At 36.7% G+C, this 144,179-nt stretch overlaps 2 protein-coding genes across 2 annotated transcripts; both read right to left on the bottom strand.

Annotated features, from left to right (window-relative positions):
• Positions 1-51,693: 51,693 nt before the first annotated feature.
• EPYC (epiphycan) lies at positions 51,694-74,208 on the bottom strand. Its single transcript, XM_061454826.1, has 6 exons — positions 74,041-74,208; positions 59,503-59,656; positions 56,713-56,871; positions 55,009-55,211; positions 53,399-53,494; positions 51,694-51,864 (listed from the first exon to the last, which is right to left on the bottom strand). The coding sequence occupies exons 1-6, from the start codon at positions 74,206-74,208 to the stop codon at positions 51,694-51,696; spliced, it is 951 nt and encodes a 316-aa protein (XP_061310810.1).
• A 23,502-nt stretch (positions 74,209-97,710) lies between these two features.
• LOC133269855 (keratocan) lies at positions 97,711-127,045 on the bottom strand. Its single transcript, XM_061454517.1, has 5 exons — positions 126,712-127,045; positions 122,899-123,795; positions 117,421-117,571; positions 102,642-103,534; positions 97,711-97,916 (listed from the first exon to the last, which is right to left on the bottom strand). Exons 2-5 carry the CDS (start codon positions 123,773-123,775, stop codon positions 97,744-97,746), a joined length of 2,094 nt encoding a protein of 697 aa, XP_061310501.1. The 5' UTR covers positions 123,776-123,795; positions 126,712-127,045; the 3' UTR covers positions 97,711-97,743.
• Positions 127,046-144,179: the final 17,134 nt, after the last annotated feature.

Genomic DNA, 144,179 nt, shown 5'->3' with positions numbered 1-144,179 from the left:
TCCAGTTTGTCAGTTCAAATGCAAAATCTTGCAGTACTGAGTGCGAGCAGTGGGATGTCTGCTGCAGACATGAGCTCTACTGGCAGAGCCTGTATTGAGCATGCATGCTGTGTGCTGCTCTCTCTGTATGACTCACGTGTGGATGAAAAATCAGGCACCCCCTCAGCATTTATAAAACCCTTAAAATACACCTATAGCATAAAATACAGCACTATCTTAAGTGAAATCTCTGGTCTCTCAAATCGTTATTTCAAAGGAGATGCAGATGACTGCCTCCTGAAGTCTTAAAATAGTCCTGGTCAAGTCACAAAAGGGTTCTGTGGTTAGTCTCTTCCTTCCATGGCTGAAGCATAACTCAGCCTATGAATGTCAAGGGGAATATAAGGTATAATTATTGCAGAAAGACAATAACAATGGTGATATAAAAGCTTTAAATACTCACGGTGCCTTTCTTACATGTCTGCAGCTGCCACCTACTCTTTCAAGATGAACACAATTCTGAAGTGCAGCTCATAGTGGCTTAGTAAAAATTGAGATTTTGGGAAAGTCTGTGTCACAGGCACTGTTAATAAGTTCAATTTTGAACTAACACTTTGCTTTTTTTAATCATTCTAATGACATTTTAAACTTTTTGTTCTTTAAAACAGTTTGACGACTGTTTCCTGAGTGTTTCTGAAAGACCCTGAGCTAATTAGGGTCCAAAAAAAGTACATTCTAAGGATTTTTATCTTTAACTAGATTTGTAGATTCTCCCTCATTACTCCTTCCAGATTTGTAATGGTTCATGACATTAATTTTGATTCCCTTGGGTTTTTTCTTCTTATACATTCTAATATTTGCTTAGCTTGTACAAATAGCTCTGATATTTGCCTTGAAAATTCCTCATCCTAAATGAAAATGGCCTGCTGATTCTTTATTTCAAATTAAAAGCTTTCAAAGGAATTATGACCTGGGCTAGGAAAAGCCACACAGTTAATGGAAGAATAACACCAAACCTTTCCAGAGGTGAGAGAAAATTGTGTATGTTTTGAGCTTTTATTGATCTGTAGTTTAGATGTCTTTGTAGCGCTTTCTGCTTTGAAGAAAGAGCTACAAGCAGGCATGTAGTGGAAATGAGTCTGTCACTGAATTTTCTGAGCATATTAAACCAGGAAGGACTGGAACACAGGAGAAAGCCTGCCTCTGTAAGACATTCAGGAGAATCTGCTTGACAAAGCTGTTTTTTGTTTTTATTTTTATCTTGTAAGCACAAAGAATTAGACTATTATGTGCTCCTCTGAATCTCTTGACCTTTTGGGGCTTAGCATCTATATGTGATAACTTCACTTACTCTGTTTATTTTCCTTTTTTGGGACACAAGATCACATGTTCCTTTCAGGCTCTAATTTCTCAGAAATATGTTTCAACTGTGTATTTGTATATGGTATGCATATGTATATGCTGCAGCAACAGCAATAATTCAGAAGACAAAGTTGTATAAACAAAAAGACCAAGATGATGGGAACATCGTAACTCTAAAAATAGTTTGCTTCGATTTTTTTTTTTTTTTTTTCCTTTGTGGTCAGTTGAAATTTGAGCTGGATTTATAGTCTGATCTGGCTGACATTCCAGGGCCCTGAGGGCATGACCAGCCCGGAATGACCCTGCCCAGCACTCCCCAGGAGCCTACAGCCCTCTCAGTCCCCACACATTACCATTCAACCAAGAGACATCACACTAACACAAGGAAGAAATGCAACCAGTTACAAGGGTCATGCAATCAATGCTTTACTGTAAACACTTTTTTTATCACGAACACTTGTTGATGATCTTTCTGCTTGACTGATTTCCATCCCTTTGTATTATCACCCAAACTGACTCTGATAAATGACAGATAGATAGAAGCAAAAAGTGTAATGTTATAAGAGAAGATATTATCTCATACTGAAAATGCAAATTTTTATGAACTGGCGATCAGAAAAATAAATATTTGGATTTGTTTATTTTACATAATGAGTCGATTAAAGTGTTCTTTATGGTTCTGCAGACAGGGAAGGAGGGGAGATAAAAAATGACACGAGAAGAGATTTATGTGAGGCAATTATTTCTAAAATAGCCATGGCTGAAATGGAGCAACAAGAAGACAGGCTAGTTTTACAGAAAAGAAAATGAAGACAACCCAAAAATTAACCAGGGGGCTTCAGTGTCTGCCAGAGCTTAAGAGCTTTGTTATTTCATCTTGGGCTAAGCTGCTGCTTTCCACTGTAAAATAACGTTTCTGTTATTGTGCTTTGCTTAAAGGTGTCTGCATTGTTTGTCAAAAACCTCACTGGGGAGCCTTTGTCGATCATTCAGGAGGCTGCTGTTTGGCTCCCTTTCCCACAGCACACATGATTTTTTAAGCTTATTGAATCTGAGTGAAGTCCAAGCACTGAGTTTATCTTTGGGCTTTTAAATATGGTGTCTTGAAGGTCCTCTGTTTAACATGAGTCTTGAGGACTAGGAATTTCTAATCTGACTGCTAAGGTCCTAGGACTAATGTCCCTTTTCTAGACATATAGCCTGAGGACGCTTATTTTCCAGAAGTCCAGACAAGTTATTATTATAATTTTCAATATGCCTCTTCAAGGATACAGCATATTTGAAGCTCATGAAAGCCAAGGGTCTCAACAATTTCAGCTCTTTTCCCAATTACAGCCAGAACAAAAATACAGACCAGAAAAAAATACAGACCAGAAAAAACTACCCTGCTCTTCTTTTTTTTCATCTCTATGTGTCTTCTATGGGGCTTTGTCAAGAGGTCTGAGATATACAGGATCATCCTCCTTAGCTGTCTCTTGCTTTTCATTTATTTCCCATTCTTGTCATCAATGTGGCCTTCTGGTCTCTCTGAAGTGGCAAGTGAAACCTGCTTCCTTTTTGAGATGATCCTTATCAACAGCTGATCAAAGTGTATAATTGCTTAATCTTGACTGGCTCCATCTTTTCCACATAAACTCTATAGCCTTTGCAGAGCTATTAAAATATGAATGAATCTCATCTGATTCTCACTTATCCATAAGCAATAAACATGCTAGCCTATTATTTACCTCTGCTTCATGCCCAGAATGATCATCCTGGGAAAGGTGTTAAACATCTGAGGACAAATAACAAACAGAGCAAGACTGGGAAGAGAAATTTCAAGGTTATAGTAAAAAGTTAATTCAGTATACTGTATGACACATTATATTGTACAGAAAAATAAAAATCCTCCTTTTCTCTCCATGCATTGTGAAAGTGAAAAGAAAATAAAGCAATTCTATGGTGGTCAAGGTTACTGCTTGATTAATGATAATGATTAATGAAACTGTGAGTTGAAGCTTATTGGGTTAGCAAATATTTAATATAACATCAGTAAAGTTAACAAACATAAGAAAGACCTGAGAAAGGACCAAGAGAGAAACATCCTAATTCAGGCTGCAGTCACACTTGAATTAACTACTAATCTTAACTGGAATGCCCCGGTGCTGTTGCAGCCCAAGTGTCTGAAGGGATCAGCTACCTACACAGTGATTGTCAGCCAAGGAAAGTTCATTTCTCCCTTTGGAGAGAGTATTTCTTTCTGGCCCTTCAAAAATATAGCTGGATAAGAACTTTTATTGTGAAATTTGGGGAAAGCAACATTATTCAAGGCACCCAGTAGGTCTCAAGCGGCTCCCATCTTGCAAGGGGGTAAAAAGTATGCCTCCTTCTTTGGGTATGAAAGCAAGAGTAACAACACAGAGTCATTTGCCAGACTTAGTAATTGCTATGAAGGAGAACTGGGGTACAAAGTTCCCTTAGGGATTCAGGAACCCCTCACTCTGAGTCACCTAAAATGTGTACGAGGTGTTATAGACATATGTTGTGATCACAAATTGAGTGAAATCCAGCTGCTACGAGAGAAAGAGGAAAGGTGGGCAATAGAAAGAAGTTGCTTACATGCAGTTTTACTATGGCTTGTCAAAAATAAAGTCCCAGAAGTGCTGCTTTGAACAATCACTTTGAAGGGATCTTCATAGGATTATGATTGTTACAGCAGTCTAAATATGAATAGTAGTTTACTGAGAAATATATATGAGGTAGTTTGCTTCAAAGTATAACCTCAACAAGAATAAATATAGGAAGGCAAGAGGAACGAATTTACTATCAGTTCTCCAGCAGTACATTATGCCTAGCTGTCAACAGAGCATGTTTTACAGAGCTCCTGAAGAAAAGCACTGAGGCTGAAAAAAAAATTAATTCTGGATGAGAATGACATGCTAGAATGAGATTCAGCATATTTTCCCTTGTGACCTGAAATGTACTTGCATGTTAACCCTATTGCAGTCTTTTATCCACTTTTAATTAACTGATTTTTGGCAGTGGTCTATTTCATCTCTTCGCAACATCCTGCTTCCCCAAGTAAAGACCTGGCTAATAATCACAAGAATAATTTTCTAAATTTAACTCTTATTTTTTAAGTAATTACTATAAAAGAGGGGGTTGGAGATAGATTTTTAGGGCAAATACAGAGGGAAAGAGAAAGAAACATCTAAACTTTCTGGAGGATAAAAGCCGTTTCGAGCTTGAGAGGGAGACAGTGATTAAAAGAACTGTCACAGAAGTCGCCTGCAGTCAAGGGGTTTAGGAATGTGGGTGTAGCTGACACAGCACAGATCCTTAGAAAGAAGGCAAGATGAAGATTTATCCAGAAGCAGCCTGGTACAGAGCTGCAAAGAAACATTTTGGCAAGGACTATGGAAAACCAGAATGTATTTAGAGAATTTCTTAATTTCAGTTTTTAATAGTGAAATTTGCATGCACCACATATATATACAGAAAAAAAAGTCTATCCTCTTTGAAATTAAAATTAGTCACTCCTTTGCATGAAAAGTTGCAGAGTTTTCAAATGAACTCCTAAACTTTCTACTTTTTTTTTTTTTATCCACTAGTTTCTGAAACAATACACTGAAAGAAAGGAGAGAAAAAAATTTGCATGTCATCTGCTGCTTTCATTCATTTTTTATCATCATATTTAACGATACATAGGACTGTATCTAAGCTATCCCAGCCATAAAAACATTGTTACAAATATCCGAAATGACAGGCACCCTCCTGGAAAAGGTCTTGTTCCTTTAGGGAAAAATACAGCTTAAGAGTGACTTTAATTGAGGTTAATTGGAGCTCTTGACATTCAGCATTCTGCAATCCTAAATAAGAACATAGAGGTCTAAGAACTGGCATTTAGTTTTGAAAACTTTTGCTTTCAACTGTACAGTTTTTTCTTATTTTTTTTAATAGGAAATTTTGTGACAATGTCCTACTACGTCTTTGGCATAGGTTTGTTAGCGTACAGTACGGCATCTCTTTCACACACAGCTACATATGAAAGAATAACAGAGACTAGAAACTTATTAATGTATTTGTTTTGCAGAAAAATGCAGTTTTATGCAAAAAATAATGGAAATTAACAGGTCTGTGAATTATTTTTTTATGACAGAAGCCAATCTGGAGACTAAATAATACTTTGTTTTTCTTTCCTGATCAAGCAATGACTCAGGAAAGGCATGCTTCTCAGAATTTTTCTGGTTGGCTTTGACGGTGATAATTTTAGCTCTCCAGTCTTGTAAAGCATCATCAAAGGTAGTAGGAGGAATTATTTCCAATTGAATATCCATAAAACAGTAGCCACTGGTGTTGTACTGTATGTATTCTAGGTTGTCCTGTATTTATTAAAAGTTAAAGATTCCATTATACTTCTTACCTGAAATGCCTAAGGAGGAATGTAAGAATGTGCATGATATAGGATAATGACAGTTACAAAGCTAATTCCTCTATTATATGAAAGTAGCTTCCAATAAAATTAGAGCCTCTCACAAGTGCCTAGGTGAGGACATTCAGAGAAAAGTTTGTTGCAACAAAACTTTAAGTGAAAAAAACAAAAGGGACCAGGTTTTGTGTTTCTTCAGTACAAGCTATTTGGAGAATTCACCTGTAGCACTGTCATGATACCATACCATTGAATTCCAGAACAAAACACAGCAAATCTGTAAGAAACGCCTGTATCTGCACGTAAGAATTTCAATATACTAGAAACCGATGCTCTGGAAGTTGCGTTTGGGATAGTTTCTCATTAGAAAAATAAATAATTCCACAATCCCACAAATGTGCTCTAACTTTCAGTGGATTTTTTTATGAATTGGCTTATTTTTTTTGTAGTTAATCCAGCCAAGACTGCAGCTATGGTTTCAGTCTAATCATCCTTAACTAGCCATTAGAAATTAAAATTTAAACATGACTAGTTTACACAGAAACTGTGTGCTGCCCAAGTATCCTTATATTTATTTTCTTCAAGACAGGGAAGCCCATCAACATTTATAATAAGCTAGTGCTGCCACCTATAGCAAGAGAGACCTTGCCTTTTAGCTTATGTCGAGCACAGTGCAAATTGAGTTATATTAGGAAGAAAAGAACATATAGAATTACAAAAGGGAAGTAGAAGGTGGATGATGGTTCACTGAAAACTGTAAATTAAATCTATGTGCAACAAGAATAATTATTTCTGTAAGTTCCTCTTCCCCAATACATTTCCTAGCACTGTGACAAAAGTAATCATTGGCAAAGTTATATAAAGCACATTCCTCAAAACAGCCTTTTTTAAATCTCCTGGTATGCAATCTGATCATGATTATAATGTCAAAAATACCCTTAAAATTGAGCTAAAACTTACTTTTTTTTTAACTTCAAATTTCAGATGTACTCCTGTAATTTATCTGGATCTGAGTTCAGAAAACTAATGTTTTCCAAGTTTCATATTTTATTTACAGAAAAGTTACTTCTGCCATGGGCAGTTGTTCAAATTGCCAGGCAGCTAGTAGATTTAAAGTATATTTGGAAAATCGACTTTGTCCCTCAATTCATTCCGTAGTGTCACCAACCCCTGGATATCCTAAGTTTCTGAGACACAGGACAGTTTTATTAATAATTTTTTGAACAAGCTGACAGGTAATCAGTCATCAAAAACAATTGCCAACTAGTAAAACACACTGTTGTATTGAATTCTCCCATGCTTCTGTGAGCTTCAGATGTTTTAGTGATTCTTTAAACGATATGTTAATACAGACAGTCCTTATTTCTTCAGTGGTGGCAGGGATGTTATGTATATTAGTAGGTCTGAATTGCACACTGGAAATGCCAAACCCCTAACAAAAAAACAAACAAACAAAACCAAAACCAAAACCAAAGGGTTTTTTTGTTTTTAAAATCTGTAAGCAAAATGCTTCAGTAAAATTACAGGATGGAAGTTATCTTGGCATAAACCTAACTACCATCCTGAGCAATGAGACACGACATAGTCTCTTACTGTGTGTTTTTTGTATCTTATCATGGTGCCACAACTTATTGGTTGAACATTTCCTTCAGATATTTGGCTTCTCACCACACAAAGAAACATAAGAGGGATGAAAGCTCCTATTAATACCACAGTACCTCTAGTCAATAACAGTGAGAAGATTAAGATATAGCACTTAGTATGGAAGAAACATAATAGGAAACAGAGTCTGGAACTGAAAAGAATCAGTCTTAAATGCAGTAAGGCTATGTTTATGCTTTACAGGCAAGATGAAAATTACTTGAGCGGCATGACATTATTCTAAAGCCCACAATACTTTTTATAAAATGTTAACTCAATGATATAATTTATGGTTTTTCTAATAAATAACATTAAAATGCCCATAAAATATACAGGTTATTAATGAGTACTAACTGATTATTATGTACGTATATTTTATGGTAAAGATTTGTTTATAGAGTTGGAATGATTCACTATAGTTTATATGTAATTATTTATGAATCAAAAATTAACAATGTTCCCTGTTCCAATGCTTAGGCTTATTTTAAAAATCAGGACTCTTACAACTAAAGTAAAGGGAATAATGATTGTTATTAACAGTAGTAATAATGATAGTGCTACCATTTTATGCATATTAACTTTTCTTTATATTTGCATGAAAAGAAAAATAACAAGAACAGATTGTTTAGACCAATCGTTAAATCTCTACAATTTCAAGTCATTAAAAACAAGTTAGACAAACATCTGTTAACCATGATCCTATCTTGAAGAAAAGAATAGACTCAATAACATTGCTAGGTTTTCTATAGCTTTAGTTTGTGATTCCAGAAAACTACCTGCAGCAATATTACCTTGATGCTTTCCTCTCTGCTTATCTGCCTCTGCCCTTTGTTTCTCCTTCCCGTTCCTTAACCCTGGTTAGTCTGTGCAACTATTGGTGTGAATATACTCTGACCAAATACAGAAACCTATAACAAAAACAAGTCTTAAAAAACAAAGGTATTACTTAAAAGCAACTGCATTTTAAACTGCTATTGCTATTGAATACTTTGTCAAAATGACGGCCTTAGCTTCTGCGGTACTGTGTTGTTTTGAATAATTTTCTAGGAGCACAGGAAGTCTTAATTTCTGCAAGGCATTCCGAGCCATCATATACTCCGAGAACAAGGTTCACATAGAGCTATTTACGCTGTAAACAGCATGGTTAGTAACAACAAAATCCAGCTTATATCCAGCTCATAAAATAGAAACAACAGCTTATGAAACATTTGTCCAAAGAACATTTATTATATACTTATTCTTGCAAATTGAAAAGATAAGCAAAATGAAACAGCAGGTCTTGTTCAACAAGGAATTTAATCAGAAGTTTAATTTAAAGCATATGAGCAATTCCAAAATCAAAGCACCTGCTTGTATGCATAAGGATTTTGTTGAATCTCCTGCAGTAGTGGGAATGAAGTAAGTGAAGGATGCCATAGCAACAGTAATTCAGAAAGCACTTTCTGAGGAAGGGGGAATTCATAGCAGTTTTCCATATTTAATGGAGGTCTCTATGTTTATTTTGAAAATGCAATTTGCAAGAAATTTAATAAGTCTTTTAATTAGGGTATTCATGCATAGTGTTCCCCAACAGTTCTGAATTCTTAGTGTGGAAACAGCAGGTCATAATCATTTCATTGACTTTATGCATTAGTTATAAAGCCAGAAAATAAAGAAGTTTTCTTCTGAGTAAGTGAGCAAGGTGCAACAGCTGACCAGTAACTGCCATATTAATAGGTTTTTAAGTGTCAAGCTTGCATCAGTTATAAGAAGTGATAGCACAGAATATTCCCTGGAAATCTGGAAGACCTGGGAAGACATGATGCACAGTGTATCTCTTAATGAGTAAATGAAAGAGCACTGTGCCTATATATCATTACTATAGCTTTGTATATATTTGTGTGGGAATAGAAAGATGCATTCTTATTGAAGTCAGTAACAAACACATTTCCTTTGCTGTCCTTCAGCAAAAGCACACAAGCATAAAAACATCATCTTTGATCTTTGTGATCATTGTAATGGTGACCCATTACAAATGATAGAAGTGGAGAGGGATGGGAAACTACAGTCCATCCATGTGTAAGTGTCTCAGATAGGATATCTTCTATCTGTTCTTGTACACTGACTGTTGAAGAAGACTAAATCACCACCTAAAATGGCTACTTAAAAACATATGCTTAAATTTTAGGCCTAAGAGAAACATGCAGACAACATATTTGGACACTGTTTTGCTCATTGCTTAGCTTTTAAATGGTAGTTTTGTACATGTGCAGACACATATATTGACCTCACAGGGACCTTTGTGCACAAGTGAAAGTTCACTGTTAACTTTCATTTCAGCAGGTACACAAAAGTATTGGAAACAATATGTTTTGATGGTATTTATTTCTTATATGTATATGCAGGTAGATTTGTGCTCAGATGGGCTATTGACTAGACAAATATGATCAAATTTATTAATAATTAAGCAATAAAGACCATGAGGCAAAACTTTATCTTCAATAACAAAGAAATAACAATTCACCTGTGTAAAATGAGATGCTAATTATCTGTGAACATCTGAATGTATCAAAGACATGAATAACAACACCAGCACTTTTCACTACATTAATGGGAGAAAGATGTCACAATGTCTGTATTTTTGTTCCTTTATTCACTTCAGCCAATGTGTTATTTTCAAGATCTTTCTATTTTAACTTGCAGCAGTTGCCCACACAGTTAAAGAAGAAATACAGGTGGAAAGGTGTTAATTTACTAATAATGAGAAGTGAAGTTCTGATCAGTATTACATTCTGGTGAAATTAACACTGAAATAGTAGACAATATGATAAAATTAATATCATGGCATCATATTGCAGGGAAAGATTTTTTTTTTTAAAAAAGGAAAAAAAAAAAGAAAAAAAGAAAAAAGAAGAAAAGCTACATTTAGCTGAGTTAAACCCAGACCTGCAGAGATTTGTGGCCCTGCTTCCCTTCTAACATGCAAGAGTCCTTTGAGTATCCATGTGAGCTGAGTAAGCATATGAGTAGCTATTCATTGCTTCAGAGCCTTAAAAAGTGCCTTTATTGAATATTTACAAGTGCTGTTCACACCTGAGGAGGACTGGAACCACTTAAGTCTTCAAAATATGTCTCAAATGCTGTATAGAACAAGGCAGGATTTTACTAGGGAAGAGCTGGAATTTAGCTTTTTTACTGTATTAGTGTCAGACAATGATTTACCCCATTTTTCACAAAAGGGGTATTACCATGGCATTTCCATTTCCACTGGGGCTCAATATTCATTTAAAGCCTCCTCCACTAGCACCATGTACAAAAGCTTAGTCTACTACAATTTTGAAACTGCACTAGATACATCTTAAAATGAAGCAGAAACTCCAAAGCAATTAAATGTAATACTAATTTGACAAGTTCTCCGTCACACTGAAATTGATGAGTGACTTGGGAAAATACCTTCTTATATGTATTACCATGGGTGTTGTCTTGCAAAACACTTTATTTTAAGAACCGTTGCAGTGGGCAGCAGTTTTTCTTTCATGAAGGGCTTTCACTCTGTATGAATATGTGGGATGTCTGTGTCTCTTATGGTCTTTTATCCTTGCCAAACAGGGTTTGATGGTGCTTATATGAAGTTGTAACATGGAGTCTGCTGGAACTTTTGGAGTCCAGTCAGAAACTGCTCAAACCAGCTTTGGTGTTGTGCAAAGGATGTGGTAGGTATTTGCAGAATTAGCATCTCTGTGGTGAGATCATTGCTATTTTTAAATAAAGTCATTTTTCTCAATAGAATCTTAATTTGGAAACTGACTCAAATTACAGCTCCTGTGTGGAACCCAATAATCTATACTTAAGTCTTAAAACAACACAGACAATTGAGAATGCGCGTGGTCCAGCAAAACTTATTTTTGACAATTGGATAATTGCAGTCTGTCTTCACTGAACAACATACACTTGAGAGTTGAAAGGATAGCCACACATATATATATAAATCTCAAACAAGAATATTTAAGGAGGAAGTTTTATTAAAAATAAGTGTAAAATTCCTTTCATGATTTCCTCACTGTCATCCAGACTTGGAAAAAGATTATGAAAATAATTAAGATTAAACATCTATTCACAAGAATATTTTTTTTTTAATAGTGAATTAAAATTTAATGCATTTAAGGGACCTCTCCATTAAATCTAATAGGAGTCTTTACTTAGTTCATTGTGCGTCTGACCTGCAACATCTTATTTGGCCCTACCTACCAACAGTTACCCAAATGAGACATATAAACTAAGCATACTGTCCATAACTCCATATCTAGTCAAAGAAGAAACCCCTTCATTTTCTGCAAACTGATATTCTCCTTCCATTCACTTTATAATGACTATTCCAGTACATTAGGCAGATCAATTAGGTGTATAAAGTTAGATGAGATGAAAAAGAGTGTATGAAAATAATTTCAGCCAAAGAACTCTTTCACGTTTTCTCTTTTTTTCTCTTCTGATTCTCCCTGCTCCACCAATTACTCCAAAATGTCAGAAAAATGCTTAAATAATGGGTAAGTTAAACTTTAAGACTGACAATAGAATTATCACACTAATCAAAACCAATACTGTTGATTCAAATTTTTCTGATATTTATTCCACATGGTTAAGGGAACATATTCAAATTTCTCTGTGTATCAAACCAGAAATAACAACAAATTTTTTTTCTTCTGAAAAGGAAAAATATGAGACTGCCATGGTTTAGTGTCTTGTAAATTCCTTTTTGCAAATGTGGCTTTACATTTTCACATCAACAGAGAGTGAAAACAAAATATGAATTATTCATATATATACACATATAATGTACATATATAATATGCACATATAATATACACACATATATATAATATATACATTATTTTTATCAGACGTCTCCAGCTGGACATTGAGCCATTGACCACAACTCTTTGCGTGCAGCCATCCATCCAGTTCTTTATCCACTGAGTGGTCCATATATCAAATTGATGGCTCTCCAATCTAGAGACAAGGATGTCGTGTGGGACAGTGTTGAACGGTTTGCACCAGTCCAGGTAGATGACATCAACTGCTCTACCCCTGTCCATCACTTCTGTAGCCCCATCATAGAAGGGCACCAAATTGGTCAGGCAGGATTTCCCCTTAGTGAAGCCATGATGGCTGTCACCAAGCACCTTGTTGATTTTCATGTGCCTTAGCATGCCATCCAGGAGAATCTGCTCCAAGATTTTGCCAGGCACAGAGGTGAGCCTGACTGGTCTGTAATTCCCCGGGTCATCCATTTTCCCCTTCTTGAAAATGGGGGTTGTATTTCCCCTTTTTCCAGTCGTCAGGAGCTTCACCTGACTGCCATGATTTCTCAAATATGAGGGACAGTGGCTTAGCAAATTCATTCACCAGCTCCTTCAGGACCCGCAGATAGATTTTATCAGGTCTCATGGACTTGTGTACGTTCAGGTTCTTAAGATGGTCTCAAACCAGATCCTCTCCTAAAGTGGGCTCATGGTCTTCATTCTCACAGTCCCTGCGTCTGCCTTCCAGTACTTGTTTAGTGCTTCAACATCAAAATACAGTTTAAGCACTCATGCAGCTATTTGTCCCTAGTCACTTATTTTTTACACATGGTTTAATCTAGGTAGACATATTTTCAATACATCAGCTTCAGAAAAGAACAAGTTTCACAGCTGATGCATTGGTATCTTTTCTGTCAAGCAGATGTGATTCCATAAACCTACCCTGATCCTCTAGTCAGACAAGGAATTGATTTTTCTTTTTAAAAGCAGCCTTAGATGTTGCGGCTTAAGGGTAAAAGTGTCGGAATTATGATATCTTCAGTGTGCGTTTCTCAAGTATTTCAGAACAGGTATGAAATATATGTACAATTCTCCAAAGGTAAGGATGTACATGAAGAATGTTTTCTAAATGAGAGTACAATTGTCTTCTATGAAACATCTTAAAACAGTGTCTCGGTGCACACTTTTGTATTAAAAAATGAGTGACATCTTCCTTGCTCAGGAAAAAAACATAATAAAAAGCCACATAATGGTGCATTAGTTGGTTGTTAGTATTGTCCTTGGATGTGTCTTCAGTAACTTGTGCACATCTGAGTTGTTGCCACAAACACATCACAAAATGGCTTCAAATTCCTAGGCAATGTGTTTTCCTTCTTTTTCTTTACAAAATTTTGATAAGTTTATGGAGAAGTATTAACAGTCATTCCCAATAGAAGTAAGGATAAGTGGAAGAAAGGTTACTGTGGTGATTCATCTCAACACAGAGTGGAAGGAAGACACCTAACTAACTGTAATACAGCAGACTGGTCACTGGGAAGGTTTGAAATGCGAGGATTAGTCTGAAAAAAAAATAATCTATTTTGAAATTCAACCAGAAACACTGCACATTAAACACTGATAAAATTATGGCCAGAAGTTATCCATAATAGATTTTGTCAAAAACCTGCATATTGTTTCATCAGCCAACGGAGCTGTATATCATCTATGAAATAATTCTTTCAGAAATAATTTAGAGCACAGAGAAGTACAATTGGTGACAGCAAACATTAGTTAAATTAGCATTGTTCTTGGTTGATACTCTGTAGCTAGATTCTTAATAGACAGATAATTCATATGAGGTCATTTTCTATATTACTAGGATTAGTCCTTGAAATGTCACTAACTAGCAAGTAGTATTTAAAGCAATCTTGTCTAAAGCTGTATTTTTTATTTTTTTTTTCTGCAGATGTTTTTAGAACATTTCAGCGAAGCTGAGAGGATTATTGTGGTCATAGATTTTAGCTTGAGAAAAAGGAGAGAAAAATAAAAGCAACGTTTAACCAGAAAGGGGATGTATTTATACTAATACATGTTTCTTGAATAAAAACTGATCTCACTGGTCTTGTTGCCTGAAAAAAAAAAGCCAATATTTTGTCAGTCAAACTTCTTACTCTACTCCTGCCTCCCTCTGGTATGCAGTATATTCACCTTTTAGTAAACACCGTGTTCATCCCATCTGTATGCCCCAGCAAAGCCAGTTCTTTCAGAGAGAAATGATTCCTCCATTTCCTTTCAGCAAGGTGAAGAAAAGGGGTATGAAAACAGCACCTACATCCACTCATTTGTCAATGCTTAGATGACTACAAAAATGAACATGTCTAGAAAACGGTCCCAATGTATTATCTTCTTCTGGATAAAATCAAGTCAGTGTCCTCAAAACAATTTGTTAAAGGGCTTTTTCTGCTACAGTTTCATGGATACAAATTTCTCTCTTTCAGACTTTGCAAATAGAGATGTTAAAAGCTATGATTTTTGAATGACCTGGAGGTACCAGAAATCCTGCAATATTTTTTTTCATTATGAAAGGAAATGACAATTTACTTCCAATTTGCAGTGGAATGAAGTGACTAGATTCTTTACAACTAACAAGCATGGAGGAAAAACTGCAAGTGCAACTTGTTCAATATCTGAGAAAATCAGGCTACAACTGACTATGCCAAGCTGATATTATAATGTGCATATGCACAGGGGAAAAAAAAGAGCTTCATCTACCTTATTGATAAATTCAAAGTAAAATGTAAGCTTATTCATATGGGGTATCTCTCACAGTTTTCACTAGAAACAGACAGAGGAGATGGGCACTTTAGAAGCCAAAAGATGCTCCTGATACCAAGAAGAGAATAGAGAAAGGTGCTTGACATTAATGGATGAAGGCAAAACATTGTGAAAAAGAAGTACAAAAATAGATTGTGTTAATGTCAGCATAGATTTAGATAAAGATAGTACAATGAATAAACTTAAGAACTGAGATTGAGGTATTTGAACCGCATATAGAATGAACGAAAAAATAAAAAAAAATCACAGGAGAGTGGGATGGAATTCTAATGGTAAGGATAAAAAGAAAGAGTAGATTCTGAGATAAATGGAGATGACAAAGTAAAAATATATGTAGAGAACCTAGACATAAAGAAAATAAGGCAGAGGTGGTAAGGGATATTTTTGTTGTTGATATAATAAAAAGATGGCTGACACTAAGATGAGGAATGATTATTTTAGAAGACAGGTTTAAAAAAAAAAACAAACTTGTAAATGTTTCTTATTGTCTCATTTTTTGAGAGGAAAAAAACAAAACCAAAATAATTTTCTAAAATAAGAGTCATTGATTCTTCTTTTAAAAGGCCATAAATAACAACCTCATGCATTGTTAGAACTATATCTTGCACCATGACTAGGACGGTACATTTTCCAGAGTACATTTTGTAAAAAAACTCTGAAACAATCAACCAAAAAGGAATACCACAGACTGTTTAGAAAATGCTGTGGAACTGACTCAAATATGTTTGTGTCAAATTATAAAACCTGTCTTTTGTGGATTAAAACATTTGACACATGGGGCCAAAGGCCATCGAGCGTCTTGTCCCTTCTGTGACAAAATATTTTGTGCACAAAAAAAACCACTGAATTTTAGTGAATTCAAGCAGGGAAGCTAACTGCTGCTAGAAAAGAAGGGATGGATCTGGGAGATTTCTTCATAAACCTCAGAGAAAAGAGTGACAGGAACTACTTTAAAACAGCTTTTTCTTAATAAAGAGAACAAAGAGAACAAGCAATAGTCTAGATTAAAAAAGCATTCTTCTTGCTTCTTGCTTCTGGGCCTATGAATGCTGACCAAATCCAAAACTTGCATGAGCGAAGTCCAGGTACTGCATTAAAGGTGGGTCTTCCCTGATACTTACACTTCTGTCTTTGGTGAGAAACTCCTTTGTTAAATGTCCCCTTTAGACATATTGTGCCCAAACGGTTAAACCTGAAACCCACAGGTAGACAAACACTAACAGCATTAGTACAAGTTTATGTGCAGCTTATCTCAAGCCTGAAGGTCTGATCTCGGATGGCAAGAAAGCAAGCACGGTGTGACAGACCTGAAACCAGCATTTCCAGATTCTCCAAAACATAGCTCTCACTTTTGCGCATTTTGTGCACAAATAACCTTTCCACCCAGGTGAGTCTTTCTATCTAGACAGTGAGAAACAGTTTCTTTGGTGTGTGTATGGACAGCTCTCTGCATCATCTCCTAGTAGATGAGGCATCCAGTGTACAATTTGTGTGTCAGATGTTGCCTGCTCCTTCACTGGTGAAGGCTGTGAACATGCTGATCATCCGGGAATGGGTGTGTGGGGCGTGTGATTATATGGAAAACCTTTTTGTTTTGTAGTAAATCCAATGGTAAGGTTAAAGAGAAATAGATTCCTAATATATCTTAGTTTCATCTCTTTATATCCCTTCTCCAAAAGGATCTGTGGTGCCTTCGTATCTTCCTGAACCCTCTAATGTTTCCCTGCTTCATCCACTCACTACCCAGTGATACAGAATCCACAGTCCATTGTTTCTCAAATTATATTTTCCCTGATCCTCTGTATCCTATTAAGCTTTTGTTATGTGGGTTTGCTTGTTTTCTGCTTTGCTAGGAGATGTCAGGATTCAAGGGGAAGGGATGGATGCAGGGCAGAAAGTTGCTGTATAAGCTGTTGCCATGTCCCAGGGCAGTGAATCTTGGTAAGAGCAGGGGAGACGGAGGGCAAAGTTGCTGATCAGGGGTTGCAAGGAAGGAACCCACCACTGTGAAAATCTCACTCCTGACACTGAGGCAAGAACTGCTGTTCTAGCCCATTTCCACCTGCTTGTCAGGGGCCCTTTCTTGCATACTTAGGCTTCTGGCAGAAATGTTTTATTCAGAGTGCCTATGACTTTTCTGCTTTCTAATGGACTGTTAAGATCCTAAGACCTACAGTCCCTGGCCCATAGGGTCTCTCCAAGTAACCACATCTGTACTAACTCAAAGCACCTTATTGACCCTATTCCTTGTATCCTTATCCTCTGTGAACCCCTTCCTTCCCCCCTCTCCCCAGCTCAATGCTAGACACTAAGTACACCTGGATCCACTTGTCACAGCTCTCTGCTGTCTTGCAAAAGACTTTCATGTTTAGAAAGAAAATAGCTATAAGCAAAAGTTAACACTTAATGGGAGCACATCTGCTGCTGAATAGAAATGGGTCATCAAAAGTGTTCATACAAAAGCATAACTGCTCCCCAAAAAAGCCAACACAGCCCATAACTTGTAAGGAGATGTACAAGGGAAAGGCTGAGGGTGGTTGTACAATCCTGGCTCAGAACTTTGAAAATCATGAGCTAGAAAAGAGCTGAAAGGTCAACATGGGGTAAAGATGAGAGAACAGACTTGGTGCAATGTGTGTGTCTTCTTCAGGCAGCTTAAATACAGGAGCAGGCACAACATCTTAACTGATTTGATTTTATAGTGTAGCTAAATGCTGAGAACACACTCACTGACTTATCTTTTGAGGGTGCTGGTGAAGTTTTTTGTTTCATTTCTAAATCACAGTGATGGAATATCCCTGTTAACACTATTCAGATGTTTCATGAACTCTTCACACCTGAAACACTCATGATGGATTACCAGCTGGCATTTCCATTTCTCAGTTTGTTTGGCTCACGGGGTTGCCGGGGTAGAGCAGTTGATGTCATCTACCTGGACCTGTGCAAAGAATTTGACACTGCCCCGCATGACATCCTAGTCTCTAAATTGGAGAGACATCAATTTGAAAGGTGGACCACACGGTGGATAAAGAACTGGCTGGATGGCCACATGCCAAGATTTGTGGTCAGTGGCTCAATGTCCAGCTGGAGACCAGTAACGAGTGGTGTCCCTCAGGGATTGGTGCTGGGACCGGTCTTGTTCAACATCTTTGCTGCTGACATGGACAGTGGGATTGAGTGCGCCCTCAGCAAGTTTGCCGATGACACCAAGCTGTGTGGTTCAGTTGATACGCTGGAGGGAAGGAATGCCATCCAGAGGGACCTCGACACGCTTGTGAGGTGGGCTGATGGCAACCTCATGAAGTTTAACCATGCCAAGTGCAAGGTCCTACACCTGGGTCAGAGCAATCCCAGGCACAGCTACAGGCTGGGCAGAGAAGAGATTCAGAGCAGCCCTGCGGAGAAGGGGTTGGGGGTGTTGGCCGATGCGAAAATGAACATGAGCCGGCTTAAGTGTGCGTTCATATTCCAGAAAGCCAACCTTATCCTGGGCTGCATTAAAAGGAGCTTGACCAGCAGGTCAAAGGAGGTGATCCTGCCCCTCTGCTCTGCTCTCATGAGATCTCACTTGGAGTATTGTGTTCAGTTCTGGTGTCCTTAACATAAAAAGGACATGGAACTGTTGGAACAAGTCAAGAGGAGGGCCACGAGGATGATCAGGGGAATGGAGCACCTCCCGTATGAAGACAGGCTGAGGAAATGGGGGCTGTTCAGCCTGGAGAAGAGAAGGCTGCATGGAGACCTCATAGCAGCCTTCCAGTAACTGAAGGGGGCCTATAGGGATGCTGGGGAGGGACTCTTCATTAGGGACTGTAGTGATAGGACAAGGGGTAATGGGTTCAGACTTTAATAGGGGAAGTTCAGGTGAGACATAAATGAGAAGTTCTTTACTGTAAGGGTGGTGAGGCACTGGAATGGGTTGCCCAAGGAAGCTGTGAATGCTTCATCCCTGGAGGTGTTCAAGCCAAGGCTGGACAGAGCCTTGGGTGAGATGGTTTAGTGGGAGGTGTCCCTGCCCATGGCAGGGGGGTTGGAACTAGATGATCTTAAGGTCCTTTCCAACCCTAAGTATTCTATGATTCTATGATTCTGTGGTGCTGATACTTTATTAATTGTTGTTAATATTATTAATATTAATAATAATAAAGCAAGTTTCTGCTACAGGAATGAAATCTTGTAATCAAAAAATCTCTAAAAGAATAACTAATGAATTCAGCTGATGACTGAGAGTATGTGAGCTATAGATGTGTCAAAGGATTAAGAGGAAGGCAACGGTGCTTGACTTTCCCTATTCATTCAGTGACAGATGTTAGATTCAAGGATGAAGAGGGGTTTTAGAAATAAGCATTAATTTATTCATTCTGCAGTCTCCCGCAGTGAAAAGCTACAGTAGTGACAGTGTTCACCCACACTGAACAGCTTAGAAAAGGCAATTTATGATTTAAAAAAAAAGCTGATTGTTCTGTTAACATGGAAACCTTTCATAGCACAGTAAAGGAAAAAATCATCTACCGCCGGGGTCTTACTGGCTGCACAATATGACACATTCGATAGCACATTACCACGAGTTTTATTTATTTCAACTTGAAGGTTGTGATGCCGATTTTTGTCAGAACTGCAAGCCTAGAACTCATACTGACCGTTTTCAGAGAGCTGATTCTGGCCCAATATATGAGAATCGTCTATAAATAAAACTTGCATTTCTTGGCAAAGAGGTACATTTTATCCTGAATGTATACATTACATCTAGATGAATGACCCTTCCACCTCTTCAGTCTTTTCCTGGAATTAAAGCTGCCATGGGAGGTGTTACCAATAAAATTACATCAGTGCAAATCAGTGCAAAGTTTATTATAGCTCCTTCACACTCCCAGGTCTCTGCAGAGCCAAGGAAGGACTGTCACATGGCTTTAGCATTCAATATCTCCTTCCCTTTGTATATTGTGGATTATCAAATTTCATCATCCACTGTGCCATCATAAACTTTTATGATGGGGGGAAGGGGGTGCAGGCAGAAGGGTGCATTTTAAAGGAACATTTTTAAACAGATGAACAAATGATTGCAGAGAGAAGGGTCTTAAAATCTTACCTCTTAGCATTTGGAGGAACCTTTCATTTGCTGGCCAGCCTTGCCTTCACCCTCATCTGAAGACCGCCCCAGGACAGTGGCATCAGGGAGGCTGTGGTGTTGTGGGCTGGCAGGCCTGGGATCAGAGGAGCTCCAGGGCTTGGCACATGAGATGTGTGAGAGACCACGTGGCCTCCAATTCAGCTCTGAGCCATGAACAGACAGGGATATCTGCTGCTTCCAGCAGTCAGGGGAAATCTACAATTATTGATCTGTTTAGACCATTTCACTACCTATAATCTATGACACAGGTGATAAAGATAGACAACTGCAGTCTCCTCTGCTCTGCCTTCCCATCTCTTCTCTGTCTTCTTTCACTACTCATGAATGTGTAGTGATGCTCCACTGGGGATCTGCCTAATTGGGCAGGATTGTCCTAAAAAAAATAATCTGCTGGGGTGATGTGAATGTGTTCCCAAAGCAAATGCTTCCTGTTTGTATTAAAAAAATTAAAATCCTTTCTTTCCTGGGATCATCAAAATCAAGCACTTGATTCTTCACTGTAGGAAAATGCCCATATTAAAGTGCACCATTCTGAGTATTATTTCTTACAGAAAATCCAAGCAATGTTACTTTATATACCTGATTATTTTTTTCCATTATTCTAGGAGGGCATATACAATGGCTATCTATTGTTAACTACCTAGATTTATCTTTCAACAAAAAAAAATCTGTCATTTGCTCCGTAGTTTTATGCACCCCTTATTCCACCATTTGCTCTTTAACTTTATATATTCATTAAAGGTCTGCAAAACACACTATCAAAATGTCAAGCACCTTGCAGCTCTGATTCATGTCTGCTCAGCATTCAGGAATTACTTTAGCAAACCTTCTGCGAACTTTTAATTGCAGCTGGTACAAACTTCTTGCTGTCCTTGCCTGTCTACAAACATCTTTTCATACTGTCCTGTGATGCATTTGAAAGCTGAATCTTTTCTTTCTATAGAAAACCAACACTGTTCTTTCCATTTCCTGATTGGCAGAAGGTGCTGTAGGTGTCCTAGAGGATCAATTAGAAACTATTTTATTTGTGTGACTAAAGAAAGATAATCTGAGTTTTTCTCCACTGAAAAAAAAAAAACAAACCACAACCAAAAACAAAAAAACAACCAACACAAACCGTAATTTATCTCAGTCCTCCTTTCTGTGTTAACTAGAGCTATGAGCTAGGAGACTTTTATCTTCCATGGCTGGCCTCAATACTCAAGCAACAGAGCATCACCAAGTGTTCATAAATATGTTACATACAAGCATTAGTATACATGTGCAAAATCTCATGTCTCTCATCACTTAGCATGGCTTTTTCTTTTAAACATCAATGAATCCCATCAGCTACATCCATCTTTTGTGAGGAAAAAGTCCTTTGCTGTCCAGCCTTGGTCCATCCAGATCTCCTTGCTACAACACCACTGAATAGCAGAAACTCAAAATGTGTGTTTGTCTCAGGTAGGTAACTATGTCACCATACCCCAAACTCCATTTTTGGACACCCCATGACTCTCAGACCTCTTATATACAAAGTATTAACATAGCGATGGGTTTCATATATCCCTATATATTCTCAAGTATTTGGGCTTCATATATCCCCATATATTCTCAAGTATTTAACTCTCTCAGGCCATGACTGTGACTGCAATACACTTGCAGGCATGAGTCCTCAGAGGTAATGTTTCATCTGCGGAGATCTAATAGGTTATTGGATCCAAATGTCATTCCATCCTTTTACTACTGCTTAGCCACCACATATCACAGGCTGACATGTTATCTCAAATCACCAAGAAGTTTATTTGATGTTGATATACCAGTCTATGAATTATGGTAGTTAAGAAAGGACCTTCTGCCCTTTTGCTTCCAGGAAACACAGAGCAGAAAGCTAAGGGGGCAAGGAAGGGTGATGGTTTAAACTGACACAGCATGAATCTATGAAGGTGGTGTCTCAGTCTTCAGTTTCAAACTTTATCCAGTGGGCTTATTAGTAGGGTTACATCCCATAAATTTATACTGCCTCAAATCCTGCTTCTTCCTTCTTCATATTTCTCTGCTTTACAATATACATTTCTGTTCCTTTCATAATTTAAAAAATCTTCTGCAATGTGTCTAAAATCCGCCTTAGCATTTTTCCATTTGAGTTTGAGTGCTGCCTGTGACCTGAGCACATGCTCGGACATGTCTATTATTTCACAATGAAAGCTAACCTTTGCTGGTTTAGCATTTGTAAACATATGCATGTCTATTTCAGGCTGAATTTACTGCAAGGATAATGTGTAAAATTTGTCCCCAGTGAAACTAAATGGAGGCTTGGTCACTGATTTCAGTGAGCCAGAGTTTCACCATTAACTTCATTAATTTCACTCAGAAATAAAAAGAGAACATTTATTAATGTGGTCTTTCCAGCCCCTTACCTGAAGTCTGTTTCTTAAATCAGTTTAATCCAGCTACCTAACATGGAAATACTTTCTTTAAGGATTCAATGGCCAATACTTTTTATTGATGATCAGTCTTAATGACTCAGCATTGATACTGCTTTCTGACCAATAATACTACTACTGCCCTTGAAAGAACTGACTAAAGGATATAAGGTCAAACACATCACAAGTTAGCTTTTCTAATGATTTTTTAACAGCACAACTGATCAACAACGTCTTAAGGAGTGAACAAGACATCTGTGAGCATGTCTATTCACGGCAAATTAGGAAATCACAGAGGCTCATGAGACACATATGGAACTTGTGATAGAGCATAAACATCCCTGAGTTAAGCAGCCACCCAGAAAATATAAATGAAGTGTTTAATTATTCTCTGCTGTAAGCAAGTAGTTTATTAGGAATAGCTGTTCAAGAACTCTAGCCTAGTCAAAAAGGGAGGAGCTGGTCTGCCAGAAGAGACTTCTGTGGTACACATTGAGGAAAACTTTAGAAACAGATACTGTCAGCCATTGAAAATAAAAAAAAAACACCAAAAACCAAAAACGTGGAAAGCAAAGCTTCTTCAGATGTAACACAGGGTTTCCATGATGAAATCTGTAGCAGAAAGTGCAGCAGAGGACATTAAAGTCTCTGAGAAAAGTAAGTGGCTTCCATACAGAGAAGCAGCAAAAAGATGTATAAATAACTGCTTGTCGTGTATACTGATACTACAAACTCCAGAGTTACAATTAAATATCAAAGATTATGACAGGTGGGATGTCTGTTCTGTCAGAAGTGGCTTATACTGATCTTAGCTGTGTCTGATGATCAGTCCTCTTGTGTCAAAAAAAGCTCCTCTGTTTTGGAGTTATTATCTTTCAACACTATAGCATTCTTTTCCCCCTCCACCTCCATGATTTCCAGAATCATAGAATCATAGAATAGTTAGGGTTAGAAAAGACCTTAAGATCATCTAGTTCCAAACCCCCTGCCATGGGCAGGGACACCTCACCCTAGACCATATTGCCCAAGGCTCTGTCCAACCTGGCATTGTATACCTCCAGGGATGGAGCATTCACAACTTCTCTGGTCAACCCATTCCAGAGCCTCACCACCCTCACAGTAAAGAACTTCTTATTTGTGTCTCACCTGAACTTCCCCTGTTAAAGTTTGAAGCCATTACCCCTTGTCCTATCACTGCAGTCCTTAATGAAGACCCCCTGTCCAGTATCCTTATAGGCCCTCTTCAGATACTGGAAGGCTGCTATGAAGTCTCCAAGCAGCTTCTTTTCTCCAGGCTGAACAGCCCCAGCTTTCTCAGCCTAACTTCATACGGGAGGTCCTCCAGTCCCCTGATCATCCTCATGGCCCTCCTTTGTACTTGTTCCAACAGTTCCATGTCCTTGCTATGTTGAGTACACCAGAGCTGCGCACAATACTTCAATAGGTTTAAATACTGATATGCTGAAGGACTCACATGCTAATTGAAAGGAAATAAGGACCATGAGAAAGGAAAGTGTGCAAGGAGCTCCTCTCATAAAAGAACAGTAAAGGAAACACACACAGCTTTCCCAGCTGGAAGAGAAATAGAATGCCTCGAGTCTGTAAAATCAGGAGGAGAAGAGAAAAGACATTGTGTCTGTGAAGCTAATATTCAAGGTGCTTTGAGAAGCTGTGAAGAGTGACCTCTAATAAATAATTTACTGGAAAATAGCACATAGGACTGCTCCTGTACTGGAAAATATTCTTCAGAAATGTAAATAATTTTCTATTTCACAACAGTACTGAGTATGCCTGTTGTTGTTTCTCAAATGAAGTGGGAATACAGAGACTGAGGTCTTTCTTCTTGTTAGTCTGCAAGAAGAAATTTAAATCTAAGGACCATGAGACCTAATCAAAATAAAAACTTCTCTGCAGTCAAGACTTCTAATTTACAAAGATCTCCTCACATTTAGAGTGTTTGATGTGAAATCCAAGCCTTGGTAGCTCTCCAATTTGAGTCGTGTTTCAGACACATGCACTAAGCAGAATACACATGCATTTTTCCGAGAGGAAGTGAACTGCAAATAGAACTTTATGAATAAAAGCCTCAAATGTCCTTCCTACTAAATTTTCCTTTTGCATTTCAGGTTTTAAACTGAAACTGATTTTTTTTCCTTCTCCAAAGTGTTGTATTTTCTTCAAAGCTAGCTTCAGATATTAGAAAGAATGTTCCTGCAGACATTTAAAAATATCACCCTGATTAACTCGGTCCTTTTGATTCCTTTTTTGATTGCCTACAGGTACATGACCCATTCCAATTAACTATTACAGATGATAAAAATAATCTTATTAGTTAGGCACCACAGCTGCCATGGTACCCTCATTTACACTACAAGAAAGTCATGCAAAAATTAGGAACTTTAGAGAAGCTATAAGTATACACAAATTATTGGAAATATGAGATAAAGTCCCACTTGTAAAAAATTCTCTTTTATAGATAAATCAAATAATGGCTGAGCACCATGACCTCCTGGAGAGGAGCTCAGAATATGGAAAGGGGATGTTCTACCTTACATCACAGCTGTCAGCAAAAAAAGTCTGAAAAAAAAAAAAACACTCTGCTGCTAAAGTCAGCCAAATAAGATAGTTTTTGAATAACCATGTGTTGTCTAAGTGTATTTAAAGGCTCCTGTGTTATTTCTGCCATTAGTAGAAAAAATTAAAAGGCCAGGCACCTGTTTGTATGTGATTTCTACAAACTGTGTGTGATTCTACAAATTTCTACAAAACACATTTTTTTAATTCAGAAGTAAATTTATCAGACATTAAACTATAGTTCTTTATGTATTTCCAAGCAATTTGGGAAATAGCTTGCAAAAAGAGGGATTCTATTTCCTCCATTAGAGAGGGGTGAAACTGAAAGATTTGTCAGGCAGCATGATGCATTTTCAGAGAAGATTACTCTATTTCAGGATCATTAAAAAAAGAAATGGACTATGGAAAACTTCAGAAATGGCATAACTTTTTTTGTTGTTAGAATGAGTCAGTTCTAAAGAGCTTCCATTTACAAATTGAAAATGTGGGAGAAAAGTTGAAGAAAAGGTTTAAAAGGTGTCAAGTACTATGGAAAATAAGAGAAATCCTTTCAGTTTGATTACATAACATTTGAAAAACCACTGCCACCGAATAGAAGTATCAACTATTCTTAAAGCTTTTTGTGCAGCATTAAAAAATGAGTTAGAAAGCCAGGGTAATGCTTCTGACTCGGGGATAGTCTCTGTGTGTGAGAAAGAGCTCCCTCAGTGACACTGAAGAATTGCTGCCTGTACACTGGAAGTAGATACCTGTTTAAAATGCATGGGGTCATAGAATCATAGAAAGGTTTGGGTTGGAAAGGACCTTAAGATCATCTAGTTCCAACCCTTCTGCCATGGGGAGGGACTCCTCACATTAGACCATGTTGCCCAAGGCTCTGTCCAACCTGGCCTTGATCACTGCCAGGGATGGAGTGTTTACCACTTCTCTGGGCAACCTGTTCCAGTGTCTCACTACCTTCACAGTAAAGAACTTCCTTTTCAAAGTTCTTAGCTATTCACTTTGCCTTCCCTGTATATCTAAGTTGAAAATGCCTCCTCTTGTTTGGTTTATAGGAAGTAGAAGTCTATGTATTAAGCAAACTATTGGTTCTGTTTTAACTTAATTTCCTTTTTCTAATCACAAAACATACCAACAAAAAACCCACAAGGATAAGATCCATTGTTCTCTAAGGAAAACTGCTTGATATTTGTGGCATTTAAACCCCATTCTTAAATGTAGTCAGGGCATGTGAGAAGAAATGTCTCTCAGTCAAAGAAATAAGGTGTCACAGAAACGTTGATTGTAAAGGACACACAGGGATGCTCATAATCTCACACAGTGTGTCTTAAGTTGCTGACCATCAGATTTTGCGCTGGTAAGAAATGATGACTCCTAAATAGGAGTCTGTGTCAGATGTGTTTTGTGACTAAGAGGAGGTTTAAAGCAGTGAATTCTGACTTGTGTGCAGGGACAGTGAAGGAGGCAGTTCTGTGGCTGCGGGCTAAAAGTGATTGCACTGGTGGTGTAATTTTGAAAATGGTACATGGGAACCTTCAAACTTCTTGGACAAGAATGAGTGCTGTGACTGCTGAACCACCTTAGGTAAATACCTCTCTTGCCTGACAGGCTTAAAAGTTCAATTGATTGTTGTGACCTCTAAAAGAGGAATATGTAGATGCTTTACGTATTTAATTACATTGAAGCAGTGCTGATACTTGTCTTCATATGTCTCCTTCTGATGACCATCCTAACTCCCTTGCCTTGGCACTCCTGAAAATGCACTTGTTTTTAGTAAGCTCTTCATATCACAGCTGAATGTATTAGATTCTAAGGAAAAAGAATGGCATTAAAATAGCCCATTGTTCTGCAAGTTTTTATAGCATATATAATATCACATTAAGCATTGTCAATAGTATTTTTTGTGGTTTGATAATAAAAGTAGTTTCCTGACTTTTTCTGTGTTAACAGTCATTCATCAGTCTCAGCACCATGAAAACATCCAGTCTGTATGTAGAATATATCTCTTCTATTTATTTTTTTAGCAGCTTTTTAGAATTTTTCTCTTTAATAAAACTATATGAACCTTGTTGCAGAAAAAGAGCTATTTAGATGGACATTTTTACAGCTCTTTCATTGTTTATTAAGCCTTCCTTGCAGGCACATGTTTTATTTGGTATTTTGCTAAAATTCAAAAGCATTTTGCCAAAGAAAAATGGATATTTTTTTATCATTATAAATGTATAGTCCAAGTTGAAGTCCTTGCTATTGTTTTGGTTGGTATTTCAAGCTGCACTGGGTAGTACAGTGGTAGTTGATATTTTATGCTTTAATGTAGGCAGGAACAGTAACAAAAAACTATGGCACAATATCACATAAATTATCTGTAAAGATATTTCAGATCTCCCTGAAGATGCAGTGGAACTAATGAGCTACTAATATTCACTGTTTTTCTAAGGTATGTGTTTAAAGCCGTATCAGTCTCATAGATCAATACTTTAGAGTAACATGAAAAAAGAGGAAAGTATTTTAATTATGAGACCAAAAAGTCAATTGCTTCTCTGTCAGGCTTGAGCTATATCAGGAAGATCGATTGAGATGCTCCAAAATGTTGACAGAATATCTTTAAACAGAAGTCAAAGCCAAAATAAAACACTAAAGTAACTAGAGTTTGAAATGGGAAGATGACAAAGTCACTACTGATTGTCATTCTAAAGTAGAGGAAACACTTTTCAGCTTCATTTATGTTTGGGCTTTCATCCATAGATGTACTTTTTAGTGTCTGCTCAGCTGGACTCATTCAGCTATGTTATTCAGTAAATGAAAATAGCTATATCTCCATAACAGCAAATTAAAAAAAAAAAACCCTACAGACTAAATTAATTTAGAATTTAGTTTGTATTTGTGATATAGGAGGAAATAAGATTCCGTTTGTAGACTACGGCACCTCATCAGGAATCTTTAACTAGACTTTCAGACCTATATCAAGCAAAGTGTGTAGGGTGCCGTTGTACTGGAGACATCTACGTTATGCTGAGAGTTTAGATAACAGTGTGAGCATAAAATTTAGTTGTCTTAAACTTTCACTTAAATTCTAGGCATGCTTTTTCACTTAGATTATTAATCTTGAAGATGAAAACATTGTTTGAGAGGCAAAAAGCATCAGGTTCATTGAAGGAAGGCTAAATAAAAGGTTGTGTGAAATTCTTGTGTTGATCTGTGTGAGTCTGAAATTAATAATTTTTGACTGTCATGAGACTTTTGTACTTCAGTTTCTTCTGTGACCAAAAAAAAAAAAAGAAGAAAACTACCAGGAGAACACTGTGGGAGACAGTGCTTTACTTAAATGCTTAAGTATAAATAGACAATGTCCACAGCCTTTCCCTCGTCAACCAGGCAGGACTAATCTCCATGCTGCTAAACCCTCTTACCTTCTAAGTAGACCATTCTTGCAACTGTCTAATGAGAATAGTATTCAGCCCATGCTAACCCTTGAATAGCACCCAGGAAGTCCTTGGAGCAGTACTAGCTGACTTGGGGGAAATCACCACAGCACCTATTCTAGCAATTTAGCTTTACAAACTCATTAATTTGTGGCCTGGGAATATAATTTTGTACTTTAGTTTATTATTATAGATACAGCTTATATGTTTCTCTAGCGACATATTTATAGCAACATACAAAATCATGAGTATTCTTATGCTGTGGTTGAAGATATGTATTTAAATACAACAAAACAAGCACACCAATAAATCTTTCTGATACTTTTTAAATAAAAAGAGCAAGACTGGGACTCAGTCTAGATGTACGAGATTAAATATTCTGCAAGAATGCTGTAGTTGAGGTTTAAAGCTGCAGAGAGACCATAACTGCCAGGAGAGTAGGAAGAAAGGGAGGAATCAGAGTTTTGAAGGAAAAATCTTGGAAAATATCCAATGTTCGTTTACTTCAGCAAAGTCATAATAAGACTGATATAATCCAGTTTTCTCCATAGTCTCAAACTGATGAGGAGTTACTAAGATGTGGGTCACTTTGAACTGAATTTTCTTTTTAAAATATCCAGTAATTTCAGGAATTTAATGTATAACAATTTTCACATTGATTATTTTCTGCTCTTTCACATGTCCTCATTGGATTGTTTTGGATTGCTTTTTAAATGTCTTTTAACAGTTTATTTCCCATGTTGTACTTATTTGGAAGGACAACAGACTTATTGATGTCTATTTTTGTTCTCCCGAACTGAAGTAATCGAAACTTGGTGCACTTTCAGTTTGTGTGTGTTGGGTAGATAGCCGTCAACATTACCTACCTGGATTTTCTGTTCCTCTCCTGCATCTTTTAAGTGTAACTATTTTTCCTATTTGCACATTTACAGAAATTTGAGCAAGGTCTGAATGTTCAGAGGAGAAAATGTCTTTCACAGAGTCAGGGTAACAGAATGGTTGAGGTTGAAAGGAGCCCCTGGAGAATATCATGTCCATTCCCCCTTGCTCAGCTGGTAACCTAAAGCCAGTTGCTCAGGAGCATGTCTAGATGGCTTTTAAGCCATCTCTCCAATGTGAGAGCTTCCATTATCTTCCTGGACAGCCTGTGACAGTGTTACTGTTACAGTAAAAAAGGGTTTCTTGATGCCCAAACCTGTGTTTCAAGTTTGTGCCTACTATATCTGATCCTTTCACTGGGCACCACTGAAAAGAGTCTGGCTGCATCCTCTTCGCACCTGTCCTTGAGGTTTTATATACACTGATGAGATTCCTCCTGAACTTTCTCTCCAGGCTGAATACTCCTAGCTGTCTCAGCCTTTCCTCATACTTGAGGTGCTCTAGTCCCTTAATTGTCCTTACAAACCTTTGTTGAAGTCTATCCAGTACATCCATGTCTGTCTTGCACTGATGAACCCAGAACAGGACACAGTACTAACGGGCTGGCCTCTCAGTACTTAATAAAGGCAAAGGATCCTTTCCCTTGACCTGCTGGCAATACTTTGTCCAATGCGGCCTGGGATACAATTTGTGTCTTTGCCACAAGGAGATATCACTGGCTCACATGAACCTTGTGTCCGCCAGGAACTCCAGCTCCTTTACTGCCAAGCTACTTTCTTGTTGTGTGACTCCCACCACATAGCACATGGGATGGTTCTTACCTAAGTGCAAGAATTTGCACTTCCTTTTGTTTCTGAGGTTTCTGGAAACCCATTATTTCAGCCTATCAAGGTCCCTCTAGACGGTAGTACAGCCCTCTGGCATGTCAGCCACTCCTTCCAGTTTGGTGTTGGTTGCAAACTTGCTGAGTGTACACTCATCATCCAGATCATTAATGAAGAGTTAAACAGATATGGATATAGTATTGACACTTGGGGTACACCATTAGACACTGGCCTCCAACTAGATTTTTCACCAATGTTCACCACCCTCTGGGGCTAGCCATTCAACCAGTTTTCAGTCTACCTGCCTGCCTGCCTGCTCGTTCGCCCATGACTTCCCCTTGGTGATGCCATGCTGAGTACTTCTGATGATTTTCCATTCTTAACATGCCTGGAAGTAGTTTCCAGAATTACCTTCCCAGGGATCAAAGTGAGGCTGACCAGCCTGTAGTTCAGTAATTATCAGCCAGCTGCCTCAATAATTGTGGGTGTATCCCATCAGGGCCCATGGACTATGTATGTCCAGTTTGCTTAAGTATTCCCTGATCTTCTTCCACCAGCGGTACAGCTTTCTTCCTCTAACCTTTCTCCCTGGTCGTTGGAACCTTGGATTCTTGAAGGCTAGTCTTACTAGTAAAGTCTGAAGAAAGTATTTCCATTTTTCCATGTCCTGAGTTCAGTGTAACCCCCATCTCACTGAGCAATGAGCCCACATTTCCTCTAGTCTTCCTTTCGTCTCCTGTGTTTTGTAGGCTTCTTAATTCCAAACACTAAAGGCTTCATTTATAGGGTCCTGTGCACTATCATAAATCTCATCTAGGAAATGGTTACAATGCAAGAATATATCTGGAGATAGTGCTATTCACAGCTGTCTCTGAATACAAAAGCCCAACACATGACAAACTATCCTATAACATAGCCCTGGAGTCCTGTTTCTTGCTTTGTGACTGCAAGTGCCAGATACTGCTACATCAGGGTCATGATAACCTGCACAAAGAGATATTGAGGTGGTGCAACTGCTTATATGTCTTGCTGTCTGAGTGCCTGGGCAGCCTGACAGATCTGTGGAAACTGGGGGAGTTTTGTCAAACCTCAACATAAACAAATCCCAGTTTGACCATCCTGGTATCTCTCTACTGTGAGACTCAACACCATCATGGGTAGGGGGAGGCTTAGTGGAGGAACAGACTAGCAGGCTTGGAGCAGGTCCTGGACATGTCTGCCACAGGGGTGCTTCCTTGTCTACCATAGCTCAGGGAAGGCTGTTGGCTGGGGCTGTAGTTCGGAGAGATTACCCACAACCTATTGCTCGTCCTGGATATCTACAGTATTATAAACAGAGTGGCTGATGAACAGTGCAGGCTTGAAAAGAATAGCAGGAGAATCAGTGCATTTGGTGTGACATTGGTTACTAATAACTTGAAAGCAGAAATATCCATAAAATCCAAGTCCTCAGGTGAAATAAATAGTTATGATGGCATTGACTTGATTGGTCATGACAGTTTGTATTAGCTAAGAATATCCCTGATATACATGTTGGTAATGTGCATTGCACCACTTGCGAAAATCATTTGCTAGAGCAAGATGTCATTTTTCACATAATGTACAACACAGTTTTCTTTTTAAAGTAATGAAAAAGTAAATTAAATTGCATGGAGCAGAATGGAACAGAGACTTTAAATTAGCAGGAAAATAATTCTTAATAGCTCTGTAAACACAAAGAGTAGTTCCAGTTCACAAAATATCTATCAATCATGCTAATGTTGCCCATTAATCTGGCAAATATTTAAAAGGCAAAAAAAAATGGCCTTTGCCCGAATTAGTTCTTTAGTTTTGTCTTTATGAAAAAAAAGAAAAAGCTTATGTTCCAACAGTTACAAGTCATGGTATTTATTAGGTGAAAATTGTTTGATTTATTTTTAAGCCCCTCAGTATCATTAAGATAGAAACTATGCAGTCAACTTTCAGTGACTATTACTTGTATTTCTTTTAAAACAAATTATTCATTTAATGATGTGATCTTAAAATTTATAATCAGAGAGTTTTAATTTTCTGACAGTTTATACTGAAGAACAAGTTATATGTAGAAAATGACGGTCAGATTGTTTCCTTATAAATTTTTTTTTTTTTTCCTTTTTATTCTTCAGTCCCAAGCATACTTCCAAAAGAAAGCAGAAAATGTGGTCAGGGATTTTCTTTAGTGATTTTCACTGGGCTTTGCCACTTGGCTCTGGATTTCAGGAAAAAAGTATTACCTGGTTTAGCTACCATCTCTGGAAGAAAATATTGATTTTTCATGAAATCATAAGTTTTTAGTGCTGGAACCTAACAAAATAATGATTTATCTTGCTTTTATTGTGCACTAAGATATTCACTAGAGTGTAAGGACATGTTTTAACATTGATTTAATATTCTACCTCCAAATCCTCCTGTTCTTAGTTCCTTAAAATTATAGAATTTATTTACTTTTCTTGTAAAGCATGAGTGAAAAAATATTGTAAAAAGAGTTGTAAGGTTTGCAAAACCTGTTAAACTATGGGTCTCTTAAGACTGAACTTCAAATTCATTCTATTTGTGAGTTTAAAGAGTTTCATGAACTGATTTTAAGGAGTAAAGTTATTGGTATTAAAATTAGCTACTGAGTTGAAGGTCAGGCTAATTGAATTGCCTGAGAACGATGAAATTTCTTTTCCTTGAGAGAAAAGTATATAATGTGACAACTAAAATGCCTAAAAATTGCCCTTGTCTCTAAATTATGCATAGTTTCTCCTTATTTCCATGATGCAGTCCTCATCCTCTCTGCTGTAACACCCCAAAAATTACATCTTTACGTTCCATGATCTTATCCTGCTCTGGTGCAATGTCATCAAAGTGGAAAAAGGATGAATAAAATTGATTTTGCAAAAAAGTACATTGTAACACAAACAGATAAGGAATCCATACTAATATGAAGTTTGACCATTTAACTCTTCAAAACTGAACTATACAAAAAGTTTTGAAACAAAATGGGCTATTAGTATTATTATTAATAGTAGTTGTTGATATCTGACACACAAGGTGAAGATTTCATTTCTGTTTCAGAAAAAGTAAAGCCAATTTTGGCCATTAGGATCTCAGCATTTTCTGGAATCTCTGAGATAGTACGTTAGAATTCTTTCCAGAAAATCCTTGCTTTCTGGAAATAAGGATTTTATTATAATTATACCTTACCAGATTTTTGAAGAAAGGACAAGTTAAGTCTTAGGGCTTTTCCACCATTACAGGAAATACGCAGCAAGGAAACTTCTAGGATTTCTGCTTTTTGTTTGGTTTTGATTTTTTTAAACAAACAAACATGCATTCTTGTTAAGACTAAATCCACATTTTGAGAATACCTGATATTTTGTAACAGTTTCAACATTTGCCTTTATTGCAGAAGAGTTTGTGAGACATACTCTTGGGAGTACAGAGAGGTGTGAGTATGAGCATACCTGGCACATCTACACAGGAGTCTCAGTTTTACCATACTAATAGCAGCATGTTCAAAGTGTAGTACAGATGGTCCCCAGCCTATACTGGCCAGACCTCTAATCATCTGCCCTCAAAGTGATCTTCTCAAAGCTGTGTCCAACAGGATATTCACAGGGGTGAAAGTCGGTAGCGTACTCCTGAGTCTCTTTCGAAAAAAAAAAGGATTTTGGAGCAGCCTAATGTCAACAACAAAGAACAATAAGATCAATATAGAACTGGGATCTATGCTTGGGAGTGTACCAGGTTTTCATCCACCTTTAGAAAGCTCAGGGACATTATAGATATTGCCTTATTTTCAGGTGGTTCAGCACATCTTTGAGTTTTAGCTTGGAGTCAAATGCTCTTTGCAGAACTTCTTTTTTTCGAGGTAGGAATACAGACAAAGATCTTGCCGTATGTAGATTTGTGTTTACTTCACAAATAATCTTGCTCTGCAGAAAATTATATACATCTATGTAGTAAATACACTTAGATTTGCAACAAATATTTTGATTTTTATTTTAAATGCACATTTGAATCACAGTCTGCTGACTTAACACATGAAGAACAAAATGTCTGTGGCATAGCACTCCACTAACCTTTCTCTGAAACATCATGTGCTCATTTTCACGTTCTCCACAAAAAAACTGTCAAAATAGAAATTTTAGCAGTGCTCCAGGGAGTCATCTTTCATCCTGGAACAAACACATATGAACACCTGCTCTTCCATGTTGGAAAAGTCTCAGAGACAAGAAAAGAGGCTCTCATGTGAATCCAAGGATTACTCAGCAATGCCTGCTGCTGTCTTGAGCAAACATATTAGTCTTTTGCTTAAAACAGATGCAGGTCATGTTCCCTGGGCCAACAAGCGCAGACAAGACTCTTGAATTGCCATCTGTGCTTGAACTGTCACTAAAGAGCAGACAAGGGTGTTCCAGCCTTTCAAAGGAAATGCTGACTGGTAGGAACATGTGCCGAGTTAGAAGGCCCTCCAGTCACAGGGCTTTCTTCAGTTTTGCCTTCTGTTTGATTGCTTTCTTAACTCATTATTTGGCCAAGATAACCATCTTAATCAGTATAGAAGTTTATTTAAAAGATTAAATGCTAACAAAAAATAAATCCCCTTGAAGATTTTTTTTTTAAATGTATTCCAGCAATTATGTAATTTCTGAACATGTCTGTTCTGATTAGCCATCTTCTTGTTAGAGAAATGCTGTTTTCTAAAGCATGATTTAACAAAGCAAGTGTTTAGGGATGTAAAAATGTACAAGAAGTACTTTCAAGCTACTTTATTTTAATATATTATCTGAGACAATTCACACCAGAGTGTGTTTTCAGGAAAAATGTACTGCCAAAATCATTTAGTTTGCCAGTGGGATTTTTACTCCTCTTTTCTACACTAGATGTACTTCTGTAGACTAAAAGTAGACTTTACCCTACCAAAATCCATCTCTTTTCTGAATCTCTCCTACATATGCACTAATTCATGCAGTTCCCTCTACTTTATTGCCCATCACCGAAGAAAGGATGTAATTTCACAAACCATGTATTATGACTCAGCTACTGTAGCAACTAAAAAACCATTAAATTAATTTCTCTCTATAGGCAAGACATCTCTTTGCTAATTAGGTGAGGTGGCAGAGAAAGTTGGTGAAAACAAGATCAAGACAAATTTACCCAGATTTTAAATAACGTGGATGAGATGTATAGCTTGTTTGAAGTGATATAGTTCTACTGATTTAAATGACATCCCTACTAACACACCCTGAGAATGAAGCTTTATGCATTTTGAGGTATTGTAATTTCTTTGACAATTTAGTTACCTGCTATCATAGGTTGGGTGGTGAAGGCATGAAGAGAAGATAAAATAGAAATAGTCAGACAGTTAGAGGGTCTCCCAGTGGTGTCACTGAAAGTAGGAGAATAATTTTCTTGTACCTTCCATTCTGCTGAAAATTTACAGCAAACTGAACAATTTGCTGGGCTTTAAAAAGTCTGCATGAGCTTGATTGCCTATGAAAGAAGGAAAATTATGAAAAGAAAGACTTCTGAGGAGAACAGATGTTTATTTTTTCACTCTGCCAGTGCATGAAGTCCTCATGAAACTCCTGCAACCTTGGAAGTTTTCTGTCCAAAGTACCCCATTATTCTGAAACTTAGTGTTATGCTTTAACATGCCTTTGTCTTCTCAGATTCCAAGTAGGGTTTTTTCCTACTTTCAGAGCTGAGCCATCCCTAGCCTGTATTTTGGTGAGCCTAGAAAGCATAAGATTCATCTCTAGAATGGTAGCACATTTTTTTTGGTGTGCAGCAGTAGCACATTGCATCAACTATAGTCACCTCTATAAACAAATCTGTTTTGTTTTTTTTTTAAGTCTATGGACATAAAATCATCACTGTACTACATATTCAGGATGGTTGTATGATCTGAAACTCTATCCTATAGAGGCAATGGCATTAAAAATTCAGTGCGCAGGTTTTTTCTTTTTTTTTTTTTTTTTAAGTCTCTAAAACATTTCTAAAGTAGCTTTTATGCACTGTTTCTTTTATATCCAGAAAACATGGCAATGGAATATAATGGTCATTTTGAGCAGTGTATAATATAACTTGATCCTGTTATCATATATAGATAATTCAGTTTCCTGAAACTCACATTAACAAAAATCAAAAATTATTTGGAAACAAACACAAAATATGCTCTGTTTTACTTTTTGCAGAATCTCCCCTCTGTCACACTGTTATTTTTTAAACAATAATTTGTCAGTGTGACCCTCGATTATGTTTCAGTTCTGACAAACTGTGTTTTGAAGCAGTAAATCACTCTGTTAGACTCTCTGACTAGCTCTACAAACTAGTTCTGAGCAGATGGAAAGCTACTTCTGCTACTCCTACCAGCAGTGAGATTCAGAGGGTTGATGCTTTTCAGTTCCCAGGATTTTTTCTGGGCTTGAAACTCTTCTCCTCCCACTCCCATCCCTCAATCCTATTAAAGCTGAAACCAGCTTTTTCTCCTGTTTTTCAGTTCTTGATCCTTAGTAGCAGTTAAAAATAAGACCCCTACCCCAAATAAGTGCTGGGATGACCCCAGGACACACAGATGCTTGTATTTTTTTTTGTTTGCAGAGTGCCTTCAGACAGTTCTAAACAGTTTATGAATGAGTTAAACACACTGACAACATTTAGTGATATCAAGTAAAAGATAGCTATTTTACCTGTAGAAAAATTAAATTTCAAAGTAGTTTGGCAACTCACTTATCAACATTCAGCATGCCAGGACAGAGGGGAGCTGAAAACTGAGGTTTACATCTATCTCTGTGGGCACATTACTCATTTTTTCCTTCACTATTTTGTCTCTTAAGTATCAAACTATTAAGGCTATTAAACTATTTAGGGCTCATCCTAAGAGGGCTGTCTCTTTGATGCCCAAATAATGCAGTGCCTTAGTGCTCAGGTTTCATTTGTTAGGGAAACTGAATGGGTATCTTGAAGTTTTAATCTGGTCTTTTCAGGCTACTGTCACTTGATGCAAAATGCTCTGCTGAACAAATAAAGGGTTCATTGCAGACTTTAAGCTTGGATCTGACAAAAACCTTCAATTGCAAATAAAACCTTTTTCTGTAAAGGTCCTGCAACTTTCTTAGTGAAAAACCTGTTACCTGTGAAACTTACAATGCTGAAATGCCTCTATTTCCTGATTTTGCAGCTTTCTGGATGTGCTGGAATTATGCTGCTGCTGCAAAAGACCTGCAGCAGAGCTGTAAGGAAGAAGGCATGAGGGCATGAGAGGCAGTGCTGATGGAGGAGAAGAAACTATCTCCTTCCCAGTGCTGACTCTGCCTCCCTGCCGGCAGCCTCTGCCAGGCACTGTGTTCCTATGTGAACTTATGATTCCCTGTTGCCTGGGAATCAGGAACAACTTTCTGGAAATCAATGACAAAATGTAGGGAGCTGGAAAGGAGGACGCTTGCTCATATACAGAAGAAAGAAAAAAACCCTCTGTTGTGTCATCATGCTGGATGCATAATCACTTCAGGATTTCCATCCACATTTTCCACATTCAAAAGCTTTTTAAAAGATAAGAAGATCCTTTAAACCAGAGTTTTGAAGAAATGGTACAGTGCTGGGATTTCAAATTTGTCATAGCTAGGTACCATAACCTGGCCAGTCCTCTGACTGAAAACATTGTAACTCATGGGTCTGTATGGCTTGCTCTTTTCTAGATGACAAAAAATTTTCATGGGCATCTTACTGTACATAAATGCCATATCTTGCTAATATGTCCATAATGCATGCACGAGTCAGCCAAAATGAACTGTGTAATGCCTTGGAAATCACATTTTGCTCTTGGGGCTAGAGCTGGCTATGCTCTAGATGAGATATGAAACTGAGTGCATTGTGACCCAGAGGATGCACCTTGCACTTGCAGAGCTGAAGCTCATTTTTCTTTTCTTTTCTCTCTGGATCCTGTCCAGTAAAGGACAACTGACATTGTAGATAGCTAAAGTTAAGTGGGATGATTTGCACCTCAGGTTTAGGTTAGAAAACTTTGGCATAGTTATTTATTCTATCTGGTATACTGCTGTGTTCTTCAGAATAAGTTTTTACTCAGGTATAATTTAATGGGGGAACAATTACTTCACATGTGTTCAGTTTTTTAGTAGTTCACTGATTTGAAATTTTTAGCATTGCCTGTTATTAGTGGTAATTCTCACTATAATGCCCTTCCTTCAGTTGTTTGTAACCGATTGGGACTCAAATATCCCATTATCCAGATTTAACTTCTGGAAAACTTTTAGTCAAGTTAATTTGATATATTTCTAAATAAGACTATAAAAATGTGTCATGTCCCTTTTAAAAATCCTCAAGGTCCTTTTTCAGCCTCCTGTACTTTAGAGCAGGAGCTCAATACTGAAGAAGGGCTTTTGTTTTGGGACATACCTCTTATGAAAGAAAAATAAAAAACTTTTTTTTAATTTGTTAATCTTTAAGTAAATGCAGTCTTCTTATGACTGTAGGAGACTTGTGAAGATTTTGCAGTTTGAGGATTCCACTCACTCTGAGCAAACATGTTCTACCCACGTGGGTTCTCATAGCAGCCCATGTTCCATTGCAGAATTGGAAGGGGTTCAAAAAGGTTTGGGCAGCTCTGGTCTATAGCAGGCTGAGTTGGGGCTGGAGCCTAAACTCAGAGTAGAAAGCTTGCTACTATTCTATGCAACCTTGTGCTTCTACCAAGGAGAATATATTTAATTTGAACTTAGAGGAAAGATGGCTCAAAAATAAAAGGAAGGATATATAGAATGGAACAAAGACTCTGAAGTTACATATATATATATGTATGGGAATATTAGAGAAGACTGAGGAAGGGGTCTAAATAAGAAATGGGAGACTGGGAAAGAGCTGGCTTTAGAGAAAGTGCTTACCATGGAATAAAAGCTCCTGGATAGTGAAGACTAGGATCAGAAAGTAATTTAATTGAAGTCTTTGTAAACAACTACATCATTTTCAAATCCTGTATACTCTTCTAAACATCTGTCAGAGCAAGGTGCCCAAATCTCTGTTCTAGTGTAGCAACAGCAGGAGGCAGAACAGAATGACAGTCTAGTGTTTTGCAGTGCCAGATTAGATTTCATGGATTTTGAAGGATGTTACATTTTTGTAATGACATCAATACCTAATAGAACATAAATCATGTGGATGCCTCATTTGCAAAGAAAAAAATAAGTTTGGATTTCTTTTAAGCATATTCTTAACCTTGCATTTTCTGAGATTTTTGTGGCTTAATTTGGAAACAATTACAAGACACTGTGTAATGCTTATATTTCAGATGTATATTCTAAGCCACACCTTTCAAAACTATAATTCCTGCAGGAATTGTATTGCTTTCCAAAATGTTCCTTCATGATCACTAGAAAAGTAAATGCAAACAATCATTTTTATGCAGTAATTAGTGGTGTGGACCTGGGTTTTCAGTAGAATCACAGGTTTATTACATCAGTGACTAACAATTAACTTGTGTTGCAAAGGAGAAAAATACAACTAAGGTAAAGTGCTTAGGAGAATCACACAATGGCTGGGGTTGGGAGGCCCCTTTGGAGATTGCTGAGTCAAACCACCCTGCTCAGAACAAGGTCTTCCAAAGAAGACTGTCTAGGACGATGCCCAGTCAGGTATTGAAGATCCAGAAATGGAGATGCTGGAACTTCAGATGTCAACAGAAATACTTATTCATACATAGTTTGAAACAAATTCATGTTTTAGGATCTGTGTATTTTGAGAAGCATTAAGAAACATTATTTGGGAGGCTATGAAATGTTATTGTTATACATAAAAAATTCACTTTCTCTTTTCGTTGATGTGCCACATGTTTGAAAGTATTTACATGTTAGCTTGAAAATATTAGATACTGGTTGTCTGGAGAATTTATCTTAAATATAAAATGTAATCTGTTTAAAAAGAAAAGAAAAAGGCGGAGAAGCTGGAATTTCTCTCAGCTGTTGTTCTTCACTGTGAGTTCCCTATACCTGGCTAATACCCTCTTGGGAATATCATTATAGATAATCCCTTCAGCAGATTTTGCCCAGGTTCTTTTCTGTTGTAAAAACAGCTTCCACTTCCTAACTTTTTCTTTCTCCTTGTGCTTTTAAATTAAAATGGTATTCATGAGCAGCACTCATCTAACAACTGTAGTTTCTTTTGTCAGAAAATGAAACTAAGTGCAATAAGCTTTTTTTGACACTAGAAGCATTTTAGACAGAAATGCATTATCTAAACCATATTCTACCATACTATTGAGCAGTACCACAGAGTTGCTTTCCTCAATTATATCACAAAAGCAGATGAAATGGATGAAGCAATCAGATATTCATATTGGATTTAAATTTTTTATTACCAGATTACAAGCCCTTCTGAAAGATTTATTTTTGCTATAAATAATGGCAGAATTAATTCTGAAGAAAGGCATTTCAACTTTATAACTGAACTTATATTCGGGACCTTTCAAAATAGTCTCCTGCCTGGCAACACCTGAGCAATATAGTGTCAATGGTCCATCGCTGAACTCAGGAAGATGACACAAAACTTGCAGACTGAATGGCAAAAATACACTGTAATAAATTCAAAATAGTTCAACTGTGTAGCAAAAATTTAAGTATTTTGTACTGTTGCGGTTTAAGCGCTGAACCCAGGACATGTACTAACAGTGGTTTCTCATCTTTTCTAGAACAATAACAATATAGAGAAAAGATACAAGTATTCCAGCCTCATGGGGCACTATTATTTCAATGACCAAGGAAATACTAAGAAAAGAAGCCAAAATTTTTTTTTTTCTAAATTTTGAATAATAACTCACGTTGCTTGAAATACAAATGCTATTGCTCTATAATAAAATTATGAACTGTTTGCTAAACTGTTATTTTTATACTGCTGGTCTGTATAAGTATAAAACCAATTAAAAACAAAAAAAACAAAAAAAATGCTATTCCCTCCACCCCATGATGTAGAGTCTGAACTTCCTCTTAATTTTCAAAATTAAGTCAATGTTGATATAATAAGTAATAAAATCAGAATTGTTCTACATCACTACTCATTTTAGCAGAAACGTGTAGCTAATGTGCTTACTTCAAGCTTCAAATCAGCTATGGTACCTTCTTAAACACCAATATATGTAGATTTCTGTTGAAATCTGTCAAAATGAACAGTTTTCTTCTGTCCTCTTTTATAAACCAAATATTTCACTAAAAGCATGTTATTAAGATCATTGTTCAAATGCTTCTTAAACACAAATGGATTCAGGGAATATGTTTAGACCAAAGTAGAAAAGGCTTATGTCACCTTATCTTTGTCCACAAATATAAAGGTCAGAAACAGAGGGCTTTCCTGCTAACTCAATTTTTCCTTCTTCCCCTTTTAAGTCCCTAGCCCACGTAAGCATCATTCTCTATTAAGCAGCCTCTTAAGCCTAATTTTTGACTTCTGTTTTTCTCTTATGATGGCTAGTAAACATATGTGGTTCTTTCATCTTGAGATGGAAATACTAATATTTGTGATAGTCCTATGGTTATAGTTTCAGTCACCTGAAAAAGTGAAGCTACAGCATATCACCAAGCCTCTCTCTTCTTGAACTTTGGTAATTGAAAAATGATACGAGCATTCATGGCATGTCAAGGTGCATGGTCTGTGACTTGCCCACCATACCCCAGATGTGTTTTTTTATTTCTTCTTCTCCCATTTTTGAACTGCATTTATTTTACTTGACTGTATATATGCAAATACACACTTTAGTCATGGATAAGCAGGTTAAGTGTTTGTATAAAATAAAATAATTATCTAACAAGTACTGTTTTGTCACCTAGTAAGGCTTTCTGTTTTCAATAAAAAAGTAATGTACTTAAAGCCTTTCTGAGCGGGACATATGTGCCTGAGGGAAGCACAGGGTCTCAAATCTCTGGGGCAGTTGGTAGTTACAACTTTGACATGTGTAATGCTAGCCATTTTGCTTTTCTGGTTCATGTTGTACCAGCACCATCCCAGTGTATATGAATTGGTAAGCAGTAGGCAGTAGGTTTAGAATTAGATATACATATTTATTTAGGGAGCTGAATATCAAGAGTTTACCTGCTCTTAACAGCTGATGATTTTACAAGTCAAATGCTTTACTTGTGCTGTCACTCTGTTTCAGGTTTCACAGTACATGCCATCTTGGCATTTCTAGTCTTGGTGGCAGGTTGTGTGTTCCTCTCCTGCTGTTCCTCTTCTGTTGATGTGCCTTCATCCTCCTGGGCTGTGGAAGGGAGGAGTCTATGAGAGAGAAGTCTCCACCCACAGTGCTGTGGTTAGCACTTCCTTCAGGCATCTCCTTTGGCTCTTTCTCTTTGATTCTCCACGTGTACTCAAACTGGTCGATGATGTACGGGCTGGTGTTGTGGGGTGCACACATCCCTGACTGGAAGTACCCTGCCATGTTCATGGGCCGCAGGCGCTCTCTTGTCTCTCACAGCATTGCTGCTGGAACGTTCAAAGTACTGACCCAGCAGTGCTTCCTCACCTTCCAGTACAGCATTTTCTCATGACCACTGGCACTCTGCTCACCAGCTTAGTCTTGGAGAAGGAGCTCAGTGCCTTGTTGTTGTTGATTCCTTCTCCAGTTGTGATCCTGCCAGCATGCCTCCCTAGGCTGCTCACTCTGTGGTCTGTGAACAGGAGCCTTGCACTGGCCACCCCATCTTCTGCAGCAATTTGAGAAAGATGCACTGGGATCCTGCTCTGTGAGATGTCTGTTAAAAAAATATTCTTCCCTACACTGTCATTGTCTTCTGCCCCTGCCAGCTTCCTTGCAACACCAGAGCAACTGCAGTAGTTTGACCAGCTTCTGCTGCTGCCCTTGCCTGTTGCCAATTCCTTCATCTTGATGCACTTTCTCACACGGCCAAGGCTTGCCTATGGCAAACTGTATGGCACAACTGCATGGTCTTTGCCAGGGGTGGTATCCTTTTCTGCTGGGGTCTGAGTCTGCAGCAAGGTCAGCATCCTTGTTCTCCTTGGGGGTGTTTTAATGAGAGGAAGCCTTGTAACTTGTCTGATCCATGTTGATACTCTGATATCTGATGGAAGGCCTTCACCTGGGGTAGCCTGGAAACAAAGTGATGAAATGCCTTGCCACCCTGCCTGTCAGAACCAGCAGGACATGTCTGTGACATAAGGCATCAGGGCACCAGCCTTTGAGACCTCAGCCTCAGTCAGCAGGGGGGACAGGGTGCACATGAGCCTCATTAACAATTAAGCCCATCGCTCTTACCAGGTCTAGGTTTAATGTTAGTCCTATTATTTTGCTTGCTTCAAAGCATCTTGTAAAAGTGAGTGAATGTTATTCTGGCCATGTGGTGGAATAAAAAAACCCAAACAAGCAAACAACAATGAAACTAAAACAGAGCAAACAGAAAAAAATCTTAAAATCCTGCATCGAGTCCTTTACGTTGCCTGTTGAAATTAAGTTTTGCCTTTTTATTATGAAAGGTAGAAAGATGGATAGCAAACCTATCTCAAGACTAATTTTCTAACCATACTATATTTACATCACATCAGATGCTATTTGTAGCATCCCTTTTGTTGGCATCTTGGGGTACAGAATAAATAATTTGTCTGCCAGGGTGAGAGAAAAAGCTATATAAAAGGTTGAAGCCGAGTGTTATGCAGCACACTTATCTATTGAAAAATAGGTGGTATATCCTCATTCTCACTACACAAAGATAAGGGTAGGGGTCTTTTTGTGGTCATATTTGTCTCTGTGGAAGTTCACAAGGCTTGTGTGGCTAAAGCTCTAGACAGTTTCCCATTCCTGCAGCTTTCATTAAAGATTAAAGGGAAAAAAAAAAAGAACAACAACAACAAAAAAAAAGAACCGTGCATAAAATTAAGCTTACCAAACATAAAAAAAACAGGTTGCCTCCACTCTTGACTTTTGGCTTTGGTACGATACCAAGTGTTACTATTTTTCAACACATGATGGCAGTAATAGTCCATGAAATGTCTAACGATGCACACTAATGAAACAAAATCTCTTTTACGCCTTTTTTTCTAGAGATAGCTACAGGTTTTGCTTATGAATCTTCACAATTACCAAGCTCAGCTCCACAGGGTAATGAAAAGAAGACGAGGCTCATAGTCTCTGCTCAATCAAGGTAGCCCTAACTATTATTCTTGATACAGTTTGTGATCTCAGACTTGATGTATGAAGTGGCAGTCTGGTGTAATGCTGTGGCTGAAGGAACATCAAGAGACTGTGCTGCTGAGACAACCCAGTATTCTCCCAGCTCCAGTATATAACAGCAGGAATAGCTACATTGCTGCAAAAATCCTAGGTTAATAGGATTTACTGAGAAGGGCGCAAGGGTAACATAGCTCCACTATTTCAGACAACTGATGTCTTCCCAGCAGTTCCGTCCCCCAGACCAAGAAATGAGTTAGAAGTTGTTCATTCCTCCTGCGACAATCCCAGAAGATGTTCTCAAAAGACATCAAACATGACTGCTGCAGTGAATTGTTTATAAAATGTAACAGCAAACTTTTCCTTTTAAAACTGGCTTTACTTTTGTGATTCACTAACACAGCTTTTCTAAGAGCGTGGGCTCCCTAGCAGAGAGGGATTGGCAGAAATTTTCCCTGCAGACTCATGCTCCTGTCCACTTCCAGGCCTTTGCTACATATCTTGGGAGGAGTGGTCGAAAAGAGGAGCAGATTGGCCCATACATGACTCAAACACATAACCGTGGTATTATTAGTGCTAACCTCTGAACTATTTTCTGAAGTGGGAAAAGCTTCAACTGTATTTACCTCTGATAATGCTTTCATGCTATAAGGGTAGTATAAGACTTAGTCAATTAAGGAATTCAGGGCAGAAATGCATTTTCAGACAGTGGATTCAGAATGACTGGGACTACCCTCCTACAACCCACAAAACGGGATAAGGCAAATTTGAAGACCTGGTGACACACTAACGATGTCGTAGTAACCAGCTGGTAGAAGCTGCAGGTTTTTGGATATGTTCCATGGCACTAAAGTTGGGCAGCGTGGAATGCATCAAACACCTCACTTGGTGTCTGAAGACAGTAAGTCAAACTTTGCAGGTGTTTTCTGCAGGTACCCAATTCGGCCTTATAACAGTAGAATAGCACACCATGTTATTTGCTCTTGCTAGACTTCCCTGATTATTGACCCAGTATTGAGTATTAGGAAAGTAAACTATCTGCAAATCTAATACTTCCCATTTATCACTCATGTACTTAGACTCTGTGTGAAAAGAATATAGATATGATTTTCTGTCTGGGGGGCAGAGAATTTCAATTTAAGCGGTACACCTGTCTTTCTGTGTTGAAAATGTACCCATTTGTATTCCCATTTGAACTTTGAAACAGTGATATGATGCAAGGGTGTACTAGGTCTGGGTTTGCTCCCAAAAATTCTGCTTGATTTAGATGCTGAGAAGTGTTTGATTTTTCAGCTTCAGAGAAACAAGATTGTGGGGAGTGAAGGCAATAAGGTTTGCATGAAAAAGAGTCTGGGAATGAGCTCTGAGGCCTTGGTGCTTTACAAGCCCTGGGGCAATGAGTTGGGGATTTGAAGGGCAGGGAAGGTCGAAGAGCAAGCCTTGGGGGAATGGGCCAGGATGTAGTTGTGGCAGGAGTCTCAGTTGAGTATGTGGGGGTTGAGAGAGGGTCTGCAGCATTGTGATTGGAATATTTACCTGGAGATTTTTACAGGGGCCAATCAGATTGAACGTGGCATGCTCGTGCAAGTTGGGAAAGTACCAAACAGGGGGATAAAAAGGTTTTGGTTGTGATAAAGTTGGATTTGAGGCTCCTCATCAACTTGAGTCCATGTCGTGAAACACCACACAAGATTCTCTCCCTTTACTGTGTCCTTCTGGCTTCCTTATGTTTTCAAACCCACTCACCTGGGCACACAGCCTTTTGCCTGCTATGAGTTTTCTATTTTATTGCCTGAGATTTAGGTTAGCCTCCCTTTTTAATAAATGAGAACCCCAAATCTCATTGCTCTTGCAAAAAGTGCTCATGCAAATATAATTTTTAATGCAACCAAATCAATGATGATATCGTTCTTGCTGTTGATAATCTGAGTAGCGAAAGTAGGTTCAGTGGCAGACAACAGAAGAGATTATTATCTTTGCATTAACATCCACTCAAAATATAAAGGCATCACTACTGATATTCTATATGTATACTGAATAAATTTGAGAATGCAGGAACTGTGTTTGGCCTTGTGAACTTGCACCAGAATATTGTCCTTATAAATTGTTTTGTTTGTTTGATTTCACTAGAAGGAAGAAGTTTATAGTGCTAGCACAGGACCGGGTGCAGTCTTTAATGCTTAGTTTTTTCCATTACAGTTTTTTCTGGTTTTAGTTGTGTTTTGCTAAAATCAATCGGGTCCATGCACATTCACTTTGTGAAAGTAGTGTAAAGATAACGTGAATAGAAAATTTCTAAAGGCTTGTCTCTCACAAAAATAAGTCGAAAATGACAGCTACACTTATGGTTCATGGGCTTGGTAATATCCCATAGGAGTCTTCACAGACATTTGGAACGAAAGCCAGTAAGAATAGACTTGTCTAGTTTCTGCATTTCCAGTGCTCTTTCTATTTTTCATGTATGCCAGACATGACATTTCTGACCAAAGGACATATCGTAGGAGGTTTTGTCTGTTTTTCCTTTTGTGCGGTTTTGGTACAACTTCTTCTTTTGGTGAAATTTCATATTGACTTCACATTGAGGGGATCAAGCTCCCGACTGTGGTTTTGGAGCTTTCTTCCAAGACAAAGTTTAGAGAGATTATGTTCCATTCACTATTTCTTGACTTCTGGAATAAAAGAGTTGATTTTTATTTACCGCAGAAATTTCTCCTTTTTTTGCAGCATGCCTTTTCCTCACTGTCCTTATCTGTGAGTATCTTGAAAAACCATCTTCAAATACCATATATTACCATAGGATATGCTTAGGAGCCAGTTATGTGAACATTCGTTTGTATAATTTATATGCATAATATAAATAGCACCATAAATAACAAGGTTGCCCTCTCTGACTGATATGAATCTTCCTTGAAACAGATGTTGTATGAGCAGCAAATCCATCACCATGGTGGCATGGTGCTTGGCATCTGCACAAGAGCTTTGGTGCTGATTTAACTTATTGCACTATATTCTGTCACCTTTCAAAAGGGTTCATATTTACCCATTTTCTCAGCCTTCGTGGACAAGTCACTCAGTCAAACCTAGGAAATCTTTTACTTTCACTTGCATTTGCTGGAGGAGAAGGAACTTGACAGTTAGGGTGTGAAGTAAATGGTGGAGGTTGACATTCATAAATGCATTTTATAGGTAATAAAATGAAACTAATTGGTATGAAAACATCCCTATTCTGTAGGAATCTAATATTCAGGTTAATTAGGTTACTACAAAATGTTGTTTGGTTTTGTTTGTTTGTTTGTTTGTGGGTTTTTTTATGTTTCCTCAGGATCAGTTGTGGTTTTTTTCCTGACCATTCTCTTAAATATATTGCTGGGTTATGTATACTGTTGGTTTAACTTCATGGTTACAGCCAGTTCTGAAAAATTCTGCTTACCTGCTCAGCACTGGGAAAACACTTTACTTGAACTGGACTGTCGGGCAGTGTCTGCACCTATGTGAACTTGACTTGCTAGTTCTCTTTGGAAGTCTTTGGAGATAAATTTACAGTGCAGCATTAATTCTGTTTTAGGAATAAGCTTGTCTGCATGACACTGGCCACATCTGCGGGAGTTCTGAAATGTATTAACATTAGGGGTGAAATGGCTGTAGATTAGCCACTGTTCAACTTGTCTCTATATTGGGGATACGAGTGCATAGACATTTAAACTCAACACAGAATCATGGTTTTTCAGATTGTGCCCCAAAGCATGGGTCTGAACATCATAGGCACATGCTCAAGCAATACGAATGCACAGAAAGTGATGGAAGGTGCAAGCTCTGGCTGGTACTGAGAAAGTGATGTGTATGTACCATAATCTTCTATAGGCAGTATCTATTATCAGTGCACCATATTGACAGAGACAGAGTTTTCAAAGAAAAGAACAGCCCAATAGAACAAATAAAGTTTTCCTTCTCAATATTATTTTTGATTGACAAAACAATATAAAGCTTGTTATTTACATATAGATTGACAGAACAGGAAAACTGACTCCCAAAGCCAAGACAAAATGGCTACAGAATAAAGCACTGTAGATTGTGTGTAGTTAAGGATATACTGCATATCATCCTGTTGACCACTAAACACAGTGCCAGATTTAAGGACTGAAACAAAGTCTGTAGCTTTGAAGGGGTTTTTAAAAATCGTTGACCTTTCAATTCCTATTAGAACTAGCGGATGGAGACAAAATATTGTTTCAGCTCTAAGAGCTATGTGTGTAAGAACAACTCATGTATTTGGAAGGAAATGTTAAAATGAAGATAGCTTTTTCTCTGCAGTTTTTCTGTACAGGTGTCTGAAAAATGAGACTTTATTATAAACAAAGTGAAAGGTCCAGCTGTTATGTTTGATTTGTTTTGTTGTTTTGTTTTTGTTTTGTTTTTGTTGTTTTTTTTTCCTATCTAGATTTTAAATAAGACATCCAAATTGATAATAGTGTATCATAAAAGCACAATCACTGTAACCTGCTGTATTTCTTCAACTCTGATTTTAGCCTAAGGCTGCTGTGTATAAACCCTGCTGTTCATGTTTCCTATCCTAGAAAGGATAGGAAAGGATCATGTTCTATCCTAGGAAGTGGTAGTATAAAGAATGTGGTCTCTGTGAACGGAGTTTCCATTGCCTGACCTGAGAGAAATTTAGTGAGTCAGCTGCATTTAGGTTTTAAACAAGCATGTATGTCCAGTTAGATGAAAGGGAGCTTTGGTATGAAACAAATAGCAGCTTGTGTAAGTGGAAGGATTTGTTATGTTTTATTGGGATTATTTTGACTCAAGTCATTCATCAAATCTTTATCTCTGAAAATGTGCAGGTGCTCTTTGCTGCTTGTCACTGTAGAACAGAATTGCAAGTACCCATGTTGCAACTAGTGGAACTCTCCTGGGGACTTTCTCCCTAGAAAAATGTATTAAATCTCACCCATGAAAGGAGGAGAGTTGTTCAAACCCCCCAAAGGGAGGTAATTTTCTAATCTTTAACTGCAAGTGTTCTTGTTGCGGTGCGGGTGGTTACCTCAGGCCAGGGGGCAAGACATGTTAGGGAGCTTGTACGTTCTTGTCCAATTTGTCCCACACTCTAATACTGTCACATTACAAGAGGGGTTTCCACCGAGCCTTTATATTTGACCAGCCTGATAGTGTCCCAAGAAAGACGACACCTTTGTGCCCAACCAGCCTTTTGTGTCCATGTATTGGACATCGCGCCAAATTGGGGGTGATTTGTCTAACCTATCCAGGTACCTGCATCAACAACATCGCTGCATCAAATCCCTTATTTCAAATATTCAAGTCTCCTGAGACTTACACATAATGGGTTTCAGCTGAAGATTTTAATTATATAAAATACAAGTTTGTGACAGGATAAGGTTCAGAGATTTCTAGTGATAAATTACTGTCTGCCAAACCAGCTTGAAGTGATACACAGCCAGATATAACCAGAATATAACCAGACCATAACAGCTAACATGAATTAGTCATTTAATGTGCATAAGATAAAATTCTTATCAAATAGATGTCCCTATGGGGTAGAAGACAGATTCAGCCTGTTGACTGATCCTAGAATTTATGATAGAGTCTTCCCCTTTTCCTTTCCTAATTTCACATATTTATACCATTTGATTCAGGTTAGTAACTCCCTGTAACCCTCCCACCATATACAGAATGTCAGTTAGTTTACATAAGGTTACCTCGTTTTCATCAAAAGGACACCCTAATCATGTTTTGCTGACATATGAAGCCATATGTTGATGATGTCCATATGCTTCCAGGATGTACCAGTCTTTCAATCTTCAAGGGTAGTCTTTCCTGATTAGAGATTTGTTAGCCCCGTTTCTTGGTCCACCTACATAATGTAAAGCCTCCTCTCCCACTATCAGCTCTTTGTTCATCAGTGTTCATTCTGATCTTGTAGAAGGCCCTTGTATCTATCTAGGTTTTTCCATAATAACACAAGTTTCAATATTTTAACTGTATGCTTATGGAGCTTGAGTGACCCTACTCATACATATTTTTATTACTGATGGTTGTAAAATTCTCTTGTTTTTGCTTTTAAAAATGGCACCTTCAAGTTCCCCCTCCTAAAGGGAGCATAATAGAGCCTGGCCACAGTGCCTTCACTTTGCTCCGCATTCTGTTCAGTTTCTTTTAGTATCTGCCAGGATTGCAGGGCTGCCTGGGGAACTATCACCAGGTAGATTCTGTGCGTACCAACTGCATCCCACCCCTTAGAGAAGCAGCTGCATTTTATCCTAAGATTTCCTTAGTGTTATAACTTTGGGGGGCCAGGGGGAGATGATCTCTAATTTTCCCCCATTTTCCCACAGCTCTAAAACCAGAAAAGCAGAAAAATTCAGTGAAATTATTTCAAATAACTGGAAACTGAGCCATGCCTTCACAAGGACATTTGTGACTTGAGCATTTGAATTCTGGTTCATAGGATATTGAACTGCGATATTTTTTGTGACTGTGTAAATACATCGAGGGGAATTTTTTCCACTTCCTATGCAGAATAAAGTCCAGTACTTCTCTAACAGGCTATTTTACATGAGGCTTTTAGTATCCAACTGATATGGTAAGCAAGTTTATCAAAGATACAGAAGATAGCTTTGGGCGTCATCATTTTACACAGACCAATTAATACTGAAAAGCTATAAATAGTTCATGTGCATTTGGGGGTAATCTGATGCAAGTTTAAACTTTAAATTTCAGTACTGATTCAAGACAAAATTCTGTTTGCTTTGGAAAATGCATTTTTTGGCATATTGCTAGCACTTTTCCAAAATGAAGGGACCTTTAAGGAAAGACATCAAAAAGTGGAGGAGTCTCTGAGAGAAAATATTTAATTAAATTAAAAGGGATAAATATTCAATTGTGTACACATTTTATTTCTATTTTTTATTTACTATGCAATAGATTTTAACATATAAAATATTTCACTTTAGAATTTTTACATTAGATCTGAATAATTCAGCATAAAATGTTACATAGACATTGATCTTTTATTACCTTTGGTACAGTTCTGGTAGTAAAATATTTTTCTTGATATTGCTATACAACTTGCAGTTGGGTAGATAATGGAGCTGTCTTTAAGCATTTAAAATTATTCTTTATATCTCAGTAATTGATTTCATTATTAATAGAAATATTTACTAAATTAATGAGATTTGGAAAAAAAACATCTTCCTTTGTGTATCAGTGAGCTAATAATTTTTCTTTAAAAATTCTTATAGTTTACAATATTGGCTTCTGTCAAAGCTTAAATGAGGTTGCCAACTGGCAAACGGGGTAGACACATGTACGCATAAGGGGTTCTGCTCAGGTTGATGGGGTTACCATCCAGTCTGATGTCTTCAAGAGCCCTACGTACATAACTAAAATCTTTAATTTTGCAGAAAGTGTCTTCATGCATCTCTTGAATGTTGTTGTTCTAAAAAAAACACAATAAAGTAGATTAGAACAGTCATCTGAAAGTATTTTTTTACTCTTTGAAGAACAATTTATGGATGTATTTTCAATGCCAACAAGATACTTTCTTGAATCCAAGGGCCAGATTGTGGCTGCAAGTCATCAACAGAGAAATCTTCCAAACCAGGGGAAAAATTCTTGGTCAGTGTAAAGCTTCAAAACTAAGTAACCCAAAGCATGTGGCAGAGACAGCCTTTGCAGGAGAGGCCTGGTAGAAGTATAGAGTGTTTTCATTTCTGATATCATAGTGAAGAGACTTATTAATGCAAATTGGAACCATCATAGGTCAGTGCAAAAATCACAGACCAATAATTATCATCCTGACAACTTGTTATGCCTCAACCTGCAAAGGCACAAATCTGCAATCTGATCTGCGACAATTTTCTTTCCTCAGATCCTCTCGTATTAGCTTAACCCACATCTGTATATGTACAGGGAAAATTTAATGCTTTAGATTTTATTCCTTTGCTTTAAATTCCTCTCATATAACTTATCTTCACCAAGATTTTGTTCTTTAAGTAAACAGTTTCCAGCAACGAGTTGCTAGAATACAATATTGTCTGAAAATTGAGACTAAAATGGTCATGTCCTAAAATGAGGGCTGTCTGAATATTCTTCCCATCTCCACTCCTTTCATAGTCAGAAATTGATGTGAAAAGTTGAGCTCACTAGCTTTAGTCTGTAGCACATAGCACTGACTATTTAATTTACAGGCATGCGCAGGTGAAAAAAATAGCTAGTAGGTAGAGTATTTCTGTAGATTTATTTATTGAAAGATAAAGATCAAATTATGTAAGGTGCATTAAGTTATTTGTTCAAACATATTTTTCTGTATTTAATATAAAAACTTCTGAAAATCAAAATTGGACATTGGTACAAGAGGAGATAAAGGGAATGAAGCAGAGGTGGAAAAGGTCAAAAGGAAGAATTCAGAAACAATGGTTTAGGTAAAAGCAAATTAAAAAAAAAAAAAATTACATAAAGATGATGAATGGAATGTTCCAACATAGTCAAATAAAAAAGTTTGGCTGAAAGATGTTTTTTAGTAAGTGTGAATGACCTGTATTTAAAAAGACAATGAAACATAGTCTATATAGGTACAAGCACTATGTAAACCAACTTTCTTTGTGTATCTAAATATATTCCTGATGGAAGATTTGTATGAGCAGTGTGAAGGATTTCTGTCTTTGAAGTCTTTTAGACTAATGTTGCTCTTGACAGCTGTGAACCTGACTTTAGTCTGTACTCATGGTAAATCTAGAATTTTATGTTTGAAAAATATTGTATTACAAATTTTAATAATTAATGCTTAGTTGACCCTAATTTTACTTCTTTCAAATACTGTTTTCACTAGTTAATTGCATGTTTCCAATAGTTTTTTGGTCAAGTATGTACAGTTTTGGATAAACAGAAGAAACAAAAAGACAATTGCTACGCTTTCCGGTTTTACCTACTGTTTGAACATGGCAAATAGAGCCATTACTTCTGTAGCCTACCTGAAGATGAAGAGCTTGGAGGCTTTCAGGGAGAGGCAGTGGAATGTGATCCAGGTTATTGTCAGTGATGTAAAGATGCTGCAGTTCATGTAGATCCTAGATAATGAATGAAAAGATGGGGGAAAATGACAGACATTTAATATCTCTAGCAAGTAAGTTTGAAATCTGTCACTGCAATGAGCACTGCTGGATACTAAGATATTTGGTTTCAGCATGATATGATTGAAAAGACAGAAATTCAAGACAGTCATGAACTTTCATTTGTATAGGCTGAGATTTGTTGCTGTCAAAGATTATGTGTTTGGATTAAAATGAAGGAAAAATATTTCTTTGAAGTCTCTAGAGACTTGGTAATTAGAGATGCAATTTCAATGATGTTTTTCTGAAGTGAAAATGCTGCCTCTCCCAGTGATTATGCAAAAAGGCTTCCTATTCTGTTTATTTTCCTGCTTGTGTGACAAGCTTACTGAATTTTGCAGTAGTGTATTTATGTTGAAGCAAACTATAACTGCATAAGAAATGCCTGATCTAATAATTTCTTTCATCTGAAAAGGTAAATATTTTTTTCCCTTGACTTAGTGAAAGAAGGAGCTTTATCTGGTAATTATAACTATAGTAAACCTGGCTAGGTCAATAAGAATCAGTAGAATACTCTCATTTTGCCCACTTTTTATACACATAATTTGTCATTGTACCTAACTACTTTGAGTGCAGTGTCTTTTTTTAATTCATAGTGACAGAACTTTCAGATGTCAGGGTGAAGGTTAGTGGCATATGTAGAAGATTAATACTGAAATTTCTTCGTGGCTAAAATCAGGACAGTGAAGAAGAAAAGGGTGCTAGGCCAGAGTCTCAGTTTAGAAGACTTATTTTTTCCCATCATTCCTGTTCCCAAAACATGCCTCGTCTTGGGCTAGGAAAAAATATGATTGTGTAACTGCTGTTGATTGCTTCATTAAGAACCTGTTTTCCAAAGGAGAAATTCAGACATGGCTGGTTACAGCTACATTCTTAGATAGAATTGAATAATGCATATGATCCAGCTCTGACATATGAAGCTAGCCTATGTTCTATAAGGACCTCATATTTCACGTGCAGTTAGGAGTAGTACATGGCTACTTCTCCCCACCAAAATTTTCACGGAAGGATGATCACTCACAGGTTCCAAATTCCCTGCTTTTCAAGGTGGAAAGAAAGTATATCCATTTAATGAATAGTCTAGCAAGTTCCCCTGTAGATACATTGCAAAGTAGGTTTGAAGGAGCTCTATCCACAGCATTGCCCTTTCCCCCTACCTACATCTAAGGGAACATTGAGCATGTTTCTGGAGTCTTGCTAGTCATGTGGGTAGTTGGTTCATAGATATATACATAATGTACCATCATATGTCTTGTGTGGATTTTTGTAAAGAAGAATAAAAAGGGTTCTCATGTCGAGCTGATAGAGCTTATATATAGTGGTCCATTTCCATAGATTACCCAGTTGTCAGTACAATCATGGTGCCTATAGTCTTAATAGTTTTACTACTGTAGATGGATACTTAGGCTGCTCTTCTGACCACTTCCTTTGTAAAGAGGAACAGAAGTCTTTCCCATCAAACCCAGACTTACTTTAAATGCCTCATTACGTATTCCTTTGCGACCAAGTCTGTTCTTACTAACGTCAAAGAATGTTAAGGTAAATGGTAATTCAGGGAGTCTCCTTATCCTATTATCACGCAGCACCAACTCCTGAAGTTGGGGCAACCTCCAGAAGGCATCTTCATGAATCTCTGATATAAAGTTTGCAGTCAAATCAATCCTCTTTAAATTGTCTGGCAGAAAAATAAAATGGAACAGACATGTAAGATTGTATTCCCTGAAAGTTTTTCTGAAAAAAGCAGAAAAAGGCAAAAGGGTTATTTAAATTGTAGGTGAAGTGTTTTGAATCAGGCTCATTCCTAACACACTACGTGATAGTGTTTTCTCTCTTTCTCAGTATAAAATGTAATAATCCATATTTGAACAGTTCTTATTAAGAAGGAAACCAACATCTTGTTCTCATGCTGTGTATAACTGTCTGTTATTCATCATATATCTTCAGTGAAAGATTTTAAAGTTAATAGTTTTAAAATTTCTGTGTGTTCTGGAAATATTTAAATGGCTATGGTTTGGGAAAAAAAAACACATTTAAATGGAAATAAACATATTCCCTACCCCCTTGTTTCACATGTTTCTTTATTTTCAACGTTTCCTTCTATGTAAGAAATTTGATGTATTGATTTTTTTTCTAAACCACCCTTACTTTTTCCAATCAAGAAAGAAAAATTAAGCTGATTTTTAGCAAAAGAGAACAACATCTAAATATCAGTGCACTAATATGCATTAATTTGAAATGTATTAATCTTGTTGTTTAATTATATTTTCCATCCAGAATGTTTTTAATTTTATTTTATTTTTTCTTTTCTTATGTTAACAGCATATTTTGGCCTAAATAAATTTTCTCTCTTAGAATTTATTCTTCTTGCTTTTTTATACAGCAAACATGGTCCTTCCCAACTTTCATCTTGGTTTGAGCAAATCAATCCTTTATAGTTTTCTTTCATAAAAGGATCTTTGCCTTTCCCTGGGTTACTGTAGTAGCCTTTTTAGACACTGATTACACACTTTTCATCCTGAAATCAATAAGCTTTATTTATACAAAGCTAGGTCTAAAAGAATATGACTTGATATTCAAGCTGGTGAGTGCATAGTATTCCCTCTCCCTAAACAGGGCAGACCTAATACTTCCTGAAAAAATCAAGTATCTTTAAGAAACTTAAGCAGTGAATGTGGCAACATAAGGCTCCTAAATCACCAGTTTTAGGCCACAAATAGTTTTGCATTAGCAGTTTTCATTTACTGAAGATTTTCTTAGATAATTCTGGAACAAACTAATGAACATATAATTTAAAGGTAAAATTGAAAATTAAAAGTTTTTTACACAGATAGTTTGCAAATAATTTAAAGTATGTCTATTTAAGAATTGATCTTGCTTAGGAAAACAGCACTTTCTTATATGCTACAAATATTCTATGAGATATAGCTTTTTTTCCTACCTTTCTAAAGCTGATTACAATCCAGAGCAAAAAAATAGATTAATATTGTTTTCTCTAATAATTCAAAAATTTGACAGAGAATCTGCATTTGAAGTATTGACCTTTGCATTCAAAAATAGCAAGCTGCTTCTCCATACCGTGATGAAATATTACATAAAATTAATCTCTATGTCTTAGATTAGCATGAGCCAGAAATAACAGAAATTGAAGTTAATTACACCAATACTACTAGACATACTTAAGTTAGCAAAGTCATTTCTGTTGATCTTCCTGATTCTGTTGTAGCGCGAGTAGAAATACATGGTTTTCTTAGGCAATGGTGGAACAGCATAAAGTTCACGATCATCACAGTAGACTGTCGTTCCTAGGCATGTACACAAAAGGCAAGTAGGAAGACCTATCAAAGAATTTGAAAGAAAACAGTTTGTTACAAAAAAGATGTACAAAATTGATATGCAAATTACTACAATAAAATGCTCACCTAAGCGCATCCTAAGATTTTGTTAATGATAAAATTCACTCCTACTGTGTTTTGATTACAAGATCGTATAATTACAAGGAAGTCAATCAATTCTGCTTAAAACTATTTTTTCTGCCTGTGCCCATTGGAAAGTCATTTAACTTGTTCTGAGCAGTGTTTCTGAGACTATGAAAATAGAATATTAGGTGACAGCAGCCAATCAAGATCAATTTCCCTCTTAACTGACAACCATGCACTTCCATCCAGCTGGAGAAATATCAGTTAATGACTGAAACTTGATATGATTTCCCAAACTTGGTTCTGTAAATAGTATTTCTGAATAATTTGTAAAGAAATTAAAATTTTCTTACAGAGCTATGGAGAAGAACCTCAATTTCCTTTTCATATTTTTAAACTACATTTTCTGATTCAGAAATTTAGTATCATGAACAATTTTTCTATCAGTCTGAGTTAATGTAACTTGGAGACCATGTTAGCAAAACATTTCGTTACCACTAGAAGTGTATGAAAATGAAAAAATAATCCATTTCATCTTAGTCATAAAACTGCATGAATACCATGAATTCAAATGTTTCCTTAGATGGCACTGTTCAAATTTGGTGAGAATTGTGACACTGACTGTGTTGTCTGAATGGCATTTTTTTCAGGAAATGTTGTTAGCTGCTGTGAGCGCTGATTTTTTGATACATCTTTTCTTTGATTATGGGTGCAAATCAGCATATCTGTTTCTCATCTTTTAATCCCATAGAAATGCTTTTCTGTTTCATTCTTCCCTCCTCCTTGCAGCAGATGGCTGCTTTGTTGTTCTGATTACTTTATAAAATTGCAGCATAATTAATGAGTATGAAAACATTTTTCTCCAGATCAGTTGTTGCATAGAAGATTTGCCTTTTTAAACTGTGTCAGTTACCAACAGACTGCAGTAACTAACTGAAAGGTGGGTTATATATGTGGGGTCTTTTCAGGTAAGATTAAAGAGTCAGCGACCAGAGTACTATTATAATTACATATCTCCACTTTGGCATCCAGGAATAATTGGAGAGATAAGGTTTTTAGTGTATTTTCCCTAACTTCCTCCACTTGAGAGTTTAAATTAGTTACATGGAGCAAGCCTGACACAGGGAGAAAATAAACTGTCATATATTGAACTATTCCAAGAAATCTAGGCCTAAATAGATGTAGAGTTTAGGATAGCTGACATTTTTTGGAAATATTGCAATATAGTACAGGAAGAAAGTTTCCTCTTCTGTCCAATTTTTGGTCTGGGAGAAATGTTATTTGTCTCTTATGTCTGATGTAGATTGAAACAAGACAGACGTATGGGGAGGATTCAGAAAGATATCAACAAGAAAAATGAACTTGGCTTGATGTTCCTGACCCTTGTAGTCTTCTATCCAGCACCACGCCAAGAACAGCAGCAACATCTGATGAGAAAATATGTTGCTGAAAAAAATAAAGACACAAAAAAGATCTGATTTGATATGTTACATCCTTGAGCCTCCCATACATGGCTGTAGTTGATGCACTGGTTGATTTGCATCCAGTGCTCAAAAATTTTGACAGAGACAGAATTCATGATACGTAAAATACTTGAAATGTTTTGTAACATCCTGCAGGTTTCAAAAATGGAGAAAATTGTGCAGTTTTTTCCTGAACTTCCCAAATTTTTGTTTCCATTTTTATTTGTTTTGACATAAGTATTTTTTGGTTTGGTTTAGGTTTTTTTACCTGGTCAAGGATCACCAGTAATATGTATAAAAACAATACTAGGATCTTCACTAAGGACAGAGTTTTGGAAGCATGATTTTTTTTATTATTTTTTTTTTCCCATCAATGGCACTTATTTATAGTATTTGGTATAGTAAAAAGTAGGATTTTCCTGTTGTATGTTCGTCACCATACAACACAAAGGCCCATCACAGCTATGGATGACTCTAGTGCACATCAACTACAAGTTTAAAGTAGCTGTTAACAAATGCCAGTTATTAACATCACAATGTTTGTGTGGGAAAAGACAGATTGCATTTTAAAATTTTAATTCCTCTGTGTGTAGAAAATCCTTATTTCACTACAGCTAATCAGAAGAACAGAAAATCAGACTCATCCAAAATTTTAAAATAGCTCCCTTTCCTGAAGTTTTGCAGTTTCTTGTTTTCATGGTCAAAAATTCATCCACATATTAATTGCATTCTGTATGAACAGACTTATAAAAATCATGTAATATATCACTATAAAATAAAGATAGTTGGTAATGATATTGAAACCCAAGTAAATAAAAAATACTTGTAGCATTTGCCAATTGTTAGAAAATTTTTAAATTGTGTGTAGGCATTAAGTAAAACTTTATCTAAAAAAAAGCTTCATTGTTTATTTTCTTGGCATGAAAATAGCATGAAAACATTTTGACTAGGCGCCTATTGAATTTCAGATAGGCATGCTATATCTGTCTTCAGTAAGAGGTACATTCATTTACATTCATAAGCAAGCAAAGTGGGCTTACTCAAAAGCATTACTACACATGCAAAACTCATTTTTCTTCCTACTAACCATCTTGAGTTTGGGGTCCAAGAACCCCAGACCCCTGTGCTGAAGACCCATCAATTAATTTTGGTGTTGATGCTTCCTCTTCAAGTTCATCACTCAATGGTGCAGAATAATAATTCTCTTGAATTATAGAAGGTAGTGCTGTCCCAATCTCTATCTAGGGAAAATTAAGAGGGAACAGGAAATATTACTTGTTTCCACTGAGAGCTGTTTCTCTTCCAGTTACTTATATTCTCCCACTAGAGGTCACATATGTTCTGAGGTTTAGTGCTTGTTCTGCATTTTATCCCACAGTTATAATGAATTCTGATGATGTATAAACAATTAATGAACTCCAACATAATCACTTTTTACCTCAGTGTTTTAAATGTTTTGTTGTATGCATACATGTACATACTTTATTAGCGAGAAAATGTGCTAACAATGCTTTTTCCATGTTTATTTAAAATTAGATGTGTGATAAAAAATGATATATTCTGTGCAAAAAATGAAAATTTGCTGTGAAGCACCAAAGAAATGTAAGTCATTTAACCAAATTGTAGATTGTCCCAGCATAAATCTAAATGCAATGTAGCCGTGCAGATGATGTTTTAAGAACACTAACATACTTTAAAAACCTTATTTTCTAAGAATTATGAAGTCTAAGTTCTCATACTGCTTACTAACACATTGGCAGTGATTTTGACAATTTTCTTGGCAGGTCCTTTCATGGAACTAGAAACATTTTTAGTTCTCCACTCAACATAATTGTCAAACCAGTTAATTTTATTGTGTTAATTTTAATTCTAAAGATTAATTCTGTTTATTTTGTATAGGACAACTTCAGGATAAAAATAAAGATGTAGACTTTTTCTTGCATTATGTTACTCCATAAATACCATAAAGAGTATTGCAGACTTCCCAGGTTTGTTAAAAAGGGGCCCTCATTTGCAAAAAGATAGTGTTTTACTGCAATCACCCAGACACTGAGAATCCACCCAAAAGTGACTTTTGCGAGTTACTTTACCACTGTATCTTGATTTCCCAGTGTATAATAATATTGTTTGACCATACTAGCGCCTCATTTGAAAGTGCACTTTTTAATTTTAAAAGCCCAGACAATTAACTAATGTCCTTATAGGGCTTTGCACATCTGAGGTAGAAGTCAAGTAATACATGCACCCCTGTGGGCGCTTCACCACTGTGCTACAGTTGATATTCTTTAGCCTATTCCTAAGGCAAGACCAAAAATAGGAATTTCATCACAGTATTCTTATCCCAAGTGTGAAGGCACTGAAGCCTAAAATTATACTTCATCAAAGATTTTCATCCTTCTCGCACAAAACCTAGCATAAACACAACACAGCATAAAACTACTGAATCCTGAGTTTTTCACCAGACCAAAATCTCTTTTCTTGAGATCATCCCCCAGATGCTGCTGGCTTTGTTGTGACCATGGAGAACCAGTTGTTGAAATCACTCACATTAGTTCTCATAAATTCTAGTTGTAAAAGACAGGTAAAAACATCCAGACTAGAAAAGTGTTTAGGATTTCTTAAATTAGGCTTTCTATGTAGACTGTGCAAACTAATGGAAGTAACACACCAAGCACAAGCAAAGCTTTTGGTATATTCTGATCACTATTTAAATCTCTTGGTTTAACTATATAATATTCAGCAAGTAGTTATTTTTCTCTTTTTATTCTGGACAGGGTATATTTTAAATATATTTTTGTGAAATGCTTATGTGCATTTGTCTATATAAATATATTTACTACAATTTTGTAAGTAAGCCCCTTACACTTCATAATATACTCCCTGGATCTTTGGTGTAGCTACATATCATTACTAGCAGTATTAAATACTATGATCTTGAACTACTTGAAAACACCTAAATGACCATCTAAAATATATTTTTTTGCACAGAAATTGCAAAAAATTTATGTGCAAATTTTTTTAAGTTATATAGTGGCCATAGCTTCAAATATTTTGCCTCGATTAGTTTCTCTGAGGTGAAAGACTATAGAAGCAATGAAAAAACAGGAAGAATTCTGAACCTCACAGACTCCGATTTTGACTGAGCGCACTTCAAGTTTTCTGTATATTCTGCAGCTGTATTCCAATAAGGCATAGATACTATTACTTGGTAGGATTTATGGATAAAAATGCCCTGATACAGTTACTAATATGCAGGGTGATCAGTTGAGCAAAATGAACTTCAGCTGAACTCTAAGTAACCTGTTGATGTAAGAGTGAGGATGTACCTTGCTCCTTTGAGCAGACAGATACACAACGTTCCCATCTCCAGCACTGAAAGTGGAACTGCTTAACTAGGAATGGACCTGGGGACAAATCAAAAAAAGACTTTGGGAACAAAGGAAATGGGACAGATGTTCTCCAAATGGAAGAAGCCTAGAGGGAGATGCATTCCAGACTTTTGTTGACCCAGGGTAGTACTGCATTAAAGTGTTTGCACATGCTGTCTACTTCTTCACCAGTTCTGTGAAATCAGCTAAGATTACCTGTCCCAAATTTTGGGACAGAAAGCAGAGATTTTGAGACCTATTATCAGCTTTGTATGCATTTTTTTGTGGCAGTTCTAACGAAAATAATATTCTGGACAAAAGTATTTTCAAGACACAGTTTGTAAACAGGAGTCAGACCTAAGATAAAGTTCCTTTCACTTGTCATGGGAGTTGGGTCATCTACACTGATGGCCACTTCTCTGAATATTTGAGAGCAGACTTCATGGAACTTAACTACCTTGGGATTTGTGATTTACTTTATGTTATCTCAGATGTTCTTAGTTGATTAGTCACTGTAGCTGTTGGGTACCAAAGAAGTAGCATTAACTTCTAGTAATTCTGTTTCTAGACTGTTATCTCTTTCTTATTACAGGATGTTATCTCATTTTGGAGATGCACAATTGAAAGTCTCCCCATAGTTTCCTTGTCAATATGCTAAATCTGGGTTCTAGAGAAACTGTTCCAAACAGTTAGAATTATCAATTCCATCTCTTGCACCAGTTATGACTGTCATAAAGAAGGCAAATTATTACAGTGAATTTATGATGTTGCCATTTTTACACTGGTAATGGAGTAGGAGTTCAGATACGTGTGTACTACATACCAGACCCAGAGCATGAGCAGTATTTGTTTCCTCTACATAGGTACATGTGGAACCGTTAACCTAAAGGTAAAAGTCTGTTTTCCATTATTGGTGATCTGATCCATGCATCTTTCTATCTTTTGCGTATTTGATAAATCACGTAGGATTGTAACAAAACAAAGATATTTCTTGGACTATACTGTGCAGAACGATTCTTCATCTTCCAGATGTTTGTTAATTTTTGGCAACATGGACTTTACTGAGAAATTGAAACAAAAATGTTTCTATATCACTCAATGGTAATATTTTTCATAGGGTTTGGGAGGGTTTGGGCTGGGGTTGTATTTCTTTTGCTACTCTAAGTAATATTATTTATGAAAAATCAAAAAGCAGGAAGAATATTGTAGAGAAATACAATCAAGTTTGGGGATTTTGCCAACAGTTGCAAGTCTTCAAATTGCAACTACCCTGCCAAGCCAGGTATAATGTATGGTGTATGAAAACATTTACAGGGGATCACATCACCTACCTTTAAACACCTAACTCTGTGGTTTATAGTTACTCTCCACTGTCTCTGAAATAAATCAAAAGATTTAGAGGATACCAGTGCTGAATATTAGCCACAGAGTATGCCAAAGGAAACTGATATCTCTCTTAAGATTGCAAGAGGCACCTCTTTCTTTCTCTGCCTGATATTTATCCAATGTGACTACATTTACAAATGAAACTTCTTAAAGTGGGTGGCAAATTTAGAGGCACTTTCAGATCAGGAAGTTGCAAAAGTCAAGAGAACAGAAATCTGAACATATCAAAGCGCAATAAAATACAATTGCTAAAAGTCAAGTTGTAACTTCAGTCATCCATAGGCTAGGCATTTAGTCTATGCTAGCATCCTTTCACAGTCAGCAGAGAATGAGATAAAACTTCTGAAAAGCAACTCCAGCCACTGACCACAGATGTTTCTTTTAGGATGAGCTCTTCAGGTATCTATCTCTCACCAGTGGCTGAAGAGGTGAGACAAATGAAAAAGCTTTTAAGATTGGAAATGGCTCAGGAGGCTGAACTCTGTGTATGGGTAATACAAGTAAGATGAAAGAGTATCTGTCTACTAGGAGTCAGTAGGGTGGAACAGAATAGAAATGTAGGTAAATGTAACCTATATGAGGATTATAGACCCACATAATCTATGCAAAGTAGTAAAATACAGAAAATAAACAGATTTAAAGAGGAAAACAGCAAGGCTGGAAGCTGTCACTTGCTACATTTCTAATGTGGTGTAATTCCAGGGATAAATGTTTTGTCTAATGTTTTATGTTTACATCTTTTAGGATCGAAGTTGAAGTATTACATGTAATTAGTTTAAATCCACAGGAGAATCTGAACTATGTCCTGTTTCATTTCTTCTTTTACCGCAAAAAATATACTTAAAAACACAAACGACGCTTCAGAACTTAACAAGAGACTTGCTAAGTCTCTTGTCGTAAACTTGAAGGGATGGTTGCACCACACTGACCCATCAAAAGGAACTAGTTTTCCCCACAGCTCTTCTGAAATTACCAAAGGCTTACAAGAAAATGCCTAACTATGGCAGAGGTTTTTGGTTTGTTTTCCTTTCCAAAAGTGGATTATACTTGTTTCTTCTTGAATTTGCATTTAAAGTCTCTTTTTGTCCTATTGGTTTATGTTAAAAATAAATAGATCTTTGAACCATTGCATGTTAATGCAAGAAACACTTAAACTGCGATGATGTAGCTCAGATAAATTGTCCTTTTCTTGTTGAGAGCTACATAAATAAGTTGTGTAATAAAAAATTAGTGTAATAAAGTCAATCAGATCTTGGGGAATGGGAAGATGTTATTTTTTTACAAAATCCCTAAGTAAAGTTATTTTACCTACTCACACTCGTTCTCTCAGATTTTAATTCCTTGTACATTTACAGCCACATATTCCTACATATCTAAATGTGTATTCCCTACTGCTCTGGCCAGGATCACCTGTGTTCAACACAGAAGACAAGGGATAGAAGATGCTGATTCCTTTTAGTGCCTCTGGGATTCTTCTTGACAGGCATTGAAAACTAACCTTTGGACAATTTTTCATCTAAGATTCACTAGCTGTCATAGGGTAGTTGTCTTCCTCAGACTCTTGGATACTCCAATATCCATTGATCTTAAGCCAGGTTGCTGCCCACTGCCTCTTTTCCTCATTGGGAATGTGATTTCATGATGGCTCACATGGAAAGGAATGGTATATATTGTATTCTATAACTGTATTTCCTGTCTGCTGGGGGTAAGATGAAGTGCTTTCACCAAGAAGTCACCTATGTTGCAATGTTATCAGGGTGAGGGACCTTTGTTTTTTTTGGCATAAACAACACATTCCTCAGTTTTACTGCAGGGAACAGTGTTTTGGAAGTGGTGCAGTCGAATACAGCGTCCTTCTTATCAATGCAGATCACTATTTAACCCTTTAAGCCTTCTAATTTATTTAAGTTATTTTGTTATTTCTGTTCGGTTTGACACACACATACACATACAGTCAGACTAACCTTAATATTTAACTTACAAAACTCTAGAGTTGTAACTCAGTTATCTAGAAATTTGTTACTGTGGCTTCAGCCTTGGAAAATACAGGTAGACCCTCAGTTACTTTTGATTAGTCTTAGACAAGAGAAGTAGTCTTTTTAGCACCTTGAACACAGTATCCTAAAACTTCTTGTCTCAAAAGCAAGTGTATATATTTCATGACTGATTTTACCTGAGTAAAAAATTAATGCTACACAACATTGCTAAAAAGATTTTACTGACTAATTCTGTTGTCTGAGAATAAAGAAATTTGATATAAACTGAGCTAATTTGTATTTCCCTGAGTACAAATGTAGTCAAAGTCTCCTTCCAGAACTGTATTTGAAATTACAGATTTTGTTTCTAACATTCTGCTTTGAGGTCTATGCAATATCTGAGCCTACAAAGAGCGCATTTCTTTGAAACAGTGCTGAAGTTTTGACAGACACAAAATTTCAAAGAGAAAGATGTCAGGTTTCGAAATTGCACTACTATAAAGCACAAAAGAACTGAAAACTAGTCCTAGATAGTTAATAAAGATTTCCACAGGAGCTCCCACTAATCCAAGCCACATACACAGCCAAAGCTGGACATCACTCAGAGACCAAAGCATCTACCAGAAACACTGACAGCCCTCAGACTTGTAGTAAGGAGCTGTCTCAGATCAATTTCCAGAGTTCACTGTAAAGGAGGGTTCAGGGTCTCAAGCATATTTCCTCTTGCAGTCCAGGCAGACCAGGCACTGCTGGAGCTGAACATGCTTTTGCCCAGTTCACCAGTCTGTCTTTTCCTAAATGCATTGTGACTGTTTTATTTTAAATTTAAATCCAAATTAAAACCAATCAGTATTAGAAACATGAACAAAAAAGATGATTCACTCAACTTCATACATTGAGTTTAAGCTTAGTCTCATTGCATTCCTGGTGCAGACAGTGGAGGAAGAATCACCTCCTGAGGGAGGTTCAGCACACATATGTTGCGAATTAACTCCCTAAGGTGCTTGTCCGTCTTCTTTTGGCTGTAAAAGAGACAATAAAGGCAACTATATCTTCTACCAGACATCAAGGCCAAAGTGTGGTGCCAGATCTGTTCTTCCTTCAAATTTCTACAGCTTATAGTGCAAAGACGTTTTGTCTGATTTGATCCAGTCTGGTATGTACACATAGCCTGCAGTGATACAGACATAGTGTTCACAAGCTGCTGTATCTTCATAACTAGAGAAGTTTCTCATAGTTTGTCTTCACAGTGTGAACTGTCATGCTATATAGAAACATCCTGTCAGTGTAAGATCGGTTAACAATTATATAATGACAGGTTCAGAACAGGAATATGGTACAAGGAAGAAAGAGCTGAAGATGGGGGCATAGGTATGATATATTTCCTGCCATTGGAAGGGACACTCTACGCCATAAAGATAGGCATTGCTACACAACTCTGAATATCAAAAAAGGAATTATAACAGAGCACTTTTTTCTGCACATTAATTTCCTGTACTTCATAGTTTTTCTTGAACTTGTTGTCTGAACTCTATACCCAGGATTGATAGCTGCAACTATTACATCCAAAGCTACTATTTTCCTTTCTATTAATAAGGCTTAGGTCAGGAGTGGAAATTGAAAAGCAGAAATTGAAGATGGTTCAAGCTTAGGCCTCCCATAAAGAAAGTCAGAGCCAAAACCATTCTTGAGAAGTAACATTTAAAGTAAATTTTCAAACCCCAGATTTCCATGATGTCACAGTAGGGATTGTGCTGCTATGAAATATGTACAATTACTAATGCAGTACCATTTCTATACTATTTTTTTCTTTAAACAAAACAAAAAAACTGGTACAATCATTAAATAGAACAGCTATGCTGATACTGGTGGGCAGCCCACTAAGTCTTTAAGAATTGATGTCATCTACTTGGACTTGTGTAAAGCGTTTGACACTGTCCCACACGACATCCTTGTCTCTAAATTGGAGCGACATCAATTTGATAGATGGACCACTCGGTGGCTAAAGAACTGGCTGGATGGCTGCACACAGAAGAGTTGCGGTCAATGGCTCAATGTCCAGCTGGAGACCAGTAACGAGTGGTGTCCCTCAGGGATTGGTGCTGGGACCGGTCTTGTTTAACATCTTTGTGGGTGACATGGACAGTGGGATTGAGTGCACCCTCAGCAAGTTTGCCGATGACACCAAGCTGTGTGGTTCGGTTGATACCCTGGAGGGAAGGAATGCCATCCAGAGGGACCTTGACACACTTGTGAGGTGGGCTGATGCCAACCTTATGAAGTTTAACTGTGACAAGTGCAAGGTCCTACACCTGGGTCAGAGCAATCCCAGGCACAGCTACAGGTTAGGCAGAGAAGAAGTTCAGAGCAGCCCTGCAGAGAAGGACTTGGGGGTGTTGGTCGATGAGAAAATGAACATGGGCCGGCAGTGTGTGCTTGCAGCCCAGAAAGCCAACCGTATCCTGGGCTGCATCAAAAAGAGCGTGACCAGCAGGTCGAAGGAGGTGATCCTTCCCATCTACTCTGCTCTTGTGAGACCTCACCTGGAGTATTGTGTGCAGTTCTGGTGTCCTCAACATAACCAGGACTTGAAACTGTTAGAACAAGTCCAGAGGAGGGCCATAAGCATGATCAGGCGAATGGAGCACCTCCCATATGAAGACAGGCTGAAAACATTGGGGCTGTTCAGCCTGGAGAAGAGAAGGCTGCGTGGAGACCTCATAGCAGCCTTCCAGTATCTGAAGGGGACTATAGGGATGCTGGGGAGGGACTCTTCATTAGGGACTGTAGTGATAGGACAAGGGGTAACAGGTTAAAACTTAAACAGGGGAAGTTTAGATTGGATAAAGACGGAAATTCTTTCCAGTTAGGGTGGTGAGGCACTGGAATAGGTTGCCCAGGGAGGTTGTGAATGCTCCATCCCTGGCAGTGTTCAAGGCCAGTTTGGACGAGGCCTTGGGTGATATGATTTAGCGTAAGGTGTCCCTGCCCACAGCAGGGGGGTTGGAAGTAGATGATCTTAAGGTTCTTTCCAGCCCTAACTATTCCATGATTCTATGATTCTAAATGGGGGCCAGAGGAGAGTTTGGATGAGCTGTTGAAACAATAACAGAATACAAAGAGGCAGAACTCATAGAAGGAAAAGAACAAACCAAAGGAAACATGATTACTTAGCCTAATATGAAAGACCTCAGTATTTTTCAAAGGATTATAATTAGATAATCACTAAACATGAGCAAAGATAGAGCAGACTTGGAGCAGAACCCCTTCTGAGATGTGCATCAAACCACACTGGATTCTGTTTTGAATGGATCTAAAATTATTCTTATCTTAAATGTTCCCTAAATGGGATAGAAATGCATGTTATTTAACTTGGCAGTGTTCAGGAAAAAAAGCCTGTATAGCCATTGGTACCATTTAGGAAATGGGAGTAATTTTCTAAAATATCTGTGTCCTTGTTTCATATCTCATGTCAGTAGAGATGGTGCACATTACTTCTTTCTGGCGGAAGTCACAAAACTTGAATTTGGGGGAGCCCAGAAGGAGGGGAGGTTAAGTGACGAGGGAAATCAGGGGAGCAAGCAGCTACTGTAAAAGGTCTATGTATTCTCACTATGGAGTTTCAGCAGTCACCTCTCTCAGAGGAATTTCATATAATGTGATATGACACATTTGCAACGCCATTGCATATCCAACTTGAAGACTCTTTTTTAATGAAATACCTGCCACAAAGATAGAAAAAGCAGTGTAAGTCTCTCAAAACTGCAAAGTGTCAAGAGGGAGGTCTTGCACAAGACAACCCATCTTTATGTGTGCGTTAGCAGAGATGCTTTGTGTGTATGTGCACATACATATAAGTGGAGGGGTGTGTATAACTCAAGTTCTGAGCTTTGCGAAGGCACCTGAATATTATATCAGTTTAATTAAAATTCAGCAAGATAATGCAGGGTCAAATATAAGGTTTTCACAATGCCTGTTTCTGATCATTTTATGTATCTACTTTCTAGCTCACTTCTGTGTGAGCTAGAAAAACAAACCAAGATCAACCTGTATTCAAGTCCCTTTTTTTGCTACTTATTCAGTGCTAGGATAGCTCATTTGCTTCTCAACCTTGTTGATACCCTATCTTACTGATGAAAACATTTTTCTGATGCCCCTATATTTTCACTTCTTTGTCTAACTTAGCTTTTCCTATCTAAAGAAAAATGGACTGATTATATTTAACAGGTTCTATAATCAAAAGTTTCAACATGATTCCATTAGACATTAGTAGCTGATATATAGAGTCTCTTTTGACAATCTGTTTTTCTCACACAATATCAAAGCAAATTTTGAACTTCAGAGTGAAAAACTGAGCTTTCTTTTTTACTAGCAAGAAGCTTACAGAGGAATGCTTTTGACAGTCTGCCTTCATTGTATCCATTTTACAAAAGGAAATCTATCTTTGTGTATGTTTGCAGAACAGCTGGGACAATGAAGACCCAGTCTTGACTGGGGCCTCTGATCCCTACCATGATATAAATATTCATTGAAAGTAATAATGAAACTTACTGTGAAGAAAAGGAGCAATACAGCAGCTCAAGTTTGTACTGTTGAAACTGTCAGTTTCAGAAGATAAAATCAACATAAAGCTTGTACGCTGTCTTACAGTGACATTCCTCTGAAGCGTCTTTGTCCTTTAGGACTTTGGAATTTTTTCCTTGGTAATAAGTTTTTTTTTTTTACATTGCCTTTTTTAGCCATTATCTAACAGAGCTGGTGCTGTTCTCCCTACAGTCTCTATACACATTTTATTTCTGACTGTTATATTACGTAAGGTTTTTTTAAGTAACAATTTCTTTTGAGATGCAAAGCTTCAGCTACCTATTCCATGTATCACTAACCTGGGAACTTGAAAACCACAGATTTTATAGCCCATGACCCACCTAATACATGAAAATGCATAGCTTTAATTAAAGGTTCAGTACAATTCTCCCAAGTAAATCATTGCTACAAGTATTTCCTCCTTGCAAAATATTTCCATTAAAAATGTACATATATTGAGTACAGTGAAAAGAATGCAAGAAATGAAACAATGTGACATGGTTTACTGGTAGACTTGATAGTGAAAGATTAATGGTTGGACTTGACAATCTTAAAGGTCTTTTTGAACTTAAATGATTCTATGTTAGCAGCCAATGCTAGATAACCTCTGATTCCTCTTCTCAAGTAACTTTTCCAAACCTCAAAGTTCTTCTAAAATCTGTGAGAAAAATAGACAAATTTTGAGTGGAAAATTATCAAGAGCTGTTATCTAGATAAAATGTTCTTAGAAAAATGTTTGCAAGGCAATAAAGTGTGTGTGTATATGCACGCATGCACTTTATTTTTGGCATATGTACTTCACAAGGAAAAACAATCCCAGAGTATGAGAAGTAGGAAAGAATTCATGAACTTGGCTTCAGTCACTCTTAATTAACTTTATTAAGCTGAAATTTAAGTGCTAAGCCTGAGACTGGTGGCTAGAGTCCATCTAAAGTTAATTGAGGAAGGTAGTGCATTATGTCTGTCTGGGAATGAGTTAACTTTCCCCACAGTAGCCCTTCTAGTGCTGTACTTTGCATGTGTAGCTAGAAGGGTGTTGACAACACACTAGTGTTTTGGTGACTGCTAAGCAGAGCTCTCACAGCATCAAGGATGTCTCTCCAACACCCCTACCCACCCTCAGGCTTGTAGACTGGGGGTTGGCAAGAGGCTGGGAGGGTACATAGCTGGGACAACTGACTCAAACTGACCAAAGGGATATTCCGTACCATGTGCCATCATGATCAGCAATACAAAGCAAGAGAAAGGAGATGGGGAGTGGGGTTGGTCTTTGTTATTAAGGCATTTGTTTTCTGAAGAGACAGCTACATGCACTGGGGCCATACTTCCTAGGAAGTGTTTGGATATCGCCTGTTGATGGGAAGTAGAGAAAAAATCTTTTTGCTCTGCTTTGCTTCTGCACTCAACCTTTGCCTTTCTTCATTAAACTGCCTTTTTTATGTCAGCTTATGAGTTTCTAATCTTAACTTCTTCTCCTGTCCCTCTGAGAAGGCAACTTGGTGGGCTCCTTCAGCCAGCCAAGGTCAGTGCACCACAAAAATATTCAAAAGTATGATTCATACTTGTCTCGAAGGATGATCTTGGAATGTAGCATCTAATTTTAGACAGATAGAATGAATAGAAGGAATCCCTCAACAATTACCCCTCATTTTGGTGGTTACACATCAAACGAATGATTACAGTACGCAACAGGCAACATTCTGGAAAGGACATACTGGCATAGGCACTTCTGAATAATTTCTTAAGATGCACACGTGCATGCATAACTCCCATTGAAATCAACAAAAGCAGCACACAGAACGCATCTGACATCCTAGAACCTTTCAGTCTCCTGGACCTGCTGAAGATCAGGTGGATGCATAACCTTGGAAAGGTTTCATTTCTCAAATGAGTCTATAAATGTGTTAAACAGAATGATTTCTTTTAAACATGGCTGAATTTTAAAATGAGGACAACAACAACAGAAAATGTTATTTTGTTTATTTTCTCAGTGCTTCAGAAGACTAAAAACTTGATTCAGAGCTCTCTAAAATGAAATGCAGGCCTTAAATCAGAGCCTGAGTTACTGTACACAGGCTAGATTGAATGAAGGCCTGCTGTTTGGGCCTCTGTGGTATTGCTCATCATTTAAGCTATGCATAATAAAAACTAACTTGCAACCTTGAATAAATATTGGGTTTTACACATAGAGAGATTTGTGTAGTTCACATATTTGTGATAACAGGATTGCAGGGAGCAAAGTCATAATCACGAACAAGAAATCAAATGCATTCTGTTTAAAACTTGAATGACATCAATAATATTCAGTGTCTAAGACAATGTGCAAGACTGAAATGCATAGCTATAAAGCCTGCTTGTTTTCTACAGCCCTGACCATTCTGAGCTCTCCCTGGTTTAGGGGAATTGTGAATGCTTAGGTTTGTTTTGGGTGGGACATGGTAAGAAGAATGTAAGCAGAAAAGGATTTTGGCTAAGCATCTAGGAAAGAAAAGGCTCACACAGGGAGGTCCATCCATATGCAAAGCAACATTCATTCCAAGTACTATGATGGATGACCTTCTTTTGAATTTTAAGAAGGCTGCCTGAAGAGCTAAGTAATGTGCCATAATCCTGCTCCAGAAAAGAAATTTACAAGACAAAATGAAAAGACTTTTTGGACTCTGTCGATTCCATACTTCCCTAAAGAAAGCAACCTGTGATTGAACCTGTTGTATTTATTTTCCTTTTTTTTTTTTTTTTTGGGTGTAGTATTGATCATCCTGAATTTCCTTTCGGATAGAAAAGAATCACCCTGCCTTGTCTCTGCTCTTCACTCAGACTTGGAAAGAGGCCACCCTATGCTTCATTGTCTTAGGACCTCAGAGAAAGAGGACAGCACAGGAGGGTCCCACCTACCATTCAATGCATTCCTAAGGAATCTATTGATACAATGAGAAAATCTCTGTGTTGAGGCATATACAAAATAGCCTCATCCATTTCTGGGAAGGAAGCCATTTTTTAGCACTGATAAAGGCTTCATCTTTAAGAGCAAAAGAGCAAAGAAAGACAGAAACTGTAACATATTTGTCAGTGTGAAATAGAAAGAATCAAGTATCCAGTCACTAGAAGCGTGGTGATTTTATCTGGGAAGAAAGCTCTAGCTTTTAGGTATGTAAAGAGCTTTGATTCTGCATGGCACAGGGGATCAGGCTAAAGTCAAAGTAATTTCTTTAAGCAAATTTCTTTGAAGCAAATTTATTTTCAGTACTTAGACGAGAAAAATTGTTTTCTACACATTGTAAGGTTCTGATCTTAGTGAAAACTTTGAGATTACTTTTATAATACGTATAAAAAAATATTCTTAATTCGTCTTCATCCTTTGACTTCAAGGGTGCTACCCAATTTTGATCCGATGAAAGATCCTGTCCCTCCTGCTGCAGTCATGGTTCACTCAAAAGAACATATTAACATGAATTATGTACTGCTATGTGTAAAAGTACTAAAATATTATGTGTAATAGCAAACCCCAAAATTATTATTTAAATGTTTTTCACTCAACTTTTATCCCACTCAATCTTGAATTATACAATGCATATATCACCTTCAGGAAAGTGGTGCCCATCCTGACACAGCAGAGTGAGATTAAAATTAATGCAGCCTTTTAGCAACGTGGAGAAATACAGAAATACAGGGGAGAATGAAGCATGTAAGTCAACATACTCATAGTATAACAGAATTTCAGCAGGATTTTTTCAGTAACCTTTAAGTGTTTTCCTTTTCTTTTTTACTTCATTTTGCCCACTTCTCTAATAGAAATAAAAACCACTAGCATTTATAGCCTTGAATAAATACAAGAAACACTTGCATTGAACATTACTACAAGAAATTACCTATTGCTACAAGAAATAACCCCAGGAAACCGCATTTTACAACCTCGTTTAGTGGGGAATCCTGGATGGCCTATCTCAACTGTGTTTGAATCTGATCCAGACAGACAACTCAAAAGGACAATCTCCAAAAGATTTTGTGGCAACACAAAGAAACCTGAGGGAAGCATAGTACATTTCACCAGCTCTTAATGATTACCACCAAAAAAAAACCAAAACCCAAAGAAGAAACAATCAGGAAATCTTTTGGCCACATTTGTAGATTAGGGAAAATCTGAATGAACTATGGTGTATTATCACCACAGAAAATTGTTGATCAACCTAAGGCAATAGCAACCACATACGTAGATATGTCTGACAATGTTTTTTGTGGCCAAGAAAAAAACATTAGTAACCTTTGCATTTGTGCGCTTTGGAAAGATAGAATAAGTGATATTCTGATTACCTCTAATTCGTCAGACTGCTCATTTTCATCATAGACAAATGCCTGAGGCATCTCTCCAATTGGTATGTCATAGAACTCGGAATCATAAATTATATTATCAGTTATAGGTGCAGCTCCAACAGACTCAAAGATAAAGAATCCCAGAAAAATATTTAGAAAGGTCTGCATTCTGCTTTCTTTTCTGAAAAAGAAGAAAATGGACAAATTGTGGGTAATCTGGTATTTGCAAAAAATCTATGAAAATTTAATCTCACAAATACATTATTTTTATGTGTCAAACACTATTACTGATATATAACTCATTTATTCATGATGACTCAATGGTTTATTCTGTTCCTGGACCTAAGAAATTCTGCAGACTGCTTTGGCCATACTAACAAGAAAGATGTATTGAGTTTTATTGGTATAAACTGGCCTCAATGAGAAAGTATCATCTGAAAAGATGAAAGGATGTTATACACTAATCTTTTCCCCTTTTCATCTAACTTCACTTATTTCCACTACATCATTAAAAAGAGCTTTTGAGAAACTAGCCAAAAGCTAAATTATTATATTATTTGTCTATTACAATAAATAATCTTTTGAAATGTGCAACAATGTAATTTTGCCTTCTGCTCCACCAAAACCCCCCAAAATATTAGAAAACATTAGGACCTCTGTGTTTTTTGCTGCCTCTGGATGAGCATAATCAAGATACTTTTCACCTAGTAGGTTTTTTGCCAAAATATAATTTTAATTAGTTGAATGGTGTGGCATATGTGGACCACGGCTTCTGCAAATGTCTATGGAACAAAATAAAAAATAATCTGTGTCCTCCATAGCCCAGTAAGTGGCAGTACTCTGAACTCCTTCATTACTCAATCAGCACCATTTTTAAAGTAGTGAGAATGGTAGCATAACAGTCACCTGCTCTCCTTTGAGAATAGAATTGTAAAATCGAATTTTCACCCATCTAGATGTTCTGTTTTAGCAAAATAATAGATAGTCATGCTAAGCTTGAATATAAGTTTTTATATGTTCCCTGTTCTTTGTAAGTGATTCACTATTACCCTACAAGATGCCTGACACAAGGCTTTATTCAGCATTCTTTACTTACACCTTGATTTAGATAAAGTACTCGCTAAATTCACCAATAGCACAGGCAGTAATGAGCAGTGTGTAAGTCCATAAATTGTACTTCTGATGTGATGCCATATTACACACACTGAAATATTTGGTTTTTAAACTGTATTTATTTAAAATAGGTTTAGTATAAGAAAAATATGTGATATTTTTTTAATGTGTATGCTAAGGAACAAGCTGAATTTTAGCTTCATGAAAGGATGTCTTTATGAAGCTGGTTTAGGCATGAGGATATGAAATTCCTCTGGGGATGGTCAGCAACACAAGGCATTCATTTTTCCCTCATTTGCTTTATTCAAAAAAATTTCAGCTGCTGCTGAGAGAAGATAGAGTCACTTGGGCTTGTCTATGAGAAGACTTAGTTGAATTGCACCTTTCAGTATTGGTTTCTAATATGACTAAAGATATTCTAGTTTGCTACCAAAAAATGAAATAGAATAAAGTGAAATAAAAATGCAACCAATCTCTGAAAGCAAAAAACAAAAGCAAAACCAAAACCAAAAAACAAGTATACTGGAGTTTGTCTCTTTTTCCCTGCCGTTATATTTTCTACAGCTTATTTTTGACAGGACTGTTTCTGGTCTTGCTTTTCTTTTGCATCTTATTTATCCCAAATGATTCACCTTTAGAGGATGTTATCTATTAACCCAAAATGTAATACTAAGATGTCTGGTGTAATTTTTCCTCTGAATAAACAACTCCTAAATAATAATAAAAAAATACTTATGATTCAAAATTGGTCTTGTTACACATTGTCTAGAAACAAAAGGTTTTTAAAGGTTATAGAGCCTGATAAGTATTTCATTTTGTATATATAGAGAGAAAACCAGCAAATAAAATGGTAATCTTGGTAAAAAAGAAAAAAAAAATTACCTATGACTATAGTATCTGCACTAACTTGCGGAGTCTGCATGTCTCTATTTCCCGTATGCGTAATACATTGGAACACACTGCAATGATATTGGCATCTGCACTAGTTGTAAGATCAAATATTTTGATAAAGATTATGTACTCCTCTCACAGGAAGGAACTAAGACATATCCAGGGAAAAATAAACAGTCTCCTCAATCTGCAGCCTGTGAATCAGTATTATGCATGATAAAATAAAACAAATAGTATAAAAATATTTCCAGAGTTAAAAATCAAATTAACTGTTCTAAGAGAAAGTACCAAAACTTACCTTTAGCTTCCAATCTCTCAAATAGGATGGAGTTACTCAGAATGCAGAGCCAGTGGTATTAGACCCTGACCAATGGCAGTGGCATTCTGGGACTGTGGGAGGTGGTACAGCTTCTACCCTCAGTTGGAGACCTCAGCCCAGGGAGTTTCTCGTTCTTGAAACACCTTTATATTTGATTTTGCTGAATTGAATTTTAACAAGGTCAAACAAAGGTTGATTGTATGCAAATGGCATTTATTTCATGTCACAGCTTTCTACCTCTTTCCCTAAAATTTCTTACTGCTCTTACAGATGATAGCAATAACATTCTGTAAACAATCTTTTGGGTGTACTGATAATTTAGAAATTCATGTATTCCAGCTCCCAAAATCAAGGCTTAAGGAAATTAGATTTTAAATGAATATTTTTTTCCTGTATGCAGCATTTCTATTTTGGGGCTCATCATATGTGATAATACTTAATGAGTTTAAACCTGCTGTGGGTATCATCAGATATGTACTTTTTTTTCCTTTACTTTTCTACACGTACTAATGAGGCAATACTATAGGATATACTGTTTCCAGTATGTTTTCCTTCTGAAGGGGAAACACCACTTCTTTTATAGATATGAGTTGCGATAATATTCTGCAAATGATATACATACATTGTAGTATCATATGCTTTGTTACATCAGAAACAGGTTTTACAATGCCAGCAGAAGTCAAGCTCTTTCCCTTATTGATGGCATTTTCTTTACTATCAGTTCCTACTTAATTCAGTGCTTACTTTTATCTTAGCAGTGTTTTATACAACATATAACCATTATTCTAAACTTTTTCATCATTCCTCCAACTCTTCAATGAAACTTACCTCCTAATACTGTCAATGTCCTATATTAGCTGTTAGGAAAAGGCAGAACCCATTCCTTATCTATGGAGAAATATAAAAGTCATGTAGAAGATTCCAATGTGCCTAGCAAACCTGATTCCCTTTGCTTTATATAATTTCTTCATCAAAATTTTTCCAGTAAGAAGACTATCCTAGAAAGCAAAATTTGTATTAAGTACTGAAAGCATGTTAAGAATTTCAAGCCATCTCTCAATAATTTGAATGTCCAACATCAAACTTCAAGTGCTAGCTTATGGAATCCAAGACATTTGAAAGTGTTTGGCAGAAAGCTAGTTCAAACAGTAGAAGTGCAACAGTTCTGTTTGATATTCTGTTTGATATTCAGTCTGATATTCCTGGACATATCAAATGAAACTAGGTGTCATGCTATTTTGGCAATAGAGTCAAACCTACACTGCCTTACAGTACTATGACTGTTCCTGGACTACAGACTTCTTTCTAAGGAAGGTTCAGCATGATTTGTTTCTACAAAAGCAGAGGTCTTGCATCATTAAATCAGTTCTTTCTAACTTCCTTATTCACAGCCCCTTCCCATTGTAAAACCAGCTTCTTCTATGAAGAATCAAGGCAAAACGTACAATGGGAATACCACTGTACTGTGTCCTGTTATTCTTTCACTTCAGGTCAGCAGCTTTGGCATCAGTTTACTCCTGAAGTTAGTGACCTATTTGCTTTCAATGTGCTTCCTGGCAAAGAAAAATAGCTGCATCTTCTGAAGCAAAATGCATCATTTCACCTTATTATTGTTACTGGTAATTTTTATGCTGCTCCACCTGTTGAAATAATTAGCATTATTTAAAATTTCATTATTTTGTTTGCTGCTATGCTTGGTCATTTAAGATTTATTCTACTGAATCCTCAATGCCAATATGTATATTTACAAGACATATTCTCTCTAGATAGATCCAGTATTCGTTTATTTCATATGTACAAAAGAACCGAAAATTGTATTCTTTATTGAAGGAAATTTTTTTATCTACCACAAATTCTTTGTATCTATACTGATGTTTTTTCTTCACTATTACACAGCTAAGTTGATGTAGGCATACTGTGACCTAGAACCTGAAACTATTCTACCTTTCAGTCTGTGGGTTTGCTTTTCTTGTTTTATTAAGATCAGTGAAGTTCAAAGCACTTTGGATCTGGGTCTTAATCTTGATTTTAGTAGCTTACTGTGTTTTTGTCAGATTACAATATGTTTCACTAGTCTTTTTTTCCAGAAACACTAAGCAAGTAAAATTAATTGAGGGCAAATATTAGCTTGCAAACATTAAAATTGTTCTATGTTTTTATTGGAGATGTGGAAACTTATCTGAAAAAAGATATATTTTATACAAAGCATTCTACAAGCTTTGGAGCATGACGTTTCATGAGGCATACAGATTTTGCCAGTAAGGGTTAAACAAAGAAAATGGCTTTGCTTGTCCCAATTTATGCTTTAAAAATCAAAACTTGGAGATTGAGTGGTATATCCGTAGGGGATATGCCTTAGTTGATGCTGAAATTAATGTCTGACATTTTGTTTGAAATTGGATGTTGAAAGTCCTGATGCTAGCAACTAGCATGCTAGCTAGAAATCCAAGAAACTCAACATTTAAGCAGTTTGAGAATATTATGTCATTAAAAAGAAAAGAAAGACTAGTTATAGCCCTGTGGTGTTGCTGAGAAGAAAGACAAGCATTTAAAAAAGCTCACAGAAAATCTGCACTTGAGCTAGGGACTGATTTAGATCACTGCCTTGTGCTTTCTGAATCCTGTTATCACAGAAGATAACGAAATTCCTGAGTCTGATTAAAGGATGCTAGGGAGTGAGGTTTTCATGTCCTCTAATTAGTCCCCTCACTGACACTTGGGTTTTCTCCAGATCCTTTGGCCGTGCGGTTACTGCCTTGAAAACTTCCGCAGTTGTCTCTAAATCTTGCTGTCTGACTCACTAAACTTGAGCTTGATTAAAAGCTCATGAAAGTTAATGGAGAGTTCCATCGCATTCAGTGGTATTTGGAACATGACTTCAGCTGAAAGCATATCCAGCTGTGGCCGTTGCCTAACACATTCCTAGCTAAAATGCATTCCCATTGTATAATTGCTGGCAGTGCTAAACAAATTAATTATTCCCTTGTTTTCAAGAAGCCTTTGTTTCCATTTTCAGTTCTCCCAGTTCTTGGAGGTGCAATGACTCCTAACTGTGTCCTTGAACTCAGTGCCAAAACTTCAGGGTTGTCCTATTCTTGTTTTTCCAAACCTTGATTATAAAGCATCAAGCCTTTGATTCAGACTGTCAGCAGCCTCTTGATATAAATATAATTTTTCTTTTCTTTGATTTCTTTTGGGCCTCACAGGTTCACCTCCAGGAACTTGTGATAAGAAAGAATGAATGTCAAAAATACTAGCTTTGCCATTAAATGAAAAATCCTGTCTGTCCCTCCGAATGAGTTTATATATGGTACCAAGTTTTCCAATTGGCGCCTTCTTACTCTGCCAACCTGAACAAAATTACAGATCTTTAGTCATCTGCATCAGCTCTGGAAAGACCTAGTGTTTTTTAACAAGGAGGGCTAGATAATATCCAGCTTTGGAAGGAGGGACAGGGGAGTCCCAAAATGAGTCATTCGTTTGGTTGCTTTTATGTGGCACCTGGCTAAAAGATGCTCCTGGCCTGAAACTGTAGAGTGAGAAGAATAAATGAAGATGTTGATGTATTTTCCTGTAAAACATCAGTAGCAAAATGAAAGATTGCCTTCTCCTGGGCAAGGAACCAGCCTACCTAAGGGAGAGGAAATACATAAGAGTTGCAATACCGGTGACAGAAAGTGCAGCTGCTTGGGCTACATAGTCTCTATGAATGTTCATGAAGAACTTTACTAAGGTTTGTGGCAAAAAGCTTTCCCTTTTTGCACCTGGATCCATCTTCTTGGACATGCTATTTCCCTCAGGCCTTTAATAATGGAATCTTCCAACATTTTCAGAAATGTTATATACTGTACAAGAGTTGCTTTATGTCCAAAGCTTGTTCTTGTGATGTTACTGTTTACAGAATCATTACTTATTATTTATTTTTCCAATTTTAAATATGCAGTCAGAATTACATTGAACAAAGACAAACCATAATGTAAAATCCTGGAATAATTGTGTTAGTTACACTCAATTTCAGAGCTAAAATTCAGGCCAATATTTAGTCTTTTCTTCTGAGATTCTGAACACCCTGACTCTTTCTGTTTGTTTGTTTGTTTGTTTGTTCTAAAGGCACATGAAACTACAGAGAGGTAGGAAGCTGTTTTGATACAGCCCTTGCCTGTCTCAGTATCATTTGCATTTCATGAATTGCTGGATTGTGGAACCTTGTTCTCCCTAGGATCCTGGGAAAAGGAGCACAGCATATGAACCTCACTGGGACGAGGGAACAAAGTCTAGAGAACAGAAAAACAAATATCTTACAGAGAAGGAAAAAGGAAGGAAATCATGTGTCTGCAGAAGGGATTAGCATTTCCATTTTGCTCATCAAAGTTAAACAAAATACAAAAGAAGGATTTAGAGTGTTCCAACTGTTCAAATCTCTATAAACAGGAGAAAAAAGAGAGTTAAACAGAAAGTGTGAGATAGCTACAATCGTTTTTACTAATAAAGTCTTGTTTAGGTTTAGTTATTTCTGCATAAACAGTGAATGCAAGGAAGAGAAAAAGCTTTTTAGTGAGTCACAGAAATAACTAAAAAAATCAATCACATATGAATAGCTCGAGAGCCTTATTTCACACTTCAGTTGCCTGATTTTCAGTTCTGCATGATGAATTCTTTCAATTCACACACCCTTAAAAGCTGTTATTCTTTTGTTTTTAAAGTTACTTTTATTGTCACCTCTTATTCTATGGTTGATTAGGCACATTAAAATGTCAAATCTTTTAGTATAAGACTTTTTTCCTGTAATTCAAATTTCAATTTTTGTACTGCCTGTCCAGGTGTCTATTTTTTGTTTTGGTTTGGTTGGGTTTGTTTTGGTTTGGTTGGTTTGTTTAATCATCCAGAAAAAAATAACTTGCATGTGTAAAATTGTCAGACATATGCAAAATCTGTTTAATATTGATTACTAACAGTGACATCTCAGAATATTTTCATGCAGTCTGGTCCACCAAACTCTGATACTTTTCTAAATGTGCACCCAGGATATTGTTCTGTTGCATACATAAACCCCATATCTATTTAGACTCTTAGTCACCATTGCATCCCATACACTTTGAATTTCTTAGTTGTTAAGAATAAAGTATTAACAGGGACAATGCACATTTCCAATAAAATTGAACAACAAATCCATAGATACAGCAACATGAATAGATGGCTCCATCTTTTCATTTGGAAAGGATGATTAGAACCTGTAATGTCTGCTTTGTTTCTGAAATTATTAAACTTTATTGCAAACTATGAGCATGATCGAAAAGCTATTACTTCTAATCATCTTTACTCAGGTTTTCTGGCATGACTGTCCTGTGAAATTCAAAGATTCTCCTTAAATATACTTCCAATTTTACATCTCTAACATTTGTTTATATAATCAGCATACAAGTAAAATCCATCACAGCATGCTGTTCACTCTTTCTGCACGTTATAAATTTTCAAGCAGATGAAAAGCTTGTCAGATTATTACTATATATTATATACGAATAAACCATATAGTTAAGTTAGTAAAGCAGTTAGAAAATTAGAGAGCTCTGACTATCCAAACGCTGATAAAACAGGTCTTAAACAGCTTTTATAATCAATTATACTCCTTTTACTTTTTCTTTTTATTTGATTCAAAAGTTTTAAGAGAATATGTTTTTCTCAGGATGTTTAGTAATTTTGGTTTGGACATAATTGGCAGGTAATACTGAAATATAAGCTAAATAGAGGTAGGTCCTTAAGATAGAAAATTTTTTTTCTTGTTCCATGTAAACTGGTATAAGAGAGATAGAGAGATGTATTTTCTAAAGATTTTCCTGGAGAATAACAGGTCAGGTTTTTTCTACTTTGTTTCGAATCCTTTCATACTTTTGAGATTAATTGAATGACAACAAAGTGCATTTTGTGTTTCATTGGTCTATCAGCTATGTTCACACACACACATATATATGCAGGTTATCCTGCTTGTTGATGAAAGCAGTATCAGGAATTCACACTGAAGTCAAAAACAGGACTGACAGACTCAGATTCCCATGCTCGGGTTGTATTCTACTCACATTAGACAGACTGCCATTCCTCTAAAACCAGATTTACAGTTTGCTGTTTAAGAGGTATAATTTGCATCAGTTTTGAGGAGCTGGGAAAGAGATTTCTGTTCTTTCTTTAATCATAGCTGACCATAAGATAGCACTGCTGAGTGTGCAAGCATGTGGCATTGCAGAATGTTTTTTATTAACATCCAGAGCTATTGTCTGCTGTTCCAGCCCAGGCTGCTGACTGGTGGTGTTAGGCCCTTTCAGAAAAATATAGTTGCTGGCCCCAGAGATGGAAAACTTCAGCTTGTATTTTGCTTAACTAAACAAGTACGGTTCAGAGCCAGGTTATCATATTTATCGCTAAAAGATGTATGATGTTTTGCTTGGGATGGAAAAATAAACCAGAAACAAGGTTCAATAAGACAAGGATTTGGAATCCACAAAAGCACAAGCTTTGTATTGTGTATTGTATGTTGACATACCCATATTTTCAAAAGAAATTGTGAAGACCGTTACCTATACTTATTTCATGAATAGAGACTGTGAAATATTTTATGTAATATAATGAGTTTATAATTGTATTAATTAATAATTATTCTTCCAAAATATTCAAAAAATGCTTGTAAAGAGGATAACAATTGCTTGCATTTGAATGCCATCATGTAATCCTATAGTTGCAACATAAAAATTACTTCTGCTTTCACTGAATTTGTTGTAAAATGATTTAATATTAATTGCTTATAAAATCTTAAATTTTACAACATCAGTGCAACTCATTAGCAAGTAATTCTCACCTACAGTGATCCATATAAATTATAATTACTGAAACCTCTAGAACATAATCTGGGAGTTATTAGTGCAGGGTATAAACCACTGATTACCACACTTCGCTCAGACACCAGTGTGTCAGTTGGCATTCATGTTATCATATGATCAGTTGCATCCATCAATGTCACTTATGCACTGTCTCCTTTTGATTGTCTCTTTCTAACAGTAGCCATGTTAACATCTCTGATGGCGCTGATCTCAAGGAAAGCTCCACTGACATTAACCTACATTGCTCTGGCCTGGCATTTGGAAAATATATTCATTCTCTTAATCTATTGTGGAATCATGGATTGAATATAAGAGTGTCTTCTTCTTCTGGAAGAAAGAAAAAAGCTAGAAAAATGCTCATTATAAAGCTGCTGTACAAACAATAAAATAACTCTCTTTTTTCTTCAACTGTTTTTACAGTTTTACTGTCTTCAAACAAAATAAAAAAAAAAGTCCTTTGTCTTAAAAGTTATTTTAAATTCTAATAAAAATAATTTTTATCCCATTGTAAAAACAAGGAACAAAGTGTGTATATTATTGAAATGCATTTATAAAATATGAAAATTGTAAATCTAAGGTTCTCAAAATATACAAGTCTGTAAAGCAGATTATTTTTCTAATTAATTTAAGCATGTGCACTGTAGATTATAGCTGCATATGATAGTTGAGAGTGATTGTAGCAAAATAGATTTATCGGTATATCCAGAGTTGAGCTGAACTTCACCAGGATTGCTATTGCCAGTCCAGCTGACTGTCTACACTACACTCTCTTACCATTACTCTAATAACATGGAAATGACCTTTTGAAATTGCATGTTTTCATAGTGTTTTTCTTCCCCTCCCCCTCATTACAGTCTCCAGTTTTTATTTTCTGTTAACCACCAGTTTCTTATTTTGAAATATTTTATATTATAAAAAAAAAAAGAAAAAAGAAAAAGGCCATCATCCAAGCTTGCTCCACGGTCGCAGGAATAGTACCAACAGTTTTAGACAAACTGTAGAGAAGAGGAGCATCTTCACCACCATGTCCTACAGGACGACTTGTGGCATCAGAGAGGGAGCAAGGGGGAGGGGAGAAGATGTGCCAGCCTTAGTAACCCTCCTTACAGCTCCTCCTAGCAAAAGACAGAATTCACAGATTATTTCATGTGATAGAAAGACTATTGTCTGCTGCACAGGTACATGTATGTAGCCTGGGTGATAAAATTGCTATATCTACATCAGCACTAGGTCATCTGATGAGTGAGCGACCAGGCTAAAACCAAAGATATATTTCCCAGGAGAGCTTCTGAAAAAGTATGCGCCCTGTTAAATGATCCAACCCAAAGTCTACTACAGTATTTCAGGCTCTCCAGTCTTTTGGACTCATGGTTCCAGTTTCTCAGCAGTCACCAGGCTTCCAGCACAGCTGAGAGGCACAGGAGGAACTGTGGCAGTCAGTAGTGAGTGTGGGAGGTGGATGATGTGGCCGGGGAGCATGGGGCAGAGCTCTGAGCCAGTCACACAGAATGAGACAGGCATAGCTGGTCTGTGCAATGGCTAACCGCAGCCTGACTCCAGGACCTCTGGCACTGTAAATGAGAGACACACCACCCTTCAGCCAATATTTCTGTTTATTTGATTTTAATTTCTGCTTTAAACTGTTGTTTTTTTTTCTGAGTAGACTTGGGAACATATCCCTTGAGACAGTATTTCACAAAGAATGTGAGGCTCTAGATTTTTCTCACAGGCTTTAAGAAAGAATATTAATTTTCTTTAGCTGTTAGAATTACCATAGTGTTTTATCTATGATCTACAAAATACTGTGGCTGTAAAGAAGAATGAAATACAACATTAGCCAGAACTCCATTTCTATAATTTAAATATTTGAAAAACATATTTTAAAAAATATTAACTTATATGAAATATCGACCCAGTTCAGCAAAACTGCAGATTACTATTAGCATGACAGTAAATGGGTTGAATAACTCTTCACAGGTTGAAGAGCAACATGTAAATTTCTCTCTACCATTTTACAGGTCAGAAATTGGTTAGATTTATAAAGGCAAGTACCCAAGAAAAATACATAACTTGGTACTTTGATTATTTGTGGTTGAACTGAAGTATTAAGACACTTTTCAGTTTCTGTTTGAAATATACGTGGTATTTCCCAAAAGTGTTTTTGCTAATTTATGCACATACACATACAGAAGACACACAGACAGATACTGATAGATCACAGGATCTCAAGGTAGTGCAATCAAATGGCCTCAAAAAGTCTAATTTGCGAGACTGCCTTTTGGGGGGTTTTGTTTGTTTTTTCTTCATTGCCTTCACAATGTGTTATTGACTCTCACTGCTTAAAATTAAACTACAATCAGCATTAGCTCAGCTCACCATCTGCAACAAGTTACCATGTGGTCTCTGCTCTGTGAGCTCTGTCATCTCTGCATTGCCATGAACAGAAACAGGATCAGAGTTAGCTGATGAAAGGCCTTTTATCTAGCACAGCAAATACAGCTAAAATACAGGTAAAATTCTTTGTCCAGTGAAATTTCACTGGTGTATATTGCCCAAAGGAGACAAACCAAACCTTAAGCACTGGCTCTAAGCAGCTGTTGGGAAAATACTCAAGGACTGGATAAGACATAGAAGGGAAAAGGAAAGTTTTAAGGTTCAAAGTAACTGCACATGTAGTGTGTCTCAGGGCTATTTCAAGATTCCTCATATCTTGTTTTCACACAAATCTGTGCCGATGAACATTTTCATTTTACAAGTCTCCTGAAATCAGGAAAGTCAGAATAATCCAGATTCATCCAGCTTTAGACTGAGGGAATTACTCCAGCTCTGGTGCAGAGCAAAATTCTCCATCCAAGCATAAGGGAAACAGTGTTAAGTTTCATTGTACCAATGGTGCTTTCTGTTTCTGTCCTTTGATGAGCAATGTGGTGATTATAGTGCTGTTTGCCCAGATGCCCACAGTTATTTTGCTGATTCCTTTTGGTAGTCAGTTGGTCCACTGCAAGTAACCAGAAAAAGGAAAATCTGCTGGCACCATGGCAAAAGGGCCTACACCAGCCACATATAAATTGAGGTGGGAACTCAAAAGTTTTCTAACTGTAAGAGCAATAGGTTTTGGAGCAACTGACAAAAGCCATGCATAGGAATAATAGTTCAGGCATAGGAAACAGTATAGTATGTAGTGACAAAATTCAGACAACAGCAGAAAGAAGGAGGGTTCAAAAGAAGAGGTGAGGAGAAATTAATAACAGCAAGACACAAAATTAGCACTGTGAAGAAATACAGAAGAAAAAGATCCGGCTCCATGCTTTTTTTCATTCTAAATTCTAGTTTCTATAACACAGCTTTCAGCAGGAGATTAGGGAATCCTCATCACAGAGGTTAAAGATCAAGTAGTGTGAATAAATTCAGTAGCCTAAGGAAAATGAGCAATAGGAGATCAGCAGGGCATGGGAGAGAGTAAGGTTAGAGCTAAGATCTACTGTAGAATTACCTGAGGACACCTAGGAATGGGTGTTGCTTCAAAAACCATAAATAAGGCACTAAATCACCAGTTGCTCACATGATCATTTTCTGGAAAGAGAACAGAAATTTCAGCTTCTCTCTTTTATACAGACATGGAAGTGTGCATCTCATTTGCAATCTCTAGTATTTTGATGATTATGTCTTCTACTTAGTAAAGTCTGAGGGACACATCCTCACCTAGTGACAATCACCAGATTTTTGTGTTTATGAAAGTTGAGCCCTGAACCTTTTATGGTGTTATAATGATAATACATAAGCATGATATGCCAAAACTAAATATACATTAACAATAGTGCAGTGTGACTTGTAAAACTCCATTACCAAACTAAAGCCATATCTGAGATAAATCATTTGGAGCCCATAGTGAGCTTAGTCTGCTGGAGAAAGTTCTTGCTTTCATTTACACCTCTGAAACACCATTAATAAAGGCAGATTCTTGCCCACATGCTACTTTAAAAAGAACTCAAGGGCAGTAAAAAGGCCACACATTTCTATCATTAAAAAGAATCCTGCTGAGGGGACTGGTCTCTTTTGGTTGCTATTGCATAGTGCCAATGACTGTCACCGTATCAGCTGCTAGAAAAAAAATTAGTTCCTGTAGAATTTTCTATGATAGAGTTTGAAATGGTTTCATTTAAATAACTCTGGGTACTATGTCTGCAACTTTAGACTGTTGAATAAAGATAATGAAAGGGAGCAGAGGAGAACTCCATAATATAATGTCTGAGAAGAAGAATAACCAAAAGCAACAAAACCTTTCCTTTTGGCAGTTATTTTTTTCCCTTTTACTCCATGAAACATGAGAACTTTTATTATATTAAACTGCTTTCTTGCGATTTTTTCCTTTAGGCTTGCCAATGAGAGACGATGATTTAATTCTTTCCAGATATTCAGTTGATTTAATATAATTTCTTTCATGTGGAACAGAACTGGATAAATGGGCACAGGTCCTAGAATATCTATTCTCTTTCACGAATCCTTAAGGGTACATTTCATGGAATCACAATGCATTTTTGGCATTCAATTCTTACTCTAATTACATGGTGTTTGATTATCAGACTGCGTCCTGCATGCTTGTCCTGGCTTTTTCCTTTGCTTTAATGGACTTAGACGTAAGCTTGAAAATACTATTTAAAACAGACATATTTGAATAACAACCCCCCTTGCCCAGGTTCTCTAGGCACAGCTGTTACTATTGAAAACCTAGAAGCTTTCATGTATCTTATTCTCATTTAATTTCTCTTGGATTATTTCCTGAATAGCTTGAAGCATTGATTATGGCTAAAAGTTCATTTTTCTCTAGCTGCAACCAGTTTCATGGAAACCTTAATTTCATAATATCTTTTATTCAGTCTGGTGTCCCTTCCTTTAACCGGTGTCTTATGCGTATGCAATGTGTTCCTTTTGTGTACTACACATGCATTGAATTGGAAAACAACATACTGAAACAAGAGTACATATCACTCAATTATGTGCTACTGACATAAAGAACAACCCTACCACTGTGGGATACTGACAAGATGGTGTGCAGATATGGACAGCGAATGCATGATCCATAACAACTTTTTTTTTCTTAACTAGATTATGCATTGAAATAAAAATATCATGCCAAGGTTGAGCCAAAAAAGCAATATTGTGGGTAGAGGGAATTGATACAAGAGCTATCAAGTCCTTTCTCATCTTTCTGTCACTGAAATTCGGCTCTCAAAGTTAATCTCTTTTTGTGCTGTTCTAGATACTGTTAAAGTAGAAAGCGACTTAGGGAAATTCACACAGTTTTCCTTTTATCCTTTTCTTTTCCCTTCATTTTTCAATAGGAACACATAAGGTCTCCCTCAGTATCTGGGTATGACTCCTTTGCTGACTTCATAGTCCAGAGGAAGGAACAGCTAAATTTTGTCGCTAATGCAGCCATGGCCATATCAAAACAGTGCTGTTGTTTTCACTGTCGCTTTGTTAACAGGAATCAGTCTGGGACCAAAGTAACCTGATCTATCTATGTAGTAAGTGATTCATTCTTAGATTACTTGCATAAAGAAAAAAAATACAAATAAAAAAAAAAACCTGAAAAATGTTTATCTGAAAAGTTATCCTGTTCTTTAGTGAAAACATTCCTGTGAGTTGGCTTTCTGATATTCTGCAATCTGAATTTAAATCTAAATTTGATCCATAATGTCAAGATTAAGTATTCAGTTCTGTATGTGTCATGTATAAGTTGAATTTACAAAGCCATTTATGAGAGTAAAAATGTCGTATATTTCATAGTTAACCAGTATTGTGATTGTACTTAAAACTTCTTTAAATGTTGTTTCTATAACCAGTCAATGTTGACTTTTCTTCTTCTGCATGGGCACCCTTTTATCCTGAATTCATATTAAATGAGGGCTTTTTCATTGCATGATGTTCAGTGGAGGCTGGCAAGTAGCAAAACTTTGCTTTTGAGCTTGTAGTACTTCTGAGCCATGATTCAGCACCTGAAAGTACTAAAAGTGCCATAGCATTTCTGAAAACCCAACAAGTTAGCATGCCACTGAAAATTTATGGACCATGGACCTTATATCAGCCAGTATGAAACATCAGCTGGTAAAACTAAGCACAGGGAGAAGCACGTGCTTTACAGGATAAAGGTTAAGCCTGAGAACACTGCAGAGTTGATTTGCCAGCTGACATTGCATCTTCATGTAGTTTCCAACAAAACTGTAAAGAAATTCATGGTTGTGGCATATTACCATATTCCTTCTGGAATTCCTTCTAAAAGGCAACTCCACATCAGCATGAAACAGTGCACAGAATATAGTAATGCATGATCTGAAGAAAGCTCATGGGTGTTATTTTCACATCCGCACAGTTTCTTTGTGCTTGGACAGGGCTCAAATGTTGGATTATATATTAATCACAGCACTTTAGACAGCATTACAAATATTAAACACTCACTATCAGCTGTTGCTGTCCTGCCGGTTCCCAAAAGAAGTAACACTAGACTAGGCTGAGGCATTATGAGTCTCAGGTTTTAGGGAAAAAGCACAGCTCTGCTATAAGAGAAATTGTCAACCAGTAGCTTCCAAGCTTCCAGGCTCTCAGTTTTTCTCCCAAAAAACATCTGAGCTCTTTGTCTCTTTTCCTCACGTTTTCCTCACATGTAAAGGGGTGCTGAAAAAGACATCTCCCAATCTTCCTTCTTTTCTAAATCGGTTTTATTTTCCTTCTTCTTCTTTCATCCTATATCCCAAATGTCTTATCTTCCCTCCCTAGTCTTCTTTTTCACATCTCGTAACTTCTTTCTTGAAGTACTTGACTTCCTTTGTCTCCTTCCTTGTCAAATTGTGGTTATACTGGTGACATGGCAAATGACAAATACAGTTGTTTAACTTCTTGGCCAGATGTTTGCTGCAACAAAAGCCTTTTCATGTATCTGGAAGTCCTGTCTAAAATTGATACCAACAATGGCTGGAGGTCTAGCACAGATTTTTGAGAACTCTAAGAATTATCCCTAAACAGGCAGTTTTTCCACAACTACAATACTGTAAAGAGGCTTTCTTTTTTTTTTTTTAAAGTTGAAAAGACCATCAGTACGGCAAAAGCTAATATATCCTTCTAAGTAAAGAATACCATTCACATTTTGGCTGTAACCTAATAACTGGTTTCCAATTTATTCATATGACCTGGTTTTATCATATCACTTCCCTTTCCACAATGTTTGCATTTGCTCACAGATAACAAGTGATAACCCCATGATCTTGAGATGCAAATGGGGAAACGGCACCTAATCCTGATCAAGGGCTATGTAAACTAGCTAACTTGCAGTGCTTTCAGCTCTTTTTTTAGCTGTAGAAAGCACAAAGCTTCAGCATGTCCCACTCATCTTTAGACAGCTAAGAGGCTTTGGTCCAAGAGCTTACTCTCATGAAAGAACAGAAGTTTCTATACCCAGCAAGCAAGTAGATTGCAGTCACCAGCTCAGGCAGTTTCCAGTTCTTCAGGCATTTTTCTGAATTTAAAAACAATATTAAAATTAAAATATGTGTCTCTACATTCAAACAGAAAAAGGACAAATTAGAAATTTAAAGTGTTTTCGTTGTAATGGTATGTAAATATTCAATTGGATATGTGTTTTTAGACAGTCAGTGTGAAAAGATTTATCTAAAACATTTCAATTTGTTTGCTAATGATGAGATATGCTTTTCAAAGTTTATTTTTGTTTAAATAAGATGCAGGAATTCATTTGGGACTGTTATGGAAATGGTTTCTGAAATGATAGAAAGTTAATGAAAACTCTAGATGTATTTGACATATTCTCCCTGAAAGAAATAACATAACAGCTTTCAAAGGTGATGTGGGGTTTTGGGGTTTTTGGTTTGGTTGGTTGGTTTGTTTTTTTTTAAACAAAATATAAGATTACATAAGCATCACTTATAACTTCTGGGCTGTTCCTGCACAGTTATATTTAAACAGTTTCTGGAGTCTTGGGAGAGCTGGCTGATGACAGTATAAACCTGATCACAATGGTCAGTATGGAAAAAAAAATGCTGTCACAAACCCATTCGTGTCACCGTTATATTCTTTACACCTGAGAAGGTAAACGAGAAGGGACAAATCATTGTGCATTATCAGAAAACTCTGCAAATCTCAAGTAAGTCAGTGAAAACAAAAGATCCAGTTTTGGGGAATGGGAAAAGCCATTTCTACATTCACAAGTTTTCACTGTTTCTTCTCTCTGAAGAAACATTCTTCCTGGTTTTACGCCTCAGCACTGAACTGTCCAAGCTTCATGCACAGGTTTCCAAAGATCTCAAAGATCTCTGCACACATGAGTTAAGCTACCATGACTCGAGGCAGCTGCAACAAATCATTACATTCACTCTGAAAAATGTCACTGAACCAGGTGAGGGTGGGGGAGTAACTGGTAAAATTCTGTTCCTCAGCTCAAGTCACTGATTATAGAGAATTTCAGCTTTGGTTTAAAAAAAAAAAAAAAAAAAGGTAAAATTTTTAGTCCTGTTTCACATGGACAATGTATGATTCTATAAACCCTATGAAAAACTTAAAATCCAAAAGTTAGTTAAAAAGAATCTCCTGTTTTTAGGTTACCTTCCCCTTTTGTTTAGATGTCCTAATCTAAGAGGCTTGGTTCATGTCTCAGTATAGTGGCTGACATAAAAATTTCCTCAGCCAACTCAGGATCCTTCCTTCCCTTCCCCCTCATTCAGCCTCCAGACTCCTTTGTAGGAATAGAAGGTCAGGAAGTGCAAGGTGTCTTTCTCCAGGTAGCTCATGGACATTCAGATCAGTCTGTGTGGGTGGCTGTTGTAAAAAAAAAAAATAAGAGAGGAGAAAAGGAAAGCATGGAAATCTTGGCTCAAGAACAGAGCCAAAAATGTTTATTTGATTGTCAGGCCAATATAAAAATATTTATGTATATCTGACTAAGAATTAATTTTCATCTTATTGAAATGGAAAAGAAACCTTGCACCTTGTTTATATATTGTACTTTAAATTGAATGTTGAAAAACTCCTATCAAACCAAAACAAACATATAAATGAATAGCTTTTTAAAAGACCCATAACACCTTGACCTTCTGAAAAAATCCTCACCAACAGCTTTCATTTTCCCATTTGGCCAGTAATTCAGAGACAGGAAATCTGGGGGCCCTGTGCCTGCTCATTCTGCTGCTAAGCAGTGTTGGGAAGGCTTGCTACCAGTCTTCTAATTTGAAGCAGGTCTTGTCATTAAAAGAAACAAATATTAGGATTCCAAAAATGGAGTGGACCTCCAGTCTGGTGCTCAAAACAGCCTCCTCAGAGAAAAAGAATCTGTGCTCCAATTCACTGCTTCTGATTCGGACAAGGATTTGAGCCTAGATCCTATAATACCATAAAGGCTATTCTCACTGCCAGGATAGAGAATCAGTGATTATTTGAAGTCCTGAAACAAAGCAGAGAATCATAAGGAGATTACCCTCTTTGAAATACTCTTCCTAGCAGTAGTAATATAATTTCAAATTCAGGGGTTTCATTTCCTGGAGAAGGATATACCATGCTACATGGATGACTTAGCAACAGGCTTCTTAAATAATGAAATGAGCAATGATTTGTTGTTTGGTTTTGAGGTGTGGGTTTTTTTTTTTTTAAATTTCCCATGTCTGAAAGTATTTGCATATTTTTTTCTGAAATCACTGATCATAAAAACCGTGGTAGAGCATTTTAATGAATAAATGATTTATTGAAGAAGCCTAGCTTCACTAAGAGCTGCTAATTCCACACGTAACTTTCATTACTCCAGCCCTTGACTAGGAACAGCTCTTGTTTGTGGAAGATGTGATTCACTAATTTTCCTACAGAAAAGACTGGGGACAGGAGAGGAAGCCTGGGAAAAGAGGTTTCCAGGTTTACCTCATCTACACAGCAGCATTAGCTTGAGTCCACATAGGTGTGAAGGAGGAGGTGTGAATGCTGTGAGGAAAGGGGCATGCTGTTCAGCTGTGGTAGTCCGGATGGAGCTTCCCCTGGAAAAAAACAGATGCAAGTGAACTGCATCTGAAATTGAGGACATCAGAACAGCCATTAGTGCAGCATGCGTAAACATGCTGAATCTGGAAAACACTGAAGAAACAAAACTAATTCAAGCTGAGAGGCAGATAAGTTTGTCAAATGTGTATGCTGCAGAAACCAAGACAAAAACAAGAAGCTGGCAACAGTGCAAGGGGTATAAGAAATAATTATATTGGGAAAGGTTTCAAATTCATTACAGTATAGAGTTGTTTGAACCAGTACTGACAGAGCAAGCACAGGACTCAGAAGCAATATTTCCTATACTAATGGGGAAAAAAGTAAATTAGCTAAGGCAGAACATGATATAGACACTGCATATTGCTTCATATGCTTGACCTGAAGTGGTTAGTACTGTTCCTGAATATCATTCTACACAGTATGGTGCGTTGTGGAGCTACCTTTTCTATTTAAATGGGTAAGCAATTCTGGAGGAAAAAGATGTAACTAGGAGACTTTCAGGCAACAGGAGGATGTTTATGTGCTGACTTCAACAATGCCAGAGATTCTCTGCCACAAACAGCAGAAGTGTGATATTAGCTTTTCAGCAACCAATACCGCAGTTTAAATGTTACAGTACTGTGATTACAGATAGCTAATGAAACTAGTTGCAATATTATACCAACAAAGAGTTTTTCTAGGCAGGAAAAGTGATAGCAAGCATTCGTGGCAAACACTGGAAACCATTTGGGTGCAACAAGGCACATGATATGTGTTGGACTTAGTAATTACAATCATGCAAATTTGCTTTCTAGTTGTCTTACAAATTTTTACCTCTCAGTGTTTGTGTTTCTTCCTTCAAATGTCAAACAAGCTGCTGTGGTCCCTGGCATCTGCAGATGATTGTTGTGGTGGTGTTTTTCATTTAAAATGTTGAAGAAGAAACTGGTAGCAAACTGTTTGCAATATTGAGAAAGAAACAGAAAGTGCCAGAGTATGGAACAGGGAGATTCAGGCATATGGCTGAATTTTTAACTATGCTGGCAGCATCTCTAAAGGACTTTTCTTTCTGCAGAGCCAGCTGCATTATAAAACCACACAGTCTTTTGATAAAACATCAAGCAATCAAACTGGCAGACATGTCAGAAATGTCTGGGTCTTTCTCAGTTCTTGAGCCTCTCACTTTGTTTTTATGCTTTTCTTTACAGAGCAGCTGTCTATACCCTCAGCTGAGGTGGTAGCACATCTGTGTTAACGACCATGATTTCAAAATTAACTCACACATAATACACATTTCTGGCAAAGCACTAGCTGTTCATCGTTTGGTTTGCGATTGACCACAACTGTAGTGTGTTTAAGGTGACCTGCTTTGCTCTCAGCTGCTCATACTTGTAAATGTCTTTGTCTCTGTACATTTAAAACTGTTTGTGATGTGCTGGGACAATTCAATGAAATCAATGCCTGCTTTATGAAAGCAGCTGTGGGTTCTGATGTGACAACTAAAAAGCCTGTTCCTTCCTCCTTGCAATAGAATAGACCGCAATTTTTTTCTGATCTAGGAAATTTTGGCAGAGTCTTAGACCATCTTCATATTACGAAGAGTTAACATCAGACTTACATGCACAGTGATGCTTTTTACATTGTTTTAGGGGCCCTCTTCACAGGGAAAAGGATATTGTGTTTTACATTTTCCTCAATAGTTCTCTGGCTTAATGAATGCATTGAATGAGGTGTGGCTGAAAACCTACGTTGTTTAGTTCCACACAGTAATGCAATTTAGACCTGCTATTGTAACCTATTGGGAAATTTCACCAACTTTCCCAGAAAGTTTAAGAATATTAAGACTGTTGCAAGTAGACACATGCATGCAATAAAGCAGCTCAAATCCCAGCCAGGGTTCATTTATCTTGTGAAGGTCACTGCAGTAACTTTTTCATTCCACCTTATGCTGGTTCTGGGAGAGGCAATCAAGATGGAGCAAATTGCTAAATGAGGATACATAGGATTTTCTCTTTATTAAACAGTTACTAGATGAGGAATCAGCAGGTTGCATTCCAAGTATAGAAAACAGGGCACTTGGCAGCAGTAAATAACTTCAAAAACTTCAGCCCAATAGAATTTTGTCCAAGGATGTATCATGAATTTTTGTCTTCACTCAGATTAACTGGGATTTGACAGGGACAAGTCTTAAGCATCGACCTGCATGTGTCCAAAGATTGTTCCACAAGATAGTAGTGACCTTTGAAGAACTAACTTATGAGGCCTTCTACCCTACAGTGGATTGGAAAAACCCATTACTGTAAGGTCAGCTGGTGGAAAATAACTGTTAAAAGTGATTTCATCAGATTATATGCCCCTAATTTCATCATATAATGCTCCTACCCAGAAAATTGAGTACATTGATGCTTCAGTGTTCCAATATGATTTTGCATATCACTGCTTTTCATATATAAGCTTGACATCTCTTTGGGAAAGGGTTTTCTGTTTTAATATGTATATAATGTCTAAAAAGGTCATAATCTTTGGCTGGAATGTCAAGACACTTTGCTATACAGTTAGAACTGCAAATAATGTTAATAATATGCATATATGCCTGTAAATATTCACTTTGTAGTATGTATGTTTGTTCTTTTTTTAAAGTAGAATTTGATTTCCAAAAACAAGCGTGATTATTGTTATAATTTAATTAGTAATATTGTCAGTTGTTTGTTTTTTTTTTTGTCAAAAGAAATAATTACTATGCTATTATTGAGTGAAGAATATAGGTAAACACACATACATGTTGCAGAGACTTTTAGAATCTGTATTTTTTCATATAGGGTGAACACAGAGGTACAGAAAATATTTTGTTAGAAAGGCGGGAGTTTCTCAACAATCACATAAAAAGAACTGCAAAAATAAATGTTTTTTGTTATAGGATTTCTGAGTGGGTTATTTCTATGTTGGGTTTCTATACTGGGTTATTTCTACAAGTGCAGTGGAACAGAGTAAGGCCTGATTTTTCAGGTAAAAGAGCTGAATATTAGAAATTAAAGTTGTCAACCCTTTTAAAAATCTGTATTTAAGAAAATGTTTCAACTTCCAAGAAAAATTTTACCATACATGTAGTCTATAAATGCTTGCTACTGAGGTCAGTCTTAAAATGTCTTAAATAGATACAAGCTATCAAAGAGCACCTAATTGCTTTTATCTACAACTACAAGAAGACTAAAATAATATGACTGATGGAGAGTCTGTTGTGCTGGCTATCAGAAATAAAAATGTGATACTCTCCCAGTGAATAGTTGACTGTAATATTTAAGTTCTGCTCTGAAATACTGTTATTTTATAAAAATAGGAAAAAAAAAAGCAAAACCAAACTCACAAATAAAAGAGTTTTCATAAAAAGATGACCGCTGATATTGCCCTTGTTAGTGAATTGTGAATGTGTTGTATTCTAAATACCTGGACTTTTCTAAAATGCGTTGTTATTACTTGTGTGTGTATGAGTCAGCAGATAGCTAAATACTGCCCTGAGTTCATTACATTTGGCTAAACTGATACAATTCCTTTGCAGATATTTGACTAGTTCGGTAATAATTAGGAGGAGACATACCTCTTAATTTTTTAATTTTCTCTTTATGACCATTATATTAAGTAGCCATTCCAATTTTTGTAAAGTACCTAGTCTGCAAAATATGTAATCATTACTGTTCTTGGTTTTATACCTATGGAAACTAAAATAAACCAAATATTCAATGGCTATCACAAAGCTATAGGAAGAAATTATGTCAAATCTAGAAATTAAATAGTGAAGAATGAAACAGCAGAAAATTGTTTGATAAACCAAGGTTTTATCTCATGTTCCCTTGTCCCTGGTTTTGAGTTTTGATAAGTGTATTGCAATTCTGAAATCGTACACCAAATGAATCCATACAACAATATATATATTCAGTATATTGGACTCTGAGCCTCATACACTTATGCCTTAAAAGTATCAGTCTTCATAAGACGACAGCAATTTATGAGTTATTTACATATTAAGTGGTTGCTCTCCATTAGTCACTATCTTAAAAAAGACAGTGGAAATTCTGATAAGTAGTAGTCATGCAACTCATAATTTTCTAGCATATGTATTTAGCTAAGTGCGCTTAAATTCACTGTGTTAGTTACTACGTAAGAAATTGAGGAAATAGAATTTGTCTGTAGCAATGATATGAACAGGATAGTGTAACACTTGACAAAAAAAGATGGAGTAGACAAGAATTTGCTTTGGAATATCTGGGGTCTTACACAGATGACTTTCAATATATTTGCATTAGGAATTCTTAGGTAAAGCATTAAGCAAATGTTTCATGTACATCCAAAATCTCTTCTGAAAGAACTACATTCCAGTTGTAGAAAAGATGCGAAGAAGGAAAAAAGTTAAAGTCAAAATAAAGCTGTTACTTCTTGATGAGTTTGATACCAGCAATACTTGTATTTTAGCACTCTTACAGTACAAGAGTGACACTGATATCTTTATATGACAACAGCTTGAAGTAGTCGGAAGCATATCATGATGTCCAGTGGGATTGGAGGTTGAATTTCATTACCATCCAGGCGAAGGTATCGGAGGCGAGGGATGTTGCCATAAAAACCATGGTCTTCTGCTATAGCAATTGAGACTGGGCATATTTGAGTACCATTGACACCTGAAAATATAGATCAACATGTTAGGTAATTTTCATGGGAAAGGCTCATGATGACAAAGTTCATTAAGAAAACAAATAAAACAGGCTTCCAATGATATTTGTAAGGGAGACAATTTCTCCTATCAGAGTTGGAAAATACTGAATCAATAACAAATTGCTTTTTTGATCAAGCAAGAGAGCATCTTAGCATAATGTAATCTAGATCATTGAATCACAATATTTAACATAATGGAATCGTGAATGAAGGCCACTGGATGCATAGTTTTACCTTGGAGAGGAGATTCTAATTTAGACAACTTTTGGGTAAATATTCATTGAGAAATAGCTCTCTGCCCTCAGAAAGAGCAAAGCAAGGTTAATGCTGATGGATTTTGAACATCTTACTGCAATTACAATACATTAATTTTAGCAGATAATACTCTCCACCGAATAGCTTGCCTTCAAAATAATCGCAATATTGAATCAGAGGAGCTTTTTATATAATGTCTGAAACTTTTAACATCTGTACTTTCCTGTTCTCTCAAATTCTTCAGTACAGTTGGTTTTAACTGTGGGAATATAATGAGCGCAGTGGGATATTTCTCTTCATAATCTGAAAGCCAAGTCCTTAAAATACTTTATAAATAACACAAAGCTTGTTACAATTCAGATAAAATGTGAAACTATGGCTTAAATTGTTACCTGTTTTATAAGAGTTGAATAGATTGGGTTCTTTACATAGTGTCCCCTAAGTTACTTCTGCACTGTCAATTGCCTAAAATTCTTCTCATATTTTGTCTTAGTGAGGCTGCTGCTGCCCTATTTCAGCCTTAAAATGGCCTTATTCTAGAAAACACTAGAGTGGTGCTTTATTATGAAAGATGTCAGATTCCGTTGACAAAATTATGGCATTTAATTATTGGTCTGACTGCCTGAGGATCTTGTTGTGCCCAGATCACCTGCAAAAAGTGGTTGCATGAAGAATGTGTGCATAACAGATTTATTTGAGCACAGTTTTGGTTTGTTTGGGTTTTTTTTTTAAGCCCATAAATAAGAAAAGGAAAGCTTTTTACAAAAACTTTTCTCCCCATATATTTAGAAATGATAATATGCATACAGTTTTTGATTACAATACCACAAATTAGTTAACTGTTAATAAATAAAAACTGCCATGGTTTTAGTTTTTGTTTGATTGGTTTCTTTTGGGTTGGGTTGTTTAGTTTTTTTAAATTAAAAAAAATTGTATTTTGAAAAACTGACAAGATGCTTGAAACATCTTGGAAATGGACTTTATCTTTGCCATGGAAATCAGACAAATACATCCAGTTGGCCAAGGCCTAAAACGTTTATTATATCCATGATATCAAAATGTCCTTGTCTATGTTGTGAAACTTGTTTAGTGTTTGTAAAGCACTTGATATTCTTGGAAGAAACAAACTACAACTTATTTTTATGTCTGAAGCAGGAAGCTGGAGAGTGAGGTTTTATTATTAAAGCAGTTATTAACATTTTATAAGTGACTCAATATCTGCCTCTTCAGGTCAGTATTGCTGTCCTTAGGGGACAAGATGTGTTCTAAAGCTCTGTGTTCTCTGACTAAAAAGTTATCCCACTCCACAAGTTTTCACTGGATTAATTACTCCAATCTTAAAGTGAGGAAGCAGTTATCTAACCACAGGCCACCTATGAAGAAGTAACTTCCTGATGATGTGTGGTATGAAGTACTTTGGGTTATTATTCTCTTCCCATGAACAGTGAACCCTACCCAAGCTACCAGATGAGTGAAAGCCTCCCACTCTGCTCTTCCCTTGTTATCCTGTTCATAAGTAGACCGCTGAATTTTGCTTAATCAGGAGGGTCAGGGCAACCTATCTACATGTTTACAATTCACCCTACCTAGACTGATCTATGTAGAGGGTAAATGTCATTATAAGTAAACCATTTAGACTCTTTTTATAAACTCTGGAGAGAGATGAACACTTCCAAATGGTGGTTCACATCTCCTTAAGAAGGGTTGATTTTCCCTCTAGAATTATGTATGTCTTTCCATTAATTGAGAAGATAGTCTGTATCAGTAGTCCAAACTAGATGCAAAAATCTAGGATCATTAATTCAAATAAGATGAATTCCACCTGTTGTCAACAGTATTGTTAAATGGTGTAATAGTTAAAACTCAGACTTGAGCTGCTGTAGGGGCAAACTGCAGAAGAGATTCTCATTAATGGCTAACAGCACGTCTGCTGAAGAACACATCTGAACACAGAAGATATTGTTTCTTTTCCAGTAAAAGTCATAATTTAGAAACATTCAGAAAATAAGTTCGGCAAGAAGGTAGATACATTCTGACATATGAGTGCGAGCGTATTTCTGTTCTATTCTTGCAACATCTAGCTGCACTTACTGTAATCCAGCTCAAATATTTGGACTCCCCTTCTCCTTGACACATAATATTTGAGTGCAGCAGCCACAGATCAGGCAGGAAATCTTTACCTTTCTGGGCTCTTCTAGCAAAGAAGCTAGTACCGTCCAATAGCAGAGAGGTCTGACAGTAAGTCAGGTTCTATAACTTCAGCCATTTCTTTTCAAAATCCTATAATGGATTCTGACAGACTGGCACTGCTACTTGGCCCAAGGACTTTTCCCTTTCTCTAAGATAGTATAGTACTATCTCAGAGGACATACCCCAAACTCCTGGTGTTCCTCTAGGGGAAGTTACTGCCCACTTCTTTTTACCACTCCTTTGATAGCACTGTAACACCACCTGCTTACCCTGGCTCACTCTCCACATCGTTTCATGCCTTCTCCTCTTTTTATTTCCTCTAACACTCCCTTTTTCATCATTTGACGTCTCCCCATAGCCTCACCTGTATATCTCATAAATAAACAGGTAGGGTGAATTGTCAACATGTAGATGGATTGCCCTGACCCTCCTGCTTAAGAAAATATGTTTAAAAAAAAGAAAACTAAAATTAAATGGAGCAAGTGTGGTGAGTTGTAGCCATAAATAATTTAAAGTTTATGTTGATTTTGCTTCCAAATTTTAAGTTTGCCTTTTTTTTTTTTTTTTATAGTCTGCACATTTTGATTCTTAGGGTAGAGACCACAGGAGAAGCCCTGGTTCCACTGAGACCACTGATGAGGCCATCACTGATTTCACTGGGCTTCAGGATATTGCCTTATATCTTTATAATTTTTTTCTGGAGGAATAAGGCCTTGGACTTATGTGAAGAACTGATTTTAAAGCAGGCAAATGCAATTAACATAGAACTTTTGATGTTCTAGAGCTTGGAGTGCCAGCAGTGTAACTGTGAGCTGCCAAGAGAAAATAAAGCAGCAATTGGCAGGTGTACAGGGGTATCTGACAATTAGTACTGTAAAAAGGGCTTGTTCTGCACACATAAAAGTAAGCCCTTAGGAAGACTCCTTTGCAGAGAAACCAGACCCAGGATTTTACAGCTATTTTTCTCAAATCATTTACGTTGGCTATCTTAAAGTATGATTGATCATGAACTTCCAGGGTTTAAGAAGACAAAAACAATCTGCAGAATTAATGCCACATTTTATTACTCTTGCCTGATGGAATCACATTCCTTGTTTGCAATCCTGAAGGCCCTTTGAGATATTGTCTATTAGAGCAGTGTCTCCTGGAGATGGTGTCATTATCACTTACCTCTTGAACAAATATATTTTGTGATAAAATATATAATATCTGCATTTCATTTAAAGTGTCAGGTTGCCTTTTTAAATGTTTCTGTACTACTTTATAAATAGTTATTAACAGTAAAGACTTCATTTTTAATTAAGAACAGTGTTGTGCTTAAGATAGTGATTAATTTTGAAAAGTGGTAAAGTCATTAAGAAATATGAGGCTTGTGGAAAACTACTCTGATTTATGCTTGTGGGTACCTATGTGTCATTGGAAAACAGGATTTGAGTTTGGACATACTTCGGAGGCTGATTTTCATGGTTTTAACTTCTTTTTAACTTACTTAGTAAAGGAAGATAATTTGGCAGTCCTTTAAATACTACCTAGACACAAAACACTTCTTAAACTGAACAGGCTACATTTTTCATGAAAAAGCAAAGTATGAAGAATATATTCAAGCCTAAAATGTTCAATATCCACATTCTAATTATTCATATTTAAAATAGATTTTGTTGACTACAGGCAACATTGTATTCTCTCTTAAGGGTGCATCACATTAAGAGTTCTACTACTTTAGGTGGACAGAGAGATACTCAAAACTGAGCATACAGCAGTTCTGTAAGTTTAATGGAGTCCCTAAGGTGCAGGAATTTTGAAAATCTGACAGTCAATACAGATGTGGATTGAATATCCTCATTTGTGGCACTCACTTTTTAGTTGTTGTTTCTTGCTTTTTTGTTCCTGCCTCTTCTGTGCATAATTAATTTGTTTCTACAAAATAGTTACTGGCATGTATACAGTGAAATGTGAATGCACAAATTCTCCTTAATCCCCACATATTTCTAATCTGCTTGCAAAGTGGTTTATCTGTATGCATACGAACATTTTTTTACGTATGGTATTAGTTCCATGCACATATTTGGTTGTCATATCTTAGACCTGACTTGAAAACTGGCCTGTGGGAGGTCCTCTTTGTCTTCTTCCTATAATCTACAGCACATTTCAACTTTTTTATTTAAATGAGCATTTTTTTTTGTGGTTATATAAACATTTTAAAATAACTGTCTTGGTAGGATCCCACATTGACAATACACACTTACTTTTGATTCTGTTGTGGTCAAGGTGAAGGTGCTCTAGATGAGCATTGATTGGTGGAATTTTAGTGAGCTGGTTGTGAGACAGCTGTAGATCTAGGATAGATGAAACATTAAACCCATTTGGGGGAATACCATCATCAGATAATTTATTGTAGTTCAGCCTGAGGAAAGTCACTTTGGGTATTGCACTGAAGTAGTTTTCTGGTATCACTTCAATGGAGTTGTTGTCCAAAAACAACTGCAGTGTGTTAGCTGGGATGCTTAAAGGCATTTTCTTGAGTGAATTTTTTGCTATGTTGAGTTGCATGAGATTGTTGAGTCCTTGGAATGTGTTGCTTTGAAGAGCGCTGTCCAACAAACTGTTCTGGTGCAGATCTAACATAGTAAGGTTTTCCAAGTTGCTGAAGGCTCCTTCTGGGATTCTGGAGATTCTGTTTCTAGCCAGTCTTAGCTGTTCCAGGCCCACTGGTAATGGGGCAGGCACTTCCTCCAATTCGTTATCTTCAAGGAATAAGTAAAGCAGCCTTTTCAGCTTGCTCAGTACACCACTCTCAATTCCACTGTTGGTGATCTTATTCTTGTTCAGATTTATCCATCTCAGATAAGTGGCATTCACAAAAGACTTCTCTGAAATTGTTTCAATTAGATTGTTTTGAAGATAGAGGTACCAAATTCTTGCTGGGATTGCAGGTATTTCTTTAAGTCCTTTGTTATCACAATATAATGCATTGGGGAAACTAGGAGGACAAAAGCACTCTCGTGGACACTCAGAAGTGTAGCGAGACCAGTGCTCAGGGTCCAGCTCATCATAAACTTGCCTCACAATTCGAGTCCATGCAGAATTGAATAAGAATAAGATCAAAAGGCTTGTACAGACTTTTAGAGTCATTATTTGCCTTGGAAGGGAAAAAAAACAGTTAGCCAACTCTCAACAGAACTCTCTAACAGCATGCTAGATTAGATTAACAAACCAATATTAAATAGAAAATAGTACTTTGTAAACAGCCAAATTCTGTCATCTGCGATATTACTTATGGTATGCTAAGGAAAAAAACTGATCAGAAATATAAGAGATATATAAATTTCAGTGCTATATGTTGAAGAACATTTTCCTGATTCAACTTAGACTCCACATTGGCTACCAGTTTAACTGATATTCATGCAAATGTCATTTCAAAGATCATGAAAGCAAGCATCGTTTTCCTGACATTAAATCACTGTTTCGTATAAATTTGTTTTTCCTGTATAAAGCTATACATTACTCTATATAATGTGCCATTTTCAGTAAAGCTATCAATACCATGATGATATAAATACTGTTATACTCAGTGTTTCTCCTTTTAAAATTAATCATACACTCTTTTCTGTTTTTCCTTTCAAATTCTAATGTCATCTGGATCAGATTTTCCAGGGTCCTTTCTCATCACAGAGAAGTGAAAGATCAAAGACTGTTTTAACAGCTGTTTGTTGGACATGTTCTTAAAAAGCTTAGAGGGAATATGTTTGAGTAATCCATTTTCCTCCTGCATTCACTCTCATATCCAAAGTTACGAATTTCTTTCTCTAAAGCAAACAGCCAGAACAAATGCCTGATCTAAATAACACAAAAAGTAAGTCCTAGCTAAATTATATCATATGCATTCACGCATCTTGTATCTCTTTTACTTACTTAATTATTTGCTTTGTTTAGCTTGTTCCACCCTTAAAGGGCGAACAGAATAATCAATGATAATTTACTCCAGAAAGAAATATTTGTGCAGCACAAAACAAGTGCTTCACAAACTCTGTTAACCTGCTTGCTTCCTGATGAAGATTAGCAAGCATTTTGCTTGCAGAGGTAAGAGATTGATAGCTGAAATTTCTAGTCAAAATTAGGAGTCTAGTGTTGGCAAAAAAAAAAAAAAACAAAAAACAAACGTATTAAAAGGATTAATGAACCAGTAAGGTTAAAAGCTCATTTAAGTTGATACATATATGTACGCATTTTATAGTTTTCAACATTATTAGCAGTAACAAGTGCAAAATCCTACAGACCTTCTAGCCTCAGAAATTGCTATCTGGAAACATTCCAAAAAAAGGACAAATAAAATGTTTCTAAAGAATAACATCTCCAGTTTACACAGTGAAATGGCACCTTCTCTCTATGTAAATATTCATAACTTTAATAGCATTTTTAAAAAAGAATGTAAAGTAATTTACCTTGTTAGTCAAGTTCCTGGAGCTATCTGAAGCCAGTTAGAAATCACTGTAAATTTGCAGCTTTTTGGCTGCTAACCTCTATGTTAACTTCCTGTCCTCCCAAGTATTAATAGCATATAAAACTTGACGCACGTGCTAGTATTCCCTGATGTATTACCATATACACCTTATTAGCTATTGTCTCTAATTTGACATTTCTTCAGAGTTTGGGCTTACCTCAGCTTTCTTGGATCTCCTTTTCTTTCTATTGGTCACTGTTGTCAGACTGTAATAGCTTGAGTCAGGCTACAAGCCGTGTTCTATGAATACAGCCTAATATATACGCATCAGTGGCTACAGCTTTTAACCCCTAAAATAACTAAGGCACCTCAGCACCTAGGCAGGAAAAGACAGGAAATCCTGACTTTAATAATAAGCTGCCACAGAGCTGAAGATATCTGTTTCTTACAGTTTAGTTGATGAGATGAACTGGTCTAGCTGAAACAGGTAACACAAAATGTACCTTTATTCAAAATTTGTGTCAAAAGATACTTTACATGCAAACCTCACTTGCATCATAATTCATTCTCATAATAACTGAACTGGCCACAGAGAATTAAAAACAGTGCCATCTGTTTCTAGGGAAATATTTTATTTGATTTTTATCAAATGCAGATGCTGCCATGACATTTAAAGAAAATTCTTGATTAGGAGAAGGAGATAGCAAAACATTTGCTAAGAATTTTTTAATAACTTATTTTCATTAAAAAATTAAACCATATGTTTTCCTTTTTCTTGAGAGAGATTTACATAAATTTCTACAAAGTTCTCATACTCTCCAGTGCCTCCTGCAGTAAGGTCTGGTTTTAATTACCAAGGTACAAATTAATGAACTTGGCTGATCATTGATCTAAAGTAAACCCTTTCCAGCCAACTTGCTATTCAAGGCAAAGACACATATTTCTCATATTAAGTATTTTGGAAGATTTTTGTTTTCTTTTTTAGTTTAAACTTAAAGCTACAACTTAATATCAGGAAAACCAGCCATGTTCAAAGCCAGAACAATAGCCATATGTATTTTAAGGAAAAAAACTAATGAAGATACTGAAAACAGAAAATATATCTTGGTACCTTTTATAAGTTTATATTAGTTTTAAAACTAAATTATATAATTATTTTAATTCAGTTTCATCTAACATTTTAGGAATAAAAATCTCTATCCACATATTTTGTAATGTTTAATACTTTGTTTCCTAAACTAAAAATATCTCAGAAGAATTCTAGAAATAAACAAAAGTAATAAGATAAGTAATCAAAAGAAGGAAAGCAACCCTTAAGTACAGGGGCAGCTTTCACTGACTTAAGCAAGTCTAATGTTAAATAAGTCATAATATTTTTTTTCATAAGTGTATGTTTGTACTACTTTGGTTTTTGTTTAGGAAATATATAGTACCAGTAATTTTTACAGGGCTTAAGTGTGTGCTTAAAAACCCCAGTGCTTAAGTAAGTGTTTCATTCTGCTAGAACTACAGACCCTTCAGCATTTCTTGGAGATTATTAGAGCTGTCGTATAAGCCAGGTTTAAAACTGATTCCTTCATGAATACTAAACTAAATACTCAAAAGGTTTAAATTAGATGAAATCAATTTATACCTAAAAATAAAGGCTCTAGCTTTAAAGAGATGTACTAATTATAAGCATAAAAATTAGACGTGATGTATCAACCTTTTCATTGTGAATATGACTCTAAACACCTGGGCTTAAAACTTCTTCTTTGACCTCCCACAGAAGACGTGATACCACACATGCATGATGAGGAGGCTTTTCAGCTGGAGTCCTCAGAAGAGAAGTGGGAAGAGACAGAGGCACCCTTGTATGAAGGTTAAAATACTTGTGTGTTAAGTTGTAAGCAATTTAAAGAGGCTTCACCATGAAAAGTAGATCTATGATTATTGTAAAAGCCAGGCAGTGTAATATTTTGCATCTATGCTAAATTTTCAGCATGTGTAGGGAGAATATGGAGGCACTCAGGTGTGCTTACCGTTAAAGAACGAGCCAAGACATTCACAGATGTTACACTGAAGGATTTAAAATGGCGAGTCCTGGTGGTAGATATGTTGTGACACACTTAAATGCAAGTTGCCAGATGTTGCACATTTAACAAAAAAAAAAAAAGAAAGAGTGATTTATCTTATGCTTCATGGAGGTCTGAATTTACCCTTTAACCTTCTAATCATGTTCAGATGTTCATTATATTAACACAGAAGTCACCTTGTGATAGGCAGTGGGACTTTTTGTATGTACTACTCTTCAGCAAGAGAGAGGCACACCACAGTCTACCCTTTGTGGATTTAGAGGACAGGTATCCTTATCAAGCACATAACCTGCCAGCCCATTCACAGAAGCAGTTCTTCACTAGGAAAAGAAAACAACAAAAACATTTGTTAAGACTTTCTCAATAATGTGAGTTTTCATTTCTCCTGATGCAAACAAAGACCAGAAAAAAATGACAAGAAATATCTTCAAAATCAGGAAAAAACAATGCAACTACTCTAATATGTATTCTTATGTGCGCTCAAAAATTTTGAAAAGATTTCTGCAGGAACAAGTGGTTGCTTGGGTGCCCAAGTAGACCTTGCAGAAAGGTTTGCTTTCCAGAAACCTTCAATATTATACACATATACTCAGTCATGCATTTGTTTTGTTCAGTCCTCTATGATCTGGTGTACCATTTATTATTTAAAGGGTGCAATATATGGTGATAAAGTTTTACAAGCTGATACAGGACCACAGCCAGGATTTTTAAAAAATGACTAATGGTTTGGGAGGTTTTTGTTTTGAGTATCCAATCTGAAACACTTCCCAGGGCTTTATTTCTTTTAATTATTTCAGTAAGAGAGGACTAGGAATTTGTAGTAATGAGGTAATTTTTAGCTTGTGAAGCTGAGCAAAGGCAAATATCATTGAAACATAAACTGCTCCTGAGACCATGAGCAACCTCCCCAAAAGTAACAGTATGCAATGTATTTGCATAACAATGAAAGGAAGTAGAAAAGTTATTACAGTAAAAATACTGTGAAAGTCTCCTCTCTGAATTTTGGAGACCTTTTAAAACATACTGTTGGGAGTAGTCTAGTTTGAGGAAGATATCTCAAGCCCTTACAGGACTTTTGCTCCATATGTCTCCATATGGCAGTCCACGTTGTTAATCAGTGTAATAAAAGAATCTGTATTAGAAAAAAAAAATCAAAAAGTGAGGAGCACCAAAAACCTCAGAGGGTGGTAACATCTCCTTGAGCAGACTGATGTTCGTGTTTGAGATTAGAAGAGCCCACAAGCTTAAGTCTAGAAGGGCTAAAGAGATAGACTAGAAAGACTCACTGGGAGGAGATGTGGACAACTGGGAGTGCTGTAAGAGCTGTTGTTCTCTTTCAGCATCGAAGTTGCTGACAGTGAAAAAATGCACTTTTTTCTTTCAGTAATGGCTGCCATATGTCTCAGATTTAACACAAGGCAAGGTCTGTTAACCATCAAGCACGTGTATGGTTCATCCCCAGCAAACCCAGGAGTATACTACAAGCAGGACTAATTCACTGACCCTGTGGATTGCTCTATTTAGCAAAGGCTGCAGTCCAATGTGCCCAGTTAGCGTGGTACTTTAGTGAAATGTTAGGCGTCTTGATCCAAAGGACAATCAGTTTATCTAAAACAGGCACTTAAATCTGTTTCATGGTGACTAGAGAAAAGGTAAAATTTTGATGCTTCAGAACCTGAAGAAGAGAGTAAGTCCAGTTTATGTACCTAACTCTAACCATATACTCTACTGGTACCTCCAGGCAGCCATGCAGACCATTTAAGGCAGGTTTTAATATTTACTCAAGGTTGAGTCTGCCCTTTCACTTCCGACTGTCATGCAGCAGTGATATCTCTCTCTGTTTTGCATTGCTGCATGAAATCGAGAGGAAAAAGTTCTGAGTTTTACTCAGAATCAGAAAAACAAAACTTCTGTTTACAAATAGGTCTCTGGGCACCAGACAGTGATATATCCTAATGACTAATATCTGCTACTGCTTTTTAAAGAGGCCATAAAAGGTGAGCAAGTCCAAAGAGTCTAAAATAAAACAGATGAGCTTCAGATCCCTTCAGGCTAGCCTAAAGGACAGTACAGACAGATCAAAAGGGCCAACACAGATGTTCCAGATTCTTCCCTTATGGATGGATCTTAGTTTACATCATTCCTGGTGAAAAAAAAAAACAGACATAGGAGCAGAAGCTCTGAACCTCTCCTAAAAGCCTAGAATTGCCTGCCTAGACCACTCAGTAGGAGAAATTGCATCTCTTGCTTAAATAGCTGCATATACAGGCAGCTAAAGCATAGTGTATTTACCTGGGGAGCTTTCAGGTAAGACCAGGGTATATTGTTTAAAGAAACACTGGAAAATAGTTGGGCTGGTTTAATTTGCGAAATGTAAACGTCATCTGAGCCCTTTTTTCTATAGGATTTAGGATGATGAGACTCTATTCTAAAAGTCCAGAAGCAAGATTCTGTCAGTTTGCTTTCTGCACACCTTCACTCCCTTGTAAAAATCACGGTGAGAACAGAATAGCTCAGCTTGAAGAGATCCTTGCAGACCAAAACATTTCAGAACAGAATAACTATGGAAAAGGGCTCAGATTTTATGGGGAATATACTGACCTCCTAAATATGCTTCATTAAGGAACCTTTTGGCTGTCTCTTTCATTTCTCTCTCTATTTTGAGCTCGTTACCAGTCTGACATCATAAAGGTTCCAGAACACAGTGCCAAGATCTCGTATTTATCTTGGCTAGCTAGGTTTAGTATACCTACTATGTAAATGTGTCTGACTATCTCTTCCCTGAATTTGTTTTCACGCTTTCAACAATTTCAACACTGAAAAAAAATTGTACTACACAGAAACCTCAATTTTAAAATGCTAGATATATAACTAAACGTATTTTAAATTAAAAAGCTGACACGCATTTATTAATTACACACATACATTTATTTATCAAATAAACACATACATTGGCTTCTTGCACCTGATATTTAGATGATTAATCTTTTCCAAGCAACTACTTGTAAGTTAGAATATGAACTAGTTATCTGATGCCCATTCTGTAAATACATAGCTTTGAAAAGTAAAAAATCATGATTTAAGTATTCTAAGACAGCATACAGACAGTGAAAACAGGCTGTGAAGTGTGTTACTTTTGTTCCCTTATTTTAGTTCTGTTGTTAAAGTCCAAAAATAGTTTAATACTGCTATATATTAGATTCTCACCATAGGATGATAAATTCTGAGAAGCTTAGACTTGTAGAAAGATCTGTCCTCTAAAATACAAGACAATGGTTTCATAAAAAAGTATTCCCACAACCTAATTGAAAAGAATATTTTAGTCCCCCTATAATAAGCTGTGCTATAGTGATTCTGACAAATTAGAAATTCAAGGTTCAGGTGATTTTTTACTATTTAAAAAGAAATGCCAAATAGCATATGTGAAAAACCAGCCCATATTTTATTTTCCATTAATTGTAGCGGGTTTAGTCTAATTTTTAATGCAGATATTCCTGAAATTAAACATTAGAATATGTGATTTTGTTTTCTTAAACTCTCATGTTGGTCATAATTTTTGAGAGTTTGCATTTCCCAAAGCACTCAAGTTTTCTTCCAGAGTCCTGACTTGAAGCTAGGATATCACTGACCATGAATACTCCAGTCACTAATTATCCTTTCAGATGGAACATATTGAAACTATACTACAGATGAAAGTCCTCAATACCCAGCACTTTGGTGCTGACACCACCTTTTTCTTCGAGGAAGCTCTGGAACCTAGCTCCAGGGAGAATTCATGCATCCTTCCCTTTCCAGTTACCATGCAGCACTCCAGAAGCCCTAAACAGATAGGGCTGTGCTTCAGCATTGCCTTAGCTTAATTTAAAGGGTTTCCTGCTTATTGTAGTGGCTGTTGTGAATCCCAGAGGTGAATGTCCAGCTCCTTTCCATTTTCTGTGAATAATATGCACCTCATTTCAGGGCTGTGGTTTTCATTAGGAACAACATACTTGTCATCTTTTGAATCTAGGGTGGGAATGAAAACACTGCAGGGAATTACTTTTCTTACCCAAACATAGGAACCTTAATAGAAACATCTAATTTTTACACATGGTATCACAAGTTCTTCTTGAAAACTATGTGATCTTGCACATAATTTTGAGACCTTATTAATTTTACTGTTTTTTTTGTTTGGGTTTTTTTTTTTGTTTTTTTTTTTGTGTGTGTTTTTTTTACAGCAAAATGGTTATAATGAATTTCAAACCTGAAGTTCAGGAAACATTTGTTTATCTAGTTTGGAAACCAGACTACAGAGTGAGATGGATGAACACAATGACATACTGGAAAGTTGATAGAGCTGACTAAGAAAGATAACAGGAGCCACAACTTCTGTACTAGCATGGAACTCCTGACATGAAAGCTCTCCAGGCCAATGATCTACTAATATATTTCTCTGCTGAGTGCTGGTACATCTGCCCCAGCAAGGGGTCCATCTATCTATTGAGAAAATGCATATTACCTGCCCTGCAGGCAGCTCAGCTATGCCCAGAGGTGGACCTAGCAAGCAGCTCCTCAATAGATATGAGATATGCGAGGTTTTGTGTTACAGATGAAGGAGAGAAGAATAGAAGGCTAAACCCTGTAAATTCTGTAATATTAAGCAGCTAGTTATGTTTTCTGGAAAAGAAATGTGCTACAATTCACATTAGTATCCCAGACTTCATTTGCTTTCTGTCACCAACATTCACGCCTGTCCCCTAGGGAACAAAAAACCCTCCACTTGCAGGCCATGATTCTGAGAAAATACTTGGATGATTTTTCCCTCCTGAGATACTGTAGTAGGGATCTCTCTGCAACTATAAGAGCATGGGTTATATGCTAATCAGAATAACCTTATAGTGGTTTCACTGTTACAACCATATCTGACGGAAGGTATAGGCAGCACTTATAAACCATTTTAAACAATGTGGGATTCCTTTCATGAATATTTAAAATATTTTTAAACATCTTAAACAATGGATTTAGACACTATTGTTCAAAATGTCACTAAAGTTGCTTTCCTGGGGGAATAAAAAACTCTGTGATCCTTTTTATCTTTTGAGGTGGGCTTGATTTTCTCCCTTTTACCAGAACAGTAGTACTTTTTCCAAAATTCCTTTGGTTCAGAATTTGGGTGCATTTGACCAGATCTCTGTGCTTCCACACTGTCATCTGAACTATAAATAACATTTCTTCCTTCATGTATTTACCTCATTTCTTCACAGGCTTCTAATTAAGATTTCATTTTCTGTTTTTCTTTAACAGTTCCACAATGAAAAGATATGCTGTACCATGGACATACTGCATAAGGGGGATTATAGTTAAATAATAATTATAAATTATATATATAAATTAAATATATAAATAATTATAAATTATACATAAAATTATAAATGCTGTGTTTTCTGATCTGCAGATTAAGATTTCAAATTCTGAAAAGAAAACTAACATACACAAAGAATCATAGTTTATAATACCAAAGAGTATACATAGCTTCACAGATACACTGCTGCCAACTGAAATCAAGAGCTCTTGATTATAAGTCTGTACTTTCATACACATTGTTGGAGGGATATAGGGCTGACAAAAAATAAAGCAAAACAAAACAAACACAACATCTAGAACCTTAAGAGTCCACAAGAACTGTCAAACTGATGACAACTCAAAGTACCCAAACTGAAATTTTCAGGGCACAGTGTTTATGTGATTCAGTGAACACAGCCTTGAGCAATTCAACCTTACCTCTGTACCTATTTGAGACCTTCGGGCAGGTTACCTTTCAGAGAGGTCTGGTGGGATCCTTCTGATTTCAACATGTGGAGATAGGTGCACAATTATTTCCTATCTAGCCCACAAGCATAATTTTACCTCAGATGCTGCAGAGTAGAGAGATTTAAAGTGCTTCAGCCTCTTCTTTTAAAGCTATTTTGCTTTGCATAATGAAGCAACCGTTTGCCCAGAAACTTGAACCTGACGTTCCTACATTCAAGGTGAACATCCGAAAGCATAGAGCTAATACTACTTTTCTTTGTGCTAACTGATGTCGAACTGTTCACTCTAAATAGAAAAGATTTAAGAGCTATTATCCATGAAAGCTATATAGCCTACTGATTAAGTTGTGTTTTTACAGATTGAATCTTTTATCCATATCTGAATCTGCAAAAACTTCAAGAGCAAATTGTCCTCCACTAGCACTCTGCCCACTGCAATAGACTATTTCCCTTATTTTATGTAGACATCTAAGCATATTTGTCTTGTGCTGTCCCACATGGGGCAGTTAGGTGGGACGGATCTTTGATTTCACTCAGTAGCTCTCACATTTCAAAATGAGAGCAGATTTGCACAAACCAGCTGCAGACATCTGGGCATTGAAGGAAAGTTTCCACATTTTTTACCTATGGATTCTATATCCAAATATTAGCTAAGTTATGATTCTGTGAGTATCACAGGAGTCTGAATTATGGACTGGGACCTGAAATAATAATTTTTACACATGAATTTACTTCAAAATTCTTTAGCTGTAGAACTGGTTATTAAAATTGACATTGTCCCCCACTGGCTATTAGTATTCTTAGAATCACAGGTTCACAGAAATCATAAATAAGTTTGAAGGAACACCTGAAGGTCATTTAGTTCAACCTTCTCCTAAAAATATGGTTAACTTCAAAGCCAGCTCAGTTCCTCAGGGCACTGGCATTGTAAGTTCTGAAAATTTCCAACGATGCAGTCCATAGGGTAATCTGTGTCAGTGCTTTACATGCTCATTGTGAAAAATTACTTTGTATGTCCAGCCTGAATTTCCTTTTTGGAACTTTTCCTTTGCCTTCTTTTCATTTCATTGTGCATCCCTGAATCTGGCTCCTTTTTCTATAGTGCTCTTTTAGGCACTAGAAGCCTGCAACAAACACGGCACTGAGGCGTATGGTATATTCAGAAAGGCTAAGGGAAGTGACTTGGCATAGCATGGAAAAAAGAAGGCTGAGGAGTGTTCTCTTTAGAACACTTCCTAAGAGAACTCCTTGCAGCCTTGCATCTTAGTGGCTCTCCACTGAGCTTAATTTTGCTTTCGAACTTCACTTTCTCTACTGTCCTTGGTCTATGCATGGTGCAGCTGTATGTATAACAATTCAGTCTGCATTTCTTAATGATTTTTTATCTTCTTGTTCCAGGGTTTGTTTTTGTTTTTGGTTTGTTTTTTTTTGTTGCTTTTTGGGGTTTTTTGTTGGTTTATGCTAAGCAACTACTATTTATCACCTTTCAGTAAAACTGAAGATGTGCAAGTACCAATGGGACCCTGTCAGGTTCCTTGCACTAGAAGGACAGCTGTGATCAACCACTGCTCACTCCTTTCTTGATGCATTCGACTATGCTGGACTTTATAAAGCAGTAGAGGACATGTAGGATTTTTCCTTTCAGTGTATGTCCAGAAATTCACATGAGTTCCTACTTGTTCCGTTTAGGAAAAGTCTATAATTTAATCTAATAAGAAAAATGTCTTTTAAGGCAGACAAAACTTGTATGAAAGGTAACTCTTTGTGAATGGCTGTGGAATATGCTTGCAGACCAGTTCCTGAAATTTCTTAGAAATTTTTTGTCTGTTGAATTTGTATATTGTTGTAATACTGCTTTTCATGACATTAGTAGCAAACTTTCTTTTTTATGTATACTTTCAAACTCAAGTCTTTCCAAAAGATCTTGATTTTTGTCAACTCTTCCATATGAAATTTCACATGAACGTGTCCTGGCAAATTTACCCATTTTGACCTGAAAGGAGGAGGGACATATGTTGTAAAAAGGTTGCAAAGCTATACTGTAGACTACATATTATGTAGCCCTAAACAGAATTTAGTTCAGGCTAACTTACCCTCTCAGCTGTCTCCATACTACTGCAGCTGTGGTATTAGCTGTTCATGTCTGCCTACTTTTAAGCAATGTGTTTGCACCTGTACATGTAAGTATTTTATAATATGATCAGTTTAAGTGGGAGCAGGCATGTATGCATCATGTTTTTCAGTATCCAGAATACTGAGGGATTTCTAACCAAGTTCAATCACCTTCCTTTCCATGAAGATGCAGTGATTGAATTTCCAAGGATCGAGCTCTGTTAAATATTCCAAACACCTGCCTTTCTGCCTAGTGCCTAGAAAACAATTCATGTAGCTTTCATAAACTGAAAAAAAAGATACATGTATATCGCTGCCTATTTGTTTTGTAAGATATGTAGAGACTGGGAACTTAGACTTTATAGTGGTTTAGACCAATTCATTACTGCAGAAGTAGAAACCCGTGCTTCTGTGGCTCCTGAAAGCACATTTACAGTGTCCCAGTTTTTTACCAGAAGGACCTTGTATTTTTTTCACAGGTAATGTGAAGAGCAAGCTGTGCAATGTTATCTCTCCCCAACTAACTGGGAATTTCTAAACTACAGGAAAGAGGTGTTCAAGATGAAAATTGCATTGCCAAATACCGTTTTCTCTCAGCTGTCCAAGTGCTCACTGTAAGGTGCAAGTTTCCCAGTTTCAGTGAGAGATTATTGGTACTTTTTGATATTCTCACAGAGGGCTTCTTTCTACTGTGTCTCTTGAGCAGAACTTCAAAATGCATTGTGAATATCTGTGGATGTTTTATTTGCAACATACATGTATGTAGAAAATACCCTGTTTTAGTCTATCCTGAAGTGGACTGTTCTCAGTTTCACTGTTCATGTTGTTTTGTTTTGCATAAAGATAACTGGTTTGCTGAAACAAGCTGCAAAGAAAACATTTACGTCCTGTTTGCTAGATCACAGCTGTGTGGTGGCACAATTCAGTATCAGGTTTTTTCCCATCTCTTTCTATGTTCTTTAGGTTGCTTTGGGGTTTGTTTTCTTTCTTTTTTTTTTTTTTTTTTGCATGCTCTTCTTTCTTCTTCTCTTATATTACAATGCCTAAAATACTACTCCATAATGATTCCCATCCTGATATGTTCAGGAAGCCCCAGCTTTAGACTTTATTCTTCTATAAAAATTCTGGCTTACTTACAAAGGTTATTTTCAGTTGTTCCTGTATCTGGATAATAAAAGAAATGACACTTATGAATTCCAAAATAACAAAAAATAAGAGGGAAATATTTCTATTATCTCCTGCATCTCTCCTTTTCAGTCCAAGGTTTTTCTGTGAACTGTGTATTGATTCTAAACATCTGGAATCAGCAATGTGCCTACTAAATGTTTTGGTATGGGGTTTTGCTTTTTTATTCAGAGGTGTTTGTTTCTGGTTTTGCAACAAGAACTAGCAGAGTTTCTGTTTGAGGGTTTAATAGTCTAGTAGTTGAAAGGAAAATAGTAGCTGCGGGATGATCTGTGTTTGCAAGCAAACCATGTATGTCTCTCGGTTACTAGCACATTTATTTTACTGTGTGTTCCAAAATGCTGACAATATTTGGACTATCCATTCCCAGATGGCATATACTACCATCTCTCTATCATCAGTAGCTAGGCTTGCATTTTACTCATTGCTTGTGGCTTCTGGAGACTACATTTCCTTTTGGCAATAGTGAGAAATTAATTTGCACTATTTCATAGTGTTGTGACTCCAATACTGCAAATTCCATAAAGCATTGACTAAAAGGCCGACACAAGTGCAGTGGAGCACGTTAAATTATATGTTTACAAATATTTTGATACTTGAAAGTAGAGAAAACATTTTATTTAACCTTACAATAAATTTTAATAATAATAGAATGGCTTAGTTTATCTTGTCTTAACCTGAATTTGCTATGTTTTTTTTTCTACAGTCTGGTTAAAAGTAGCATGCAAATAATTGAATAAAAATAGTTGTATATATAATTATTTCAACATAACAATTTTATCAGCAATGGATAAAAATCTTACCATGAAAGTTTAAATGAAAGTATGACAAAAAAGAAGACTAAAGAATTTTTTAACCTGAAAAATGTTTCTCTGTTATCTTTCACATATTCTGTTAATTTAATATTCATGACCTCTGAAAACATATTTTCACAAATTGTTCTTAGATTATTAATTCTTTTTTTTTTTTTCCTTTGTAACTTATAGCAATATGAAAAAGTGTGAATAATTAACAAAGTTGGACTGGTTGGAGAAAAATCTTGTATTTACACAGGCTAGCCCATACAGCTCAGCACTCTGATTAAACCTACCTGATTCCATGTAAGCCTGGTACCAGCTGGCATATGTTGCATGCATGAACATCAATTTCTATGAAGCTGAATGCTTGCCATCAGCTTGCCTATCCAGATGGAGGCACATTTTGCACCACATTTGGTTATTGCGCTTCCTAAATACAACCATTTCTAAAAATACGCACACATTTTGTTAAGGTTGCCAAGTGCATGCTAAATATTAACAAACAGCATGGATAATATGCAGATTGACACTTTTTTAAGACATATCCTAGTTTTAAAGAGCTATTATGATGTAATTCCTGTAGTTACTCCCCCTAGAAGGGATATGGATGTTCCCAGCTATCTCACTCCAGTGATATCTCAGCAGCCACCCGGAGGCAGTTGTACATCTCTTGTGGCAGGTCAGCCCGAGTGATATTGTTTCCATCCAAGCGCAAATGTGTGATCCTGGAATAGGTTGTTGGCCCAACAACCTTACAGAAGCTGCTCAATGGGAACTCTGAAAAGAAAAGGAGATGAACAAGAGAAAGCATTAATAAGTAGGACAAATAGGGCAAACTCACTATTTTTCTACTTGCTTAATATTGTTTGGGAAATGTGGCTTTAATTTATTAAAATATTTTTCAATATTTTGCATGTCCATTGGTGTAATTCTCCATGCACTTACTGGAACTCGAGGGCCTTCTGTTAGGAGAGGTTCTTTCCATTAGTTGTGAGAGGTCAGAATTTTAAGAACGAGTTTTTCAAGTGCTATGCTCCCAGTACCCATTTGATTTTTTGAGTTTATATGGAAGTCTGACCTGACAGTTAGAGAAAACAAAGAAAAATAATCTCCAGTAAAACTGGAGGTGTAGAGGGAGGAATCAATTGTGGAGGGGTACATTATGATGGAAGGGTAAAATATTGAAGAACGAAAAAGTTTCTGGAGAAATTGAAATCATGATATAGCTTTTCACCAAAGAATGGGTTGTTCAATAGATGTTTTTGTCAAATATCATTTTGGATGTGTCATTCCAATTTACTACTTTCGAAATGAAATTTGAGGCTGGGGTTGAAGAAGAGTTTTCTATTTAAATTGTACAGTTGAACCTTTCCAGAACATCAGGATTGGAAGTTGAGTATAAATGTAAAAAATATCTATAAACGTATTTATATTTATCATAACTTTTATGTAGTGATATATGTAGCCTCTATTCAGTTGAAGTATTATTTTATTCACACAGCAACAGACCAGTCTTGAATGTAAAACTGTCTCACATCTTATGAGCAGTATTAACTGTAAGCTAGAAATTACATGAAATAGAGTTCTGTACTCAGTTTCATAAACACACATATTATACATACATATATACATATACATATTATACACCTATAACATGCAGAGATCTATCCTCAAGAGAGAATGTATGTGAATAAACTTGATGTCCCCTACACACCACATTGTGTAATTCTGTAAAGATGATCCTTCGTTGTCACATGTGCTTCCTTTGAGTCAGAGAGGATTAGTCTATTGAAAAGCTCCATCACTACTAAAGAAGCAGTGTGAGAGACTTCTTCTTCAGGACATTGACATCCATTGAATTCACATCATAGAAAATATTTTACAGGGACTCCTTTGATGAACCCATTCACCAGTATGCAGCCAAATTTCATATCTTCAGTTGCTTTTATCTTGCAAATGACTAGCCCTCATAAATTTTGAGAAACCAAGGTAGTGTTCTCAAAATCAAATGCCATTTTAGCTACCAATCATAGGTCATTCATGAAGTTTTGAAAGCACCACCTCGTACATCTTTTCTGTATAACTATTTAATGTATCTAAGAAAATGTGATGACCTCCACTACTAAAGGAAGTGGAGGAAGTATCTTTATATCTCCGTTTTAAATTCAGTTGGATACTTTCAGGCACTATGATAATCTGCTATCATTAATGAAATATGGCTTGTGAAAACTAAGTAAAAATTTATGCCCATCTGTACAGGCAGCTTTGTAAAGTCTGAGAGCTTAGGTAATTTTTTGGACAGTAAGATATCATGTTGAAGAATGGGTAAAGATTGTATCTTTCCCAAAGTAAGTTGTTTTGAGTAGGGATTAAGGAAATGTATTTCAAATGTTAGACCTTGATCACCAATTTGATTAAAGCAAATCAGAACAATCTCCTAGAGTTTGCATACTGTACAGCCTTCTTTTGGAAGTCTGAAAGATAAAATGCATCCTTAATGCACATTTATTGTGCAGTCCATATTACAATAATTTTAAGACTGCAGACCAATTCTGATACTCTTCAGATTCAGAATGTACCAGCTGAAGTGAACTGATGATTCTTGTGAGTTAGGATCAAATAATTCCATAAATGTTTATAGGGTTAGATCTGTGTGGAATTTTGTTAAGTGAAAACATAAGTTCCTGAGACTTTGAACTCATTTGTTTGGCTATACCATTAACTATTTAGATCCAGTTTTCTGCAGATAGTTAGGTGTAATTTATAGAAATTAAAATAAACACAAATTCTAATATAGATTTTTTTCTTCCCATTTTTCTTGTAATTCAACAACTACCTTGTAAGTAAATTTTCATTGAAATTAGGCATTTAAAAACTTTTTTTTTTTTTTTTTACCATATTGTTACTTTTCAGCAAAAATGCTAGCATTTGGTTGCAAACCAAGGTATGCTTATAGAAGTTGGGTAGACGTTTAACTACTCAAAGGATGTAAATTTTGTGCATGCAAACCACAGAATTTTTCTGTGTTCCCAAAATACTAACCTGTGCTGATTATTTTTTGAGACTGAAACCACTTTGGAAGTGAATATTGATGTAGTCCTCACAGAAGTCAAAAGAACTCTATCATAGACTTCAGAGGGATTTGACTCCAGTATTTCATGTGCACTGTTTTCATTTGGGTATTAAATTTTTATACAGCTCATATAATTTTCACTTGTTAGAAGTGTATTAAAAATGTTTGTTTTCTAATTTCAGTCTCTACTTGGATCTGGTAAATGCATTTAATGTACTGTTACATGGTCTGTATGGAAGCTGCAGTCTGTGAGACTATAGCATAGTTGAATAAAATATGTCAGTAGTTTACTTCCTCCTTTATTACACTTACTAATGTTGCAGGTGTTAAAATCTCTTCCTGATTTTCTAATACTCAGGCTCAGAGACAGTGTAACTGGAATTTTCCCATTAGTGTAGCATTCATATTTTCCCAACACAGAATTCCTGCATGAACTAGACACTAAGGATAAAAAGAATTGAATGAAAACTGGATTTTTCATCTGAACAATTACTTTCTCATGAAAAGTGTCTGTTGCCATAAGAAATTCAGATATTCTAACAAGCTACATGTATATTTGAAATATCTGGGGGGTGTGTGGGTGGAAACAGGAAAAGGCATTTCCTCTCTTTTCCATCTCCTCTCCTCTCCTCTCCTCTCCTTCTCCTCCTCTTCCATGACTATAGATCAAAATGGGAGTATAGAAACACATATCTCAGACAGAATTAATTTTTTACTATATGCTGTGTGAGAGTCTACCCCTTTTACACCAGCAGTGTAAGTAGCCTTTAGCTGAGAGAAAGATTAACTGTGTTAAATTTTCCTTGTTCAGGTGTGCAATACAGTGGGCAATCCTAATGGTATCTGAAGTCCCATAGTCATCTTTGCTGTTTTGTGGTCCCACAGTAATCATACATTAGTCATTTTTGCACAGGCCATTGTAAAAAATCTTTTTTTGGGCTGGTGGAGTGAGCCATTATGAAAAACCTCAAAGAACCTCCATAACTAACTCTGGTTTAGAATAAGTATGATTTATCGTATAGGTACTGATTCAGATAATGGACTGGAGCAGAATACGTGGCCTCTTAACTGTTGCGTGGAACATTTTCACATTCTCCCTTGTTACCCTTCATTCACATGGTGTCTTCTTGCTGGGGTTTCATGTGGAAGCAACAACTCTCCTTTATCCCCTACAATTACAAATGAAATATGGTGAAGTCTGCCTTTGATGCTCTTGTGTCACTGATTCTCTTTGATTCCTTCACTTTTTTCCACTCCTTGAGGAGTCTGTAAAACAAGCTTCTGTGTCTGTGTTTGTGTGTGTGTGCATGAGTCTGTGCATAATCCTAACGGCATCTTAAAACATGGTGGCAAACCACTGTTGTTATTAAAGAGAAAATTCCACCCTTAAATTACTACTAATAAGAAATATTTAAAAATCAAGATTCTATTTGAAGTGACAGTTCAGGTTTGAGGTATGGAAAAATCAAAGGCTTTTATAAACCTTTCATGGTCTTACGCTAGCTTGCATGAGTCCATAGGGTAGCAATGATGGTGCAGCAGTAGCTGGTGCACGCGCTCTGCTGCTGACCACCATTCTGGAAGTACGGCTTTCACTGCAAAATTAAATTGTTGTCTCAGCCTTTGACTTGGAAGCCCTTGAAAATGTGAACGGAAAGCAAACTTCAGTACGTGTGTACCTTGCAGGAGGCTCAGAACAACTACTCTAAGTGTGTAAAATTGCCTTATGTATCTCATGAGAAACTAAACATCATTGTTAGCTCTTTTAGGAGAGAAGGAGTATCTGATAGATTCTCCAGGTCACTGTATATGGTGCCTTAGGTGAGAAATATTTTTTTTTTTTTTTCCCCTCAGCAAAACAAGGGATTGAGATCTAATAGGAAAAAAATAAAAAAAAAAAAAGAATTAGAACACTGAAAGAAATGTGAAGTATAGTAAATACAAAACCTTTTGAAAGATCTTGCTCTGTGGCTGGTACGATCTACAGTAAAACATTTGTCTTTTAAAGGCTACATCTTCATGGAGTTAGCTGTGCATGGAATAGATAACACTGACATTCTAAAACCCTGATAGGCGCAACCAGGCAAACAGAAGAGAGGGGTTTATGGTTTGTTTTATGACAGCTAGCAAGATAATGTAAGTCCTCCTGCAGAAGCACTGTTATGTCTGACATATCTGCCTCTTTGTCAGAGACCACCACTGACACAGGTGCAGCTGGAGAGCTTCTGACATGATGTTGAGGCATCTACCACTCTCCAACACCTCCTTCCCACCTCAGGATAAGGACAACCTTGTAAAATCCATCTCAGTAAAAAACCTCCATGATCTCATGCAAGGTATGACATTTATTGACTTCAGGAGAAACATTTTTTCAAATCACGACTGGAGAAAAGTTTGCCACCTGATGATACCATGTGTGAAATGGGAATGAAAACTAAAAGAAACAGTTGCAGGTCTTTGGATTTCAAGATGGGTTTGGAGCAATTCTGCGTGAGAGAAGAGAGGAAAGAGAGAAAAGCAGCTACTTTGTTGTATCTTTTTCACTGTGCTTTGTGCCTGATACCTTATGAATTTGTTGTCTTCTCCCTCTTTCCTCCCTCCAGCACTTTCTCTATCAGCCTCCTGAAAGGTTACACATACCATAGTCTGATGCTCTGCTGATATGTCTCCTTTTGCTGACTTATTAACCCTGAACATCTTTCACACTGATCAATCCTTGCCCAATTCTTTTTCCTCAGCTGTATAATAAAACTCCATTGTCTTCTATGGATTTACTCCAATTTACATGAGATTTTGCCCAGTAATACACACAGTGGTACAAGGACAGAAATTTCTCTCTTTAAGGATAATTTAAACAGCTTAGTGTCTGTCTTTTAACATTAATGTGGACAACAGAGAAGTGTCAGTGTACTAAACAATCTAACCAGTACCATTTCTTCAGATGGCTTGATCTACCTTTTTAGATACTTGCGTTGACCATCGGTGTCTAGACTGTGGCAAATACTAATGAAAATACTTAAATTTAACTCACTGTTAATTTTGTTGACTTGGAGGTAGAAGTTTTCGAGGTTCTCACTGACAGTTGGAATGCTCTTCAGCTGATTGAAGGAGAGATCCAACTCAACCAGTGATGTGATGTTGAAGACATTGCCTGGTATTCCAGAATCTGTTAATTTATTGTGGGATAACCGTAAATATTGCAGGGCTTTAAAACCTTGGAAGTATTCATCAGGAACATTTGAGATCTGGTTATTATCAAAATACAGCATGAGTAAGGAGTGAGGCAGTCCTGTTGGTAGCTTTGTAAGTCGATTGAAGCTTAAGTCAAGATACAAAAGGGAATTCAGGCCTTTAAAAGCCCCAGAAATAGAATCTGCTTTCAGCTGGTTGTTCTGAAGGTGAATGACAGTCAGATTCACTAGCCCCTCAAGTGCACCAGGATTGACTTTTGTGATCTTGTTGTGACTTAACTGCAGGTCATCCAGAGTTTTGGGGAGTGGTCCAACAGCTTCAGTCAAATTGTTGTAGTTAATGTGAAGTTTTTTCAGATTCTTTAGTTTAGAGAAGACTCTTCCCTTAATTTTTGAATTTTCCAAATGGTTGTGATCTAGGATCAGCCACTGAAGGTCTGTTACGTTATCAAATGTATTCTCCTCAATGCCCTCAATCATATTGTTTCGAAGATAAAGGTATTTTATTCCACTTGGTACAATTGGAATGGTTTTCAGTTTAAGGTTGTCACAATACATGGCAGTAGGGTAGCTTAGTGGACAATTACATTCTGGGGCACAGACTGCTGCAGATGGCCCAAAAGGATCATAACCGTAATCATCTGCAGGACCATAGTCATATTGGCAACAAATGCCACTAATCAGTAACAGAAAGATGGGTAGGGAGTTTAAAGCCATCTTTGCAATGCGTCTTGTACCTGTATGGTAAAAGGAAACAAAAAAGTTAAAACTTTATTTGTTTTCCTCTTTCAGCAATATTTGATATTTTACCATGTAAGTATTACAAATAAAAATGAATTAAGACTTCCTGTCTAAAACTATTAATTAAGGAAAAAGTATATTAAATTGTTAATATTACATTGTTACTACTATAAACTTACAGTCCCTGTCTTGTTATAATCTGCTTTTGCAATGGAAAACTACAGGCCATTCTGCTGTTGTAATTAAACTGTTCTTTACATCTCCCCAAATTCATTCATTAAGTCACAAGAAGGATGATAAAATCCAAGGTTTTTAAACTTGGCACAGAAGAGTTTTGCTGAAGGTCATGGTCAGAGGCGGTTCTGCCACTTAGATTGTATCAAGCATTCCTAATATACTAAATTGCTTTATATAAAAATAACACTTTGTGAAATTACCAAAGTTTAAAAAAGCCAGGGAAGTTACAAACTGAGGGTGATGTTGTACTGTATAGTGTGTTGTTAAGATGCCTGTAGCTTGAAATATCTTCTCATGGAGCACATCCAGTAAAGCATGGTCCACTAATTTTCATATTCACTTAAAGAACAAACTAATAAAAATACATAACATATTCTCCTGGGCATGTCAAAACAATCAGCAGCACTGCCTATGTGCGCATGAGTATATTCTATTTACCACAGATCTGAAATGACTGGATTTGAGATAGTGGAAGTGTTCTTGCAAACTCTCTTATATAACAATAAATGCACTGATCATATTGCAGAACCATTCTAATTCAATAGAGCCATAAAGCTTCATATAGTTGGTCTCCCAGTTCACATAACAGTAAAAGAATGTTCAGTGCCCTTGGAGCTGTTTTGCTGTGATCCAGTGTGAGTCATCTCACCTCAGTTTTTAAGGGCATTTCTCATCAGATACTCCACAAGATGCTAATATGTGAAGATTAGTACCTTGCTTTTACTTCTTACTACCTAGATAGCTGTTGTGTGGAAAACTACTGTTCTGAGAGTGAGATGATTAGGAAAATCCTTAGAACCTTCTTATTCTCAAGTAATTTCAGAAAGCATGCAAAGCCTGTAAACAGACCACCAGACACTAATCTCAGATCTGGGCAATCTTCCAGCAGAGTAAGTTTGCCTTGCTATTGTCATTGTTTAGTGTTACACAGAATACATAGTGGTAAAATGCAGGACCATAGTTAGATAGTCTTCCTTAATTCTAAATTTTCTTGCTTTTATTGACTTGCTAAAAGCCACATCGCATTCTGGTTAGCTAATAATTTCAACTGAGGTACCTGTGGGCAGGGCCTGTTGATCTCATACAGTACACCACAAAATTTGTGAAAAATCATGTTATCTCCAGTTACCCACAAAGTTCCTTTGCTATGTATTGAGCTGCCGCTCCCTGAATAAGGGGAATATACCTTTACCATGGTGTTGCTCCCATTACATCACAAAACAGAGAATATAGTGATCATTGTATGAGTTATCAGTGTAATTTCCTTTGTCTGTTCTTCACTGCTGCATGAGAACATGCAAACTCAACCTTCAGTCCCCTGCTGGTATAAATAAGTACAGCTCTGCTGAGAGCAAAGACACTACAGTGGCCCAATTCAGCTCAAAATCTGGTCCTGTTTAAGTACTAAACATTAAGGATGGACAACTACTGCTTCTGTATTCAAAGTATAATGTAATGAACATCTTAGACTACACTCTGGCCTCACAATGACATTTTTAGACATCTGTATCATTTTATAGTCTTCCTGATAAAGTGGCATAAACATCCTATTTTAAATTCAAATTCTATTGTTATTCTAGTTTCAAATCATATTTTTAATGCTAAATTTTATTATTGATATCATAGGCTTACAGTTCTTTTAAGCAACATACAATGTTTAACTGCCCTGCAGAACCCTGGAAGAAATTTAAAATGCTAAATATCAAGTGTTTTGAATTATTTTATCAGCAACATTTTAAAATGTGGGTGACAATTCTGTAGTACAAGGGCATATAAGTAACATAAAAGAGCACAGTAAAGTACATATGTAGTATGGTTAACTTGTTTTATTCGTGGATTTCTCATTCATGTTTCTGTGTCAGAAGTGTAAAAGGTAAATAGATTGGGTACACATAGTTGTTTGTTGCATTGAACTGTATGAATCCAAAAGATAAAATCAGAATACATTCTTAGACATTTCTCTTGTAACATAAACATGCTTGAACTAATTGCCTGTGTTTGTTCTGACCAGTTATGCTGTAAAATACCTGTGAAAATATTTTTGAAGTTGCTCAGGCGACTTGCCAAAATATACTAAATGACAAATCCCTGATTGTGGAAAATGCTTACTACAATATAGACAAACTATTCAAAGTATTTTGGAGCTACTCTATGCCACTTTAATACTAAAGTTGTCGTGAAACAAAATAAAAATGAATGTATCATTCAATCAGCCTTAAGTTAAATATACCTTAAGTTAAATTTTCAATAGTGTGCTTAAAATGTGCTTTAAATTTAACACAAAATTTCAAAATACTTATAACTTTCCTCTCATTGTTTACTTGATTAATTATTTAAATATCAGGATACCTTTTCTTTTGTATATGAAGCAAAATGATTTAACAAATTATGAATGAATAAGTGAGCAGTGAGTATTCTTAAAAATGTCTTTGGACTGTACATCAGCTCCTCTTTTGAAACAGAACAAACAGACTGTAAAAAAAGTGCAACAGTCCAATGCTGATGCACAAAATATGTGAGGTTTTAAGGAAACAGAGAAAGTGAATCCACTAAGCAACAGTTGATTTGTGTTCAATTTACAAATTGGCAAACTTAGCCTGACATGTTTTCACGTTCCCATTACAGCCACTTTTAAATAGCTGAATATTACGGTTAAAACATGCAGCAGCACTTACCTTACTTCCTTGAAGCTGCTTTCCTCAATTCCCAGAGCAGATGCAATAAGGGACTGTATCGACCAATATATGCTGTAAACGGTGTCAGGAGGTACAAGTCTGCCAGATCCTCTGTGTTACAAGAGAAAAAAAAAAGCCCTAGTCACGCTGTTCTCTGAAGCTGCTATGTCATCATGGTGATCTTGTGGTGTGGCATGTACAAAAATGCAGCCCTCTAATGAAGTGCAGGTGGATACCATATTTTGTACAAGCACAACCCATCTGTTATTCCTGCGGGATGAAGGAATGATCAGTGTTTCACAAACCTGAGAAAGTTTAGACCACTAGCCATAACCTTATACAAGATTTTTTTGTATTTTAGAGGGAAAACATTTTAGTTTGTAAAATGAATTACAAACAGACTTTTCTTTTCCAACTTATTTTATGCTGCTAGACATGAGCTAACAAATAGCACTCAGACCTCAGTGCTGCTGGGCTTCTTCAGCCAAGTGACTCATTCATTTTTTCTGCCTTTTTTTTAACTATCTTATGTCCACAGTAAAGCACCCTTAATAAAAGTTTTAGCTTAATGATCAGTACCAAAGATGCAGGATTATCTTTAAATTGTAACCTTTTCCACAGCACTAAATACTGAGTTTAAAGCTTCTTCTGCCAAGCATTGGAATTTATTTGGTCTGGAGATTTTCTTTGATGACTAAATGTATGTTTGCTTAATAAAAACACATCCCAGAAACGGCTTTTCAGCAGTTACTGTAAACTCACTTTATACATTTGTTCATTTTTGCACTTACAGCTTTCTCCTGCTTTTCAGAATCTGGAACTACTCAGCTTTATGTTGTCTGTTTCTTATTCCATGGATGTAGTTCAAGAATGCATCTTAAGGCTTGGATAAGATGTTATTTTCACCAGGCAATGCCAAAAAATAATGCACTAAGTAACTGTTTAAAGTGAGTCTTAATATTTCCATGAGAACCTTCCCTTATCTCTAAATGGTGGATGTCTTCCCTTTTTATGGGAGGCAAGCTCTTTCTTATAAAGTTGTATAGGGACAAACATGAAATGTGCATATAGAAAGCATGTGCAAGACATTTTAAAGTGTCCTGTCTGTTTAATTGTATTTAAGTTTAGTTGTTGTGAGTACAAGTTAAGTCTCTTTGTTATCTACTGGCTATCTTTATGAAAAGTTGTGGTACAGCATGTGGCTGGGCTGGAGAAGCCTAACAGCTTCCTGAAGAAGAGGAGCCTGGATGTGAGCTTCCCCCAAAATCTGCTGCTGGTGCATTTGGGCCTCCATGTCAGTGCAGGTTACTGGGAGCAGGGAAAGGCCTGGCATAATTCACTGCCCTTCACAGAAAACAGGAAAGGCACCAAACAGTTACAGACCCGTGCTTCTGCAGTAACACAATTAGCAAAGTTTCTCAAGAAAGAGCGCTAAATACCAGTGCAGCCCATAGAGAGTGAACACTACTCTTTTGATGTTCTGACATTATTCCTATCATGGGAGAACTATTTACACATTAGGAAACATGCTGATGACAGGTTATAACTACCAAATGATGCAAGTAAATGAATGTGAAACACTGAGATACATGGTATCAGAACTAGACATGTAAAAGTGGACAAAGCTGTTCTGGCTGTGGACAACCAGAGACCAGATGGAGTTTCTCATGCACAGTATGATTCTTATCTGAATTAGTTTCCGCAGACCAAGGAAAGGCTGAACTGTAGCTTTGACAAATGGGACAACAAGCAGAGGCATTCAGCAAAAGATCAACTGGAATAAAGAAAATATTTTTAAATATTTTCCCATTAAGGAAGTACTGAGGTTTGTTCTTTTGAAGAAGGGTGCAGCAAGCTGAGCAATGGAGCACAATGTTTGTAAAGAGAATTTTAAAATTCACAGTAAAAATCATTCTTTGTGTTTTCTGTCAGTAGAGATTTGTTTTGAAGCTTGATATTGTAATAAATTAATACATATTTTGATTTTTGATAATAGATGTAGATTTATATTTACAGTACAACTGCACATTGTCTGCAAATACAGGATAGTGCAGGCTTAAAATGTTTTTGGCCCTGTTATATTTATGCACCAGTTTTTTATTACACTGATTTCTGTAGGTCCAATATGTACCCTTTTTCTCATTCTATTAACAGAATTACAAAACATGCATATATTTATAAATTGTAGAAAAATATTATTAAACAGAAGTGTTTTTTGCAATTAACACATGGTAAATGTTTGGGTCACATAAAATTCAGCTGAGACTTTTTCATTCATAATATTCCTGTGTTGCTAAGTGGTTTAAATTAGCTAGAATTGCATAGTTGAGATGAAGAATCATGTGCCTTCCAAAGATAAAATATTAAACAATAGATTTTTTTCCCTTTTTTAATAAGATTTCTTTTTAATCTTCCCACTCTGTTATTTAATACTGTCCCTTCAGCATAATTTTATATGCTTTTCTGATTTTATTGTTCTGAATCATGAAGCACTCACCTCCTAAACCTCAGTATGGGAGGGAGATCGGGTAGGAACTGAAGCCCAACAAATGAAGGTATGGCTTCTTCTGCAGCAAAGGGTAGGAAAGCAAGTGGGTGATTTTGTCTTTCTGGCTTTATTTCATGGGTTTTGGTGATGGTTTGTTGTGGTTTTTTTTTGTAGCTCTCAAAAGCCATTGAACAGCATGTGAACATAGTCTAGCTAATTTCCAAGGAATACACAAAATACTATGTAAATTCACCTATGACATCTAAGTTGAAAAATGGTTATGAATACGCTTCACACCTGGTAGTTGATATTTTACCTTTACGGCAACTGTGCTCCTAATTAAGCCATCTCAGTATGTTTTATCTAAAATTAATTTTCTTCCTATTATTTATTTATTCATTTTTTGTTGATGTAAAATGTCATCAAAACCTGTTCTCATCTAGTTTTCTTCAGCTTCTGAGACATGAACAGAAATATTCCTTTTATTTGTTTCAAAGCTCTTTTCTTGCTGATTCATATTTTCACAGCTGGAGATGGCCAAGAAGTCTGATAGATTACAGTGAAAAAACCTGAAAGCAGAGATCACTGCATCTGTATATCACTTTGTAGTCACTAGTTCTAGCATTCAGATATTGTCAAGTTACAGCATCAGTTTTCTCTCTTCACTCAGAAGTGACACACTTTCTGCTTTCTCTCTCCTGTAAGAAAACCTTCTTTATAACTGATACACTGAAGGAATGGAAACTCTTCCCAATCTTCTTTTGCTTTTAATCCCATTTTTCACAAACAATTTAAGTTACTAAAACCTAACAGATATTAGCTACATCAACCACTTTTTTCTAGTCTTAAGTCATCTTACCAGCTGTGTACACTAAAAAACAAGCCATTTGGGTGCCCAGAATTAGGGGTAGGAGATCTGGATCTTAGGAGCATATAGCTCCAGAAAAAGTACTTGTGGAAATTTTCACATTGCCACACAAAACGAGCAATGAGTTTTCCCACCAATCACTCATAACTTAAAATAAATATAACTCTCAAGATGAAATGAAGATTAATACAATTTAATTGGCTACTTGCAACAGAAGGTAAAGAAATCTCCATTAAGGAAAAAGGCAATTCCATGGGCGCCATGCAGCAAGCCACTTAATTATAACGTAATAGTGTTTACATATTTTTACATAGTTACTATTTTTACATAGTTTTCCATATCTCTAAATAATGAATATATAGCCTGATAGCCAATACAGGCTGAATAAACAAAAATATGATATTAACTCAATCTCCAGTAATAATTAGTTCAATGTTTTTGTGAAGTCCTGCAGCATATTGGAAATAACACTTAAGGCTGGCTCATATCAAATGAGTTCCACTAAAAACAATTCAGTTCCAGACTCTGAAGGCTGTGGGTGCTTATTATTTTTTCATCTAAAAACTTCCATCCCTCCAAATTGAAATTTTATTTGTTCAGCCTCTACACTGCACTTCCATGCTAAATGGAAAGTGTTAGAACACATACTATAAGCATTACAAAATTTGTGGTAATCCAAACCTTTTTTTCCCTCTCTCCTAAAAAGGAAATAACAGCTTTGGAAATTTACAAAAATGGTAATAGCGGTACAACCTATTAGCAGACCACAACACATATTTTACTTGTGCATGAATCTTTGTTTTTGTCATTCTAAAAAAATTGTTCACTGTTTTGCCTCAAACTTGACAGTGTCTGTATTCTAATACTGTTTAGCCTCCTCTCCACTGCTTTTCAGACTGTTTTTGCACGATACTGCACTTAATTTTACTTGAATTGTCAACGGCAAAATTCCCTTGAGTTGATTCAAAACTCTTTGATTGAACTTCTTCTATGACAAGAGCTTCACAGATGAGGGCAAAATACTGTTTTTAAAACAGATTTCTATGTATATATACTGCATATTGTATTAAAGTTACATGCTGATCCATGTATAAAAGAAAGTCAGGTGGCCCTGAAACATGAACCAATTTAAACGATTGCTAATGTAAAGACTGTAAGAGGATCTCAAGGAGTTGTTGAGTTTGTGGGAAAGTTGTGGTTACAGATAAAAATTTTAGTAGCAGCTCTTTTTTAAACAGTACAGTTAATCTGTAGGAATAGAAAGAGGTGAACTTGGCAGACTTGGCTTGCTTACTGTCTATTGTTTGTGTATACTAATTCTGTATCAACGTAGACCTCCTTTGAAAATAATCGGGTGCTAAACACTTTCCCCTAATCTAAGCATTAGTAACGTCTGCCTGTTTTCAGATTGCTATTGTTTAAGGTCAGATGGGATGTTGCATTGTCTACCCCAATGTGCTGTATAACACAAACCACTGAACCTCGTCCTGTTACAGCTATACTGAGTTCAACAAAACATATTTGCCTACTTATGCTTCAGAAAACGTATGACCATGGTCAAGACATGGAAAGCTTGGGAGGTCTCTAGTTTGGTGCAAGAATCTATTAATTTTTGCCCAGGCTGGTTTCAGGATATGGCCGGTTATGACAGGTGCTCAGAACTTTCCTACCTGTGGGCAGAAGGTTGCATCCTGGTGTGGCAACTGACATAATTAGACTGCCAATTGAGTGAGGCTTATTTATTAGTTTTTATCCTTGTTATTCTTGCAGGCAGTACCCAGAAGAAGAGGGCTTGTTCCCAGGTGTCATGGTTTAAGCCCTGCTGGTAACTCAGCACCACACATCCTCTTGGTTACTCTGCTCCTTTCCCCCCCCCCACCACTCCCAGAGGGATGGGGAGAAGAAACAAAAGAATGTAAATCCCATGGCTTGAGATAACAACAGTCCAGTAACTAAGGTATAACACAAAACCACTGCTGCTGCCATCAATAATAATAATGATAAGGGAAATAACAATGGGACAGAATATAAAACTAAAAGGGAAAGGTAAAAAAATCCCAACAACAAACAGCAGTGATGATCAATGCAATTGCTCATCACCCACTGACAGACACCCAACCCAACCTGAGCAGCAATCTGGGCCTTCTGGGTAACTCTCCCCCAGTTGATATACTGGGTATGACGTGCTGTGGTATGGAATACCCCTTTGGATAGTTTGGCTCAGGTTTCCTGTCTCTGTTCCCTCCCAACTTCTCATGTCCCTCCTCACTGATAGAGCATGAGACTGAAAAGTCCTTGATCAATGTAAGCATTACTTAGCAACAAATAAAACCATTGGTGTGTTAGCAGCACTGCTCCCAGGCTGAAAGTCAAAACCACAGCACTGCACCAGACACTAGGAAGAAGAAAAATAACTGTGACAGCTGAACGCAGGACAGTATCCGCCCCTTATCCCATACCATTCCATACATCATGCTCAGATCCCACATTTTTCAATGTAACATTTTTGTGCTAAATTTGGTCTTTTTTTTTTTTTTTTTTTTTTTTTTTTGTAAACTCAAGGGGGATAAGATATTTGAGGACAATCTCTTAAATTCTTTTCAATTATAGGTATTCTTATTTTTCTTGTAATTTTTTTCTTCCAGACAAATGTGATCATCCTTTTCCTGTTTTGGGACATTCAGCTTCTCTGAAATACTGGCTGGAAATATGCTTTTAACCATATTAAATGGACAGCTTTGGCAACCACATATTCCAATCCAGTGATTAACTTGTCTTTATTCATCATAATGAGGTCCAGGATGTATTTACCTCATGTTGTATCCAATACCTTTTGTCTTAGGAATTATGCAGTGTTGCGAAACTCTACTAATGTTCTATTATGGGCTGCATAGCACTCCTAGCAACATCTCATGGAAAAAAAATTCCCATTACAAAAGATGTTTATTCCATAAATTGCTCCATCCTATATGAAGATTACCTCCATTTCTCTGTGTGATGCAGACCACCTCTTTTATAAATGGTCTCAGATACTGTATCTCACACTTGGTCCTGAAAAACAGCAGACATAGGTGTCTACATGTGTGCTAGTAGGCCAAGCATTCTTCAAGGTCAATGGGGTTCTAGTATATAGAGTTATAGAGCCTAGGAAGTGGTTCAACTCCTTAACATAGATGCAATAAAAGTCTTCAGTTACCTGAATGTAGGCATCTTGTATCATTTGAGAAGCTCTAAGGCATTCAACTCATTTGTATAAGTTATGAAAAAGGACATGAAGACCTGTCACCTTTCAAGTGGCAGCTGATGATAAAGCACTGTACCCCACAGTGCCTAATAGCAAGGCATCTGCATTTAGGCAATTGCTTGTTTTCAAAGGGCTTCAGTGAGCTGGTGATGCAAAGACATCTACCACTGTCTCACATGCCTTGGACACTACAGCGCATCCAAATGGGGCTAGCTGCTGTGACTCAGGATCTTGAAGAAACCTGCTCTGTCCTGAAGTAGTGGCTGAAGGCCAGATACATCTAAGTAATCTAGAATGACATTAGACGTGTTTTGATACCCTTGGAGTGCCAGTCGGGGAGATAGTCAGTCTCCTGTGAGGTAATATCCTTACTTTACGTAAACTGTCTGAAGATTATTTTCTCCAACAGTTTTCTCTGTAGACTTCTCTTAACTGATCATTCAGCACAATGTCTGCAAAGAAATGTCACAGAAACAGAGCCAAGCAAAATGAGATGTGCAAGACTGGAAACAGTCATGTTCTATTCCACCAAAGGTATTTTCCATTTTCTTACCACCTTTAAAAATCATAATACTAAAAGAAATAAAATAGGGAATTTTTTGAAAGTCAAATCAAGCTTTAGAAGACAGTCCTCTGCTTCCATTAAATCATCACCCGAGCCCCACCGACTGTTTTAGACAAGCAAAGCTTTTCAATAGATTTCATATATAATTGCATAAGTTACACACATTAAAAAGGACAGAAGCAATTTAAGAGATTTTTGTGTCACAAGCTTCATAGGCTTATTTTGAATTGACACATAAGTGCTTAAAGGTCTAATGTGCTCTCCATCCACCCCAAGAAGGGACAAGATGGAGCAACATTTCCATAATCCTGTTCTGATTAAGGAGAATACACCACTTCCCAAGTATTCTTTGTCCTTTCCATAGATTTTATATCTGTGCCTGCTTAGCTTGACTCTTTTTTCTTTACCTTTTTGTGGGTTTTGGACCTCATTAACCACTTAGCAATTCTATTTGGATAGTTTCTGCACATTTATACATATGTATGTCTGTTTGCTAAATGGCAACCTGATTTGGACCAAAACCTGAAATCAATGACTATCCCTTTAGCTTCCCAGTAGTCTTTTTTGTGTTTTCTTAATATTTAAAATTATTTTTGTTTATATAGGTACATTGTAATACAAACCAGAATAGTATTCTCAAAGGTGCTCCTCCTTTTTGAGATAGTGATGTAAAGCTAAGCTAGAGGAAAATTCTTTCCTTCTCTCTTCAAATGCTGGATTGTAATTTCTTTTGGATTGTAGGTATGGAAAGTAAAACACTTGACTAAAACAATCAGGTGCTGTATCTCCTCAAAACTCAGTCAGATCAAAACTCCATGTTATCAGCTGTTCAAAGATATAAAAAAAAGAGTTAAACTTTTGTCATGAAGGGCTGAAGAAAGTATTACAACTGACTGAGAAGAAAAAAATAAGAAAGCATTTAGATAGCAAGCAGGTAATTGTCAATATTTGGATGGATTAAAGCAAAATATTAATGTCACTACACTTAAAACTATGGTATATAAACAAATGGATGACTTATCTCCCCTTAAGGCTCTGCCTCCACCAGTAAATCGCACAGTGCTCCTGGCACTGACAAGACATTCCTTATAGTATTAAGTTGTTAGATTGGGATTTATCATGATTCTAGCCTGATCTGAACAATTCCTAGCCATAGCTTAGTACTTAACACTCTCAATAGAGAGTTTAAATGAAGTCACTCTGTTTTGTGGGGTAAGATAGTCATAGAGACGAGACTGGGTTAAGTCATAATAGCTGGTCCAGACCTGGAAAATGGCATGATTTCTCTTTGTAATACAGATGCAGCTTAGTCTCTTGATTATAACCTTGGTCATCAATACAAAAATAGACATTTAGGTCCTAAGGTCTGCTGACATTAGCTGACCCACAATTTGAATTTTATCAAATTATACTTCCATTGCTTTCACCATTTTCTCAAAAATTATGTGTGTTTGCATGTGTGCCTGCATGTCACTCTTGCTATACACTGAAGTTTCGATGAAGATACATGGATTATTTTTAATTTTCAAAAGAGAAGAAAACATGGTCCAGAAATAAGACCTGATTACAAGCTTTAGCAGAGTAATATTTTTTAAGTGGAAAAGCTGGTTTTGCATAGAACTGCTGACACAAACTTAGCTACAGCTCTACCAGTGAGCAACACTATAATTTAGGTCATGTTCCTGTCCCATAGATAACTTTGATAATATGGTTAGACAGTTGTAGTATAGCAAAAGCCATTGCACCTATTCCTATCTCATGAAAGAAGAACAAGATCTTGTTTCCAGAGCTGAACATCACACATTTGTGATAACTTTGATCATGAATGGAAAAGTTTTACAGTTTTACACTGTGTTTTAGCTGTTAAATCCTCACATTTATTATGGAAGTTTTAGCACAACAGAATCATTGAATAACACTGAAAGTACCTGGTGTAAGAAAAACAATATAAACAATGTGATCACATTAGAAAGACCTACATCTTTTGTTAAAGAGATTTGCTGAGGCTTTCCTGCTTTTGTCCATTCCCCCTTTTGCTCTTCCCTCTTTCTAGGACTTAGTAGAAAGTTTTTTAAGGCATGTGAATGTTGATGAATGTGCAAGGCTATTTCTGAGCACGTATGTGACCCTGCATCCTCATGCCCCCTGCATCCAGACCCACCAGAGGTTTGTGCTGTTTCAGATTGCTGGCTTTTCCAAGGAACCCACGAAGGTCATTCTTTCACATAGGTAGGGAATAGATGTACAGGTGATAGCCCATGACATTTTGATTTAAAGTCAGGTGAAGAGAAGAAGCTGTTTGCTTTATCAATGAGCATGGTATCCTTCTCCTGAAAGCCACTGTCAATGACTTGTCACATACTCACATGTCAAAACTTTATCAGAAATGTGTCTTTCAAGGTCTTGGAAAATGACTTTTGGGCTTCTAAATCACTCAGGTGATGGTTAATATTTTACTCCATGCCTATGTGCTTAGTAAAAGCCATCTTGTTTATGCCTGAACTGCCTGTTCAACTTGGAGCTAAGAGTGTCCTGAGGGAAGAAACTAATTTATTTCCCCTATTTCAAGCCTGCAAACAAGGCTGTTGGAGTGACTGGGAACTTCTGCAATCTCTGCATGTGACAACACACCACATTCTGCACCTTGAGCACACCAGCAGGCTCTGATTGCCCTGACCAGGCTCATCCATGTTCTCCAGCCATGCTGTCTCTCCTCATAGACCCAACAGCTGTATTTAAGCTGAAGTCCCAGTCCTAGCTGTGTTATGGGTATGCTGTGCCTGGTTTTGTACCTGGAGTTATCTTATTGACTTCATAGATGAGCTTGACCTTGGACCTGCCTCCTCAGGGGACATCTGTCACCGGATGGTTGGCTAGTCCTCATTACAGTTGCCAAAACAGCTCTGCTCTTCTCTGTTAGATGCTGTGGGACTGTGCGCCTTGCTCATGAGGTTGCTGTGGGACTATGCATTTTGCTCATGAGGTGTAACTGCTGGCTCCCAGCTTGCCTTCCTTTGCACAGCTAGCCTTATCTTGCTGAGCTCCAATAATAAGCTCAAGAAAAGAACAAGGACTTGAGCTTAAGTCTAGCTCCTGGGACAATAAGTGGTGGATGTCCAGGTAGGAAGACGCTCATCAGGAAGAGGCAACAGCCTCCCGGTATACTCAGGGCTTTGGCACTACATATAGAATCACAGAATGCTTGGGGTTGGAAGGAACCTAAATTTTATCTAGTCCAATTCCCCTGACATGAGCATCTTTCACTTGTTCGCTCAAACCCCCATCCAACTTGGCCTTGGACACTTCCAGTGATGAGACATCCACAGCTTCTCTGGGCAACCTGTTCCAATGTCTCAACACCCGCATTATAAAGAATGTCTCCTTATGTCCAACTTAAATATTGGCAAAACCTCTCTCTCCACCTTCTTGTAAGCCTCCTTTATATATTGAAATGCTTCAATGGGGTCTACCCAGAGCCTTCTCCTCTCTGGGCTGAACAGCACATTTCTCTCCGCCTTTCTTCCTAGGAGAGGTATCCCAGCCCTCTGACAGTTCTTGTGTCCCTCCTCTGGATTTACTGTAATAGGCCCATGTCTCCCTTGTGCTGGGGACCCTAGAGCTGAACGCAGTATTCCAGGTGTGGTTCTCATCAGAGCTGAGTAGAGGGTAAGAATCACTTGACTGGCTGTCCATGCTGCTCATTATGCATCTCAAGATGTGATTGGCTTTCTTCATTGCAAGAACACATTGCCAACTCATATCCAATTTCTCATCCACCAGTATACCAAAGTCTTCTGCAAGGATGATCTCAATCCATCACCCAGTCTATACTGATACTGTGATTGCTTCAACCTTCATGAGGTTCACGTATGTTCATGTACGACTGCACATGCTCTCCTACCAGCCCAAAAACTGTCCGTGATGTAGCCAAGTAGCTAGAAAGATCTTTTATCTCCCCTCTCTGACTTGAACTGTGAGGAAAGGTGGAGTGGGTGGGAAACATCCCCTTAGCTTCCTCCTTTGTAAGGCAGAGCTTTGGTAAATGGGACATCTTCTCCAGTTCTAGTTCCTGCTACCTTTTTCTGTGTTCAGCTCTGCACAAGAATCTAAAATCATTGTGCAGTTGTATTTTTCCATAGTGTGAGCACATTCCCACGGCATAAGATGCAAGGAACACAACAATCCTGTGCGTCAGAAGTTTGACAAGGAAGTTCAAAGGAAATACTAACATTTCACAGTAATTTAGTCCTTTGACAGTAGTAAGGAGTCCAAATATTTAACTTCTTCCAGAACAATCCAATTATCTGCATCTGTTGAACAGAAATTCGGACAATCTTCTCTATATCCTTTTAAACTACACATGCAGTAACTCCTACTATATATCAAAAATGATTGGCAAGTCTTTAAAGAACTTGGTGCTGGAAATGAGCAGTAAGGGACAGAAAAGAGAAAAACACCCAAAAGGTTAACATTTTTATTTAATTTTCGTGATGCCATGATTAAATATTAAATTGCCTGAGGTTTAGAACCTCTAAATTGCTCTCCATTAGCCAACACTTCAAAGACAATGCTTTGTTTCAGGACTTCATTGCAACATACCCACTTTCTCCTTCCACATTAAAATGATGTGTATGGATGAAACTCTAAAGGATTATTCTCAGAAGCAAATGAGCCTTTTGAAACATTTCACTTGCCTGGAGTTTCTAACATAGCCAAGCAATATTTAGAATTATTCTGTCTTTCATGTCAAGATTATTTTATGCATTTTGAAACTCCTTTTTTTTCCCCCCTGCCCTCAGGATTTTAGCTTATTTTTTATAATCTTTTGATTCCAGTGAAGATTCAATACCTTGAAATTAAAAGATTAAAGGATTCATCAGCAGAATACTAAATGATTAACTTAGCTGATTCTGAGGTTTCCTGTTGATTGGGCTTTCTAATATGCATTTAGTAGTAGACACATGATCCCTATTTTCTATGCCTTTATATTGGAATTCAAACACATTCATAAAGTTACAGTGTGGAGAAGCACTAGCTTAATTCATCTCAATTATGTCTTCATCTGGAAGCAATAATGTAAGTTGTCCAAATCTGAAGTTTGCAAAAATAGTAGCAAAATCCTTAAGGCTTTTTCATTCAAATATAATGCGTAGTTTAACGTAATAGTTGAAAAATTAATAAAAGATGTAAGTATGATTTATCACAAATTATATGCCTCAATGCTGCTGAGTCAATAACATAAAGAGCTGGGAAAAAAGTATGGAATTTTGACTGTTTTCATGTCAGCTATGAAAATAAAAATTATAGTAAATTGTAACCATTTGTACATAATAAACCAGTACATATTCTGTTGTCCATTCTGCCAAATAGTAGGACAAATAAAATCTATCTATTAATATTTGTGCATATAAATAAAATATCATGCCATTTATCACCAGAAATCATAATTACCAAGTATTTATCTTATCTGTCTTTGACTGGGTTTTAACCAAAGACAGTACCTTTTGGGACAATTGTTCTGGATGAAACAAAAGGTGGTTTCAGCAGTTTTTTGTTTGTTTGTTTGAAAAGTGCCCATTATATTTAGACAGTGGGTGGCATTTTTTTAAGTTCCCTTCACAATTGAGTACCCATCTGCAGCTTTCAGTTCCTTTGACTGAAAACACTGTAACTATTCATGTTGATAAATATTTGTAAATGCAAGACCTACAATATTTGTCAATTTCCAAAAAGTTCTGCATTGTATTGCTTGCTGCATCTGTATGCGTGGATTCAGAAACATGACCATTGCTGCAGATTCCATGATTTTATTAGTCCCCTTTATTATTTTTTTTTAGTCTAAAAAGATGTGTGTGTGTGTGCATATATATATAATTAGACCAATATATTTTGCTATAGTTTTGCCACTTTTTTTGCCACAGATTTAAGTCTTGGTTTAAGCAGGCAGTAACACAGCATTAACATTCTTCTGGTCTGCTGACTTAAGGCACCCAGATAGAGGTAATCATCTCCAAAGCTTTCAGGCAGCATAATGTACACACTGAGTAAGAGAACAGCCTGACAAAGCAGTTTTGAAGAAACCACATCTTTGTATCTCAGAAAGGGAAGCGTGGAATTCAACAGGCAGGGAAAGCAGCCCTCTGTAGTACCTGCATCCAGACCGATCCTTAGGCACTCACAGTGCACTAACAGCCCCGAACTTCCAGAGCAGGAAGAGGGGCAGGAAGCCAAAGGGTGGTTTATGTCACTTGAAATGTATCCATTGATGAACCTAGCTGTTTGAGTGTTTGTGTTGAGTGTAATTCAAACAATAAAACAGTCTTTGTGCCTTTTCAGGAGAGGCACAAATACTTTGTTCTATTGCAGTTGGGAGCTGTGGGAGCACTGTTAGCATAATATTTTATGCTAAAATTTATCAACTATTTTTAGTTCCGCTATTTTAGTTTGAAGATGATGAACTTAATACTGAACATCTTACACCCCATGTTTCTTCTTCAGTGCTGTGTAGACTGGTCACTAACATATTCCTTACTTTTCTGATTTATTTTTTACTGAATAAACTGCTCCCAACTAAATTAGCACTGACTAAACCCCTTTGCTGGTTTAAAATTTGAAATGGAAAAGAACACCTAGCAATAGCTTGGTAATGACCAGGGAAAATAAGGCAAACTCGTTTGAAAAGAAAACAAAAAAACAAAGAAACAGAACTCTAGGACAGTCCCTGCAGCAAAACTGACTTCAGAGCAATGTGTGCTTTCAGAGAGGATGAGTAAAACCACATCCATCTGCAAAGCCAGCATATTTGACTGTGGATGTACAAAAAGACTAAAGTATGTGAATTTGTGTAGCTTCTTTTCGTAAAACTTCATAAGCATCTTTCCTCCTGGTTTTCGCAATTAGTGAACAGTAACTTTGTACTGTCCCTCAGTGACACTAGATGGCACTTCAGAGTAGTCATGGGATCAGTTTTCCGCAATCTTTTCTAGTTACTTCCCTTATGATATTAAAGATACATGAAAATAATGATTACATCAAACAAAAGCAATCTCCCAGCTTTCTGCTAATTTGTATGTATGACTGTGAGCTGGATGATACTATCTGTTTCAAAAAATAACAAGCATAAGCAGAAAGAGATTATAACAGCGTGGTTCACTAACAGGTCAAAACCCCAAGTTATGGGCCAAAATGCTGTTACCAGGCATTGTGTTTAGAGGATTTGAGAAGCAGTTTGTGGAGAGAACCGAAAAAAAGATCTATAGAGCCTGAAAGCAGAACAGCACACTGGTGCAAGGGACTTAAGAGCTGATCCCTTCCTGGAAATTAAATTACATTTCATCTCATCAGCATTTGATACATCAGCATAGTACCTGATGACTATCCATAACCTGATGCACTTTAGGAGAAACCAGCCAGCTCCCTACTGGCCTTAAAAGACCAGGGCAGTATGAAAGAGCTAGTTGATTTGTAGTCAAGTTTTGAAAAGTAATGTTCTTTAGCAACATATGCTTTTGCTAACAAAAAACGTGTATGTACTTTTGGAAAACCTAAACCTGAGGGATATTATTAATTAAAAAAAGAAAATAATGTGGGAAGGATACAACAAAAGCAAAAGAATAAATTTACAGGATTGCCATCAAACTGCAGTAAAAACTTAAAGAAGCATCACTTCTGCAACCCATCATTTTAATTTCCAACTTATTTAGTCAATTCAGTTAAAAACCTCTTACAGGAATTTTAATTAACTCTTTAATAATAATTCACAACTAGGGGAAGAATGATACATTTAGATAGCAAAAAGTAGCAGAAAATACTGTCCATAATTGCAAAAAGCACTTTAAATAAGAAAAAGGGAAGTTCAAATATTTACTCAGGCATGTTCCTGAGTAGTGTGGTGAATCACAGGCATTATGAATTTAAGATAGCAGAAAATACATTGCTGTCTATAATTTTATTTTTCTGCCTTTAATATAATCTTTTAGCTGAGGATTTGTCAATGCAACTATTTATTCTCATATCTCTTGTTTACACTGGCTTGACTTTTCTGATTATTAGGATATGTTTTGTTTCAGGCTTCCTTTCAGGGTCTATTCTCGCACCCAAGAGACAGTCACACCCTTGCCTGCTGTATAGCATGAGATGCCTCAGGCTGCACCTGGAAACAACAGGTTAGTTCCTTATGTGTTTGAGATTGTGACTGTTTACCATCTTTGTACTTTATGGAAGGATCAGAGATGCACTCTTCGGCTTAAAGGCTTTCCAGTTTAGGTCTCTTATTTCTTTCTTCCCAACTGTTTATAGTTTGTTTGGGTTTGTTCTTTTTTTCTTTCTTTTTTTGTTTTCTTTTTCTTTTTTTTTTTTTAATTTTGTTTTTAAGTAGAAGAGCCATCTGTTCTGTATTTATATGAAAAACAGTTCTAAAAGTATAGGGCTTCCCACTGCTTTGAAGTCTTTGCAGATGCTGTATATGGACAGGGTCCTGTTGGTCAGACATTGTAGGTATGGTTGCACAATTTATGGGAAGCCAACAGTGTGTTTACCTTTCGAATTTGTCATGATCTTGCTGAGGTCTCATATTATAGGATTTGTTTATTCAGTTTTATTTCACAGGACTGGGAATTAGGAACATCCTGCAATGTTTGCAGCCAATGGTTACTATCACAGAATGTTTTTTTAACTACAGAGGGGAAATTCAGGCTGGACATGAGGAGAAAACTCTTTACAATGAGAATAGTAAAATACTGGCAGAGGTTGCCCAGAGAGGTGGTGGATGCACCACCCCTGGAGACATTCAACGCCAGGCCGGATGTGGTTCTGGGTGACCTGATCTCATTCAAAGATGCAACCTGCTCATTGCAGGGGAGGTGGACTAGATGACCTTTGAAGGTCCTTTCAAACACAAACTATTTCATGGTTTGATAATTCTATTTTATGAGGAATAACTTGTGCATTAGCACAGAGGGCAGCGAGCTTTCTGTGAGACATACATGTGTATTACAGAGGAGGAGCAGGCTCAGGTATTTTCTTCTGGACTTAAAGTTGCTTCTGGTTTGAAAGAAAAGCGTTAGTATGTAGAGACTTGAAAGCCACGGAGGGAGAAATGGGAAGTTTACATGCATGTTATGTGAAGTTTTATGTAATATGAAGTTTTATGTAATATGTGATTGTTATCATTTATTGAATAAATCTCTTGCTGTAAGATTTTAGCTATATCTAATTTGAACATACAAATCCTGTGGAGTTGTTCAGGCTAAGACAATGCCTTAGTTCTCTTTTGAAATGCCAGTGCTTCCCTTTTGTATCAAATCTCTCTTTAAATGATAACAAATATCCAACCAAGAACCAAAAGAAAAAATCTAACTGCTTTCTGGAGGGTTTTCCCTCCAGTGACAGAAGGATATCACATACTGTTAGTTTTGTTTAAAAAAAACCACTCAGAAAATGTGAAAGAGAAACAAAAAACAGAGGCAAATGGGGAAAATCAGTGACTACTACATGAAGAAGACAGCTAACAAGAATGTAAACATTTTTTAATGTGCAATGGCTTTAGTGATTCACGATTGCTTCCAATTATTTACTACCTGTAGAAATGACAGCTATAAAGAAAATATAATAATTTTATAGAAAAAAAAACCCTATGAGTGTTAGGCATGAAAAATTGTCTTGAGGGAAGTGAATTTCACACAATTTTTTCTTATTTTAACTATCACCATTACAAGGATGTTCGGTTTTCAAGACTTAAGAATGATTAACACTGTGACACACTATGTTCTGTTACTCTTATCAAAACAGAAAATAAAGACAAACACTTTGGAGTTTGCCTGTATTACATTATTCTTTAATATAAATGACATATAAGTTTTACAAATTAGAGAGATTGACCTAGGAGTATTAAAAGGCTGCAGAAAATTCTTTTAAGGTGACATTTTTATTGAGTATATGTTTAGCTTTGTAGATTGATAGTAGAAATGTGCAGCCTACCTTTGATGTGCTTGCTACCCACTGGTATGGATTGAAGAATCCCAATTTGCAGAGGGCTTCAAATTGTTCTAAGACTTTTCTACAAATGATGTCCCGGTAATGTCCAGCTAGGTCTTGCAGTTATTTCACTTCATATTTGCTATACCTTACTTTTTTTCTTACAACCTAAATTCCACAAATTCGTCACATGGGAAGCTTGCATATCTCTACTTGGCAATTAAAAACGTTAAAAAAACAAAAACAGTAAAGGATGCTGACAAATGTACAATGCAGAACAAGTGAACAGTGAACTGCTATTGGTTTTGGTTTAGATATATACATGGAT

Source organism: Pezoporus flaviventris, unplaced genomic scaffold (assembly GCF_033815535.1).
Source record: "Pezoporus flaviventris isolate CSIRO_AGI_PZ_B2104156 unplaced genomic scaffold, CSIRO_AGI_Pfla_v1 ptg000016l, whole genome shotgun sequence".
Taxonomy (NCBI): Eukaryota; Metazoa; Chordata; class Aves; order Psittaciformes; family Psittacidae; genus Pezoporus; species Pezoporus flaviventris.
This window is presented reverse-complemented; position numbering and strand designations above follow the sequence as displayed.

Excerpts from the sequence above, each read along its gene's own strand:
- EPYC (XM_061454826.1), bottom strand. The coding sequence starts at position 74,208 with ATGCAGACCTTTCTAAATATTTTTCTGGGATTCTTTATCTTTGAGTCT. Across the intron at positions 53,495-55,008 it reads TACGTAATGAGGCATTTAAA|GATCTACATGAACTGCAGCA; the intron begins GTAAGTCTGGGT and ends TTCATTATCTAG. Across the intron at positions 51,865-53,398 it reads TCCAAGCTCTTCATCTTCAG|AACAACAACATTCAAGAGAT; the intron begins GTAGGCTACAGA and ends TGTTTTTTTTAG.
- LOC133269855 (XM_061454517.1), bottom strand. The coding sequence starts at position 123,775 with ATGGCTTTAAACTCCCTACCCATCTTTCTGTTACTGATTAGTGGCATT. Across the intron at positions 103,535-117,420 it reads GCTGCTGAGATATCACTGGA|GCAAATAATGACTCTAAAAG; the intron begins GTGAGATAGCTG and ends TTCCCTTCCAAG. Across the intron at positions 97,917-102,641 it reads TGACCACAACAGAATCAAAA|GTGTCAATGGTACTCAAATA; the intron begins GTAAGTGTGTAT and ends CTATATTTTCAG.